The 144,179-nt window shown below is 40.1% G+C and overlaps 5 protein-coding genes across 6 annotated transcripts in view; 3 read left to right on the top strand and 2 right to left on the bottom strand.

Moving 5' to 3' along the window:
- The window catches only part of STIMATE (STIM activating enhancer), a 15,234-nt gene extending 8,554 nt beyond the window's left edge, over nt 1-6,680 (top strand). The window contains exons 3-8 of the mRNA XM_053468689.1: nt 31-126; nt 562-683; nt 3,829-3,941; nt 4,162-4,239; nt 5,241-5,390; nt 6,457-6,680. Of these exons, the coding sequence (XP_053324664.1) occupies nt 31-126; nt 562-683; nt 3,829-3,941; nt 4,162-4,239; nt 5,241-5,390; nt 6,457-6,573 (676 nt within the window). The 3' untranslated portion in view covers nt 6,574-6,680. The remainder of the gene's footprint in view (nt 1-30; nt 127-561; nt 684-3,828; nt 3,942-4,161; nt 4,240-5,240; nt 5,391-6,456) is intronic.
- Nucleotides 6,681-10,615: 3,935 nt separating this feature from the next.
- Nucleotides 10,616-13,611, top strand: MUSTN1 (musculoskeletal, embryonic nuclear protein 1). The gene is made up of 3 exons (XM_053468688.1): nt 10,616-10,717; nt 12,936-13,056; nt 13,491-13,611. The coding sequence occupies exons 1-3, from the start codon at nt 10,703-10,705 to the stop codon at nt 13,595-13,597; spliced, it is 243 nt and encodes an 80-aa protein (XP_053324663.1). The 5' UTR covers nt 10,616-10,702; the 3' UTR covers nt 13,598-13,611.
- A 3,631-nt stretch (nt 13,612-17,242) lies between these two features.
- On the top strand, nt 17,243-38,512 carry LOC128500918 (inter-alpha-trypsin inhibitor heavy chain H3-like). Its single transcript, XM_053470289.1, has 21 exons — nt 17,243-17,282; nt 20,678-20,771; nt 21,260-21,420; nt 23,325-23,429; nt 23,915-24,077; nt 24,671-24,781; nt 25,888-26,016; nt 26,266-26,382; nt 27,662-27,830; nt 28,034-28,159; nt 28,251-28,432; nt 29,248-29,433; nt 29,934-30,055; nt 30,762-30,919; nt 31,422-31,451; nt 31,609-31,629; nt 32,706-32,819; nt 32,901-33,105; nt 33,183-33,355; nt 34,079-34,184; nt 38,302-38,512. The coding sequence occupies exons 2-21, from the start codon at nt 20,691-20,693 to the stop codon at nt 38,510-38,512; spliced, it is 2,670 nt and encodes an 889-aa protein (XP_053326264.1). The 5' UTR covers nt 17,243-17,282; nt 20,678-20,690.
- An 880-nt stretch (nt 38,513-39,392) lies between these two features.
- Nucleotides 39,393-51,349, bottom strand: EIF3D (eukaryotic translation initiation factor 3 subunit D). Of its 2 annotated transcripts, none has more exons than XM_053468668.1 (16): nt 51,217-51,349; nt 49,981-50,113; nt 49,569-49,614; nt 48,769-48,905; nt 47,639-47,724; nt 47,453-47,525; nt 47,258-47,379; nt 46,661-46,793; nt 42,693-42,840; nt 42,232-42,362; nt 42,060-42,145; nt 41,562-41,691; nt 40,841-40,983; nt 40,459-40,651; nt 40,275-40,365; nt 39,393-39,514 (listed from the first exon to the last, which is right to left on the bottom strand). In XM_053468668.1, the coding sequence occupies exons 2-16, from the start codon at nt 50,101-50,103 to the stop codon at nt 39,501-39,503; spliced, it is 1,656 nt and encodes a 551-aa protein (XP_053324643.1). In that variant the 5' UTR covers nt 50,104-50,113; nt 51,217-51,349; the 3' UTR covers nt 39,393-39,500. The 2 variants fall into 2 exon arrangements, with proteins under 2 accessions (XP_053324643.1, XP_053324644.1); XM_053468669.1 differs by having other exon boundaries at nt 47,258-47,373.
- Nucleotides 51,350-73,496: 22,147 nt separating this feature from the next.
- CACNG2 (calcium voltage-gated channel auxiliary subunit gamma 2) lies at nt 73,497-119,735 on the bottom strand. Its single transcript, XM_053468677.1, has 4 exons — nt 118,547-119,735; nt 77,809-77,892; nt 75,910-76,050; nt 73,497-74,148 (listed from the first exon to the last, which is right to left on the bottom strand). Exons 1-4 carry the CDS (start codon nt 118,755-118,757, stop codon nt 73,619-73,621), a joined length of 966 nt encoding a protein of 321 aa, XP_053324652.1. The 5' UTR covers nt 118,758-119,735; the 3' UTR covers nt 73,497-73,618.
- Nucleotides 119,736-144,179: the final 24,444 nt, after the last annotated feature.

Genomic DNA, 144,179 nt, shown 5'->3' with positions numbered 1-144,179 from the left:
GCTTTGTTCACCGTTGTCTGTTTTCTATAGGTTTCTGGATACATCCAAACAGGCGATTGGGATGCTGTTCATTCACTTTGCAAATGTCTACCTGTCAGATCTCACTGGAGAGGACCCTTGCTCCCTGTAAGCTTTGTGTAGCGTATTTCTGTAATCCTATTGTGCATCTATTATATCTTTTTGTTTATTGTCTTCATATGTCAGTTAATGGGAATTACAAGGTTCTATTTGCGCAATTGTAATTCCTACTTTTTTATTTTAAATAAGCATAGTCTTATTCCGTCGGTGGGAGCAACAATGGAGGAAAAGGAAACCATGCATACCAAAAATATCATGTATATCTGGAAATTAAATTGTATATAATCTTATTGGAGATGTTGTATTTTAAAGTTCAGAATACACCAACGATTGGAAGATGATAATAAACCGTTTTTGTTTAAGCTCAGCATTGGGATTGTTTGCTGTAGTGATAAGAGCACTTTTAAAACTTTGCACCAGAATCCCTTTTTATGCATGTGTGTTTTACTGCCCATCTGATCCTCCTGTTGTCTCTTTAAACAGATACTTAATTAACTTCCTACTTGATGCCACGCTTGGCATGTTGCTTATCTACGCTGGAGTCAGAGTGGTAAGCTGCATTGTGGAGTGGAGACAGTGGGACGCTTTGCGTTTTGGTGAATATGGTATGTGGCTTCGTAACATAGAATAATTACAACATTTAAAAGATGGAAATCATTAAATAGGCTTCAATTTTGTGTGTTAATATATAATTGGTTCCAAAAGCATATAACATACAGAAATAGACCATCTTTTTTGGATTTTATTACCGTATTGGCTCGAATATAGGCCGCACTTTTTCCCCCCACTTTAAGACTTTAAAGTGGGGGTGCGGCCTATATTCGGGGTCTAGCGCCCGACGCCCGGGACATCGGGGAGGGAGGACAGTGGCAGCGTATCTCGGGGAGGGAGGACAGTGGCAGCGTATCTCGGGGAGGGAGGACAGTGGCAGCATATCTCGGGGAGGGAGGACAGTGGCAGCGTATCTCGGGGAGGGAGGACAGTGGCAGCGTATCTCGGGGAGGGAGGACAGTGGTAGCATATCTCGGGGGGCGGGGGACAGAGTGGCAGTATGTTTTTTTTGGTGCTTTTTTAAAGAAAAAAACTTTTTCTTTAAAAATGCACCAAACTTTTAGGGTGCGGCCTATATACGGGGGCGGCCTATATACGGGGGCGGCCTATATCCGAGCCAATACGGTATTTGTTTTTTTTGTTAGTGTTTGTGGTGTGTACCCTCTTTTAGACCCCGCTAATACTGGGATATTTAAAAAAGTTTAATCAAACCACATATATGACAATGCAGTCAGGTACTGCTGTGATGTCAGCTGATGCACGGATTATAAATGGGCCGGGTTTGTCATTATTTTTCTTTCCCGAAAAGATGTACATATAAATTGTTCTGCATTTAATATATTGGGGCAGCTAACAGAACCATGGCAAGCAGAATGTGTTAAAATGTTTCAAATTAAAACCTCTTGCAAAGGCTTCATGGTAGCAGCCTGTATATACAGTCGTTTGTCATGTATGAAATAGTACCAGGCAGTCTGTCTATCATATCACTTTGCAATGTAATAGTTCTACTGGCCGTAGTGTCTTCTGTTTTCTCATGTTTATACTGGGTTTTTTATGGACCTCTGAGTCACCGTTTCCCTGACTTAAGAGTTATTCATCAGTGTGTATACAGACATGAGATCAGCTGCTGCAAGCGCCTAGTTATTTCACAACCAATTCTAGCTGATGACTGGATCAAGAGTATATGATATGTATGAATGTGAACACAAGTCAATGAAGATAAGAAAGCAACAACTATTTAACCCCTTAAGGGCCAGGGCTGTTTTACCCTTTTTCATGTTTTTACTATGTGTTTCTTTTAAAAGTTTCATTAAAAAAAAAACAAAAAACCTTCATATGTGTAAGACATAGAAACATATTTCTATTATATTAATATATTAATTATCCACAGCTAGTATAAATGGTTAAAATTACAATATATATATATTTAACTTGCCCTGATTAAAAAAAAAACACCTTATATTCTCATATACTTATAATTTTCTAACTAATTGCCCAGTAACTAACCCCCACCACAGTACCCAATATACATTAAGCAATAATTGTAAAGCAAAAAACCCTTGAGGTCAGATAAAAAAAATGGGTTTTGGGACCCAGGAAATCACTTTCTTACTGTATTCTGTCCAGCTGACTACCACAGTGAGGAGATGGGCAGAGAACAGCGCTGCCTTTGTCATTGAACTGTATCTGTGCATGTAATTGGCTGCATGTATTGAAGTGCAGTAGATCTGCTGTAGACTGACTGCTCTGGTTGGACTGTTTTTAACCTATGACGTACCAGGTATGTCATTGGTCCTTAAGGAACTTTTTTATAAAGGGTTAAAAGGCTCTAAACTGGGCATTACACCATGGGATACCTACATGCAAAACAATCTTCCATCTGTTTTTAATTGATGTAGGCTAGAGGTTGTACCAGTTCATGCTAGTGACTCTCTTGCATTCAACACCAATTTGTGAAACCAGTGTTTAGCATCAAAGTTCGACTTTGTCCCCCACCACAGTTCACTGCACGGTGACTAGATACCTACTAGCTAAAAACCAGGGACAACACCAACTCAAAACATTCGAGAGGTAAAACACAAACTCTTTACATTAGGCAGACATGCTTTCTACAGCTTGAAATCTAAGCAGTGTATTGAAAACACAGGATGTAATTGCATAATGCCTGCTTGTATTCTTTCTTTTTTGCCTATTACATTGGCCTGGATTTTTTTGGATTAGGGGGCACTCACAGGCCTTGGAAAAAGCCTGAGCCACTAAGAGATCTGTGCCTTCCCTTTTTCAGTAATTCTGCACAAAGCAGAGCCAATCTTTCTAGCACTCAGTCTTGCTTGTTTATTCTTACATACTTGTCCTCTTAGCGCATGTGGGTAATATTAAAAGGTTAATCCAACAATCTGTCTCCAGTACAAGGGTGTACCGCAGTATAACATGATCTCCCTTTAATTCTTTACTGTAGAATATATTTTCAGTGCAGTGTGTCAGTCTTTATAGTTTCTAGAAGACCAAAAGCCATGAATGAATGAATGAATGAATGAAAGCATTTTTGTCACAATATGTAACCTTTTTATAGAGACTGTAGTGCTATAGATCAGTCTTTTAGAAATGTAATGTTATGTAAAAAATACTATCTGTATTGTCTGGTAACAAATCACTCACATGTGGGTTGATGAGGTTGCTAGTTACACTGAATTTGTCACTTGAGCAGAGTGAAAACCCCTCTAAGGTTGCAAGTGTGCAGGGTTAATTGTTAGTTTTGTTCAGGGCCGCACAACCCCAGTCTTCAATGGTTACAAACAGGCCTAAAAATTAAGTGTATCTTTAACTGAAAGCAAGTGCTTAAGTTGGGATATCCAAAAGCTGTGACCTGTTTGGGGTCCCCAAAGTTTGCAGCTGTGCACCCCTGGTGTAGGCCATATTTGATTACATTATCAGTAGTTTGTATTATATTATGTATTATATTGGCTAAACTAAGAAGTTTATATACAATTACAAATATTTTCTTAATAGAAAAACCATTCCTGGATTTATTTGATCATAATGTACCAGCCTATACCATGGGCTACATTCTGCGAACATTACTCATTTGAACATAGTGGAACAATCGGTAAAGAGGGCATTTAGTATTGACAGTTGATGGGGAAGCATGGCTGATTCCTGGGCTGTTACGTGACTGATGAGAATTCTTTTCCCTTGCAGGTGATCCTCTGCAGTGTAAGGCGTGGGTTGGTCAGTGTGCCCTCTACATCCTCATCATGACCTTTGAGAAAACAGCCATTGTCCTTGTCCTGCTCATACCAAATCTCAAAGAGGTTCTGTCCATTTGCAGCTACCAGCTTTGGTTGAATGGGGAGTTAGAAATAGGTTTAATAGGAAAGATGCCATGGTTGCAAATTGTTTGACTGTGAGATTGTGTATTGGGGAAATGAAGAACAGCCTTCAAACAGAAGCAAGTGGTTGAAAGATATGATGGTTGCTTAACTAACCTTCTTTCAGTGTATTCCCTTGACCTTTTTCCCCCTTTGTTTCCAGATTGCCATGCTGAACCCTATAGAAAACCCACAGCTCGAACTGGCCATTGTGATGCTCATAGTGCCCTTTTTTGTTAATGTGAGTATCATTTTCAGGTATTCCAAAACCACATATAGTTGGAATCTGTCAGAAAACATGAAATGGGTTATGAAAATGACTAGGTCACTATACCATAAGCTAAATTAAAGTCGCTGATCAGTACTATTTATGACTATTTTATGATAATGCTTGATGCATATAGGATATGTGCCGCAGTAAAATTCAACGTTAGTGTATGTATATATGTGTGTGTGTGTGTGTGTGTGTGTGTGTGTGTGTATATAATATATAATATATATATATATATATATATATATATATATAAAATCCAAAATTAACAATTGCACTCCAAATGCCAAATTTCTGCCCGGTGCCAAATAACTGCAGCAGTAAATAATATAAAGTCCAAAAATAATTACCGGCACTCCAGGGACTTTGCAAATGACCACACAAACAACTTCGGTTTTTAAGTCAACGTTTCAGTCTTGTTTATTACAGACTTTCATCAGGACATGTCCTGATGAAAGTCTGTAATAAACAAGACTGAAACGTTGACTTAAAAACCGAAGTTGTTTGTGTGGTCATTTGCAAAGTCCCTGGAGTGCCGGTAATTATTTTTGGACTTTATATATATATATATATACACACACATACATACATCTTGGCACAGTTAGACCACACGTAGATTTGGTAACAAAAAGCAGATTTGATCTTTTTATTTGCACTTTTTGTTCATGCATGTAATTTCTCCTATACAATATGCCGGCTGTATTTTGGGCAAATAATAAGGGGAAAAGTTGTGCTGGCTTAAAAGACAACTTTGCTGTCATCTGCTGGCCATCCATCCTCCCAACACTGTCCCACTTTGAATTTTTGTCCATAATATGACCCTTGCCATTTAAATGCAAATTTAAACAGGTATTGAATTATTTTGTGCCCCAAGCCCTTGGTGTACATGATCTGCCACCTGTGGAATTATTTTTGTGGAACTATTATAAAAATATCATGAAAAGAAATTGCTTAAACCTTTTCTTTGGCAGGCATTAATGTTCTGGGTTGTTGACAACTTTTTAATGAAGAAAGGGAAGACAAAGGCCAAGACTGAAGAGAAAGATGGGCGTCCAGACTCACGAAATGGGAACAAAATAAGATACAGACGGGCAGCCTCACATGATGAATCAGAGTCAGAAGTAAGGACTTTTAGAATTCCACGTCTACCCTGGCATGCAATGCCTAGCTAAAGAAATTGAGACACAATGTAATTTCCTACCAAAAGTTCTGCTCTTTAGGCATTTTGTTTATTTTCAGGAGTATAGACGCTAACAATAGCATCATTGTTATGTTAACCTGAGGCAAAGATGAGCTTGGCTTCTGTCCCTTCCTCACCCTCCTTCTCTCAATCAAAACTTGTGAGAATTCTTAAAAATGAATAGCATTCTTTGTGTACAACAGATTACTGTTCTATTTTGCAACTTTCTCTATGTAAAGGAAGAGTCATCAGGGGAGCTGTTTCATCTTCTTGACTTCACTACATTATCAAGAGCCAAACAAAATGAGTTTATACAGGATGAGCAATGCTGCACCTGTATAATGTGTAGTTAAATGGACACTATAAAAAGAATGTGCATTATAGTGCTCTGTGGGTATGTTAATATACCATATATAGTTGATTATAAGACAAGTCTTCCACGTCCATGTTTCCTTGTTCTTCTGTCTATTTTCTGCTTCTCAGTGAACCAGGCCTCACGGAGCACTTCAGCAAAAGGGCTGAGCCACGGAGACAGCCTCTCCCCTGTTCCTCCGGTCGAGGCTAGAGGTTGTGCCCAGAGGGTCCACCGTTTTGCGGAAGTGCTCTGGTAGGCCTGGTTAATGGAGCGGATTGCAGGGAGAATCAGACAAAGCACAAGAAGAACAAGAAAAGGCAAGAGAAGAAGTGGAGTTGCAGGAAAGGAGACAGGGACATGGAAGCCGCCGGTGGAGAATATAGCTAGCGAGAGGATGGGAGAGTTAGAGCAACAAAAGCAAATTTTTCCTCCAATAGGGTCTTCTTGTGTTTTTTTTTTTTTTTTTCTTTTGTTTTGTTTTTTTTTCTTTCATTAAGATCATCTGCCTTGATGATGATATCTTTTTACCCCACTAATTCTGAGATCGTTGCTTAGAATTCTACAGTCAGTGTTTTTTCATGTTTGGTGCAACCAAAGTTGGTAAGAAATTGACCATACTACTTTGTGATTTAAATTTCTATCACTCTCACAGATACTCATATCAGCAGATGATGAAATGGAGGAATCAGAAGGTGAGGAGGATCTGCGCCGCCTGACCAACTCCAAGTCGGTCAAGAAAAAGAAACATCGCTTTGGCTTGCCTGTATGATTTCCCTTTCAGCTGTAGCGTGGCAAGGCCCGCAGGCAGAAAACAGAGTCCAGCTGTCTGGCACATGAACTCTTCCAGCCACTACCTCTACTGTCTGACTTCAAAAAGGGAATAATTGGATATGATATAGAAGGGACAGAAGAGACTTTAGTTGCACTACAGGCTGCTGCCCATGCACATCCAGGCAATATACGCAATAAAAGCTGTTGCCTGCTGGACTTTGAATGGGGAAGAGAACAGGAATCACGGAAGGTGTCCCCTCCACACACTTTCTTCATTCCAATAATATTCCTTCAGTTTGAATACAGCTGATAATGTTTTATTGTTTCTGGCTGTGCCTCCATCTACTGAAGGTGTCTTCTGTTTATTGTTTGTTTACCGTGTATTATTTCATGTTTTACATTACGGACCTCTGAGGCCCAGCTTTTCTTAGAAGCCGGTGAGGATGCACACTCATTAATTTACTCTAAACTAAGGTCAACTCTGGTCTTTTGCTGAGGCTCTTTATCAAACCTCCTAACTGCCCTGCAGCCAACCAAAATTTGTATACCCAGGTATATCCATTTTGACTTTGGTTTTGGATGCTAGAGAACATTCCATGAAAACTCATTCTTACAGTGTGTAAGATTCATATCATATTTGCATTTTCTTTAGGATAGGAGCTTTGGAATATCCTGCTGAGAGTTGTAAAGAAAGGTTTCCAGATGATATGGTCAAAACACCTGCCTCATTACTTTTTTTGTTACAAGATAAAGGGATGCTATTTTTTGGAGCTAAAAAGGGTTCTTTTAGATTATTGGTTGCCTAATTTCCCTGCTACTTGCTAAAATAGCTTTTCCAGCTTCAGGTAATATAATTGGGTATCTAGGTTTAAGATGTCAGAATCATTCCAGTTTTTTTTTTTTTTTTTTTTTTATTGCCCTGCTGGAAAATGTTCTACAAGGCAATGTAAGCATGGTCTTACCCCCGCTCCCTGCCATAAGACCTCTGCAGTATCTGTATTTCACACACCCCACTCCTCTTTGGGAAGATTATGCCTTAATGTTATTTCTGCTGCCCATTAGGAGTGGGGTTCAATCATTCATTCGCATCTCTTATACCTGAAGGTACCAGGGGCTCTTGGCCGTTTACCGTTTAACAGTTTCCTCTGGAGGCCGATGAGTTACAGTAGTTATGTTTGCCTGCTTTAATTTTAATTTATACTTTCACATAGATTTTAGAAAACATTCTCTGGAAAAGGTCAAAAGTATTTAAGGAAATGTTTGTCTTTGTTCTACTTATTTTAAAGGACGTTTTCCTACCAGAGGCAGAAAATCTGGATTTTTTTTTTTTTCGTTCTCTACTGTTCCTGTGCAGAAGAATATATGTTCCTTTCTAAAGACTGGCATGCAGAAGAAACCGACCTGCGCAACGACACGCGTTACTATAGACTAATACAAAAGAATGTCTGGCAGATGTCTTAAGTTTTCAGGGATTTTTAACCCCCCACCTTCCATGGAGACCTGTACTTTATAATGATAACTTTGATTTTGTGCAGGCTCTTCTTGGCAGGGAACTGGTTAAAGCAGCACCGTTGCCTCCATAAATACAAATTTTCAAACTCTACCTGTTACGCTTTATTGTTTGTAACAGCAGTGGCATTTCTAACAATTATTACAACAATGGAACCATATTCAAACACATCTTAAAGTGGAGCTGTCAAATTCTACATTAAAATATGCAATATATCCTATTAATAACCCACCTAATGTGTTTGCCATGAGGAAAGATATTTTAAAGGGGAACACCCACCATTTTTTATTACAGTGTCATATTAAAAGCAATTTTTTAAGTAGTGGTCTGTTTTCTTTTCTAGTTATCTTTTGCATAACATAATTTCAGGGGACTGCATTTTAGCCTTTTTTGTGTTAAAACTTTTATCTTGCCCTAATCTACTAGACAAACGTTCTGTCTCCTTATTGTACTGTCTGTGATAAAAAAATAATTATATTAATGATAATAAAACTGCTCAGTGTTTCTTAATCAGCCAGACATTGACTAATGAAAGTCTGTGGAGGAACGAACTTCATTAGCATTGCCATAAAGCATCAGCTCAGTGTGGTGGTTGAGCGGAGAATTTCCCTCAACCTATTACAACTGTCAATAATGGCAGCTAACAAAAGGATCCAGGCTTTTGTCAGTGTTAACCCACATTAATGTATACTGCGCTGTATTTTATACGCAGGAAGAAAAAACTTTTTCCATGGGACTTCCCCTTTAACTTCCCTTTCTCATTAACTGCATGATTATTCCTCCTCTTTAATTTATCTGTGGGCTGTTCATAAGTAAGACGATTGTTGTTCATTGAGTTAGGCATCCCTTGTAAGATCGGGTAAAATGAGAGAGATTTATCGTTGCCACAGACTGCCACTAATTGACAAAAAGCACAAGTTTTGGGTAGTTGTGGCAGCAACCACCCCCCTTTAAGTGTGGCCTGTTACAAAATGACTTAAGATGGCTCTGACAATCTGCCTCTTATTTGTGATTTAAAGGTGAAACGCAGTCGGCAGTGACAGCTGTGTACTGAATGACTACTTGTGCTCTGTACATAGTTTTACAGGATATATCTTAAAATATGAAATTGACAAGTTCAATTGTTTTCAGAGGATTTGGTGCAACTTCTAAGTAATTTCCAAGTGCCTCCAATGTTGTACCTATGTATGCATAGAAATCTGTAATTACCATCACTGTGAAGCATGTTTCATTATTTAACATCTTGCATTCTATCATGATGTTCTACGCAGTCATAATTTTCTGGTTGCATTAAATACATTATGATGGTGTGAAATGTCATTATTTTATGTGACTGGGGGGTTCCTGGTGCAGGAGACTGCCTCACAATTGCTGGTTTTAGCTTAGTATGGAGTGCTTTTTAGATTATTACTCTTCACTAGTTGTGTATAAATTAGTTGGGTGCATTGAGGCAGTATACCTCACCAAACAAACCTTTCCTTTCTGGTTTTACTATGCTATATACCGCCATTCCTTAGGCTCAAGACTGTCGACCCCCAACTGTTCATTACTATGCCCCCCCAACATAAATTGTAATGGACAAAACACCATAGCTATTGCACTAAACCAAAACACAAACCCAGAAAGAAAGCCAAATGTATTAGAAAATAAAGGTGTAACAATTATTTGAGAACAAAAAACAAAAGAACAAAACCTAGTTAAAAGCTTTATTAACAATTATTAAAAATAAAGGGAAGAAAATGTCACTGTGGATGGGAATGAATTGGAAAATAAGATAAGCTAAAAACAGACGTGGCATGAATATTACAGAAGGACCTCTCAGATTGTAATTAACTGAAGAATGATCATAACCTCTTGCCAGAAAAAAAGGGAGAGGAAAAGGGTAGCTGAAAACCAATTGGGGCTGTTCCTAGATGTACCCCAACATAACATTGCAGTTATTGGTAGAGTAGGTATCAGTGCCAAAAACAGGTTATAAAATAGCAAATTTATTCGCAAGAAATATGATCGAGCAAGAGTTTGTGAACCTGAACTTTCGTAACTGATCAAAGCTTTTATCAATTTTTCAGATAAAAAAAGGATAATTTCTAGCTCTAACCCCTAAAACATAAATAAGTAGTCATGGGCTTCTGGGATTATTTATATTTTGTCAAATAAATAACAAAACCATTTCATTTACTTAAACTTATTTTTTTATATAATTTTTTACAGTATTCATCTATCCCTTTATATGGTTTGATACTGGCCTTACAACCAATGGAATTATATATATATATATATATATATATATATATATATATATATATAGTAACCCCTTTAAAAGTTTTTATATGCTATTGAGTACTTATTATAAAAATGGCAGCTGTTCCAACATGTATCCTTGCTCCGTACAACAGTTGTTCCAGTTATCCCCACTGGTGTCATCTTTCAGGATAAGATTGTGCGTGTATTCCTCTCTGCTGTCTGGAGAAGCCTGTGTCTGTGCTCTGAAATCTAATGCTACACCCCTCCTCACGTCACTCTCTCCCATCCTATATAGCCTCAGCTACTAGGCTGTGGATGCAAACCTATTAAGAATCTCCCTGTGTGTCGACTGCTTGGACAGTTGAGTAAAGAGATGTCCCAGCCTCAGGTGAGCAATCTATCGTTGTTTTTATAGTAATGAAATTGAAAAAAGTGTTAATACTTTAGTAAATTCTTGATCTCATTGTTCTACTACTAATAACCTAGGAATTTTAATCAGTAAGCTAGAAAAGTAATGGAACAGCCTAGTCTCTTTCTTTTTTTTTTGTTTTGTTCCGGATCTTCCGTTAAATACAGTTTTGATGTGTCTTCCATCACTTATAACTAGAGGTGGTGCTACCATGTAAAAAGATTAAGCAACTTCTTTGAGTCACAACTGGTCAAAAAATGCAGGGGTAGGATGAACTGACAACAGTAACGTTATGTTACATCGCTATAATGTATGCAATTCAAATAATAAAATAAGCTTGTTATCATAAATATTGCATTTCCTATTTTACTTACGATTATTCCTTACTTGACAATGTGTTTGCTCAAGCACCTAGTACCCAAGAGCTATCTCTGGCTACAAATATAACATTTTGCTTTTTTGTTGTAACTGCAATGACGAAGGAGCTTTTTTTTTTTTTTTTTTTTTTTTTTCTTCGCACATGCACGTATATCACATGTACCTCCTGAAATCTAGTTATTACGCAATTGCCAATTCTACTAGACTTTTTTGCGTTGTCCTCATTAATGGCTTTTAGAATCTGGGCAGTACTAGAAGGGCCTCAAGGTGACCTGGTGACTCAATATACCTAAATTAGAAACGTTATTCCATTATGCGATATCAGAGTGTCCTGATCATTATTCAGAGGTTTGATCTCCTGCGGTGGCAGTTTGAGGATTAATACCAGTTTTAAAGGGTTAACTTTATGCACTGCTCCAAAATAGTTCTAGCATGCCATCATGACTATGTAAAGGCGAGAGTAGTTTATATAATACTAACCAGAAGTAGATCGCATTACCCTTGCTTACATTTTATAACGCACTCCGTCACTTTGTTTATTTGCCTTGATTGTCACTAGAATAAAGGATTATCAATCCAGCTATTTCAGCCCAGTTGTGGGCGACATGCCAACTTAACTTGCTGGGCACCTTTTACTGCTGAGGCTCTTCCACAGTCTGCACAATCATATCAAATCCAGCTTATTTTTCACTAGCACAAACTCATCAGAATCTCCGACGCTCCTGAGATTTCCGGATTCTTGTGTTAGTTGAATTGCTGTGAGATGAAGAATAATAATGCATTGCTGTGAGATGAAGAATAACCATGCATTGCACTGGTACAACCCAGAGAGATTTATTTGTAAGAAGTGTAAAGTTTCCATGCCACCACAACTCATTGCTTAGTGTATAACCTCTCAGTCATTCGCTTGTTGGATGTTGTTTGGGCATTGGAGAATCCATGTACTTGTGGAAATGTAAAACAATTGTCCTGAAAAAGAGGGACACCTTAGAAATGTATTTGATCCCAAATGTGTGGAATTTGGACAGAATGGCATCTGATCATCAGCCCACCATGGATGATAGATGAGCACTGTCAATGTTTTAGGGTATTAAACAGGATTTTCACTTAAGACTTGTCAAGCTATGTTGCAGTCACCCACTTATATGACCAGAACCAAAAGTGCCTCCCTTTCTGGTGGATAAGAAACACCTCATTGGGCAACTCCGACTTGCATTTCATCTGTACATACTAAAATGATCTGCAATAACCTGCCATTCAGCCACAGGTCATTCTTTATACTCCACTTAGGATCTCCTTTAGCGAGCTGAAAGTGGTTTTCCATACGGTCTCCACTCTCGATGTGCAAACTATGCTAAAATATAATAATAGAGAATATATGTTACTGACAACGCTCCCACCAGGCTGAAAAAGCAGGAAACGGGTAAAAAAAAAAAAAAAAAAAAAAAAAAACATAAAAAGGAAACATTATTAAAACCAATAGGGTACGGTTTATTTATACCAGTAAAGCTGATCTGGGGAAAAATAGCTAACTACTCTTGGACTGAAGAAGTGTTTTTTTTTTTACTGCATTAGTCAAAGTTATATGAATGTATGTATGACATATCTCTGTAGTGGCAGGTCTGTTCCTTTGAATTCCAGGCAATAAAACCCTGGGTTTTTATTGTTAGCCTATTATTTTACTGGTTGTAAGTATCGGTTAAGAGAAGTATTGACATGTCTAGGTTGGATTTGACAAAAACTCAAAATATATATTCAATCTAGCTATATATGTATATGATTGAATATTAATAATCCGGTACATGGACCCCCCCTGCAGAATGCACCAATTAAGAAGAAGAGGCCACCGGTGAAGGAAGAAGATCTTAAAGGGGCAAAAACTAAGCTCAGCCACCAAACTCCTCTCCGGTCAAAGACGTATCAGGTTATGAAGGAGTGTGGTGAGTATTAAGCCGCAGTAACAAAGTACATGGAGATGATCGTAAAAGTCCAAGTGTTGTCAGACATAATTATAATACTTGAGAGCTTCCTCGGCCTGCCCTACCAAAGTGCTTCATTTCCTACTCTTTAACCTTGGTATATGCTTTTATATCCTAAAAGAAGTAGCCAAAATGACCTTATGAAGTAATAATATGTCTTAAAGATGTTTCACCCGTGGGGAAATGCATATGGAAGTTAAGGCTGTCAAGGAGCTTCCTTTGAAAGTAGACATTCCTCAACTGCTCCTGGTATCCACATAAGGGGCTGTCAAATATTAATGTGTTTTAATCTGTAAACCCAATTACATAGGTTTATTACATCATCTACATGTAGCAGACACACTTTGACTACTTTAAGAACTGAGGTGACTAAGTGCTATACTCTTAATTTGCAGAACAAGCTGGGTCTGCGGCACCTTCTGTGTTCAGCCAGGTCCGGACAGGAGGGGAAACGGCCTTTGAGAAACCCAAGGAAGGCCCGGCAAAAAGTGTTTTTGGCTAATTTGACACAAAGAAGATGAAGAGTCTCCTCTCCCTTATCTCTGAATCAGTTCTGCAATAGACCATGTGTAAAGTCTTACAGACATTTCATTTGCTTTTGTCAATAACCCATATTGATTCATCATTTATTCACACTAAAATTAGGCGTATTGTGTGGCTAAATGTCTACTAGATTATTTAAACATTGTTCTACCCCATTCCATTTTACACAGAAACCTCTGAATTCTGAATAAAAAGGACTAGTACATCAGTACATAAGCCATGCCATTTTAATAATCATTTTATTTTTGGCTTTTCATCTAAAATACCTCCCAGTCTTTTTAGCGATTTTTTTTTTAGAGGCTTGGCTAGGGTCAAGTGACTTTTTGGAAACTATGTAGAAGATTGTATTTTCTTTAACAATTTATCGTGTAAACAAATATTCTGCGATTTACATACACACTATTGTAACTTTTATGGCTTTTATGGCTTTTATGTAGCACACTTTGAGTAAGTTAATAATTAATTGTTTATACTCATTATTGTGACCTTTAGAGGTGTAGAATATAAGAAGCTAAATAAAAAGTATCTTTGACATCCTGCCTCCTAAAATAAGTGCACCCCCCGAAATAAAATATAAATAGTGAGTGCCTTTAAAATGCCAACAACTACCTATTACTTTTTATTAGACATTTATAACAGGCTGGCAAGAAACACAGAACTTTGTGGCCAGGCATGAATTAAATTTTAATTTAAGTAAAATATTTAGCAAACTGGGTGGTAGGGTGCACTACCAGATTGCACTTTATAATCACATCAAAGGTATATTATACTTAACTCTCATGTACACAGCAGGGGAGTATCCAATGTATAGATTCAGTAGTTCAGAAATATACGGTATATGTAAAAAAAGAAATACATATTTTTAATTCAATATAAAAAATAAAAACAATTCTTACATAAAAGTTTGCATAGTCCTGCATAACCATCAATATTCAGGTTAAAACGTAAAAGTTCAATCCCATCCTCGGTTCACAATTTGATGACGGTATTGAACTTTTAAGTTTGAATCAGAACAGCGACAGTTTGTGGTGTTGCTAAATGTACATCTGACTCTGTAAGTATTTGTTGTAATTATGCTATATGTTTCCTGTGATCTGTTCATTTTTGTGGCCTGTTCTTTTATACATATATTAAATAAAAAAAAGTTGAGTGTGATATTTGCTCTGCTTTCTGCTATACCCCTGTGTGTCTATTTCTTTTTATACATCTTCATTGAATTAGCTTTCATACAATTCAGGGCCAGAATTTGGCTGAATAAGTGGCCCTGGCACTTTAAGGACCATGGCTGCTAAATGACATGCATGCGTCTGAAGGCTGGATACACGTGGCTCCAGGTTACGCTTTTATACTCTTATGGCGTAAGGCTGCCCATTGGAGGACCAGATCTGCGTTTTGGTAAGTATTTGGCTCTATTGGCCACAGACCCTCTGAGCATTTGCCCATTGTGCCAGATACATATCACCATTCTGGAAGGCCACAGGAATTTGGTGGATGACCATGCTACTTCCATTTCAGTTTAGCTTTAGTTGGAGCTTTGAACTTCTTGAATGCTATGCAGACTAGATGAGCTAAATGGTTCTTATATTCCATTCAGTTCTGTGGTTCCATTTCCATTAGACACATGCCTAGAATTCTATGGTTTTACAGAACTCATGGCAGATTAGGGGGTATCCTTGCCCACTCCCACCTACCTTCCACCTATTTTCCTCAAGTTCTACTCCTGTCCCATTTTCTGCTCATGCAGGCCCCTGTATATTTTCATTGTTATAAACATTGGCATGCCGTATAATTAGCTTACATTTTAACTAGGGTAAGCTATATTTTTTCCTGGATAGGTTAAGCTATTCATGGATACCTCATTTAAAACAAACCATGTATCGCATAACATGAAATGGTACAAAACAAAACCCATAATGTTCTTCCCTATTATTTCCCCATACATTATAAACCAAAATAGAGTAATAGTAAAAGTAACTAAAAGTATTTTTTTTTAATAACTTCTAACTTCCAAGGTTAAGATTGTTTGTGGTGCTTCCTTCTTTACTATGGACATGACTGTTGCCTAAAAGGCTGTTTACACACCCTGAGGTATTTCAATCTTCTTAGCAGTTTCTTGATTAGCTTTTATAGAGGAGTAAAAGATGTTTCATTATATATTATAGTAAATCAAATGATCTGGAAGAAAAAAAAAACCCAATAACTATATATAACAAACGAGAGAGAAGAAAATTACAACTAAACATGAGTACTGCAAAAATTTTAAAATAGGCTCGGTCACGAAGGATATATAAATAAAAAAACAGCCTGGTTCTTAAGGGGTTAATAAATAAACCCCTATATGGTTATGTAGCAGACTGAGTTATGATAGCAAATTTTGTATTGAAGCCGTCATTAAGTGAAAACTCTAATTCAATAGATTTGAAACAGTTATTAAATACAAGAGAAAGTAGACTTGGGCGCTGGCCTAATCTTCATGTTCGTCTTCATGGGAAAAAAAAATCTTTTTATTCCACGAATATTTGCCCGTTCCTGTGTTCGGTTTGGGCGAATATTCGTGTACATTCTTCATGTTCGTTTATTTTTTCTTTGTTTTTCTTTTGGAAGGGGTTAATACGGTGTTAACATGGTACGCAGCAGCATCGGCGCCAGGATTTTAAAGGTCCATACGAGCAACTCTATTGGTTGGCGGCAGGGGCCTCCTCTGCCATCAACCAATAAAGTGCAGCTGTTCTTCATTGGTTGATGTCAGACGAGGCCCCCACCTGGAGAAACCAATCCTATTCCAAGAGTTAAAGGTCCGTACGAGCGACTCTATTGGCCGCCAGCAGGGCGCTCCTTTATTGGTTAAGGCCAGAGGAGCTCCCTGTTGGCGACCAATAGAGTCGCTCACACTGACCTTTAACTCCCGATGCTGAAACTTGTCCTGGGGAGGGAACAGGAGTTAAAGGTCCATAAGAGCAACTCTATTGGTCTACCGGCAAGGGCCTCCTCTTGCATCAACCAATTGTTATCATGTTCGCCCCGGATACGAATGTACAAGTCTAATAGAAAGATACTTTCCTTAGTACAATTTATTTGAAGGATTTGTATGTTAATCCATCAAGATATTGATTCCATACATACCAAGCATGTCTTCCAAAAAATGGCAAGTGACATTCTTCACAAGTCGAGGAGGATGGAGAAAGTGCTAACCCGCACTTAGATACTACTTCACCACCAACCTCAACACTCACCACATAGTGTGTTGATTATGTTCGATATCATCTTATCAGGATGTATAAGTATGAATCTGACCTGGAGCAACAACTCTTATAATGGGTGTCAAGCCAAGAGAACAGAAGGACAGAACCTAATTTCTGACTGACAGAAATTAGGTTCTGTCCTTGTGGAGAAACAAGATGTATCAGCAGTATTATGTGTATGAAAAAACACTACTTGCTACTTAGGTCTTGGTATTTTTAGTGCTACTTGCACTTTCTCAACCCAGAGGTCTGCATGCGCTCTAAATTTCAAATTTCCTGTCTTAGGCTCTCCCAAAACTACCCATGTATTGCCAGGAAATATATGCCTCCTCCCTCTCGCCCTGTTTACAGATGAGGGCTGTTCAGAATAGTGAAGCTGTTCAGGACGCCATCTGCTTTAAGGTACTGTTCTCACTCATTATCTCAGTTCATTTAGAGATGTGTTATGGGGAAGAGAATACAGGAGGGAAAAAGGTTTCCTCTTTTCTTCTTTCCACTCCATCAGTCAGTGACTGCAAGGACAGGCAGAGGGAGAATGCAGCAACAGGGATCTGCTTGGGAAGAAGTGGGAATCAACCGGTGGGTTTGTTGGTGAGGAATCCTATTAAAAATTATTTTAAAAAATTGGGGCACCTAAATATACTAGCCATGTATACACAATATGTATTTATATATTATATAATTTTATTTCTAGACATTTAATATATGAAAAACCATTTAATGTTATCATGTGATATCTGTTTTCATATGTTAAAATCTGACTTTCTAAGTGTTTATTTGGCTTGGTGAAAAAATGGCAACATTTTGGGTAACTATAGGGCACTATCAGCTATCAGCCAGTGGTCCACCAGGCATTTGCCGGAATCAAATGCAGAAAAAGCTATTACTAGGTCAAAATGTCACATAGAAAGTAAAACCCTGACCCTTAGCTACACCTCTTACATATAGATCATATTATATGACAGGAGGTATAAAAGATGTCTCTACTAACAGAGCCATCAGGCAGTCAGAAATTAGGTACTGTCCTGATGGCTACACATTTTACTGTGTAATACATTTTTATCACCTTTATACATCAACAATTGGGACCCATGAACGTGCCTATATTTGATTTATGCATTACATAGCATAGGCAAAACTTAAAAGGACAGATTAATGTCCTGGACAGCCTTATCTAAGAAGAATGCATATGAAAGTAATTTATGAGCACCGGTACTTTAATATGCATCCCTTGAAAGGTAACAAAAAAAAAAGAAAAAAATTATGCTTAATGGCACCTGTGTTGAGTATTTTTTCTGCATCCCCCTACACCATAATTAAAAACACACATTCTCACTATTGAAATTCACACATGCTCACACTAACACATACACACATGCTTACAGTATATACTCACCCACATATACAAACACACTCTAACACCATACAATTACACTAAGGGGCTTATGTGACCCGAGACAGTAGGGCGGCAGCTCACACAGATAATGCAAGCTGCAGTAGAGACCATGAGAAGTAAGAGGGAGGTGAGAGGGAGCTGGCATGCAGCACCTATGATGGTAGATACTGATCATGTGTAGGTATGTATATGTGTAGGGTCAGTGTGTGTTATGGTGTTGGATAATGTCTGTGTGTCTGTGTGTATGTATGGTGCTATTGTGAGTGAGTAAGTCTGTGTGTTAGTGCATGGTGTTGGATAGTGTGTGTATGTATAAGGTGTTGGATAGCATAGGTGTTACTGTATATGTTGAAGAATGTGTGTGTTACTATATGGCAGTAGAGTGTGCATTAGTATATGATGTTAGTGTGTGCGTGCATGTAACTGCATGTTAGAATGTGTTTGTTAGTATATGGTGTTAGCATGACTGTGTCAGCATATGGTGTTAGATTAAGTGTGTATATATGTCCGCGTATGGTTTTAGCATGAATGTGCATGTCAGCATATGGTGTTATAATGTGAGCGGGTGAGCTTAGGGTTAGTGGTGTGAGGGACAAGATGGAAGGAGTGTGTGTTTGCATGTGTAAGTGGGTATTAGAGGTAGTTTCCATGTTAGTATGTGTGTGTGTTTTTAATTTGGGGGAAGAGCCAAAAAAAAAAATATACAGCACGTGGGCACCACTAGCCCAATGTTCGTTGGAGCTGGCTGAAGGTAAGTAAACCATGTGTCAGAAGATGCATGCAAATTAGCTGGATGTGGGTCAAGTGTGAAATGTATACAGGATCATGGATTTAAAAGGGGAACATCATGTAAATTTAAACGGATCTCTAATTGATAAGCGTTAAAGTGCATATGATAGCTGAATGTCCCTTTAATATCTATTCAGTTTAAGACGGCAAAGTCCACTAGGTTGGAGCTTACTACTACTACATCTATATTATTATATATGAAAGTATACGGATTATGTACTCGTAACATATTAAACACGGAACACTGATTGCAACTAAAAAATGATTACTGCAAGAGGACACTAGGGTAGAAAGGAACAGCAGCTAAGGTTCTAGAACTAAAGAGATTGATAAAGAAATATAATATTAATTTACTGGGTATTCTACAAAGCAGTGAAGTTAGAGCGCAGGAGGAAATCAGTAGGGGCGGATTCTGCCTGTATCTGCAAGGAACGTTAAGGCTGCAGCCTGCAGGGCTTGTTATCCGAGACTCTCGCTTTCACTGATAGGTTGGGAAAATATCCGCAATTTACACCCACTTCCGAAATTACGGTCCACTTACTTGATGCATATTACCCAAGGGTGCCTGACTGTGGATAATGGCCATGTCATACTTTATTTGCAAATTGACAAAAAGACTGGCATTCCAGTGAATCCCAAATGAAACTGGCCACTTAGGAGGCTTATTTATTTTACGTGGATTGAGCATGGGAATCTTGTTTTATGAAGCTGTACGCTTGGGAATTAAAATTGGATATTTTCCAGATACTGTAAAACATGTTTTCTTGTGCATTTGAAAATAACATTGTGGTCTGGGATTTTCCATTTAATGCTATACTGTTTGTTGAAATCTGTTTATTGGCGTTAAAGCATATAAAAAATAAAGGTATCAGATGTTTCCCACAATATTTGGTGTAAGTGAGAAATACTCGCATGTGTCTAGCGTATAAGCAATTTCTTAAGGATCCAGTTAAAGGCACAGGAGTGGGAGATTAGTTGGAGGGAAATTTAGTTGTATTAGTCCAGGGCTGAAAAAAATTAGTATGTTTGGTGGCGAATGTTTACAATAAGGTGTAGTGGTCAGATTCTGTTGGGGGGCAAAATATATATTCCCCAGCTTTCCACTCCTTTCACTCCTTACCTCCTCTCTTACCCCCTACTATTGCAGGCTCAGGAGAGGGGTTTCCGGATGGGAGGCAAATCTTAGTTACCCATTAATAGGAAATATTATATGGCCACAGTAGTAGTAGTAGTAGTAGCTACAGACCATCATGTACCTGTGCAACATGTCTGGGGTGGTTAAGATTAGCCACAGCCACCCCCAGTCTACAATTCCTATGGTGTTTAGTCAGTAATGGCTGACTGTATACCATGGATGCTGCTGTCAACAACAAAGTGTTGTGTAGGCCACCACAACTCCGGCCTATAACTACAATTCCCATGAAGTTCAACTAGCAACACGGCTGGCTGAATATTATTGTAGATGCAGTCAACAGCATTTAGTATTTGTACTGTATATAGTATACTGCACTTTGCTCCCTATGTCTAGTTAACCTACCCTCCACTGCTGTTCCACTAGCCCTCTTTGAATTACCATGGGGGTAATTATTTCCTTTTTTTTTTTTTTTTACAGTGAACCATTTACAATGAAAGCTATGTTCTACATCACCCTTTTCTTTTATCTTGTGGGCATTCATTCCACCCTGAAGACCACCCTAGAACAAGAAGTAAGACCATCTTCTGAGATATTTGTTCTACTGCATCTTATGTAAATTTGTACACGTAAATGTCTGATAAAAAGTAATTGCTTCGAATGTGTATGACATAATGCTGGAACATAATCAGGACTACCTTCAAGGTTCCATATGCCCCATTTTACCTCATGGAGACAGGGACAGACAAAGAGAGAGGGCTAGCTGCTGGCTGGAGGATGTTCCGTTGGAATGCTGGGTGCCTGCTTGGGTGGTGTTCCATGGCATGAGTGAGAGCATCTCTCTTTGTCTATTGGGAGGTATGGAGCCGATCTTTTCCCTGGACATGCTCTGGAAAAAATATAAACAACTGGTAACTGGTGAATTCTGGTACAAGCAAAGTGTGCTTTTCCAGCTGTTGGTGGTTGAACTATCCCATGTCAAAATAATTATAGCTTCCTCAAATCAGCTGACAGGTAATTTGCAAAATATATTAACTGATTGTATGTATGGGGTCTATGCAGGATGTGATCAGGATCCACAGCCTTCACGTGACTTCGCTGGTCACATCGCGCTTCTCTCGCACAATCATCACCAGTATGTCATCCAACCAAGCTAATGTATCGAAGGAGGTGTCCTTTGATGTGGAGCTGCCTAAAGAAGCCTTTATCAGCAATTTTAGTTTGTAAGTAAGATTTATATGTTAAATAGTATGTGTGCCCATCATTGAAATGATATAGCCAGAAATCGTTCTCTTTCTTCTTTTCTCTCTCCCTCTCTTCCCTTCTCTTTCCCTAGATCTCTCTCCATGTGTGTCCTTGTTCTTTCTTCCTCCCCTCTTACTCTGTCATGACTGCAGGTACCAGGTCAGGTGGGAGTATCTGTGCAGGGACAGATGCTTGTTCAGAATCCTGTGCTTACCTGGTTAATTCTGACACCTCCGAGTGGCAGTCAGCTGCAACCTTAGATCGGAGCTTGGGTATCATCTGCCTATAAGGATCTACAGGTTGATAGACTAGGGCCAGCAGATAAAAGGGCAGGATTCTGAGACTCAGAACAGGGTCTGGGGACTGGCAGATTACAGGAGTCTGTGAACTAGACATACACAAATCAGGTTAGCCAATGTCACAAGAGCATTGTACAGAAGGATAATGCAAGGAATGTTCCACGGCCAAGCTGAGGTTGAGTATCAGGCAAACAGGAGACTAAAACAGGGTAACAGTGAGCAAAAAGAGTCAGAGTCAAGGCCCAAGCCAGGTCAATATCCAAAATCAGCCAGGCCAAAACGAGGTACCAAGGGATGCATTATTCAAATAATTACGAAGCTGCAAACGGTAACACAGAGCAGGATCAGTGTTCCAAAGGGAAGCTGGGAGGAACACTGGCAAATAAAGGCTACAGGTTCTGAGACTGGCCACAACTGTTACTAGAACCTGAACATAGACATCAAGGAGACATTAAGAGACAGGAAGAGGTGGAAAGGAGCAGGGGCGGGAGGGGGTTAGTTAGAGCAAAGGGAATTGAGTCAGACATAAGGGGCAAGCCAGGGGTGCTAGAGCAGGCAGGTCAGAGCAGAAAGGGCCGGTAGGATCAGATATGAGCTAGACAGGATGAGTCAAAGCAGTGGGGGCAGGAAGGGATGGGAGGATGAGAGCAGAACTGGGGTGAATGTATACGGCACATATGTATGTGTGTGGATGATCATACCTGTTCCCCCCACGTTGAGTGTATTTCTATGCGTCTCTTTTGTAGCTTAAGTGTATGTGTTTATGAATGTGTGACAGTAGTTCAAGAATGTATGAATTGATAATGAGTGTGTGTTTATATATTCCTATGCATGTTTGCAAATGTATAACATACACAGTGTCCCTCTTCCTCTGAGGAGGTAGGAGCGGGATAGAGGTGGGGAGGTGTAGCCAATAACTGTCCTTAGGGAGAATAAGATGATTGCTAACTCAAACAGATAATTTCTGGTTAATTTGAAAAATAAAAATAAATTTTTTTTTCCATCTATTTTGAAGTGCCTCATAATCTTCTTTCTTCCTATGGATTAACATTGCCATTCATTGCAAGAATAGCTACATCTGTTTCTTCGCAATGAATACCTAAAATCATCAGAACATGTATAAATTAAAAATAAGAGGAGTGCAATTTATACAAACGTTTACCCTATGTAAATTAAGTTATGTTATTTCAGTCTCAAAATCCTCTTTAGAACACCCTGCTTAGCAGTCTAGTGTATCAGTGGCACGGATAGATGCTGACAGGGTTCATTCCTGGATCCTGCCAGTAAGACGCATGGCCCTGGGACTATTTACACACATGTATAACCAGTGATGCTGATTGCCAGGAGGCAGGCAACAGCTGTTGATGCAGTGAAATGCTTCTCATTTCACAGAATAACGGGATTCACGCTTTGCTTTCTAAAGTGACTGTACAAAATGCTCCAAATGGGCCATTGTACATTGTATTGTTTCCATTCTTCAAGTATGTAAACCATGCCTACTGATTACTAGTTCCTCCTGTGATTTGCTTGCCTCATGACTCTCAGTGTATATGCAGCATTTATCTCTATCGTCCCATCTCTAGGACCATTGAGGGAAAGGTATATGTTGGAGTGGTGAAGGAGAAGGGAGTTGCTCAGAAGATCTATACTGACTCCGTTTCACGTGGACGCACAGCTGGAATTGTGAAGTGAGAAATAGCAATACAATGCATTAATTCAAATACCATTAAAAAACACCTGTCTAAGGCATCAGTATTGAGGATTCCATTACACTATATGGCCACATGTTTACTTAGCCCACCAGTACATCAAATTACTCCAATTTTGTAATTTTTCATGGCTATCTTGCTTACCGAGGTGCCAAATCAGTGGGACTGCTTTGAGAGGCTCAGATGAGACTCTCAAACAATTGAAAGCCTTCTCTGGACACCATTAATGAGGCAGCTGTGTGGCAGGAGGGGCTGCTCAACTCTAAGGTTTGATTTATGCTGTTCAATCATACTGTTCAAAAACAATATTTATCTACCTTCAGAACTTGTTTATGTCTATGTTAGTGTTTGGAGGTAAGCAGTCAGTACTGCACTTCAGTGATTAGTTTACCACATACAATATTTATTGAATGAATGTAGCTAAGACTTTAAAGTTTCTTCAAAGTGTATTTTGCTTTGTACAGAGCATCGGGGAGGCTGTTTGAGAAATTTGGTATTTCAGTAAATGTGGCCCCTAAAAGTGAAGTTGTCTTCATGTTGACCTATGAGGAGCTGCTTAGGAGAAAATTTGGACAGTATGAGATTCTCTTGAAGATTAAACCAAACCAACTCGTGGAGGATTTCCAGGTGTGTAAACTGTATCCATGAAAGAGTATCTGTGAATGATTGAATTAATATTTGTGAATATGTGTGTGATAACATGGATGTGTAAGGGGCATGGCACAGGGAGGCTGTTTGAGGCAAAGATACCACAGGAAGGCTGTTTAGGGGCAAAGATGGCATGTCCTATGCTTCAAGTCTGGATGCTAGGCAGGTCGTGTGGATGGAATCTGGGTGCCAGGAATGGAATGATACTAAAGAGGACGGGCTGGCTGGGAGGCATACATACACGATGTGGGGCTGGCTAGGGGCATCACATAAATCAATACTAAAGGGAGGGCTGTCTGGTGGAATTAATATACAATGTGGGGCTAATTTTTAAGTTGATAATTTTGTATGGGCCCCCTAATGATGTTAGAAATATCCAAATGGCCCTTGGCAGAAAAAAGGTTCCCCACCCCTGGTATACATTGTATACCTCAAATTAAACATATTCACATACTTGTGTGCATATATTGAACATTCTATTATATGTCCTATAAGAATTAAAGTCTTAAGTCTGTAGAATCCACAATGCATCAGTTTCACTATATCATTTGGCTTTGTCATATGATGTACAGATTGAGGTTCACATCGATGAGACAAGGGCTTTAAGATTTCTGGATGCTGACGCTACATTTCTTACAAATGACCTGAGGCAAATGGTGGAAAAATCATATTCTGACAATAAGGTGAGTGATAATAAACAAAAGTAAATAAATAACATGAATACCGTACGCTTAACCAGCTACGTTATGTTCCCTTATCACAAAAAAAGAAAAAGCCTAACTTCCAACATTCCAAATAGCCAAAAAGAGACAGTTTTGTTTCATAGCGTGTAATTAGGAGTGTGACTGGAAGGCTTTGGCATTACTATGACATTCAATGTGATTTTTTTGAACTATTGTTAGTGATTTATGTAACTGAATAAAGAATTTAGAAGACAGAAAATGTATTATAATTAATCATCTTTATTTCTAAAGGTTTGTAGAATACTGTTTTGACCTCATACCTAGCAAACGTTCTGAGTGCCTGGAACAGAGGGCCATCAGGGAAAGAGGATTTCGGTCCTAAAGAGGAACTGTCCCTCCTTAAGACCATGCTAAAACATGTTTAAAAACATAGAAAAAAGCTTTATTTGTGCGTTTAATTAAAAACTACAAAAATGGTTTACTATCTTAATGTGAGGCTTCCTTAGTACAACACTTTTTACCTCTGAAGAAGCCCCTGTAGGGCAAAACACGTCAGGTTCATTGCCATTCAATTTGAATTTCTGACCCAGATTCTTTCTTAATTTTACTAAGGGTTGCACTTGTTGTTTTTAGATATATATTTTTACCAACTTGTGTATTTTTTGTTGTGATTTTAATCTATGACATATTTTGTATAGAACAGATTAGAATTGTATGTAAAATATACCTGGTCCTTTTTCCTTTTCTACGCTGGTCAGCATCTAGCTGACTATATCACATTTCCAGTCCTCTCTTGTGGACATTGGGAACCTGTCATCTGGCAGTGGTAGATAGCAGCCATATTTTCCCTACAATTCCGTCTTTCCTAGAATACTCTCTCCTCTCCCCTAGCAGTGTTTCTTGCATTGCTGCACTCTTTAGATTGGCGCAGTTTCATACTAAATGTTGTATATTGCATTATTAGTTTGGTTTCCTTAGTATACCTGTACTACCAAAGCAGTTGGTGGTTTTAAGTAATTAATCTAAGAAAATTGAGTTTAGAGCAGAAAGAGTAAAGGTTAGAAGCCGATTATAATATATGTGTAAATGTTTTTTGTTTGTTACAGGGCCATGTCTTCTTTAAGCCTTCTTTGGATGTTCAACGTTCCTGCTCTGAATGTACGAGCACCCTTCTGAATGGGGAATTCATTGTCAAATATGATGTTGATCGCTCAAATGATCTGGGTGAAATCCAGGTAGGACTAGGATGTTTAGTAAGAATTCCCATAATTTTCCAATAGTTGCTAAAAATGAATGCCAATGTTCATAAAATAATGTTGAGGTGTGGAAGCAGAAGCTTGTACCCAAAGAGTGAATGAATAGCTCAGAATACTCAGATAAAGTATAAAGAACTAGAAATGAATTATTATGCAGATTCTGGAATGAATAAATTATTGCTGGTTTGGCTCTTTAATGATTACATCTTTCTTTTTGATGCCCTGTAGATAATAAATGGCTACTTTGTACATTTTTTTGCACCTACAAATTTGCCTCAGCTCCCGAAAAAAATAGTGTTTGTCATTGATGTCAGTGGATCTATGTCAGGACAGAAAATTAAGCAAGTAAGTCCACGGATAACCAATATTAAAGGGATCACACTGTGTTATTTGAAATGTAAATGCTTTACCCATATTAGCTTTAGATTTGTACTTGGGGGTGAGTACACAGGGAATGTAATGTCACCTTTATTAACCTATTATATATTTACTTATTAAGGCTTGTTAAGCATTTTGAACAGACAACTGCAAATAAAAGTTTGGATTGTCAAAGTAGTTGTGAGAGAAAATTGGCCACATTAGTCTTTGTCAAGGCCTGCCTCTGCCTGTAGCCCATGGAACAGCGCAGCTAGGTGGAGGGGGGCCTTGACTGAGTATTTCCCATTTTGTATTGCAGGTTAAAGGGGGTCTTCTCATCAGTTTCACAGTGGCGAGGGTAGTCAGAGTAATGTGGAATAATGATTTGTTAATAATAGGAAATAGCTTGGTTGGTTTATGTTGGTGGTTTTGAGTTGGTCTATGGCTTAGAACCTGTTGCGGCAAAGGGGCATCCCACCATGTTTGGTGGTAATTCTGACAATGACTTTATTGTATTAACAATTGTATTTGTGGATCTGTTTCCCCATACATATTAAACTGTGGCCAATTTGTACCCATCGGCTTGTGTCTGTGTGTTTAGGTGGGCGTGATGGGTTTATGGAGTATCTGGGCCCATGAATTGACGATGCCACAGTCATGCCATCCTAGAGTTAGAGACGCTTGACTTTTTCAAAAAAGCACAAGTTTCTATGACCTTAAAGCACTCTTCCATAAGAGCATTCTTGGTTTCTGCTGTATGAATGACCTTTGCCTTAGGTTTTTTGGCACAATCTCTTATTTGTTTTATTTTATTATTTTATCTCTGCTAACACCATTAGTCTTTACAGGGTAATGGATTCTATATGCTCTATTATAGGAACTAATAGAATGCTCCAATCTGCGTGAACATTTTGTTTCTTGCCATGCTGATGAGACCACTTTTTCAAACTGTGAACCATTTTGAATGTATAATACCCATTCTAAGCCATGTGTTTGGGTTTTTTCCCATTGAGTGGTCCAAGGTCTAATTTATTCAAGCTTTATTTTATACAGTTCTTGTTTTTTCTTGTGGCAGTTAGATAATCGGAAGTCAAAAGTCTGCACAACTTTAAATCCAACTAAGCACTATAGCTTGTGGTAACTCATTAAGTCCAATATATGGCCAAAGCTATTTTAGCTGACCGTATAATCTACAACCAGTATTCATAATATGCTTAACAGAAGCAACATCTGAAACATGGATCATAATATACGTTTTTTATTTCAGACTAAAAAAGCCATGTTGAGAATAATAGAGGACCTTAACCCAGAAGACAATTTCAACATAGCCATCTTTAACTCTACGGTGGTTTATTGGAAACAGTCTCTTGTCAAGGCTGACAGGATAAATGTTGAGCATGCAAAGAAATATATCACCTCATTAAGTGCTGGTGGAGGTAACCTTCTCAAGTCAAATCATTGTTAGTGAATTATTGTCAACTCTTTGATACACAGCTGGGTTGTGTGCTTGTAACATGTTCATTTTTTTTAAGCCATTGGTCAGGACCAGGAACGGTTAGATGACCTAGTTTTCATCCTTCACCCAGAAGCCCTAATGGAGTCTTGAAGAGGTTAATGATGTGTGTTGTTTTCTCTACAGGGACCAATCTGAATGAGGCTCTATTGAGTGCAGTAAGGCAAATTCTTCAAACGAGTCCAACAGGTGTTATACAAGGGTCTAGTGCCCCAATGATTATTATGCTAACAGATGGAGACCCCTCTGTAGGTGCGATGGGAATTTTGTAACAAATAAGTAGAGTTTTCATTGCTTCTGAGTTCTGCCATAGTAACTTAATACTCTGTGCAAACACACTTAGGGGAAACACAGGATGACAAGATCCAAGTAAATGTGAAACAGGCCATCAATGACCAAATCTCTTTATACTGCCTGGGTTTTGGTCAGGATCTTAATTACAAGCTTCTGCAGACCTTGGCTTTGGAAAATGGGGGTGTTGCCCGAAGGATCTATGAAGATTCAGATGCTGACCTTCAGCTGCAGGTATGATAGTTAAGCTTATCTAGTCATGACGTGGGAATCACTGTGCATATTTGCATATACTGACCACAAAAATTGGTCTCTTAATTATTTTTTTTAACTAACAGCATAAGAATATCTGAGTATCCATATACAGTAGATACACACACAGGCTCCGTCTGAAGGTAGACAGGAGAGATATTGGAAAAGTATCTTGTCTCAATGCCAAACTGCGATAACGTGTACAAAACCTATGTGAACATGTATGGAGCTCCTTAGGTTGTGTATACATCCATGTGTTGAGTATAAAATGGATCACTTTTTGCTTACCTTGAACAGCCCTTGTGAGTAATTTATCAGTGGGAAACAGGTCTTAGTGGCTACAAACAGATGATATCAGCATTGTTTTTAAAGCAGGTGTGTCTCTGCCTGCTTCACTTGCATTATTAAGTGTACATTTGTAAGCCGTATGCATGGAAATATACTATGCGGTTTGCAAGGTCATGTCCCATTGAAGTCATCGTCAACTGAACTTGCAACTCATGAGTGGCAGCTCGCAAGTTAAATTCCCATGATGAGCTTAACAACAGGCAAGCTGAAATATACTTAGTGCTCGTATTGATGAAGTGTACAAAAGTAGTCATTTTCTAAAATCATGGTTTAAATGTGTATTATAACCATTCCAGAAACTGAGAATACCTTTAACTACCGCTACTATGATCCTTTGTAGTCTTTCGAAACCAGCTGAACATTTACCTTTTGGACCTTCACTTGTGACTTCTCTTCATCCTCTTGGCTACAATGACACCTGCATTCAAGTTCTCAATTTCTTTTTGCAGGGATTTTACAAAGAGGTTGCATATCCTCTTCTGACTGGAGTCCAGTTGACATACCCTGAGAATGTTGTCTCGCACCTCACCAAAAGTACTTTCCCGCTCTATCACAAAGGGTCAGAAATCATAGTAGCTGGGAAGGTCAGCGATAATGAGCTTACTGAACTCCCCGCGGAAATCACGGGATATGGGGTACAGCTAATCTGATTGTTGAAAACACATCTAGTCATATTATTATCTATGTATGTCTCCCCCACTCTTGTTTTATTTATTCATGTTTCAGGGATGGCATGGATATCCATAGTTTTGTGCCTACATGCTACTGTAATCTAAGCCTATTGATAAATGGGTATATTTCTTTAAGAGATATTATATTTTCAAAATTAATAAACCTGAAAACAGCGGATTGTGTGATAATTCATCATAAAAAGCCTGTGCATGTTTTTCACCAGAGAGACTCTGGAATAGTTATTTTCCATGATATTATCCATAAATCTACCAGTGTCAATAAGACAGATCAAAAAATAGCTTAATTCCACGTCAGATTTTGCCTTTTTTACAAATCTATAGGTGTTATGGGGCAGTCTATGAAATGAAGAAAGCCCCTTGTACCAGCAGTGGTATGGATGTAGGAAAATGCATTGGTTCCTGGTCATTTCTTGATCCTGGTTCATGTCATATATCCTCCACAGGTAGATGAACACCTGTCCTTTACTACAACCAACTTAGATAATGTGCCTCAAGGATACATATTTGGAGAATACACAGAAAGGCTTTGGGCTTATCTTACTATCCAGCAGTTGCTTGAGAAAGAGTGAGTGTCTACAAAGAAAAGCATTAAGCTGGTATTAAGTGAAATAGTACAGGCATGGCTACTGGGTGGGCATACACACACTCACAGCCCTCTTCAGTATTTCTTAGAATGCTGTGCGTCTTCAGCATTCTGGAATAGAAGGAAAGCCTGGGTGAGCGTCCATACTGGAAATAACCATAAACTGGTATCGGCAACATTTTGGTAAATAGAACTTCTTAAATATATAATTATATATATATATATATATATATATATATATATATACATATACATATACATATATATATATATATATATATATATATATATTACCATGCTTTTTTGAAGGTTCTTGTTAATCTGGAGCAAATGGGGCAGCTGATCAAATGTGTGACTTGACCTCCTATTTGGTAATTTCCCAGGTCAGTTTTCATGACTGCAACCAGAGCTGAATATGCCAGGAGCACATGAGTGGAAGTGTGAAGGCACACTTCTTGCTGGGGTATAAAAATGAGTTTAAATTTGTTAAATAAAATGATGTGTGGATCTGCGTTACATTATATGCTTATATAGTAGATTCCACTGTGCATTTCTTTTAGTTACTTGGATGATCTGTTAATCAGAAAAATCCTAATACAATTTCTACCCTCCTACCCAGCTGGCCACCCCTGCCTTGCAGTTAGTAATGAAAAGGTTCAACTAGATTCAATATACTGTTTTCTTACAGAATACTGGCAAAAGGTGAAGATAAGGAATACCTCAAGTCTAGGGCCTTGGCCCTCTCCCTGAAGTACAACTTTGTAACACCATTATCCTCCATGGTAGTCACCAAGCCAGAGGAGAGTGACGAGAAACCACCTGTTGCAGCAGAAAAAGAAGAACATAGTGAGGCTGTTATTTTTTATTAGGACTTTGTCCTAAAACTATCTTAACCTAAGGTCTGGGGATTTTCATTATGCCAGCTAAATGATGAAGCAGAAGTAAGCTCCAAAGACCTGGGGCGTAAGTATGCTTCATGTGAAGCTCTAAGTGAGCTTTTCCCAAGAGTCTTCAAATATGAACCATTTTATAATCAATCAACACTATATTGTGGTGACTAATTGTAGGAACCCTATGGTTCAATAATAATATTATTTATAAAAATCAATAAGGGAAATACTTTTTTTGAACTAACCTATATTCAATAATGATTTTTATATACCAGCAGAGAAGAGAGAATTCCTACCATAAGCTACACCTCTAACCATGCCTATTCTTTGGCTGTTATAATTCACTAGTAATCTAGTAGTTAATCACCAGTACTCACTTTTGTTGCATCTGCGGCATGGCTCATTGCACGTCTGCGTTATATGGAAATTGTAATAGAATTTTCTGTTGTCTCTTTCAGAAAACATTCCAAAAAAGTTTCACGCTGCCTGTAAGTATAAGGGGAGGTGGAAATAATGTAACCATGTGTTTCATAATACAACATTGTTTAACATAACAATGTAAGAGGTTGTCATGGTCCTTTAATTGTTGAACAATTTGCAAGTATGTGGCTTTAACTGTGTGGTTTGTTTGTTTTTGCGTTTTAGCTGCAACAAGAAAGAGCTTTGGTAAGTGCATTTTTAACTGGGGTTGTATGATTACATTAATTTTATACATGCATTTTATAAATAATACATTGGCAATTTTGTAATAATAAAAAAAAACAGTAGGCCGTATCTGCTATGAATGTTGTGTGGGCCTTGTGACAGCATGCACTGCCTGTCCTCTAAACGTCAGTTTATTATAAATGCATCTTTAAGAGTGCTGGACTGCTTGGATATTTCATGATTTTGGCCATGTTTTGAAGGAGGCCCAACATGCAGCCTTTGTAACAAACAAATTAATGTTCCATCCGAATCTACGGTTTTATATTCTGATTACCGGCCTGATCTTTGTGTGTTATGTGAGTGTTTTTTATATACAAGCAATATAATGTAAAATATCAGAACATAATAAATAAAACTCACCATCTGTCCTAAATCACCAGGGACTGATGGCAGTTATTCTCCAGGCAAACTACTTCAATAATCTGTTTTGTGTATGGCTTGGTAGATCTTGCTGCTAAGCCCTTGAATAGTTTTAGTATCTGGATCAGGTTGCAGAGGTTGCCTCTGTAAGAAAATTAGAACAATTTCTCTTCCCGCCTGCAGTCTCTCCTTTAGGATCTCTGCGGCTGGGTATATTATGCACAAAGCCGATACACAATGAAAGGCATTATAGCTGCTACTTGCTTTTTATGTTTAAAATTATGTGAATGCCCCCACCCGATCCCTGACATGGGATCACTGGATACTTAGAAAGCTAAGTTCATGAACTCTATACTGCATTGCCCCCCCCCAAAAAAAAACAATCTCTAGCCTTGTAACCAAACATTTCACTAGTGACGGATTTTTATTCTTATTCAGTAATGTCAATGTGGTTGCTTTGGGTACCACTGGCTCACTACATAGCCACCTTATTTTGGTTATAACCCCTGCATTGACAACATACATACAATGTTTACATAGGTCATATTAGACTTGCTTTAAAAAAATACTATTGTCTTTTTCGTAACATTTTTGTTGGAGCTGATTTTATGGGTCACATAGTATATTGGTCATAGTTTTTATGTTATTTTTTTGTCACATTTGTATGCCTCTTGTAGTCGATGGAGACCCTCACTTCATTGTTAAGCCATCAGATGTCAATCTAGAGATTTGTTTTAATGTCAAGCAGAGCCCTGGGGTCTTCCTAAATCTGGTGGAGGATCCAGTCACTGGTAAGAAAACCAAAATCATTGTGAATTGAATGAAGATATAAAACAAATCAGTATATAATTATTTAAAATACTCATATCCAGGAATCTCAGTTTATTGTGAACTGGTTGGTAAAAACAAAGATGGGAGCACAGATGCATCAGGAAACACATATATTGGGAAGCTTGGATTCCAGAGCCTTGGGTTGGGAATCCAATTGGAGGTTACTACCGAGACTATAACCATCACTAACAGTAAACAGAAGACAGTCTTCAGCTGGAACAAGATAAGGGTAGAAGCACAGAAAGGGTGAGTGTATTGGTGACATGTACTTTCATATTAATTGGTAAAACACATTTATGTAATGTGAATATTTTCCTGTCCAGCTTGACCCTCAGAATTTTAGATGAAAGACGTTTGGCAATTATCATGGATAAAATGATAACCTTTATCGTTGTCCTTCACCGACCACTGAAGGAGCAGTCCAAACATAGAGATTACCTGGGGCTTTATACAGAGGACGTTCATCAACTTTCTAAGAACACCTATGGGATACTGGGTAGGCACAATATTATCCTATAACCACATGACTCTTTTTTTTTAATGAAATAATGACCACAGACACCTCACAGCAAACTGGGTATATATTGGGAAGGTTAGAGGAGGTATGGATGGAAGACTTACTTGTATGCCTATTGCTTGGTCAGCACTGGGGAATCAGACGGCTGGGTGAGCCACTTGCTGGGTTGTCAACCCACTGTCCTTATGGCAGTTGGTCAAAACTTTCACCTATACATTTAGTGGCACAATTTTTAGGTGAAATTTGGCCTTCTACAGTATATAGTATCACCTTGTCATGTCTATTATGACGGGTTCACTTTCAGTCAATTTTTGGACAACTAGATTTCCTTATAGACCTCGGCGGTACATCTAGCTATACACAGCAATTTCATCATATGTTATATGCTATACAGCTAAACTGAATACACACAAGCCTCCCAGAGGCATTTTGTTCCTTACATATAATATGAAGTTCAAATATTCAATTTCAGATATGTTTCTTAAACTCTATGTGAATGGGAGCAATAAAATGTTTATGTTATAAATTATTGTTTTTTACTAAAGTGTAAAATTATGCTTTGGATCAGCTACATATTTCAAATGCAGACAATTGTCACTGATGTAAAGTTGGTAATGATAGCATAGGAACATTCAAGTTTCATAATAACATATTTTATAATTTGTGTTATGCTATAAAATATGTTGTTTATATTTCCTTCAGGACAATTTTACCACTATATTCCTATGGAGATTTCAAATGTGACTTACATATCAAAGGGAATCGAAGCAACCTTATCTGTCAGAGGAAAGACGACCAAGGTGTATGGGTAAGATAGTTGATAAGGGCTTCTTTTGAGGAAATCATGAGATCCAAACATGGGACTCTGGGTGACTCTGGGTGATGCCTGACATTATGCCTATGAATGATTCTCCAAGGTGCACCACTTAATAGTTCAGGTTATAGAAGGTCTCCCTTATAACTGACCCAGTTGCGCTACATAGGACTGTACCTAACCAGCATCTCCAAAGCATACTGTGCCACCTGTCCTTCTGAGGGGAGAACCAAGATATAACATCATATGCATATTCAGTAGAGAGGACAGCAACATGTAGGTTAGCTACAGGGAGGGATTGAGGACTTGGTTTAGGCCAATATCATGAAACCACAACTTCTGTCAACTCTCCCTTTTTTTGGGTCATAACAATCTCTTAGGAGACCCAACAGATGTGTGTTCAGTCAGCATTGTTAATGCTTGTATAGTGATTTATCTAGAACCATATGATATTTGTAAATTCAAGACAGGCTTTTAAACTGATGAAGTCTATAAAATAACAGTTTTGAAAACATCATTGTCCCTTTAAAGTCTAGATGCTTTTTAAAGGAATTTGGCTAAATCTTTAAATGGGACTCACCAGAATAGAGTGAAAACATGGAATTGATCTTTATTGATGGATAGAAATATTCATTTCCCACCTCCTTTTCAAACAGTAACCCCCGTCACACATGGGGGTAGATTTGAGTTTGGGAGGGGGCATTGATGGATTCTTGGGGAGACTCCTTGCCTGCTTGCCCAGCTCCCTCTTAAGTGACCAGAAAACCTCGTCTGGACTGCCCTAACCAGACTCCCATAACCGACCAAGACCTAGCCGCAAATCAATGGAACTGTGTGGCGGCTAGGAACCAAGGAGATGCCTGCCAATATGGACACCTGTTGCTCTTTTGGGATTACACTATTCTCATGGTGACCCACACTCGGTGGTAGTTACAGAGAGGGAGCTCATTTGGGAAACCTGGTTTTAGGACCAGGGTTTACCTAGCCGTGGCTACCGAGCGGACTATTGCCATTGACATTTCCGTTACTGTCGCTCAGGGTCCCGAGGTTGGATCGAGTCACTTTTTGGAACATAATATCCTCGGATCCTGGGCTCTCCAATGGTACACCACTCCCTTGGGATCACCCTGCAAATAGTGACTTTTTGTCAGGTGGGCATTTCTGGCCATAGAATGATGGAGGCGCCAGGCTGTCTGGTAGTTGATGGGATTATACTCCTGATCCGATTATGTTGTCTGTATAGATATCTGTGTTGTTCCCACATTTTACCTCAATAGGAGTTCTGCCTTGTTATTAGGGTAAGTCTCGATGACACAGAGGTTCCTGAGGAGCTGCATTTCCTGCTTTGATCTCTGTGATGCTAGCTCCATCTGACGATCGAAGTCTTGTATTCCTGGTGACTATGGGGAGAAGGAAGCAGCGTCTGGCAGGAGTACCCAGTCGGGGTACGGGTCGTTCTCATTACATTGGTGGCAGTGGTGGGATGTTTCCTTGCAATGGGAATGTCCAAACCACCACCGGGACTAACAAGCCTGCTGACTGTGGAGATGCGACACCATCAGCAACAGCTTAGGCAGAAGAAATGAGCCGGTGTCAGGAACGGGATGGCAAAAAAAGTTCCACAACATACTGTAGAGAAGGTTGGCAATCTACAGAGCCACCCAATCCAGAGAAGCAGTCTGGAGGACAATGAGCGAGATTGACATGCATCTTATCTGGGACACGAATCTATGGAGGAATGTGATGCGGGAAGCTAATGATTACAAGTGGGGTCTTTGAGATTGTTGGTTTGCCCTGGCGATATGAGGAGGGACAATTCCAGAAGTACGCCTGGAATGGAGAGCCCTGATTCAGCTGCCAAGACAAGATCCTGGCCACCCCAGAACAGCACTTTGGGGAGCTGGCTAAGCTGCGGCTTTGCTTGCTGAGATGGCAGCCCACCGAGGAGGAAGTAGCCGAACTGAAGCAGTTGGTGACGAAGGTCACTATTCCAGGAGCAGAGGAACTGGTCCTCCCTCCACAGCGGCAGATGAGGGAAGCCGTCCTCCCTTCCTAGCAGCAGGCCAAACCAGAAGATCCTCTAGCCCCAGCTGAAGCGCTGGCAACAACACAGAGTGCTGCTGGTCTCTGAACAGCACCTGTGAAAGCTGCAAGGATCCAGGAAGATGCTGGCTTCATCTGACGATCGAAGTCTTGGATAACTGATGGCTATGGGGAGAAGGAAGCAGCATCTGGCGGGAGTACCCAGGTCGTTCCCGTCACAACGTACAGTACATGCTTTAGGTCTGGAAGGAAAGAGGGTTGTTTCATGTTGAAATTCTACTAGACATGGGACACCCTAAGGGGGTGTGTTTTCAGCACCCTTTTTAGTTAGAGCTCTGACTGTTCCACTGTTCCAGGGCCCAGTAGACTCTCTAATTTGTAGAACCAAAATCAAGTATACGGGTACATAACTCTCTATATTTGAAACGATTTAGTAAAGAAAACAAAATAAGCATTGTCTTAGATTGGATAACAGCTGAAATGACAAAGTATCTCCATAACAGATTGGTACATGTGTCGTGCCCAAAATAACATACTAAAGTGACATTATACTTTACTATTCTCTAAATAAAGAAAACATTTTTGGGTGGAGGGGAGGACAATTGTTACATTTTAATTCTCTGAATATTTGTCAAACATCTTGGGGAAGAAGAGGTTTGTTTGTTTGCAGTAACTATTCCAGAAAATAGTTTTAAATAACTAGTTTCTGTGAATTGGTCCTCTGTGTGTGACATCATAATTACTTATGTTATCCACAGTGCAATGTTACACTAAAATAAGCTGAAAACATGTGCATACCTGTAAAATAACAAACATAGAAGTCGTTAGTGGTAGGTGTCAATATTTCCAACTTTAAATGGCCCACTTATGCCTCTCCAATTTTGGGTCTGCAGAGGCATATGATACTTGCCTGGCTCTTAACAGGTTTATAGTGTAAGCTCAAGGGTTGCATGTGAACAGACACATGCAAGTTATTTGACACCATAACATATCTAGAATATATATAAATCTATTTTTAATATTCCTACACTAATAAAATTTGGTGAGATTTCACAATGGTTAACCACAAGCAGCGTTTGTGGGTCAACTGAGCTTTTGAATTAACTATGCATCTTCAAGTGGCAACTGAATAGCAGCTTGTTTAGCTGAGGTCTAGGGTTGCAGATCCATGGGACAGCTGTGCGTCTGTAACAAAACTGGGGGAAGATTGCCCCCTTGTGTGCCGCTGCACAGTGGGTTGGTTTGCAGGGGAGATCTCTGATCTCTCCAACCTGCCCAATTATATAATAAAGATGGCACAGCATCCAGACGCTGTGTACTTTAAAGAGACCGAGATCTGGGGTATGATTTGATATTTCATTAATCAGCTGCTGTGGAGTTGGTGGCTGGGGTGCTGTCCATAATCAAAAAGTCCCTGCAACTCAGTCCACTTCGGGTATGAAATTTGCTAGACGTGGAAGGTACATGTAGTTTAAATTTAAATCATAACGAAGGCTATCAGACGGGCTTGGGACACAACATTCTTTTACAAAACACAGGATTGCAAATTTGTAATTTCTTCAGCATAAGTAGTTAGGTGAAAGAAATACACCCTCTTTGACTTTTACATATCAGGACATAACCTATTTCTTAGCAAGTCTAAAAATTAGGTAAATACAACCTCAGATGAACACATGACATATTTTACTGTGTCATTATTTATTCAAAAAAAATCAAGCCAGAATGGAGAAGCCATGTGTGAAAAAACTAAATGAGCAAAAACAAGAGAAAACGCACTGGAAGAGCAAACCAAGCACTGGTGCCAGCTAATTTGGAGAAAGGCCTTCTTGGTGTAGGTGAAAAACCAATCAGCAAATCACACTAGAACATTGCTCGATTGGCAAACAGGGACGGTGAAGCAAATTAACTACAATTGTAGGGACTAGACTGTTCCTTTAACAATCTGGCCTATGGAAAAAAGTTTTTATTAATTGTTAATGTACTTATACTGATGTTTAAGGCAGAAAAGTAATTACAAAATTAGGCCTTCAATATGGCAAAAGATGTATATTTTTTGTTTCTGTTACAGGCAGCAGCGCAAAAATTACCACCAATATGCCCTGCATGGGGAAAGCACATTTTGCTGGTTTATAGAGGATGGTTTAACATGGCTGACAGGCAAAAGTGAGGATGAATTCCTTGTACCCACATTATACAAATCCCAGGTGAGTGTAGTGTTTCTGTCTGCGATTTATGGTTTAGTGGAAACATGGGTGAGAAGAGATCTAGGAAAGGTTTGACTGTGCCTTTCAGCAGGTGCGGATGAACAATAGACCCAAAACGGCAGCTGCCCTAGGGCCCCTGGCGGCAAGGGGTCCCAACATGCAGTGAAATTTATATATTTGTCTGCAGTGCAGAGCATGAATAGTTGTGCTGGGTGTGGTGGGAGAGCACTAGGTACATGAGGCCTCTCCCAGTGGCTGCTGGTTTGCCTGTCCTGCTGCCAATCATCCTCCACCCTAAACCCCTTAAGGACCTGGCTAATTTTTTTCTTTTTGAACCCTTCATGACCAAGGCTGTTCTAAAATGTTTGCGGGGCTTGTGTTTAGCTGTAATTTTCTTTTGGACAAATGGGGCTTTTTCTGAGTTTTTTGTAGACGAGTAAAAGGTTTTTCAAATTAAAGAAACCTGCTAACCAAATACTAAGATTTGTCACCTAACGTATGTAATAAACTAATTTGTTTCCAATCTGGTCATCCTTCCTCAATGTCCTATTAGGGACATCTTTAAACCCGTCCAATTCGCCACCAACCAAACCATATATTTTTGAAAAGTAGACACCTCACAGTATTTCAAATGACGATAATTAACTCTTATATTACTGACAGCTTTCGTCAAAGTGTGTGGTAGTTCCCCCCCCCACACACATCCTAATACAGGTATGAATTTACAGCTCTTGGTATGTGCCACTTCCAAATACCATCGCAAAGTGTTCAGCAACTTCTCCTGAGCAGTGATACCATGCATCATATTTTTCAGTGCCACATATTCCTATTCCTGCAGCAGTTCCCAGATCCAAACCAAGTTTGTTGACCCCTGGGCCACAGTTCACCTCTAATATATAAACTTGCTCCAACCATTAGTAACATAAATCAAAGGAAGAAAAAAAAAACAAAAGCGTAGGTTTGTGCACAATATTTATTTTCTTATAGTAGCTCTATCCTCTTGCAGGTCCAGGATGAAGGAAATATGTTCCAAAATCTGAACATCTGACCCATTCCTAAAGATTTAACTTTCTTCCTCTGCAACAAAAAAAAAAATAAAAAAAAAAATTAGCTTCTCTATTGCAATATGCAAATAACTTTAAACAGGATATAATAGTTATTATACAGGAACCCAAATGAGGATCTGAAAGTCTACATTTCTGAGGTTATGATGGCTACTGCATTGGAGGAAATTTTCCCTGAGTAACTGCTGTGGGTCTGTGTGGGTATTCTGTTATGTATCTGCTTCAATGCCTGAATAAAATCTTTACAGCAAGGGACTGGCCTGGGTATAGTATTGCATATTTTTAAAGGACACTTCACCCATTGTACAACACTACGGAATTTGATGGCGCTATATGAAGCAAATAATCATATGTACTTTAATGCATATTAAAGCAGGAAAAATTTGTATTTGCACAGTTTGTACGGACTCCAACATAAAAATGTCAGGATGCACAATATAAAACTTACACACAAAATATCTGCATATTGCCACTTCAGTGTGTAAACACTAAGTTTCAACTCACTGACTTTCTATAAGTTATGAAAGGCCAACCTAAGAGCATCTACTGCAATAAGAACATAGTCCTAACATATAGCTTATAAATAATGTAAAGCTTAATCTGTTTTCTGGAGTCACCTGATACATTATGCAGAGACAGTTCAACTCTTAGGTCATACCTTGAGTGGCAAGAGTTAGACCGTAATATATTATAACTAGGTTTAAAATGTTTTATTTACATGTACCAGATCGTCTTAAAATTATCTAACTGAAACAATTCCCTTGTGCACAAACCTTCTTCTACTTCCTCTTCCTCATCATCATCATCTTCATCCTCTTCTGAACTGAAAGTGCCATCAGGCAAGCTGTAAACCCTTATTACTTGCTGTAAAAGGAAACAAAATTGAAGTTTTAGAAATGTGTATCGTTTGCTTGTCTCTGCATTCACACACAGGAAACAATCCATCCATAGTCTCACCTTGTTGGGGTCTTTCAGGATAAGGTATTTGCCCTCATCCAGTTTCATGCAGATATCCACCACACAGCGCAAGATGCCCCAGGCATTCTCCATGCTCAGGTTTATTTGGTTGGCAAACTCGCTGGGCTTGAACTGCTGAGTGCCCAAGACAACATGGCGAGAGGAATCCTTCACATGGTAACGGGACACATACCTTTAGGGAAATGGAATCGAATTTTAAACAGCAAACCACACCGAACACTGTCAAGCCTATGTAGCTAATCTTTTATACAGTATGTCAAGCACAAAACTGGACTGCTCTGAACAATGCACAACCATAATGTCTTGACAAAACAACTGTACCAGATTGTTCAGTGTTCCATTAAGGGCTCAATTTACTTACCCTAATTTAAGATACTCTGATCCAGCCAACAGAGCGCAACAAGTCCAGCGTGCCAGTTTGTAGCTGTTATTCTTCAGCTCGGTAGCAATTACAGCACCCCTCTGAGAGTCCAGCTTCTGACGCCAATCTACACCATTACAGTGCTATGTGACATTAAGCAAGATACGGTGAAAAGCTGAGCTGTGTCATAGATTAGAGCATTACTAAAAGTCAATGTGTGACAGTTCACACTCTTAATAAGTTTGCCTGTGTTCAGAAAAGGGTGCATCAAACTAATTTTACTAGAAATGCTATTGTTATTATTCAGGGACTTGTGCAATTTGCCACATGATTGAGGGAAAGCAAATGTTATCAGTTAAAAGCATAAGGTCAGAAGGTCAGGCTGGTAAGGCTTCATATAAATAGTGGAACAAAACAATACTAAGAGCAGAATGCTTGACTAGCAAATCTTAGTTTGAAGCCAATAACACATCTAGTTCAGTTGGCCTCTCTCATAACCCTGGTCCTGATTTACCACAATTAACTACCAGACAGTGCCTCCTAAATGCCAGGCCAAATTTGTTTCCATTTGTTCAACATTTTTATAACTAGAAACTCATTTCTCTGTTTTGTGTATCTAATAATGGCCGAACTTGTATCTATGTTTAGGAAATTGCTTTCCACTAGTTCAGAATACCACAAACATTCCAAAAACATTCGACATTAGCATCTTCCCTCTTACCCTGGAATCCCACTCGTTCAGAGTCTTTATGTTAATAAAAGACACTTCTCCATTGGCCCCAGTCATCACACCATCGTGCTCACACCTCACAACCAAATCAATGTCATCCCCGAGTTTCCAGCGCCTGTACCTGAAAAGGAATATACAGACAAGATCAGGCACCAGCATGAACAGAGAATACAAAATCACCACGGCGTTGTCAAGGTGATACATCATCATATCATACAAAAGAAGGAGACAGCCGTTTCATCGCCTATCCTAAGGTGCACCGCCGCTTGGGAGCATATCAAGTTTTAGCTCTCTTGTGCCTTTACTAAGGAAAAATCATCATTACAGTGAAATATTTTCCACATGGCATTATATAACGCCACAGAGTCTGCTGGTGCTCTATATAATGTAACGTAACGGGGAAAATTATGCTATGATCTATAGAACAATTAACAGAACATTACAGATAGAATAGTTTCATCATGACTCATTTCAGGACACCACACCTACCTATAGGCCACAGACGCCACCTCATTCTTATCCACATCATCTTCTATGAAGGGGTTTGGGTTTGGAAACTTGTACTTATCTTTACCCTGTATAATAAAAACAAACATGTGAGTGCAAACAGAAAGCAGTATCAAGGCTGGCGGCACTGGGTATTACACTATTCTACACTCACCATTCTCAGACATTGCTGGGAGAAGTTGTGGTTGATGTAAGTGGCCTCCATTGCCAGATTTCGAGGAGAGTTAAAGGAGTTGACATCATCCTGTGGGGGCTCATTAGCCGTTTCACTGACCGTCAACAAGTCTGTATTTTGATAGCACATAAGACATTAAAGAGATATATACCACCTTAAAAAAACCCAGCTGCAGGTCGCCCCACAGCTCATTTAAATGCACCCACCAGTTAATAGCGTGTGCGTTTATATGCTTTTATTTCTTTAAACAGAGTAATTATTTTAACATTAGAAACAGAACACATATGAACCACTTTTCATAAAACATTCAAAATATGCCTGCCCTCTGCTATCAAATATATTTACACAATCTAGCAGATGGAAAAGTTACGTGGCAAAGAGAATAAGGTTCCTTGGAAAAATTGTAATAAAAAAAACAGAATTATATGGTCTTAACTTACCAAAGTCAGAGTTATCTCTCTTGTCAAAGAAAATCTTAGACCCAACTTTTTGGACCACAATGTCCCAGGAATTAACAGAACGGGTGCTGCACATAAGGGTGGCAAGGATAGCATCCGTGGCAAACACATTGCCCTGTGTCTTGGCAAGCTATAGATACAGGAAACAAGAAAGATTTCAGTGTCTGGTATCGCCTTAGCAATAATCTTTAACTTAAACATCAAATGCCACTCTTGATGGTAAATGGCTAATTAAATGTTAAGTTTCATGGTTAAAATTTACAGATTCTGCTTTAAATCCAAGAGACTTCCTAAGGATGTTTCAGTATTGAAGATAAGTAGCTTTCAAGCTGGCAGCAGTGCATATTATATACAAGGCTCACTTATACCGATACATGGAAATTTGAAAAATGTCACACATTGTACATTATAGTCAGATACCAAAGTATAGTGAAAAATTTAATGCATATGATTCGTCTACCACAGGGGAAACACAATAAGGTGTATATTTAACCCTTTCTGGACCGCCGTTTGCATACTGCGTCTTCCCTTGAAGAGCGCAGTTTTTTTGTATGTATTTAAATTCCGTACTCGTGGTTCGCTTCAAAGTAGGGCTGCAACTAACAATTATTTTCATAATCGATTAATTGGCCGATTATTTTGTCGATTAATCGGATAAAAAAAATGAATGTAAATTTTTCATTTATTTAAAATAATTTAATAAACAAATGATGTTAAATACAAACAGCAGAATAAAAAAAAAAAAACTTTGATAAAATGCATTTCTTGTCTTTATTTCCCAAACAGCCCCCCCCCCCAATTTATACACATTTGAGCCCAGGCTTGTCACGCTGCCTCCCAAATATACCACTCCACGCTGCCTCCCACATATGCCACTCCACGCTGCCTCCCACATATGCCACTCCACGCTGCCTCCCACATATGCCACTCCACGCTGCCTCCCACATATGCCACTCCACGCTGCCTCCCACATATGCCACGCCGCCTCCCACATATGCCACGCCACGCTGCCTCCCACATATGCCACGCCACGCTGCCTCCCACATATGCCACGCCACGCCGCCTCCCACATATGCCACGCCGCCTCCCACATATGCCACGCCGCCTCCCACATATGCCACGCCACGCCGCCTCCCACATATGCCACGCCACGCCGCCTCCCACATATGCCACTCCACGCCGCCTCCCACATATGCCACTCCACGCCGCCTCCCACATATGCCACTCCACGCCGCCTCCCACATATGCCACTCCACGCCGCCTCCCACGTATGCCACTCCACGCCGCCTCCCACATATGCCACTCCACGCTGCCTCCCACATATGCCACTCTACGCTGCCTCCCACATATACCACGCCACCTCCCACATATGCCACTCCACGCCGCCTCCCACGTATACCACTCCACGCTGCCTCCCACGTATGCCACTCCACGCTGCCTCCCACGTATGCCACTCCACGCTGCCTCCCATGTATGCCACTCCACGCTGCCTCCCACGTATGCCACTCCACGCCGCCTCCCACATATGCCACTCCACATATACCACTCCACATAAACCATTCCACGCTGCCTCCCACCTATACCACTCCACATATACCATTCAACGCTGCCTCCCACATATACCACTCCACGCTGCCTCCCACATATACCACTCCACGCTGCCTCCCACATATACCACTCCACGCTGCCTCCCACATATACCACGCCACGCTGCCTCCCACATATACCACGCCACCTCCCACATATGCCACGCCACGCTGCCTCCCACGTATGCCACTCCACCTCCCACGTATGCCACTCCACGCCGCCTCCCACGTATGCCACTCCACGCCGCCTCCCACGTATGCCACTCCACGCCGCCTCCCACGTATGCCACTCCACGCCGCCTCCCACGTATGCCACTCCACGCCGCCTCCCACGTATGCCACTCCACGCCGCCTCCCACGTATGCCACTCCGCCTCCCACGTATGCCACTCCACGCCGCCTCCCACGTATGCCACTCCACGCCGCCTCCCACATGTGCCACTCCACGCTGCCTCCCACATGTGCCACTCCACGCTGCCTCCCACATGTGCCACTCCACGCTGCCTCCCACATGTGCCACTCCACGCTGCCTCCCACATGTGCCACTCCACGCTGCCTCCCACATGTGCCACTCCACGCTGCCTCCCACATGTGCCACTCCACGCTGCCTCCCACATGTGCCACTCCACGCTGCCTCCCACATGTGCCACTCCACGCTGCCTCCCACATGTGCCACTCCACGCTGCCTCCCACATGTACCACTCCACATATACCATTCCACGCTGCCTCCCACATATACCACTCCACATATACCATTCCACGCTGCCTCCCACATATACCACTCCATGCTGCCTCCCACATATACAATTCCACGCTGCCTCCCACATATACCACTCCACCTCCCACATATGCCACTCCACGCTGCCTCCCACATATACCACTCCACCCCCACATATGCCACTGTGCCTGATACGCCTTATACCCCCTGATACACCACTCCATCCTCCCCAGACATGCCACACTGCCCTCCCCACATATGCCACTCCACTCTACCCCCAGATATGCCACTGTGGCCCCAGACATGCCTTATACACCCTGGTACACCACTCTGTCCTCCCCAGACATGCCACACTGCCCTCCCCATATATGCCTTATATAATGTATATGCCTTATACCCCCAGATTTGTCATTGTGTCCTCCCCAAATATGTCACTCCGTCCTCCCCAGATATCTCATAGTCCCCTCATAGAGTCACAGACCTGTTCGCATCACACTGACACCATACTTTTATAAATAAGTACTGGGTTAATCTTCACTGCCCCCAGGATTTAGATTCCCCTTAGTCTGCCCCCCTTTACCCCTAACTGCACCTTAAGTTAACTATTAAATTAACCCTCAGTCCCTCAGTCCTCATTAAATTAACCCTAAACACCCCATTAACCATAACTACCCCTAAATTAACTCTAAATACCCCACCAAAACAACTACCCTAAATTAACCCTAAACACCCCATTAACCATAACTGCCCCTAAATTAACCCTAAACACCCCATTAACCACAGCATCCCCTAAATTAACCCTAAAGACCCTGTCAACCACAACAGCCCCTAAATTAACCCTAAACACACCATTAACCACAACTGCCTCAAATTAACCCTAAACACCCTGTCAACCACAACAGCCCCTAAATTAACCCTAAACACCCCATTAACCATAGCTGCCCCTAAACACCTCATTAACCATAACTGCCCCTAAATTAACCCTAAACACCCCATTAACCATAACTGCCCCTTAATTAGCCCCCACCTCCCCTAACTTTCAGTAGCCCAAATATTAATGTTATACTTACAGTTAGATGAGTGTCACAGCCATGTGGTTCTGGCCTTCTGGGAGAAGGAAGGCGGCGGGGCCAGTTGTCACAGTGATTACAGGGAGGGACTGGTAAGTAGGAGCTGCTGCTGTGGGTCAGACTAAACGGATTATATAATGAGAGGTATTTTCAGAGCGTTTGCTCTGAAAAAACCCTCATTTTATAATCGATTCAACTAATCGATAATGAAATTCGTTGGCAACGAATTTCATTATCATCGATTTTATCGATTAGTTGTTGCAGCCCTACTTCAAAGCCATCACGTGCACGGAATTGAGGGGCAGTGGCTGCTATGGATCGCTGGGGACACCCAGCAGTCAGTAGCAGCCGCCCCTCGCGATCCCAGCATTCACAGCGACGCTGGATCGCGCATCATCGATGACGTACCTGGTACGCCCCGGTCTGCCGGTGACCAGGAAGTACCAGGTACGTCCCAGTCTTGAAGGGGTTAAATGAGAACTAGGTCTGTACACATTTTTATACCATATGCAGGGATTAAAGGCTCTAATCTCCTCTTGGATCAAAGTATTTTCATTTTAAACAGACTGGATCTTACCTTTCGGATAATGGGATCGTCTGTTGTAGTCACAGTGTGGAAGATTCTTTTGATACTTTTCAATGGTCTCTCGTTTCTTGTGGTGATTCTGTCAAAGGCTTTGTCGTAATGCTCCAGGGCTCCACAACATTCTCTATGGTATGTGAAGGAAATAATTTGATTTAACAATGGCTGCTTACAGATGTTTACATTACTAAGCTACATTTGAACCCATTAGTGACTGGGGACGCACAAGGTATGGTCATATAGGAACCTTGACATAACAGATGTCTGGTTAAAATTGGTGCTACAGAGCTAAACACACTGGGGATTGTGACAAAGAAAGGCCATCTCTTCTCATTCAGTAGGACCCCACAGTGTAATGGTGCGATTAAACAGCAAACCCATTCTCTTCTCATGATGTCATCTAGCCAACACCTTACAGGCACTTCCTTCTGCTATGACACCCAAGGTGACCACTAGCCATGCTGCATTACTTTCAGTTAAAAAAAAACCTCTTATTTACACATAACCCCAATGGATGTAGCCAGTCCTAGGACAACCACCACCACAGTGCAGCTATTTAATCAGTCATGTCCATCACTAAAGGTTACTCACATGTCTACAGGTTCAGATACATCCAGGTAACGCATTTTGAGCAAACGTGGAAAGTCCATCTCCTCCTTTACCTCCCAGTCACTACGAACCTCTACTGAGGAATCCCGTGGTTTAAGCTGAGTCTGGAACACAGTCACAGGTGTGTGTGGGGAAATACAAAATAGAAAAAAAGAAAGAAGCTGGAAAGAGCAGTACCTGAGATTTTTGGTCCCATTTCTGGCGAACACCAAATTGCTTTTGATATTTTTTTTGTAGCCTTAGACGATCCCTGTAATTAGCAATACAATGTTTAATTTACAGAAAAATCTTAAAACGAGGAGGCTGGTGCACTGGAATATTTTGTAGATAAACTTGGAATAACTATTTCAAAAAAGTACGTACCTCTCCTTCTGCTTGGCACTTTTAGGTAGAGTCTGTAAGTTGAACTGAAGCATATTTCTTCTGTCTTTATCTCGACGCAAATTCCTCTATAAAATAAAAAAAGTCATAAGATATCACTACTAATATTTGGACTCAGTATTGAAAAAAAATGCAAGACAAGACATTCCTGCAGTAAATGGCTAATCAAAATTGAAGTTAGAATTGGGTAGATCTCAAAAGAATTTCAGTCTTTACCGTATGTTTGTTCAAACGTACACTTTTTCATGCTTAGTGTTATTAGTTATTTATTATTTTTAGCATAAGTAAGGCTTACACTAGAAACCATATTCTGATGCAGACATACAAACCCAAATTGGAATTATATATATATATATATATATATATATATATACACACACATATACACACACTTGTTTAGGATTGCTTCCACAAGATAGTGAGGTGCAACTGTTGGAATAAATATGTTAAGAAACGTACCACATGTACAAAAGTACATGCCTGATATACTGAGTGAGGTGCTGTTAATATGTTTTAGTTTTTAATTGTGTCCTTGTTTTGAAGTGCAAGGCTTTGTTTTCTCCCACTTGGAAACATCAGGCATTCAAAACACTACTAGTTTAACAGCTTTCAATCATGCGTTCACACTGAATGTCAGAAGAGAGACAGTTATGATGGCTCCCGCTGGCCGAGGAGAGACCCACAGTTTACACGCATCCTGCATTTTTCGATGGGCAGTGAGATTAAAGACCTAGTGGACCTTTCTTTAGCATTTCATACAAGTCCTAAAGCGTGTCCACTAATATGTTCAATTACCAAAACGACTTCACCATCCTGCAGCGTGAACTGCCCTACAGCTGGCATGACTGAAATTACACCACTGATACAATGGTTGTATCTTTCAAAAGGAGGTGAAATGTTAAGTTTAAAACTACAGGGTCAGTGGCTTAGTTGTAAGAAGTGTTACCTAACTGATGAAACATTGAGATATGGGATGTGCATAAGGCTGTCCCAAATATATGAGAAGGCCGACAAAAGAAAAAAGTCTGTCAAGTGTAATTATAATTTTGAACTACCCATTAGCAAGAACGAAAAACCCAAGTAAACCGAAGCACCATGTTTTTCCCCCATACCTGAGCAAATCGCAGCCTATTCCTCTGGTATGCAGTCTTCTGCATCTTTGTAGTGTCCACCAACTGAAAGCTGGTTTCATCTTCTTCATGGAAATATGCATACTGGCTGCCACCACCAAATTGAGATGAATATTTATCTAGAAAGGAATTTGGACGAGGATTTTTTTTTTTTTTTTTTTTAAATGTACATGTAAATATACCTCTTGCATAAGTTTTTACCCTTCATACACTCGGCAACCTGTACCTAAATATTCTGGGCAGTTTGCATTAAATAAAAACTCTAATCTTATACCTATCATAAAATCACAGGTTATGATAGCATGTAGCAAACTAACAGGTTAGGCAAAGTCATTGTTTAATTGCCGTTTCTTCTCGGCATCCCATCTTGGACAACAAATTAATAATCCAATTATGTTTGGCAGTGCAGTAGCTGCAACATCTGGGTTTTTTCATGGAACCGGGAAAGGATATACTTCAATCCATGCACTGCTATACAAATGATCTTAAGATCATCGAGAGAAGATTCCACCCTCATTTATTTTTCACATTCTTCAGCCATATTAATGTGAGCTGTCCAGAAACTAGTATATTTACAACCCTTTTATGCTCTGTTTCTTCAACTGAATGCTTAGGCCTGAGAACTCGGCGTATCAAACGGTTACTTGCACCGAGCACAGAAATATAGGTTGAGTAAGAAACAAACGTTGAGTCAGATAATGGCAGTTCATGGATATGCACAGGAGTCTGGTGAGCCCCTACCCAAGAAAGTGGAACAAAATGATAAGAGGGTTTATACTTACTGGTATATCTCTTGTCTTGATAAGTGGCTCCTGTCCAATCTGCAACCTTATCAGTGGAAACACACCCATTAGTGCCAGAAACGACAAAAACAGCAAGCAAAAGCTGAGTTAAAGGCCGATATAGGTCTCACCATTAAAACTAATTTATGGACAGAGGTTTTAAAAATGTTTGTCATGGAAATGCGAAGCACGTCACAATATTGCTTTTAATAATGCTAAAGGCCAATAAGGATTTGAAGCATGCAATAATACACGCTTGTGCATCCCCCGAAGCCCTGTATCGTACATTGTGGCTAATGACACAAACAGGCTATATCTACAAGACCTAGAGGAAATGAGGTATAGGTTAGAAGTCTTAAACATTCTCATCATAAACCATTCAAAAGACTATTAGAGGTTTATGCAAAGGCACCTTTCCAAGGCGGTCCCCCTTGCTGAATGGTTGATAGGGCATGTCCTTGAACTGGTCAGGTACAGCGCAGGGTCCCCAACCCAAAGGGTTGTCATTTATCACTGGAGCCTGGAATTTGGCCATGGTGTCCGACCTGGAGAAGAAAATTGAAACATTAAAAGCTTGAGATGCTTACCCATGGGAAACGTCACTACTGCCATGCCTCAAATCAATAGAAGTGCAAAAAAAAGTAATTGCCGAATACAGGTAGGATCATAGAGAACATGCATTATTTATAACGTATTCACCATCATAAACCCCCGGTGCTTCTCCACAATGTAAAGGTAGGCCTTTGACAACACAGGTGTTTTGATACCCCAGCCAGTGCTTATTCTAACCCAGATTTGCCGTTTCAGAACAAATACAATTTTCTTTTTCACTTAAGGGTAACTAAATAAAAAGACGCTTCCTCCCATTGTCAGTTTAGGCAACTATTCTTTTAGGCAAGTGCCCCAATAAACAAGGCCCCAGTGCTCTGGATCCACCTCATCAGTCCACACTTTACAAAGCGCCAGATGGACATTGTGCACAGCACAGCCAGCCTTCCACATGCATATTTGCCATTACAGTCAATGCAAGGGGTGCAGCCATCGCTGGCGTTACCTCTAGCACTTAAATGGTATTAAGTACTCGTCCAATACCGGCACCATTAGCTTTATATGCAATAATAAGCGGAGCCTCATAATTCAACATCCTTACAGGCGGCGTATTGAATATACATTGTGAACCAATGACTGGGTGCAGAAACAGCTTGGTCAGATACAACATTTAGCAGTCGACGCCCCAATACCAACTCTTACGAAAGCTAGCACTTGGTATGCATTCTTCTAATATGTCGGCATCATATACGGGCAAGCAGTGCAGAAGACGAGATTCACCACCGAATCACCGATGCCGCTAATGAGACTCACTATATTTATATGTAGAGCGCCAGCAGATTCCGCAGCGCTGTACATAAACACAAATCAAAGCACCAATGATTCGCGAAGCCTTTTAACTGAGCGAAATAGCAGCCGACGCTAATATGCAAACGAACGATATTTTGGCCCTCCCAGAGCCGAAGAAGCTCCCGCGCCACCATGCAGTACCGGTGGTTTTCTATTTTCGGTCCCTTGGACTATCTACGTGTTGTTTGCAAATAAAACAGGCCCAAGCCACCAGAGCGGTTCCACGTCGATAATTAACGGGGTTCCTCACCGGCTTACGATAATCCTTCGGGAAGATGTTAACGGATCTCAATACAGGCCGCAAACCGGCCTTTTCTCCGAAGCCGGCTCCAAACAGGAAGAAAGCCGCGCAGATAGACTCGCAAACGTCAGCACACCCTAGCGTGATGACGCAAAATGCGCTGCGACGGCTCTCAGCGTAATGTACGTCACTAGCCTGGCGTTTGTCTATGTCGCGTAGTGCTTCTGCTGGGGGTATTTGTTCGGTATTTTAATATTTAATCTTCATAAAAATATAGCTTTAAATTATGTAAAGTTTTGACTATATTACTGTTATGAGAAATTGCCAATTTTCTCCATAGTTTCTCAATTCAAGCATATTTAGTTAGTTCTCTCTATAATTATTATGTGCTGTGCTTTACTACAGTCTTTGGCTATTTATAATGCATTTTTTTTTTTTAGAAAGGCCATCAGGTTACCCTAAAGTAAGGGGCAAGTGATGCCTAATTGATGCCCTTACAGTTAATGCAAGGGGTGCAGCCATCTCTGGCATTACCTCTAGCACTTAAACGGTATTAAGTACTCGTTCAATACCGGCACCATTAGCGTTATCTAATAAGTTGAGCCTTATAATTCAACATCCTTACAGGCGGTATATTGAATATACATTGTGAACCAATGACTGGGTGCAGAAACAGCTTGGTCAGATACAACATTTAGCAGTCGGCGACCCAATACCAACTCTTACGAAAGCTACCACTTGGTATGCATTCTTCTAATATGTCGGCATCATATACGGGCAAGCAGTGCAGAAGACGAGATTCACCACCGAATCATTGATGCCGCTAATAAGACTCACCGTCTGCGATCATTTTTATACACTACATTTATATGTAGAGCTGCTGCAGCCGCTCAAAGCTCAAAAGTGCTACACAGGAGAAGCAACTAACTTGTTATTAATTTCAGTTTTTCTCAAAGTTCGTTTTCCAATACGGTGATTTTCATAAACAAGGTGAGGTAGGGTACTTTCATAAATTTTTCACTCCTCTTCCCAAAGTTATCCCAATATGAAACATCTTCCAAAAAAAAAAAAGAGAATGCATTTAACTTTATAACATATTTTTCACCAAAAAATGTAAGACACATTTTTTAGATATTCAAGGTCAAAGGTCACATCATTAAAAAAAAATCAATATTCAGTTCAATATTTAATATAAAACGTTTAATGAAAGCAATGCTTCCTTAGCTTCAGAACAAGCCCAATATGAAGGTTCTATCTCAGAAGCGAAATTATGATTGTTTTTGTTGAGCTTGTAAGCTCTAGGGTCCCAAGCGACCCCTGCAACCGTTTGTTCCTGTCTCCCTCCGTACTGCTTCAAAATTGTTCAGTTTCTGAAAATTTTGAACTGGAATGGAAGGAGAGACAGGCATGCAGCGGGTTACATTACTGCACGTGACCTTGTGGTGAAACCGAGGCTGCTCACGAAGTGTTTGAGCAGCAGACAGCAATGTGCAGGAGAGGTAAGGAGGTTAGCATGAATGTCTATGAAAAGTGTGTGTGAGCATTAAAATGTCTGTATACCTGAGCATGCATGTATATGTGTATCTGTATCTGATCATTCATGCCAATGTATAAGTGTACAGTATGTGACCGTGGATGTATAAGTGTGTGTAAGCATGAACTTGTAAGTGGTGTGAGATGAAGTGTGTGTTCGGATGAGTGATGTGAGAGAAGTGTGTCTTAGCACATGTACATTTGTTGGACGGGGGTCAAGGAGCAATGATGGGACACACTAGCTGTTTGGGTAAAATCATGGCACAGATAAGCTGTTTGTGGACACTGACAAGCTGGAGCAAAGATGGAGCAGGCAGGCTGTTTGAGGACACTGATAAGCTGATTGGGGCAAACGTGGTTCTGTGGACATGATCATACCTGGGAACTCTCCGGGTTTGTCCGGAGATTGCCGGGTGAAGCACCGCTTCTCCGGGTCAAGACTTGAATCCTCCAGGTCCCGGGAGAGGGGTCTTGACACGCCCCGCTCCCTGCCCATTTTCCATTTAAATGGGGGTGTTTTCCCTGCCCACTGACGTCACAGGACCGCCCGCTGACGTCGGTGGACAGTCCTGGCCGCGTCCCGCAAGGGAAAGCTCCAGGTAGCTGGAGCCCAGAAGTTCCCAGGTATGGACATGATACTTGGTGAAGTTAGGGGGCCCCGGGCAATTTTCGCACCAGAGCTCTGCAATTTCTAGTTACTACCCTGACCACCCATGCAGTGATGTCACCATCAGAGGAACCATCCAGTTCCAACAAAATGTAAAAGAAAGTCAAAAAAATATAAATAATGAAAATACCCATGGGGTGCCTGCTTTTAAAAAAATAGTTTGACGGGGTAAATTGAATTGGCCAGGTTCAAAGATGTCCTAAATAGGGCATAGGTGCGGACTGAAAAAAAGTCCACCTTTTAGCCCCCAAACACCCCATGCATGGGTGGTCTCACTGTATTCAGGAGAAGGAAGAAGGCTGTTGTTTGACAGCTACGGAGACCAAGGGCTGTAAATTCATACCTAAAGTGCAATGTGTGTGAGAAAAAAACCACAAAAATGACTACCACAAATTTTGAGAAAGGCTGGTGGTAGAACTAGTGCATACCCTGGGGTGTCTAGTTTTTAAAAAATATGGCTTTATGAGGCAAATATAATGAGCTGGCTTCAAAGATGTCACAAAAAGCACATGGGGGCATGAATGACGATGTGGAAATACATGGTTTTGAAATACTTATTGCCATATAACTTGCACAAAAAAGAAAAACAATCCATAAAACATTGGTTATTTCTTACCCATGACAAATAGTAGAATCTTTTTAGCAGTTTTTTTCTATTACCTTTTTTTGATGGTTTTCAATTTTTCTCCAAAAATGTATCTGAAGAAAGCCCTTCTTGTTCTGAAAAAAATCCCTATATGTAACTTGTATTAAAAAGAAACACTGGTCACGAAGGGTACAAAAAGAAAAAAGCAGCTCGGTCCTTAAGGGGTTAAATTCATTATTATTACATTAATAATCAATGTGGAAAAAAGATCATGTATAACCCTTTCACAAAGTATTTTCTATTTATATTAATTCCAGAATCAGTCTAATTCTTACATTCTAATAATAAAAAATGACATGCTGTATATTCACATATACCAGTAGAGTATTGAAAATGTGTCATTTTTTCATTCAGACATAAAGCTGTTCAATTTACATGGTTACGTTTGAAAAACTAGGGGTTTCTGTTATAAGCACCAGGAATGTATTCATTGCCAAGAAATGCTAATGTTACAATTTTTTGTTTCTGTTCTACGACTAGGCTTTCCTGGTTTCGAACTATGCTACCTGTTGGCACAATGAATACTTATATATCAGCTCACTCAATGGCATATTACCAGTTAAAAGTCCTTGCGCAAACAGCACTTTAAATGTCCCAAATTCTGCATTCATGAAACAAAATTCACAATTATTTTTTGAACCGTTCAAATCCAATCCGTTCAATATAACTTTTTCTAGAAAAGCACTATGAAGATCTCGTTATTCTGCCACTTTTCCATGCTCTGTAATTTGAGCACAACTGGTAAATCCCGTGTTGTCTTTGCCCATTGACTTGCCAATCCTCTTTTATTTAGGCTGTATACCATATTATGCAAAGATTATACGAATTAACCTTAAACCCTGTTGGTCTCCCCAGCAATTTCGTTCATCATGGCTGTCAAAGCACTAGCAGTAGAGTCTTGCAATGGTTTCCACGTGTGGTTTAGCAATTTTTAAACCACATTTTAACAATGGCATAGCTTTTCTGCTAAACTATAAAATCCCATACATACACTATATATTGTGTATATTCACTACCATAAAATCCTGGAAGTCTATTTCCTGCTTCAATTTTAATAGGTGGTAAATAGTACATATGGTTGACCATAGTGTTCTTTTTTTTTTTAGAGAAAAACAGGGGTGAGCTCTAGGGTTAGGGGTGCTTGGGTACAGTATTTCTTTGGTGCCCCCTCCAACATATTACCACGCAAACTCTAACACCCACTTCCTCTAATATCATACACTGCACAACTAACTCTCGGCTCACCCCTGACAATCTAACACCTACTCCTGCTAACACCATACACTAATACCTACCCACACACTCATGCAAATGCCATACACTAACACACACACTCTAACATCTTATGTTGACACACATACTTATGCGAGCTCCATATATTAACACACAGTCCCTAACACCATATACAGTATCTCACAAAAGTGAGCACACCCCTCACATGTTTGTAAATATTTTATATTATACTATTATAATAATTATACTATTATTATTTTATTATTATATTAAATATTATATATTTTCATGTGACAACACTGAAGAAATGACACTCTGCTACAATGTAAAGTAGTGAGTGTACAGCCTGTATAACAGTGTAAATTTGCTGTCCCCTCAAAATAACTCAACACACAGCCATTAATGTATAAACCTTGGCAACAAAAGTGAGTACACCCCTAAGTGGAAATGTCCAAATTGGGCCCAAAGTGTCAATATTTTGTGTGGCCACCATTATTTTCCAGCACTGCCTTAACAATCTTGGGCATGAAGTTCACCAGAGCTTCAAAGGTTGCCACTGAAGTCCTCTTCCACTCCTCCATGACATCATGGAGCTGGTGGATGTTAGAGACCTTGCGCTCCCCCACCTTCTGTATGAGGATGCCCCACAGATGCTCAATAGGGTTTAGGTGTGGAGACATGCTTGGCCAGTCCATCACCTTTACCCTCAGCTTCTTTAGCAAGGCAGTGGTCGTCTTGGAGTTGTGTTTGGGGTCATTATCATGTTGGAATACTGCCCTGCGGCCCAGTCTCTGAAGGGAGGGGATCATGCTCTGCTTCAGTATGTCACAGTACATGTTGGCATTCATGGTTCCCTCAATGAACTGTAGCTCCCCAGTGCCAGCAGCAATCATGCAGGCCCAGACCATGACACTCTCACCACCATGCTAGACTCTAGGCTAGACACACTTGTCTTTGTACTCCTCACCTGGTTGCCACTACACACGCTTGGCATCATCTGAACCAAATAAGTTTATCTTGGTCTCATCGGACCACAGGGCAAGGTTCCAGTAATCCATGTCCTTAGTCTGCTTGTCTTCAGCAAACTGCGGGCTTTCTAGTACATCATCTTTAGAAGAGGCTTCATTCTGGGACGACAGCCATGTAGATCGATTTGATGCAGTGTGCGTCGTATGGTCTGGGCACTGACAGGCTGACCCCCCAGCCCTTCAACCTCTGCAGCAATGCTGGCAGCACTCATACATCTATTTCCCAAAGACAACCTATGGATATGACGCTGAGCACGTGCACTCAACTTCTTTTGTCGACCATGGCGAGGCCTGTTCTGAGTGGGACCTGTCCTGTGAAACTGCTGTATGGTCTTGCCCACTGTGCTGCAGCTCAGTTTCAGGGTCTTGGCAATCTTCTTATAGCCTAGGCCATCTTTCTGTAGAGCAACAATTCTTTTTTTCAGATCCTCAGAGATTTATTTGCCATGAGGTGCCATGTTGAACTTCCAGTGACCAGTATGAGAGAGTGAGAGAGCGATAACACCAAATTTAACACATCAGCTCCCCATTCATACCTGAGACCTTGTAACACTAACTAGTCACTGGGGAGAGGAAATGGCAAATTAGGCCCAATTTGGACATTTCCACTTAGGGGTGTACTCACTATTGTTGCCAAGGTTTAGACATTAACCCCTTAATGACAAAGCCCGTACATGTACGGGCTCAAATTGCATTGTTTTCAATGGGTTTAGGGACCGCCCATTGTCCTTAAGGGGTTAATGGATATGTGTTGAGTTATTTTGAGGGGACAGCTGTACACTCACTACTTTACATTGTAGCAGAGTGTCATTTCTTCAGTGTTGTCACATTAAAACATATAATAAAATAGTTACAAATAGTTACTCAGTTTTCTGAGATACTGTAGTAATGCAAACACCATACAGTAACACAAAGAAATGGGCCAGACCTAGACCAATTGGTCCCCCAGGCAAGATTATTCTCTTTTATCTCGCCCCACTCTTTTACTGTCTGTAGAAGTCTGGATTGGGCAGACCAAACTGGGTTTCCCAGTAACTACAGATACACTGGGTAACTTAGACATGAGAGGGCAGTGGGAAGCTGAGAAAGGAGCTTCCTCTTTCCAAACCCAAACATACATATGTCCTCAGTCTCAGGGAGTTACCATGACAGCCACTTTAGCCTTTTTTGACAACCAAGTACTTAACTAGCATTCTAGGGTTACATTGCAAATGTGATTGTGCTCTTTCTTTTTTACTCCTGGCTTTTGGTTACACATACTGGTTTGCCTTTTCATACTTGTGTTGGTTTATGTCCCTTAACCCTTTGATAACTTTTCTCTTCCAAGTTACAGGTCTTGTTAGAACCCTCACCGAGCCAGCACTGAAGCAACTGGCGGTAAATATTTCAAATGACAAGATGTTCTGTGATTGTAAAGGGACCACTTATCTATCATACACACATATGACATAAAATGATGACTGGAGTTCCCTTTAAACATATTTTGCACCATGCTGTGCCTTGCTGTGCCTGTGCTTTTGCAATATATGAGCCCTTGTTTAGGCACCCATTGTTTAACAGATAATCTTTTATAATCATGATTTTGATTATTATCCCTTCTGTGTGTACAAATACACGGTGACTAACAGCAATGTACCATGTGAGGTCAATAAACTTGACTTATCATTATCATGTTTGATCATTTCAGTGAGTTACTGTTCTAATAATAGCTTGGATTGCCCTGTATAAAGCATATGTAAATCAATAGGAGTCACCTCACTGATGGAACTATGCATTATACAGGGCCAGATCAGCCCTTCTTGCAGTTTTAATCCAACCTTAAACCTTCATGACCTTCCATGCCATCATGAAAACATGTGCCAGAAAACCTATCATGAAGGCATGGAATGTCATGATTACAGTACCCGATGGTTCCTGGTCATTCACCCCCCCATGCCAAAAGTCTAGCGTGATGATGTAATTGGGCTTTATGAACGGAAGACTTGCATTTACATTGAATGTGATGCTCCATTCATTGGGGGGGGGGGGGGCGCGGCTGGTGAATACTTTTGGATCGGTCTGAGGGGCAATTGCCTGATGCACCCGGACTAGCTCACCACTGTTGCTTACTTGTGAAAATTTATCCTTTTTTCTAAATTATGTTTGCACCTAGAAGAACCATCATTTAACCCTTTATTTTCTGCTGTATATTATATGCTGTGTGTTGAAATTAGCTTGTCATGTAGTGTGTCCTATTGATTTAAAAAATTATATAATAATCTTTATATGTCAGGTATTTCTGTAATCTGGAGGGGCAGCTGAGTACATTTTGGTGATTGTGCACCTGCACATAATCTGTTCAACAAATGCTAACCATTTTAAGAAAGAAAATACAAAAAGTAATAATGGCTAACTTTGGCAAAGACTTGTGGTCGAATGGCTGTATTACAAGAGGCTAAAAGCTCCCAAGAAATACTCCGTGTTGCCTACTTTCTTTGTGTGACATTTATTGTTTTATTTGTTCATGAACACAGTGACAAACCCATATACTGTGAAAATAATAAAAATGTATGTCTTCTAATATTTCCCCTATTATTGCCACAGAGATATAGTAATTCTTACTATTCCAAACTAAAGGCACTTAATTGGCTGTATTTTGGCCAACTCAACCAAGAGAAATGTCCTGCTTGAAACCATCCAAGAAGTCCTCGGTCTTGCAGTCTGCAGTGTCTTCTCACATCAAATGTTTGTGGATAAAATCTCCAGGTGCTCTGTCTCCCATCACTAGCTCAACACATTCAGCTCACTTTTTTTTCACAGCTCACTTTTTTTCACAAATCACAGAGAAATGATACAAAATATGGCTTTTTCATTTTTTATATATTGTTCATACAAATGTTGGACAATACATCTAAGAAAGCCCTATCTATTAATGAAAAAATATGTATAATTTTTATGGGTAAAGGAATAAAACACAAAAAAGCTCTAGGTTCGTTTAAAGATACCCTCAGTAATGAAATGGTTACACTGTAACTCTCTTGTTTTTCAAACAAACACATTATTCTATATATCCTATTTTGGTTAGTCGCAGAAAACTGAAATTCATAATTGTAGCGTTTTGTAAATAACTAATATATTAATAAATAGAATTGAAATTCTAACTTCCTTTTTTATACCTGAGAGGTCAATACTGAGCACAGTTAAGATATGCCTTTTATAACGGATAAACACAAACACCGAAATATAAATAGCTAAATTTAATTAGTATACAAAGACATATAAATACTTTCCTTTCTCTCCAACCCTCCTTGCCTCCGGCCACACATCCAAAGGGTCCTGGTTAGGACATATGTTGCCCGCGAAAATGCATGAAATAATCTGAATGGAGCCCAATAGTTGTAATAGTATTTGTAAGATCAATGATCCTACGCTGTCACCTCACAATGCTCTAAAGCTAAGGTGCACAAGGTGGTTCATTGGGTAGGTGGACAGTCCTCAACCCTCCTATTCTCTGACTACCCAACTCAAAGGGCATCTGCTATCCTCCCAAATGTATAAAATATGTCAAAGGAGGCCACCAGCTTTGGATCCATCAACTATATATATATATATATATATATATATATATATATATATATATATATATATATATATATATATATATATATATATTATACAACTTTACTATTCCTTTAAAGAATAGAAGTCTTCATTGGGAATATAATGGGTTAATACAATAACGGAGCTTACCTTTGCAATAATGTGCACACACCATTGCATCTTCATTTCAATCCCTGTCACTGGCAGACATACTGTACAGACCATCATTTATCTAACATTTGGGTGCTGTGCCATCAATTTTTCAGGTTGGTCTCATTTACATTAAAAATCTGCATTTCTTGTCAAAGCCCCCCCCCTGCCTCCCCCCAACCCTCACCCAATCTCATTTAGCTCCTGTAAGATATTGATTGTTCCTTGAGACATTACCTTTACTCAGCCTTTTATTTTGAATACATCCATCACGTAAAATACTACCATATTGGAGTTTGCAAATTCCTTGCCATTTAATCTTCTCTGTAAAAAAAATGATTTTAAGGTGTTGCTAGAAACTATTTTTCCTTAATATGTAAAAAAAAAGAAGAAATAAACTTGCCTTGAAAAAAGCACATTTTAAGAATAATTAAGCCATTTTGCTAGTACTCTTCCAAAACAAAAAAGATATAAAAACACAGCACGTGACTTTTAGTTGGAGGACACATGTGCACAGAGGTCGGTACGTGTGCCGTCTTGCCAGGTGAATGAAAAACAAAAAGCCAAGCAGCCCCTCCAACAAATAACGCATACAAATGTACTTTAATATGTGCATTAATATTAAAGCTGGTATATGAATTAAAGTGCATATGACCTTTCAAAACATAAAAAGTTTTAAGAAGCCTTTTCAGTTTCTATGGCAACAATGCTATTGGTACCCGCATTTGTGTCAAATGACAAATTTACATGATTAGAGAATTATTTTTGGTTTGGGCATAAAACTAGGATTTTTGTTTCCTTTATCTGTTTCTGTTTTATTCAGTATGGTAGCTGGAACAAGACATTTAAGATATTATATTATGGACATACCCTAGACTTTTGTGCGGCATAAAAAAGAACGAGATAAGGTATTGGTTTGTGTTGGTACTGGGGGCTCCCAACTAACCGTCAACAAATGTGAATAGTCTCTGTTTTGTGACATCATGTCCAACTTTCTGTAAAGTCCATCTCTGCAGCTCCGAGGCAGTGATCTTATTGCCAAATACGGCTGTAAGCAGCAGCTCTCCATATAATATAAACCAATATCGCACAAGCGTTGGATGAGGAATGTTCCAATGTACTGCTTGATAAATGATAGTGAATGCAAGCCAACTTGAGGTTTAATGAATAGATGTTGGCGAGTCAACAATGATCACACCTAACAACTCTCTGGGTTGGACCCTTAGTTCCAGGGCACTTACCCAATTGCAGGACCTCACGGTGCACAAGTTCTTAGGGTCACACACCTATTCTTGGTCTACTTTTATTGAATGATTTGGCCTTGTCACTTTAAGGCCAGCAGATGGAAATCACAGGCTTGCGGCAGCGTGTTATATTGTTTACAGCTTATGGCCACCTCCTTGATACATGCGTGGTTGATGAACCTCCCTACCAGGTATTTACCTGACGATCCCCAATGCCTAATGTGGACCAGGTCACTACAGTGGATTATTCAGGGTGAGCTAATAAAGGGTTACTATATGAAGAATCGTTGATTAAAGTGTTCTCGGACAACAGCACAAAAGAGGCAGCTGTCCCCAGCTCCTAGGTATTGTGGAGCACACATTGTGGCATACAGCATACCAAACTGCATGAAGGCAATACGTACAAGCAGGGAGCACAAAATATATCAATACGAATAGCACGCCGGCTTGTAAATATAAGATTTTTCTTTTGTTATATGAATGTACATCAGAAGGTGGGATCTACTGGGACTGAATTATCTCCATGTGTTCTTATTTCTGACCTAAACAGACACCTCTTGGGCTTGCTCTTTATTTCCGCCTTGTAAATAGAATATTTATATATGCTAATTTCGATTTTTTTTTGTTTACTCAGATCCCTGATTTGAATTGTAAAACTGGATTAGATGTTTGTTTGGAACACTCATTTGTATTGCAAAACTGTGTTAAATCTACACGCCCATATGTTCTTTTTTTGTGATGAAAGTCTGTATTGTGTTATTTTATGGCTTTTATTCTGCGGACTATGCCAGGTTGATCAAGAACTCACCAATGTTTTTGGATCAAATTGTTCTTATCAAATTCTATGTTTTTGTGTTTGTAAAAATATTTGTAACTTGTGGTTCAGAAAAATAGACCAGGATCCTCTCATTGGTTTTTGCTGGAAAGTGCTCTCATTGAAATTAGCAGCATCAATTTCATGCCACTGATTGACGTATCATGGAGGAATAAGGGTGCTTTTGCAGCTTTTGTTTCCTATAGTAAGGAGGGTCAGGGACATTAAACTGTCCCTTTAAATAAAACCTGCAGGTTTTTTTGATTGAACTTTTGTACTTTCATGGATCAGCATCAGTTAAACTGCGGAAGTTTAATAATTCAAACCACGGTGTGAAATGTGCATTATGTTTCAGAAAGAACTACCTCCTCCTTAAGGTAAGAATGTGACCGTTCTGTGACCACATATGTGACCACATATTGGTGTGGTTGCAATACATTTCCTGAAGGTTAACGGGTTAGAGTCGGAGGTGTAACGTATAAATTATGTTCACGTTGGACTGCCACTGGTATACTGTGGCTTTTCTTAAGTCCCATATGCTTTTTGGAAAGTCAGCCCTCTTTAACTAGTATAGGATGCTTGTCAGATATATTTTTGTAATCCATATAAAGATGGTTCTAATTTGAATGTTTTTTTTTATTTTAATTGCAATTAGAAGTTTCTACGACAGTATAATGCAGAGGGTAGTGATGGCAGTAAGAGGCTAATTGTAACACCATAATAGGATAAAGGATCAAAGTGTTGGATTAGAAGTGAGTCAGTTGCATTTCCACATATTAGCCACTAGAGGGCAATATAAGAGGTTGTTTCACCGTGAGCAATTCTTCATAATTTAAATGAATCTACTTACACTATTCTATCTGTGGAAAATTAATGTCTTTTTAAAATACGTATCATATACAGCTATGGCATATATGCAGCTTAAGGAACAGCTTAGTTGTTCATCAATAAGCATAGTCTTTTCAGGCCTGCTTTCGGCATGATGTAATTTGAGAATGTCCACGATTTTATTTGTGTGACAGGAATCTTTGAACCTGAGCTCCGAGTCAGAATCATTAAATCTTTGAGTGTCAGGCGGGTGTTCAGTGTTCCACCATTATTGGTATGCTAGGGGGTTAATTTCAAAAGGTGTTGATAGAGTAGTAGGAGAAAGGTAGCAGAAAATTGAAGATACACAATTAACAGCAAATAGATTTGGAACAAATATAAAATACGTGGCTGACATGATTTTGAGAGTAAGAGAAAAATAGATGAAAGACGGAAAAATATGATGACCCCTAATTATGTGGCATTCTATGCAGACAGTGAAAACATGCACCGCTCTTCACCAATCTAATCAGAAAAAGTTACATAGTAAATAGTAAATACAGATAGATAAATAAATTTTCCAAGACATATTCAGGGCCCAGATGTTCAGGCCCTTACCATATTCCAGCGCGCAGCATCAGAAGACTGTGCACCAGCAGTACAGACACATGCTGTGGTTTATTTATGTCCGTTGCTGCCCTGAGCCTGAACTATGGCGGTGTCCCAGGACCAACCTGCAGCCAGATCTCTTTCACTTGGCACTGCATGAGCCCCATTCTGAGCACCTGTGTATAATACTACATTCTGGCGCACCGCACAGAAACACATGCACCTCATGTACATATCTGGGAACGTTATGGCTCCGGCTACATGGAGCTGTTCTTTGGGGGATGCTGGTAGGTAGTTCCACTGACGTCAGTGGCCAGTCCCGCTGATGTCGCAGGCTGTCCACTGATGTCGAGGGACACATAGTTGTTTAACTGGGAAATGGCAGAGGAGTGGGGCGCAACAAAAAGCTTTCTGGTGGCACAGTCCCCAGGTATGCTCATGTAGAAGAAATTGGTCAATTACAAGGGAGAGCAATGATCTTCTTAACAGGCCCAATGAGTGGGTGGCAGATATGTTTGCGTATTCTGGAGTGGCCGCCTATGTTTATGGTGGCAGATCCGGGGGAGGACAACAGCCCTTCTACCCTCTAACAGAGATCCAATCAGTCTACCAGGCTCCCTGCAGCACCACCGTTCAGTGGGCCAGTTAAACCTACAGATCTCCCCAACTGACCCATTAACACAATGGAGGACTGTGCCGGCACTCAGCAGTAAATTGAGGGCAGCTCATGGTGCTGCCTTGGGATAGGCCTAGTGTGGCACTTGTGATAAATAAGGCACTGGGCAGAGCCCAATCACCTAACAAGGTGAACTACCACTGGTAATGCATTAGAGGGGCCCATGGAAACTAGGACAGAATACGGCACTGGATACAGGTCTGTATTGTCCAGTGCCCAGGCCTCTGCTTTTCGGAGTACATAGAGGGGTACAGTTAAGAAGTCAATCTCTGGTTTCTCCAACCACCCTTGCTCCATACGCCCTCACGTTGAGATGGCACCCAGCAGGAGTCCACTCACTGCTCAGTGCCAAAGTGACCACATTGGTTACTATGCTGTAGGGCCTGCCCTGGGCCTTATGGACACACCAAGAGATCTGAACATCTGCCAGCATAGACCTCTGTTGCACAGTGTAAGCAAGGGAGGCATCTTGTGCACAGTGAAGGTAGCTTGGGAGTAGATTGTGGCATATTGTGGCAAAATCGAGACTGTGCCATGTAAAAGTCATGTAATTGTGTTTTGTGCTTAACGTGCTGCTCTTCTTTATAATTGGGCATGTGACTGGATTTGGCCCGGGTCAGCTCTCTACTAAATGCAGAAATGTAGGGCACCAGACTTTGCACTTTACATTTTTGAGCCCCCACAGAGCACAGGTAGCGAGTTGCCAAGTTCTATCCAGTGCGTATGTACATAAACTATATGTGCGTTATATTTGCTTTAATAAACACAAAATATACTAAAAAGGCTTAAGTAGTTTCTTGTTCAACCAAGATTTTTTTCCTATTTTTCAGCTGGATTTTACTATTCACAAGAGGCAAGTGGAGTAACAGAAAGCTTTCTAACCCCGTTTCACATTTGGTCACAGTATGGGTCCGAAAAAGTTATTTTGTTGATCGATGCACATGGCTTTTCTTGAATGAAATCCCAAGAGTGATGCCATTTATTCTCATGAGAGATTTTCAACACTCAATCGGGCTCGAGCTCCGTGAAGAGTGTGTGGATGCAGTCCCTGCTACTACACATATTTTACAGTACAAAAGGCTCATGTATTATTTGGCATATCTCACATACACACACACACACACACGTTTTATATATATATATATATATATATATATAAATAATATACTGTATATATAAATTACTCTATTGTGGGTTCAATACATGCCTTGATATGTGTATTGTTTTTATGTATATCATGTTGATATGTAAGGTTATTCGCACAACGAAATTATAACACATATCCACCCAGACACACAAATTAATAAATTTGTACTAGTTTGTGTGTGAATACATTTACATGATTAGCGAGTGCTAGTGTCTGTGCATAGAGCATAGGAGTAACTGCTGCAGGTGGGTGGACGCTGAGTTGCCCCCACTCAACTCATGCTGCAGCCTGACATGAGAAGCTAGGTGCAGAACATTCCTCACTGTGATAGTGGACTGCAGGGGATAAACAGGCCTGCAGTGCGGGAGAGAGAGGCTGAGCACAAGGGGAGGGGGAGATCTAGAGATGGAGAAGGAGGGGGGAGGAAAGATAGAGAAGCAAGTAAGAAATTATAGGAAAAGAGCAGGCAGCAAAAGGAGAGAGAAAGGACAGAGGCGGCACGGGGGGGGGGGGTAACGGCTGATGAAGTAGGAATGGAAGAAATGGCAGACAGTAACAAAGACAGATAGATGTAAGACAGAAGGGTTTTGCTGAGGAAAGGGTTTACCCTTATGTCACAGGGGCCACTGACTCGTTTCCTTTCAACAAAGTCAAACAGTTAATAGGAACCGGTGTCAGATGTATACAATGTTATGATGTGGTAGTCATGGAAAGGCTATATGACCTTGAAAGACCTTCTTACCTTTCTGCATCTCAGCTCTTCTGTAGATAGCCATTTACTGAAATTAATGGTGCTTACATCTTCTCAGACAAGTGGAGGACAGCTTCAACACTGCATTTGAACATCCTCAGTGTACATGTTTGCTTATAAACACTTACCCTGCCCAGCACTGCAGCAGCAGCACCGCCATCTCCCATACTCAATACTTGAGTTAAAACAGGTACCTTATGGACATGTATGCACTCACAAACTCTCAAGGATATGATAAATCAGTATTCAGTTCACCGCTTCACTCACTATTTCAGACATACGGACACAGATACTATAGCACTGACAGCATGCACTGCCATCCACTGTACAGATACAGCGCCAGTCACTGTTACATTCTTAACACATCTGCAATGGAATTTGAGCATCTCACATGAAGATGTTGATGTATAAATGGTATATTTAATGATGATATACAAAAAGCCAGCTATCTCAGCAGTTCCTTTCTCTTGCACCCATGTGTGCTTCACCTAGTAAATCATACAAGGTGAAGCACAAATACTAAGGTTTGACTTCGCAGTTGGCAGGCGAGGCATGTAGCTACGGCAACATATTTAAGTAGAATAATGGAAGCCTGAATAGACAAGGCTTGAAAATGGCCCCACCCAATGCGCTTCATACTCCAGCCACTGATTTCCAGGCCCGGACTTGCCATCTGACACCGTCCCTGCCCCAGCTGCAGATCGGGTGCTGCAGTGCGTGGCCAGTGGGTAGATATACCTAGCTGCACACTGCTTGAGCATAACAGTGTGATGTGTGGCCTCTCATATCCAGCCGTTGGCCGCACTTAAGTCATTTATGCCTTGTTGTCCCCATTCGTGCCCTACTGATATCTGACCACTGTTTGCGCACTGAATGGAACTAGCACCAGCCAATCACATGTATGCTATCTGAACACTAATATTTTGCTAGTAGAAATGTGATTGGCTGCTACTCCCATTGATTTCAATGAGATTGCTCCTGAGCATGTGCAATTGAATTATACATGTGCCAATTTAAAGCCAATGCAATATTGACTAGACTGTTCCTCTAAAAAACAGACACATTCTCTATTAAAAGACTACTTATATGTTTAATCAAATATTCAAAAGTTAAGCAGCATAAATGTGTTTGTCTTTTTGTTGCTGTGATATGGTTTTAAGTACAGTTACATTTCTGGACTACCTACCGTAAATATACCAGTTCTCAGCAAAACCCACATTTAGGCAGTTGAACTGAACGCTGAGAGCCCCGCAATATGACATCATAGCTTTTTTACCCGGCTCAGAAGCAAGCGTGGCGCTGAGTACAACATTCTACGGAACCCCTACCTCTGCTCCCATTTTTGCAGCAGAGGGTCCATTGAGTATACAATTTAAGGTCCATTTTAAGTCAAGGGTCAAATTATCATATGGGTAGATAAAGCAGCTGCTTAAGGCCCCTACTAGTCTAAGGTACCCTTTTGGGGATGAAGGTGAGTGACCTATAAAAGTATGACACAGATGCATCCTAAAGTTTATAACGCTATCATTTGGTTTTCTTCCAAATAAAATTACAATTACAATTTAGGCATAAATTTATTTTTATTACTTCCCCCAATAAATCTTGTTGCTCATCGTACCTTTAAACCTATAGCAGCTTCTGCATATAGGGAACACATAAGGCCTTCATGCACACGTGGAAATGACAGGAACACACATCACAGTCATGATTGGTTTGCATATCACACTCAATCAGGTTTTCGAATCAAAGAGAAAACTTTTGGTAAAAACCTTACCTACCTCTCTCTTCTTGACACAGCCTATTATGCCGACAAAGCATACATGGCACAGGCACACAAAGTGGCTAATGAACATTAACACAGAGACACACATCGTAACGCTTATGTGCAAAGCAAACAATGCCAGTGCCAGGCTCCCATTCATCCAAATGCTGCTATATCGTAACAGCAGAGTTACTGCACAGGCAAATGATACTTTTAAACTCATCTCTTGTTTGGATTTCACAGTGTTTAGCGGAGACAAAAAAAGAAAGAAATAAAAATAACAATCATGTTATAGCCCAAAATCCCATAATGAAATAAATCACCATATCCATCTTCTGTCCGGGACATCAGTTACATATTTACATTTATTTATGTCTCTTAGAGGTTTTTTTTTTGTTTGATTTTTATTAAGAAAAGACAAAAAAGGAAAATAAAGAAAAATATTACTATAAATAAAATGGAATCAGAAAATCTCTAATATCTGGCCCAGTTTTTTTTTGTGGGCTGCTTGTCCATAAGCAGGGAGTATACCCCTTCTTCAAGGGAGATGTGTAACCATATAATATTTTGCGTTTATAGACACTCATACAGATAAAAACACTGCCAGGCTGGGCTTTAAACATCAATTTGAGTTATATACATTTTTTTTCTAGTATTTTTCAATATACATTTTTGGAAACAAATAACCCAAGTTTTAGATGAATTAAGAAAACACAAGTCCTATTAATATAGACGAGGGAGACTATAACAAACGACCAATATTCTGTCTCATTGGGAATCCCAAAGGACAACTATCCCCCCTTTTAGAAACCGCACATAAGTGTTTGACCACTGACAGGCTGACATATGTTTCAGTTTCTCCCTGAGGCTCCAGTGCATAGAAGGAGCATGGTCAGACACTACGAACACTGGAAAAATTAGATTTACACAAACAAGCTAGTAAACACAAGGAAAACAATAAAAAAAAAAATCAAACACTAAATTAGCCACCCCTAAAGGAATCATAGAAACACCACCTATACCCCTGATAGAAACACTTCCACATATTTTCTGCAGTACTAGACACTCTGCATATTGCATACATTTAATAACTGTAATGCCCCTTATTTTTATAACATTAACCAAAAAAATGTATCTGGTAATCTTCAACAAGCACATCAAGGAACTTCTCCATGACCCCGTGTCTCCAACTTAGATATAAACATTAGCCAGGGTACATCTTTACACATATCACCCATTTCTGCTAGTTGGGTTCTTGGTTGCCCTATTTGTATGGAATAAGGGCAAGGTAAGGATCAAGAAAGAGAACCAGCTTTGCATGTATTAGAAGACGGTAGGCTGCTGGGAGTAGCAGATTTTCAATAATACTCACTGGATACTTGCCAAGGGGGACATTTTTAAAGATGCACAGGGGTTGCGACTAAATGGTAGCTCAGTCCAACTCCACACATGACCCATCCAGGTTGGGTCTAGAGGCACTTGGAATGTAAATCCTGTCCTAGCTGTGACAAAACCATTATTAGAAAAGCCTGACTTTCCACTTGGCCTTTAGTCCCTGCCAGGAGCCTGCTGTCTTCTAAATCTACAATATGTGCACAGCATTAGCAGCCTTGTGGTTTGTCTGTAGTACTTTTTAGTGGGGCAGCATTTCTTTCACTTTCTAAAACATCCGACTAAAATGATGTGTTTTCTTGTAGATCCAAACAGGCACAACTATTCTGTTATTTTCCAGGGTCAACACTAGGGCATTTCTCCTACAAATAAACCCCACATTAACTATTCATTATGCAGGGCCAGCTGAGCCCCTCAAACAGAAGTTTTTTGGCACTTAATGCAAAGAGAAGTCAGAGAGTTGAAATGCACATTTCACCTCCAACCCCCATGACCGCCTAGGAGTTACCTCTTCATCATGAAAAACATATGTTATTGTTTCCCTTCCTTATATAGTCCCTCAAACATTGAGCTGTTAGCATCTGCCTAGTATGACATTGTTAGAGATCCCTAATCTTTCTAAAAAGGAAACTTCAGCCATCATAAGAACTTGAACCGTTTAGGACGGAGGAAGTAATATTACGTCCTCCACTACTGTCACTAATTACAGCTAATTGCAATTGGCTGCAAGACTGCTGCTGTTGGCAGCATGGAGACACAAACAGATCAGTAGCCCAATAGGAGGAGCCTCCCTACATGTGATGGCTAAAGAAGCACAGCAACAGCAATGATTGCTGGAAATACTGCATAATCACTCTATTTTTGTGGGATCAGCAATTTTTTTGGCTACCCATGTTTTTTTTTTAAACCCTAAAGGGTTAAAAAAAATACCCTAAGGATAGGGTTAGAGAGACACTAGTGCAGATTCATTAATTTAGGGTACAACTTCTTAAAAAATAAACACAAAAAAGATGACATGCCATAGCATATGGGGAGTTTCCAAAATCAGGGCAAATGCCTAAATACCGGTATATCTATATCCTTTTTTAATCTGCACTAGCTGTGTATAACTTTTGAAAATGGGTTTTGTTTTTACTATTTTTTATATTAAATGATAGCGCATGTATATGTGTAAGGATTCTGAAAAAAAGCCCTACTGAAAAAAATGCTGATAAATTAAATGAGATGGGGGAATTATGCTTTGGAACAAAATAGCAAAGGTGCTTAAAACACTGTAGCCCTTAACTGCAAAAGATAAATAAGTAGATAAATCCCCTTAGTCCTTAGGGTTAAGGATAAGGCATATGATGGCTGAAAAGTCCATTTACATTCCAAATCCACTGAAGGTAGGTAGACAGTTCTTTTTTTCCCATTGAACAATGGATACAAAGTACTTTCATATACATTGATGGTTTAGGGGCACCGTGGGACACTGGAGAAGTTCCTTTAACCCCTTAATGACAAAGCCCGAACATGTATTTCAATGGGTTTAGGGACCGCCCATTGTCCTTAAGGGGTTAATATGATTCAGGGCACTACATCTGTCAGATAATTAATTTAAAGTATGCACATAAACTGCAGATACTTACAAATCCTGTGTGCTCTGCCAATAAGCATTGCTCTCTGCAACAGATAAATCCACTTTATACCTTCAGAGCTGGAAACTCTCATTGTGTGGTCAAGTGATCAATGAAGATTGGGCATAAGGCTTATCTTTGGACCACATCATTTAATGGTGTGGTCTTTGTGGCACATCTCGGGGCTTGTGGTATCACTGGCAGAAATAACTGGTAAGGAGTGAGTAGTTTACAGTTATGTATATGGCATTCCTGGAACTCGTTTGTTACCAGAGTTTCAGGATTTACCTAATTCATATGTAATGAACCCATTTCATCTGTGTTTACCACAGCTAAGCGTTTCCCTGAAAATACAGTTTGCCCCTGACCCTTTAAACATTTCTATGGACCCCCATGGTTTATAATCTTTGATACCACCTTATTAAAATATACTATTCCACGTTATTTGGTTAACTCTATGACAGACAAAAATAAGTATAGATTTGTAAACCTATATACTTACGCATATATTTATATTCACGATTATATAAATCTATATACATTTATATATAGATTTAAATATACATATATATATATATTTATATGTATACACATGGATACTGAAGTGAGGACCTTTTAGGTACCATTGTCTCCTGGACCGGCAGATCTGGTTGGGGGGTCAATGGTAAGACTTTCAAAGGAAAATGTACGGGGGGGGGGGAAAGAGCTATTAGTGTTTTCTCTCCATGGCACAGTGTTATACTTCCAAAACAGATATGGCAACTGCAACCTGGAGGGACTTAGTCATCCAGTCCTCTTCTAGAAGATGTTTAAAAGCCCAGCCTGACATTTTCTGTATCCAGTTTTTTTACACAGTCCCTATCACCTGTTAAATTTGTAAAAAATAAATAAATAATAATATGAAATAAAATACATTAAAAATAAAATAGAAGCCTAATCGCCTCCCTTACTCTCCCGACCCCATCAAAAAATTCACTTTTTTTAATCTCTGTCTTGAAAATCTCACCCCATATTTATCTTTGTTTGTTTCAACCCCTCCCTCCCCCGTTTTTGCCCCTTTTTTTTCTCGTCCTTTGCTTAGGTTTTTTTTTTGTTATTTAAATGAATCAGTAAAATGAACGGGTACATAGAGGGTTTCATGCATTTTTTTTCGTTTGGTTCATTCTATCCTTTTGGGGATTCTTTTAAATGTGTTTAGATTTTTTTTTTGTCTTTTTTTTTTAAGAAATCTCTTTTTTTTTTTCTTCGTTCAGTTGTCAATTTCTTCGTACTTTCTTTTTCTTGTTCTGTTTGGGTCACTAGCCCTTTCAGTCCTTCTTTTCTCTTACTGTCCCGCCGTTCGTTTCAGTTTTAACCATCTGTTTGCCACAAGAGACCTGCAGTGTACCCCCGTTCCCTTGGGCTGCAAAAAGGGTTAAGTGGAACAGCTTGCTTTTTGGGGGAGAATGTCCACATCAACAATGATCATGCCGCTTCAAATAATTCTGCCCCCTTTTTATAACATTTCTGTATTATATATTGATATTGAGTATCTCTATACACTATCGCCACCTGAAAATGACAATGCTGCATCGTATAATAATGATGTGGATATTTATAGGGTGATAATAAACACACTGCACCATTTGATGTAGATTATCTGTATACATTGGCAATGATAATAGTGTGTCGTCTAATGATTAACACTGTAGTTTTAAGGTGAATGATAATGTAAATACTGCACTGGATAATGATACTGAGTATCAATAGGTTGAGATTGAAATGACACATTATGTGATTGTTTTTCAGAATATTCACAGCTTTTTTTTTTAGATATTTTGTTTACCACAAACCCAAATTGTATATAGATACTCATTATCACTAAAAATGCAGCTTTTTTTTTGGATGGGGCAATTATTACAATGTATTTTCACCCCCAAACAAGCAAGGCTGTTTTAAGAACAGCCTGTATCCTTTGCAAAATATAACCTCAAAAGTTGATGTAGCATGTAACTAATAATAAAAAAAAGAACACCACTGAAATGTTTTTCAAGTTACGGAAATGATATAAAAAAAATAGATTTTTCCTAATATATATATATATATATATATATATATATATATATATATATATATATATATATATATATATGTCTAGGTGTCTTTGTGGTGTCAGTTTGTACATTGCTACAGGAAAACAGATACCCGGAAACATTTTGAGGATATTTTACAAAGGTTGAGCCCTGCCTCTCATACCCCTGGATCTGTGTATCAGACTCACACTTAGCGGCCTTCTCTCGGAAAAGTAGCATTGGTCAGTTGGAAAAAAAGCATCATAATAAGAATTTGCCTAGTGACGTTTGACCCTTTCAATTGTTTAATGTAATCTTAAATAGTTATGGACCTTCATTGCATCCTGCGTATTCCAAGATGTGGAACCCACACATCTATATTGAGAAGTACAAGTCTTCTCCTAATGCCCATGGCTTGGGTGTTTTGAAACAGCGGACAACATCGTTCAGTAGGATCTCCCCTCGACTTCTGTACAGCTGTAGTGATTTACACCATCCAAAAATAATTGGGAAGCCGTATGCAACTTTAAGGGGCATTTATGAATATTAACAGGCCAGCTATATAACTAAATTTAAAATCAAAAGGGGATTACTTCTGAGCTTTATTTCACAGCCAAAAGCTTGATACACAGATCCCTTTATCTTGCCCATTCTATCTTTCTGACCCTCTTTCTGTGTCTTTCCTGTGTTCTTCCTCCACACTTTTTCATACTGGGGTGGTCCTGCGATTGGCTGTGTTGGTGTGCGCAGAGTCCTTATTATCTTTGGGTATACAGTTATGAACTTGGAGGAAGCTGTTATCCGAGTTATAAGTAGCCGTTGGGGTCCCGGCTGACTTTAGGGGATCGCGGCTCAGAGTATACATGGAGATTTCAGTGGAGGGGAGGGTATTGAAGCCCTTGAGCCCTACTGGAGAGGCATCACGGGAATGGGATGGCTCCGTGGACCGGGAGCTGGAACGACTGCGCCTCTGATAACGATAACGATAGCTTGGGATTCGGGTAATAGCAGAGGATTGGAGGTAGTCCGTGGCCCGTGCTGTTGCCCTCAGCTGTTTGTGGCGGTCGATGAACATGTGAACAGCCAGCACCCCCACCATTTCTGCAATGATAAAGGATAGGGCTCCAAAGTAGAAAGACCAACCATATGAGTAGCTGTTCTTCTTTGAGTCGCTCTTTGAAGGATCTCCAGCATTGGCGGATATGTAGACAATGATGCCAATGATGTTGCTCAAACCTAAGGACCAGGAGAAGAAAAAAGTGAGTGGCATAGAGTGAAGGTCATCACGATTGGATAAAGTTGTGTCAGATCCAAGCTGGCACAAATGCCTTCTCTACACTAGTATTTTGTATGCATTATTATTAACATCACATTTAGACTTTTCTTATTTGGTGGGAGAGCTTGGCTTGGCTCGTACCTGGCTTAGTTTTAGTTTAATTTATATCTGCAAATTATGTTATCTCTTTCCTTTCTGTGCCTCACACCTCAATACATAGTAAATAATAATAATAATTATTATTAGTTCTGATTAATGCCGATAATCAGTGAGCACTAAAGGGTGGGAACTGTATCTGTTTTAAGTAATACGGACTATAAATCAGGCACTTATTTCTCCGTAATTAAGGTTTCTTCAAACTATAGGCCACAAGCATAGCCTGCATACGTTTGGGACCCACTTAGCAATGACTTTGATAAAGTTTAATATAGGAAAATAAATGAGGCTTATGTTTAGGTCTTCACAGTATGTAAAGCACAGATTTGGCCAATGTTTTGCTATATGTTTTAAAATATTCTACAACAGTAACACAAACAGCATAGTTTTTTTTAGCTATTCTTGTAATAAATGGAACTTTTCAGTTCCACTCCTGTCTGAAACCAATGTGTATGCTGTGATTGACATGGTTAACGACTTTACATACATTCCATATATATATATATATATATATATATATATATATATATATCCATATATCCATGACTACTATGCTATACACACACACCTCCAGCCAGAGATACTGTTTCCCTTTTACGACATCTTTGCCTTATTAGAACTTCATTTCCCACGGATATCTGTTATTATTTAAGTATCACTAAATGACATTCACTATAGGCAAAATGCAAATGAATATGTAATTACAAGCTAACGATCATTTTCCTAACAGCAGCTGACACATCATTTTTTTCTGCTGCTGGTACCCAATAGCTGTGGGTTTTTTCAGTAACTAATACATTGTATTGCTCCCCCATATTTTGTACCAATGGTTACTGGTTCAGTAGTTTTAAAATATTATACATTACACATTTTGTACCACTACTATTTTTGCACAGTGGCGTATAAAGTGTGAGTTTTGTTTTTATTTTTATTTTAGGCAGGATTTAGATTTTTTGTTGGTAGTTCGTTATCATTGGGAGATTTAGTTTAGTCGCTTATCTTTTTTGTTCCATTAGACTTTTAAACTTAAACTTGGATTAGTTAACACAATGTGCCATTGGAACACAGGAGTGATGGGAGTGATATAGGGCCTCTATACACCTATGAAGATATTCCATAAAAAATCAGCTGTTTTCAGCTACAATAGTCATTTACTACAGTAACAACATCCACACTGTATTTCTGATCCATTTCATGTTATTTTAATGAACCAAATTTGCTTTCCTTTCAAAAACAAGGGACTTTTTATGTGACCCTTATTTTTTAAATAAATAAGATAAAACATTTAAATAACATGTCTGAGAGAAATAATACATACTGAAACACAATAAAACCACTGCCACAGAAAAACTGTTAAACGTTATATATTAAACAATATATATATATATATATATATATATATAAATATATATATAATGTTATATTCTGATATCAGAATATGCATAGAGAAAATGAATTGCTTGATATTACTTTACTAATTAGTAAAATATTACTTAAATAATAAACACGATTATATTTTTTTGTATGTATAAGTGAGTATGGGCTCCGTGCGCTGCCTACATTACCTGCAGACACAAAGAAGATGCCAGCACTCAGTATGATGTTGTGTCGAGTCTTGTAGAACTCACTAGCTGCAATACAAAGTCCTCCCATAAAAAGCAGGATCACACTGAGGATGGGGAATATACTGGAAGCTCTCACAGCCCCTGCAGAAACAATAAAATAATTAAAATCATGGGAAAGATGCTTATAGGCATATGAAGAACAAGGTCTACACTGGCCCCTTGCTTGTGCTGAATCTCCATACGCAGAGGAAACTTGTATTTTACTAGAACAAGAGGGTGCATGGAGAACAAGAGCTATACTAGACGGTGGATGTATTAAACATTAACACACAGTGATAGACTATGCAGTGTGTCACAAACATGGGTAACGAGAACTTGGAGGAAAAGGGCCATACTGACCTGGCACATACACAGCGCCTTCATGCACAGTAATGCCATGCATTTTTCCCTAACTAGAAGAATGCAGAGGTTATATTCCATCCCAGGACACCAAAAAACAAAAAAACCCTATGGATACTATACATATAGTTTGTATAGGCCTTCTTATAGGGCTAAAAAGCGTTTCCCCACTTGCTATAGATCTGATGTGTGTTGTTTCCAGGATCACAAGTGAGAAACCTAGAACTAATAGGCTATCCTTCTGGAATTAATCGAGACTCATTTATCATTTCAAAATGTCCTGAATTTTCACAGCGACAAGGTTCACTAGCATCTACTAACAGTGTTTTAACTGCTGTATTAATTATGAGAGTTGACATAGACCATTTAAACATGTAATAAATGGCTCACATGTTAAAGGCAATACTCAGAAACCCAGAAAAAAGTTGATTTCAATATATATGCATTTCTGAGCAGCAGCATGGTATTAATGGCTGTTTTCACGTAAGTAATTTATGCACATCTTCAGTGGGATTCAGAGGGCTATAGAAGAACAAGGTCAAGAATCGGGTCTCCCAGTCAAAACCTGTAGAATTTGATTGAACATGAAAGAAATATGCAGAACAGGCATTAGCCCTGTCTCCCTTTGCTGCTACATCAAACTACTAGCCATATTCATATTAGCAATCACGGATACTATGATGGAGACCAGATTATAGAAAAGAAGCATAGAGTTTATCAACTACCTATTTCTGCATTAAAAACGTTTTGTAAAGATAGTGCCCTAGAATCACCCTTTTTTAAATGGTGGTTATTTTTTTATGATGTCTTGCATCAAGGTATGGGTTCCACATTATGGATGCCTACATCATAAGTCTGTGTCCTGCTATGAGAGGTTGGTTAAAAAGAACATGATGAGTTACTGAGGCACGGAGGAAGTCCGCATTAATGTCCGCATGTTAATGTCCATTGAATTTAACTAACTTCCAATTTTTTTCAAATATCTTGTGTATCAGTGCAGCAACCATTATTAAATATATACTACCTCCTGTAGCAGCCTTCATGATGTATGAGGTGCGGGGTTAACATATGGCTACTATTTCTTGCTGCATGCTTACACCTGTTTGGTAGGCCTCGTATTACACATTTGTATTATTTGAGCCTGTGACTAGCTTAGCGCACCGACATTTTTTCTTTTCCCTATGGCTACTATAGTTGACTAGAGATAAAATAGTTAACACCCATCAGAAAAACAAAACACATCTGCATTTGTGCATGAACATCGTTTGTAAAGCTATAATCGCTTAAAAAAGGTAGACTGATTCCAAACGAGTGATTTATATCTCTGTTGGTCCTCTTGCTGACACCTGGTTTTGTTTTTTTGTTTTTTTTCAAGCATATAGAAGATTGTGATTGTATCACTAAGAATTGAGCAAAATAAGACTATATATTTTTTATTTAAAATATTTTACAACAACACAACTTCATATATTGTCATAAATAAAAATGAACCAGACTTACGGAGGAAATATTCGGCAGTGTCTGCTTCATAGTCTGCATCCTCCGGAAAGTGGTCAATCTGTTTGCACATACCCTTAAAATTACCTGCAGAGAGAAAGAAAGATTGAGCTTCATATAATGCAGTTTGGAGTTAAATGTCTACAGCTTAACCTCTCTGCATGAACCATTAATGTCCTGCCGGTACATGGGCTCTTAGATTATATAGCTGTCTTCTCCTATAGTCTGTAATTTCCATAGTTCTTAAACTTATATTGAGTACATTCAAGAATACAAGCAAACTGGTAAACCACTGGCCTAGCCATCACTTGCTATGTTGTTTATGGAATGAATATAGAACTGTGCTGATAAGCAATTGTCAAGAGTAGGGAACAAGGATGTCACTATGGCGGAGATCACAAATGATTAAGTATGGTCATATTAAATTCTGTAGGTTCCACATGTAGGGGCTACCACAGATGCATGAAATCAGATGGAGGCCTCTCATGCAGTGGATTGTGTACAGATGTCTTGACAAAGAGAAAGTGTAACATCTTACATGGGTCCACCATCGCAACAATTCACAAGCCATAGCAGGGGATTAAGAAAGTAAGTATTTAGAAAGTAAAATAAGTGGTGGAGATAAAGATGGTTAACAGGAGTAAGGGCGCGGAGGAAACGAGAATGCAGTAGAATTACGAAGAAGGAATATCATCCAGCTATTTTATAATAATAAGATTATATACAACGTAACAGAACACCAGATAAATATTTAAAAGAGTGTTTGACTTTTTTTTAGTACAACTTAAAATCATCAGAGCAGACAGAGCCACCACATTGAAAGTCCTCCCGTCCATGTATGACAGAATGCTAGGAGCTGCTATATCCTGCAGTAAAAGTCCTCCTATATACATCACATATGTCATAGATTATTGGTGCGCTTGGCCAGTGAAGGATGTCACAATGAAAGGTACAGTGGAAGATGCATAAATCATGGCTTGATGAACAACAGGTAAGCCTTGGAGTTCTTGGATCTTTAATTGCGACATTTTTGTTATATGATTTCATTGGTAAAATAATTAAATTATTATACCATCTTAGAAAAGCTTAGGGAACATTGGGTAGGAAGAATGATAATAATAATAGTTCTATATGAAATAGCAATTCTAGTGTACAATGTTAAATGTGGCCCAGTCGCCACAGCAACCAGTGGAATGTCCCTGCTGTTTTATCACTTTCCGCAATGATTTTTATTTACACACACCCCTAGTGTGTTTAGAATGAGCGGAGGAATTATAGAAATAAAGATAAGTCAGAGAATTTAGAGGGTAACGGTTTACTGATAAATATACACAGCCCAAAAGAGGACGTTTAACATGTTGGATAACAACCATGGGTACCAGCAAAGACATTGCAGCATTGTTACTCTCACAGACAATGTTCTGTCAAACACTAAAAATATTGTGTGAGCCTAGCAGAGCCCTGGGATCAATTGCCTATAACATAATAATAATAATAATTATAATAATAGATATCTATAATAACATACATCGTCATACATTTTAGTTTACATCAAATGGACCTTCTCTATTTCAACTAATCTCACTGCACATATATCAAGGATCAAAACTCCTGCTTCCAACTGATTATGAAATGCCAGGACCTTAGGATATAGCTATTGGCCCATCATAATAAACGTATGTAAGTAAACATATCTCATAATACACACACACACACACACACTAAATATTTGCACACCTTTCACCAGGACCTTTATAGATTTAAGGACACAAACGTCCCATATATTTCCATTATATGTTAGATGATCACTTCTGTAGAACTGACGTTGCGAGCAGAAGTCAGAAGGAAACAATTAAAAAATCATTGTGAAGAATCTAGATTGTTTCCTTGTGAAGTAACCCTTCTTTAGCTTATACTAGTTTGTCTCGGTATTCTCAATATGCACTCTTCAGTCCTGTCCAAAACATATTTACAGAAAATAAATACAGGTACATAGAAAGCTAGTTAAAGAAGCACAGGAAAATACAGTCAGTATATTAATGCTGCCTTAAGTCCTTCTTACTCATGGCACCCTGATTGATACACGTAATAATATAATGCTAAATAATGACCTAAATGTCCTACAAAGTCCTACAAAGTCTTAGTCACTTAGTAAAGGGTTAGCTGGAGACGTTGGTAGATACTTTTATTCTCATTGATGCAATAGGTGTTTTACAAATAGAAGGAGTAGAAGTAAATGTAAATAATGTGGTTTTCTGCTGTTCTGGGTCAGATCCTGCCAATATGGGCACACGTCACCTGCATAATCCATTGATATACATAAGCCCAGGTTTATTTTTCACTTTGGCCAATTAATGAATCCGTGAAGCCTCTGTTAACCTTATAAAATTAACAGTGTCAGGAAGTATCTTCAAAGCTGGGCTAAAAATGTGTAGTCACTCCTGGTCTTACATGGAGTTGTCAGATCACGTGTATCTGATATCCTGGTGCTTCTGAAAGGGCAGGGAAAATATCCTAGATCAAATAATTCATTCGGTGATGTTAGATTCTGCATACAATTCTCAACTTACTTAGTCAGCAGTGTGATTGGATCTGTAATCCATAGAAAGTGTAATGCCAAGGCTGCCCTTGTCTGATCTCAAGTACAGAAATGTTGAGCGATCAAACACATATGTCCCAGCATTTAAACATACTTGTAGAGATCCGCACTAAGTTTACTGTATTTTATTACAAAAAAAGCTAAAATATGTGCTTTACCACCTATTTCTCGAACTGGTCTCAGCATTACAAAATAACCTTGCCCCCGTTGCCTGCTGTGAGGATCCCTGAGGCCGTTACAATGCAATGCAGCAATTTATGATAAAAGCTGCACTGCAGGTGTTGTGTGACCTCAGTTGCTTCTCAATCACGTTCCTGAGGAGCCTGTTAGTATGTCTGATCCTACGCCCTACATGCAAATGGATAGCTGCACATGCTATCAAATCAATAATTATAATAATTGTAGCAGCTATTAGAATAATTTCTGAGGGTGGTGATTAATTGCCTGGTGGTTCAGAGGCTTGGTCACAGTTCCTTGGCATCCCACTGATGACAGCAGCAGGAATGTCTGATAATACATAGAATTTAGCAGCAGGACTCATTGGGGACTCTTCCGAAGTCACAGCAGAGACAGCAAGAGTGAAAGAACGTAAGTGAACAATTCCAGGGAAAAAAGTGGGATTTATTTTAAGGAGAGGGAGAGACAAGTGAATTTGTTAAAGAATGTATCAATTCTTGAGCTTCGGAAATAAATTAATGGTGTGAGCATTTTTTGCTCAGTATAGGTTACAATGTAGAAGAGCGTTGATTGACCAAGAGAGTTAAAAGAACAAGATAAACAATGCAACCAAAGTTGAGGGAATATTTTTAATGTATCCCTCATTGTGCCACAGTACAGAACTAGCCCCATTCATAGATTGATGCTGCTTTCATATACCTCTGCTCTCCATCTTGCAAACAAAATTTACTTTGCCTCTATAGTGACGTTCCTTTTAACACCATCCTCTGTCCCTCAGAAACTTCATGTCCTTCCAACCTCGCCACCTAAGACCTTGATAATCATTTCAAAAATAAAATCATCAGGGATACAACCTCCCTCATGATGCTGTGGGTACCTCAACCCCTCTCTTTGGGAGCAAGCACCTTCAACTGCTTCAGTCAGATCACCTCTAACAAGGTTTTTGATGTACTCTTGCCCTCCCATCTTGCTCACCTGCCCACCTGGGCCTATTTTCTACCTTCCCTTCTACTTTATCTCACGTCACATGACCCTGCTTCGTTTCCTGCTTCCCCTGGGCAGCACAAGAGAAGTTGTTTGCACAGAGTGCGAGCAACGCAGAGGGAAGCAGCAGTCCCTGTGGAGTGTGGAAGTCTGTGAGGAGCACTGAGGGATCAGCAGTGCAGGTAAGGGGGTGGGGGAGGGTGTATGAATGAGTATGCATGATTGAGGGAATGAATGAGTATCTGTGAATGAATGCATGAGTATATGGGGTATTAGGGTGACCACATCAGCCATGTTTTCCAGGAGTGTGTATTTGGTCATCTGCTTTCTGGCACTTTACTTACTGTAGGAGTAAATTTAACTACGAGCTACTGTAGCTCAAGTTGCTGAAAACGTTAATGCTGGTTCTGATAGAAAGGTGTTAGAACACACAGTGCATCGCAGTTTGTTGCTCATGGGGCTGCATAGCCACAGACCAGTGAGGGTGTCCGTGCTGTCCCCTGTCCACTGCCGAAAGCGCCTACAACGGGCACATGAGCATAAGAACTCAACCATGGAGCAATGGAAGAAGATGGCTTGGTTTTACATCACGTGGATGGCATGGTGTGTGTGCATCGCTTATTTGGAGAATATATGGTACCAGGATGCATCCAAGAAGGCCCCAATTTACAGGATTTAAATCTTAATCTGCTGATACTGTCAGAGGTCTAGTGGAGTCCATAATCTTGAAGGCCCAAGGCTGTTTTGGCAGCGACCTACACAATATTAGGCAGGTGGTCATAATGTTATGGCTGATGGATGTAGATTGTAATAGTACGCTTGTAAGGACAGTGTCCTCTTCTGGATCTATACCTGTATGTCTTAAAGTGTTTTAATGTTAATGGACATTTCGTATATAGCCAATTTCACATTTTTTTGTTAGTTTGTAACAGTGCTAAATAATCTACTGTCACTCTACAATCACTCTAACAATGTAATGTAGCCAACAAAATATAATCAAAGTAAGGTAGCATGGCCAGGAGAGGATTTCACAAGAAACTAGTGGAGGTGGCAAATTAGGGTCACCATATTTCTATGTTTATGTTTTCACGGCCAAACCAATGTCATAGACCAATATCTTCCCATGTCTTCAACTGTGGATAATGTTTAGACCAAACTTCAGAAAATAACACAGAATTTAAATATTCAATTGTTTGTTTGTTTTTTTAACTATCAGCTTTTCCCAATTCATTAACTGTAAACTTCAGCAATATATATATATATCGTATTGGCTCGAATATAGGCCGCACCCCCCCCAACTTTAGGTCTTTAAAGTGCGGGTGGGGCCTATATTCGGGGTTTAGTGCAGGGATGTGCAGTTCGTGCCGCCCGACGCTTGGGACATGCGGTTCCGGGCGTGTGTTTTTTTCTTTTTCATTTATCCCTGCTGCGGGCAAGCACAGATGTCCACCGGCCGGCCCCACTAGACACCAGGGAGCCTGGGGTGCATTGGTAAGTCAGTGGGGGGGCACTTCTAGGAAGCAGAGTGGCATATCAGGGGGCAGAGTGGAACTTTTAGGGGCATAAAGCATATCTGGGGGGGTCAGAGTGGCATATCTAGAGGTATAAAGCATATCTGGGGGCAGAGTGGCATATCTGGGAAAGTGGCATATCAGGGGTTATAAAGCATACCTGGGGGGCAGAGTGGCTATTGGTTTTCTGTCTGTAAATAACATATGCTGACAAACCGTATAATAGATTCCAAAAATGTTAAAATGCATGTATTCCTGTTCATTAGATAAAATACTGTTTTACCATTCCACTAATGTGTATATTTTCTTAAAAAATATATTTTTCTTTAAAATAGCCCCAAACCTTAAGGGTGCGGCTAGGGCTGAAACAACGAATCGATAAAATCGATAATAATCGATAACGGAAATCGTTGTCGACGATTTCCGTTATCGATTAATCGAGTGATCGATTCGTTGTTGGAGCACTCGGCTCCTTTTACTTACCTCCGCGAGCGTTCCCCGCTTCTGCTACACGCTCTGCAGTCTCCGCCTTCTAGCTACGTGACGGATGTGACGCGTTCCGGAGGTAAGTATTCTTCATGTCTATGTGCACAGATCGCACAGAGCGAATCGCTCTGTGCGAATGGAGCCACTCGCACAGAGCGATTCGCTCTGTGCGAGTGGCTCCATTCGCACAGAGCGGTTCGCTCTGTGCGAGTGACTCCATTCGCACAGAGCGGTTCGCTCTGTGCGAGTGGCTCCATTCGCACAGAGCGGTTCGCTCTGTGCAAGTGGCTCCATTCGCACAGAGCGGTTCGCTCTGTGCGAGTGGCTCCATTCGCACAGAGCGGTTCGCTCTGTGCGAGTGGCTCCATTCGCACAGAGCGGTTCGCGGGGGTGGGGGTCCACGGTGGGGTGGGGGTGGGGTTTCAGGGGATGCAGGGTGTGAGTGTGGGTGCAGGGCAGAGTGGGGGTGGGGGTGCAGGGCAGAGTGGGGGTGGGGGGTGCAGGGCAGAGTGGGGGTGGGGGTGCAGGGCAGAGTGGGGGTGGGGGGTGCAGGGCAGAGTGGGGGTGGGGGGTGCAGGGCAGGAGACTGGGTGCAGGGCAGAGTGGGGGTGGGGATGCAGGGTGTGAGTGGGGATGCAGGGTGTGAGTGGGAGACTGGGTGCAGGGCAGAGTGGGGGGTGGGGATGCAGGGCAGGGTGTGAGTGTGGGTGCAGGGCAGAGTGGGTGCAGGGCAGAGTGTGAGTGTGGGGGCAGGGCAGAATGTGGGGGCAGGGCTGGGTGCAGGGCAGAGTTGGAGACTGGGTGCAGGGGCACAGTGCAAAGTGCTGGGTGCAAAGTGCCAGTGCTGGGTACAAAGTGCCAGGGCTGGCTGCAAAGTGCCAGGGCTGGGTGCAAAGTGCAAAGTGCTGGTGCAAAGTGCTGGGTGCAAAGTGCTTGCTGGGTGCAAAGTGCCAGGGCTGGGGCAAAGTGCTGGGTGCAAAGTGCCAGGGCTGGGGCAAAGTGCTGGGTGCAAAGTGCTGAGTACAAAGTGCTGGGTGCAAAGTGCCAGGGCTGGGTGCAAAGTGCTGGGTGCAAAGTGCTTGCTGGGTGCAAAGTGCCAGGGCTGGGGCAAAGTGCTGGGTGCAAAGTGCTGGGTGCAAAGTTCTGGGGCAAAGTGCTGGGTGCAAAGTGCCAGGGCTGGGGCAAAGTTTCTTGAACAGTAATAGTCCACCTCTTTTCAGAATGTTTGGGGTTATTTTGTTTCATAAATATTGTGTTTGGGTTCTTGTACTTTGAAAATATTGTTTTTTATTACATCATAACAAAATAAGAATGTTAATGTAAATTTTAAGTTGTTTTTTAACATCCAGTTCATTAAATTATTTTAAATAAACGAAAAATTTGCATATTGTTTTTTTTATCCGATTAATCGATTAATCGAAAAAATAATCGGCCAACTAATCGATTATTAAAATAATCGTTAGTTGCAGCCCTAAGTGCGGCCTATATTCAGGTGCGGCCTATATTCGAGCAAATAGGGTATATGTCTTTGCCCCTGAGATTTATTTAGCCTTACCCAGCTGAACAAACCACGTATTCTGAATGTATACTGAGAAATAGCTTGCCCATTTCTTCAAATCAAATGAAAACCCTGGAATGTACAATATTCAAAAAACATATTCAAAAGGAGACAAAAATATTATTAAAAAACAGAGAAAAAATGTACGCATCATAGGCTTACTCATAGACCATTTTCTACTGATTCTCTATCTAAAGTCATACACCTCCCGCACCAACAGCAAAAACACACCTGGGTTTAGGTTTTATTGTGCCAAACATGCACATTATTATTCGTTATTTAATGGTAGAAATGCCTTGTTTAGATGAGAACAATGATGTATGAGTCCTTAACATATACTGCAGATGCCCAGGCCTATGTCTAGGCACAGTCTAGAATGATAAAGCAAATAATATGTGCCTGTGATCTAAGTATGGTTCAACTTACATTATGACATCATTCATATGCACATACTTTATATTCAGGTTAAGATCTTAAATTGCTTTTACATTGGTGCGTTGTGTGTCTGTGGGGCTCACACTAATTGTTTAAAAAATGTCTAGAGGAATTGTTAGAATTGTTACATTACAAATATTCAGTACACTGAGAATGAATTAAAATATCCAGAGGTGGACAATAAGGAGCATGTGAGATATGGGCATCTAAATAAAGAGTACAAGAGACTAATGGGTAGATAAACAATAGAACACAGGCACCATAAAGGAACAGTCAGATTGACATCATATGGTAATATGATAATGGCACAGATATTCTCACTGATGGTGAGGTCACTGAATGCTCAATGAGAAAGAAAACATTGGTCAGCTATCCTGTTCTGTTCCAGAAGACATTTATATTCCTTTCAGACCATGGACGGTATTCGGGAAACAAGAAGACACTTTTTTAACAGTACTGCTCATGTCTAAATGGAGGGGTGAAATGGTTAACACCAATCAGCATTCTGGCTAAAACGCCACAGAGGCACAGAGTATCCAAATGCTTCACCCCACAGACCCTGCCACCACCACGTTATACTTAATGTATAAAGTCTCTTAACTAACCAGATTCACAGTAAAAAGAAAACACATACAAAACGGTTCCGAAATAAATAAAGAAACCTTATAGCATTGCCAGGTTATCTAATTGAGTGTGTAGGCATTTTCAGATCTTTAAGTCCTTGTTAAAAAAAGTTTGTTCTCTCTTAAACTCATACCCTTTATGGTTTGGTGTGGAAGAACTTGACTGGCCCACACAGAGCCCTGACCTCAACCCCATCGAACACCTTTGGAATGAACTGGAACGGAGATTGCAAGCGAGGCCTTCTCGTCCAACATCAGTGCCTGACCTCACAAATGCTCTACTGGATGAATGGGCAAAAATTAGAGCGGCAAAGGACCAACTACTTAGTAATGTCTATGTAGTTAAAATGCAATGTCATATTTAAAATGCAATGTCATAAAAGTCCCTGTTGGTGTAATGGTCAGGTGTCCCAATACTTTTGTCCATATAGCGTATTATAGTTATGGTACCTCATACATTAATTGCTTATGGTTCATCACAATCGTCATGTTATTACCAACCTGTATAACCTTTATTTCTACTACCTAGGAAATAAAAAAAAAAACAGCGCTTGATATGTGGAAATATATAATATATATATATATATATATATATATATATATATATATATATATATAGCCCCACACCACTCAATAAATATATACGTGAATATTATACGGAAATTACTATCAATAATATTAATCCACCATATATAAAGACAAAGAGGGTATAGCCCCACACCAATAAATATGTGTATATAATATATGAAAAATAATAATATTTACCAACTATATACAGAGAAGAGGATATAGGGCTTTAATATAAACAATGAATGGTAACAAATGCAAGACAAAGCATCTAGTCTTGGTAATATCAGACTCCCCAAGAAATAGGGAGAACCTATAAAGACAAAAACAAACTCAAGAGACAGCGCTTAGGGTAAATATAAAAATAAATATTTTAATAAATACAAACCCTCCCACAAACATAGTATAATAAATATAAAATAAATTTATTATACTTTGTATGTGTTTTTTTTTGTATTTATTAAAATATTTATTTTTATATTTACCTTAAGCGCTGTCTCTTGAGTTTGTTTTTACTACCTAGGAAATAACATGTTTTAAATTCACAGACAATGTTTAACAAATTCCTGGTGCGTTTACAATTTGAAGTCAGCCCATTGACCACGTTCATGTTATATGTCTAATATGAAACCATCTGCACTTTTTGACACCATCATTTTGAACATGTTGTGTGCTGTGTCCCATGTTTAACACCATTATCTGGTCCCTGTACGTTTTATGGTTGCCAGGACATAATATCTGGTAATATTTTACAATGGTTTCTGGTAACTTTCCTAAGAACTTCATAGCTGTTTGTAACCTTTGTGATCTAAAGCTGAGAGAGCCAACATTGACCAAAGCTGGGCTAGACTCCAGGTTGTAAAAACAGGAAATTTACTAGCCAAGCCGGCTCAAATCCCCTACTTGGTTTTAGATCCTTGCAAGAGCCTCATATAGAGTTAGACAGGGAATACAAAAAGGCAAGAAATTAGACAATGAGACATGTTCTTTATGTACTTTTGGTTTCTATTTGGTTTAATATGGTGTTATGTGCATAACCTCATCGTACAAAACTACAGAATCTGTTGGCACTATATAAATAAAAGTTCATAATAAAAATAAACTCTGCAACTATGCAAAAATTGCTTAATACTTGACAAGGGTCCCAATTTGAAACCCAACCCACACCATCGTGAGTTGTCTCATTGATTTGCTGTGTCTCTGGGGACACCATAGTAAATACCCAGTACTGACTATTAAGTGTACCATCACACACATATTCTGTCATATCATCCATGTGATCTCACTGTAGATGTGCAATTGGATCATCCCACAGCACAGCACATGCACCGTTGGCGTACGCCTTAATGGCCATTTCACAGGCTGCTGACGTACCGTATGTCAGCTTAAGTGCTCATGCACATCTCACTCGCACACTCATATTCCTGCTGATATATCACTATTTACTCTTGCGCTGCATATAACTAATAAAATTAATAGTGTTTTTGAATTGATGGGTGGTAGTACCCACGGAGCCTTATTCCAACTTTGCCTCCAGCCCAGTGCAATTGCATACTTACCAATATTCTGTCTTAGTTTATTTGGAAGAGAATGTGGCAATGTGGCAGAGCTGTCACAAAGCGCTATTATATGCATATCGGAAAACTCTTCAGATTTCAATGGCGATTCTGGATGAAACGCTGCTTCTCGAGTTCAGAGCACTATGCAATGTCTTCTCTTATAATTATGTCCTCTTATTATAATCCTTTTGCCCAGGAATCACTAGGACTTGCCAAAATCATTGGGATTTAACCCAATATCTGGATTTTAGAGTTAATGGGCAGGGTCATGAAACCTGGCATGTCACCATACAAGGGAACTCTGAGTTTCACCGGGAATCTCCGAGTGAAGCCTTGGTTCCCCATTTCACTCTGCTCTTTTTCTGGGGCAGAGAAGCAGTGGTTAGCCACACCCACTCCCTGTACAATTCTCCTCCCACTCTCATACAATTGGAAATACATGGGGCTAGCGCTGCCCATTGCACAGCCAACCCACAGGAGAGGGAGAATTCAGGGTAGCTTGAATTGGCAGGTTCCCAGATATGCAAATCACAGCTGAAATCCCTGCTTGAAAATTGGTGACTTAATGCAGAATTTGACAAGTAATCCCTTTTATAAGGACAATTATTGGAATAATTTGGTTGCCACCACAAAGCAGTCACTGTGACTGACTATTATAGGATTAATACTTGAAGAGTCTCAGCTGATTTATACAGTTCACAGGTAAAATTCTCCTAAACATGTCTCACTTTTTCTAATATCTGCTTGCCTAGAATAATCACTGTATTTGTGTCTAGTATCTGGTTATTATTAGACTTTCCAATATCGGCAATTCGTACAAATGACAGAAGACAGGGACACCTAAGAGCTTGGGGGAGAACATAGGGAGACATTGACAGAGAGTGTGAGGCAGCGAATGAGAGTGCGAGAGTGAATGAGGTTGAGTGACAACTAATTTGGTTTGTAAAACCAATGTAAAAAGTCCTCCGAAGTTTGTCTGAACCGAAAATGTGTTGTCCACAAACAAATGGATCAAAAACGAAAGGAAAATGTTTTTGCTCCATTTGCACAAGTCTAGTTATTATATTTAAATATTGAAAGTATATTATAACTAGACTTGTGCAAATTCCTGCCCAAGCCCACTATTTGTATCTATACATGCACCTCCCTTTTAATGCTTGTGTGGGTATTGCACTGATACTCTGCACATTATAATGTCTTTATTTATTGTACTCAACATACTGTACCTTCCCTTTAATATACTGTAATTTTAACTTTCAAATACATTTGTTGGTGCTATATAAATAAGTGCCGACACACATATAGAGGGTCATCCTTAAATCTGCCATGAAGGTTAATTGACTCCACTTCCCCCATCCTCTTTATGTTCGACTTTAGCCAAACTGCATTCTATAGTTCCCCAGAGATTTTTTGTTGTTGGCTGAAGTAATTCAAACAATATCACAATGACCCTAGCCAGAGGTCAACCCATCCCCCATGTCCATTTCGGGATGGATTATTTGACGCCAGTGCTCTGATCCATGGCCTGTGGGACTAGGTCAGTAATGCCTGCTCTCGCAGCATTTCTACTTTAATGAAAGTGTACATCCCATCCCCCTTGTCACAACTTGGTGCCCCACAATACCAACCTGCTCCTACTGGTTGGTAGCCAACGACGCTGCTGGAGGTTTTCCAACTCTGCCTTGAAATGAACAAGTAAAGATTTAGACATAGAAACATAGAATTTGACCACCTAGTCTTATTGGATGGGGTAAAATCCCCAAACCATATTTAGTCATTGGTCTTCCCTTTTATTCATCCCCTACATATCTACTACACTCTCAGGGAAAGAAAACTTCCTTACATTACATCTAAGCATCTGACCCTCTGATTTTAGATTATGACTTCATGTCCATACCTGTGTCATCATTTGAAATATACTTCCCTCTTGCACTCTGTTGAATCCCTTAATGTATTTAAATGTTAAAGGGCATTAAAAAGCAATTATGAAGAAATTTTAAAAAACAAACAATAAAGAGAGTGAAAAGGGAGAGAAAAAAAACAAAGATCCTATTTAAGATGAATGTTCTGACACTAAATACCATGTTCCTGTGCAAAATCTGCTGACAGTGGGAATTCTAAACCCTAGAGAGCCCAAGACGAGGGTGTGTTGTTGGAGGGCAGGTGTTACACAAGGAATGATCCATGTTTTTGGAAAACCTTTAGCACATCTATTAACCACTTCCTGTCAGGTTACAGAAAACGCAGTGAGCAGTTTATAAGCATGAATCCTGTCTCAAAGTTTTTCTGAATACCTGCAGATATGGAGTCATTATATGCTAGATTCTAACAGCAACACGGAGAATACACAGTAAAACACATAAAAATGTATGAACAGAGAAAGAAACCAAGATGCTGTACCTTCTACTATTTTCGCACCTTTGAGTAACTATGCACATTCTAAGCTTAAAAAAGCCTTACCCACTCAAGATCTGGTCGAAAAGCTTTGTATCTTTCTAAAAACAATAGCCTCACTGGCACGGCGGTGTCTGTAATAAGGATTTTTTGTTTCAATATCATGTCATGCTTTAGGTTTTTCCACCTATGATAAAAAGTGGAGCTGTATCAGATATTTAAGACACGGTTTATTTTAAAGGATCTGTGCAGTTGCCTCTATGCCAGTCCCACTTTAAAAAGTTGAGAGGTTCCCTTCAAACGGACACTCATCGAGAGATTGTGGCTAGGGTGTTTCCATGGTGTAACGATGGACATGGTGACTGCTAAAACGTTTGGTTTAGTAGAGAGAAATGATAGGAGAGAGAAAACAGAGAGAGATGAGGTGAGATAGTAGAGAAAACAGGAAAAAAAGGACAACAAAAGTGAAAAAGAGAGAGAAAAACCTTTCAACTAGCTGAGATTGATGACGTGTCAGCAGCTGCACCAAAAAAAAAAAAAAACATACCTGCAAAACTCCTGGTTTTAGTGCTCCAGTGTCAGTACCCATCTTTCAAAATCCTGCACTCAATCAGGATTAATGGTTACCTCCTCAGTCTATAAATCTCCAGCACACCCGAATACTATAGCTCTGCCTTCCTCCCGCACAAGACCAGGAGCAATTTAGGCACCTCGACTCTCCCACCACATACCCAGATAGTTGTCATCATTTAAAATGTATTACAGGGCCCTGCTAGGTACATCAATCAACCACTTTCACTTGTCTAAAGGCTGCCTAGTCCCACTCACTGTGTAATGTTTGGCTATCATGGCCTGTGGTTTCTGAGATAGAAATGTAATTCTGGTACTGTCCAAGTGGCAACCCTAGGTTATTAGGTAATGCTTAATTCTATCTTAATCCATTCTGCTTTTATAATGGCTTGCATCCATTTTTCTCTAATCTCTTATGACCATACCTGGGAATTTTAAAATCTTAATAGTATCTTAATAGTATCAAGCAGATTCTACCTAGTGACTCATCAAATGGCTCTAGTTCTGGAAAACTTGACTTGTCATTATTAAAAGATACATTTAAGTGAGTCACCTATATTCAAGCAGGAATATTAACCATAACATACTGGTAGCAAAAGTACTCATTAGGAGTCAATGAAGAATGAGTAGGAATGAGTCAGCTCCAGACGGTGTAATCCTAAAAATCTTCCCCTTCAACCTGAGATTGGGGCAAAAAACCCGAGACTCAGGGTCAAAACCTGAGAGTTCCCATTTATCCTTATGACATAAACTAAACTAGAAAATTGTCAACCCTGTCACTGGCGAGGGTTGTGCATAAAGTGTGTTGTCCCAATAGACTGTAAGCTTGCAAAGGCAAGGCCCCCTTTATTCTTCTATATTTCCACTGCCCCCTATTGTAACAGCGCTACAGAATCTGCTACCGCTATATAAAAAATGTAATGTAATATATGCTGTCCTTAATATCTATGTTGGTTTTCTTTCATACTAAAAATATTACAAAGTACGCTGATGCTTTAAATATGATTAAAATTAATAATTTTGACCCATTTGTCTAACTAGAGCAATAGAGTCAGAGGTGGCATTAGAATTGAGACAAGGCTAAGGCTCAAATACAAGTTAGTGTCAGGTCACAGTGTCTCAAATGAGAAACAGATCGCACATGCGTAAAATTTACCAGGGTCTTATATGGATAGGACATCAAGAAACTGCTCATAATACTGGTATAGTAGCAGCATATCATCATAAAAATGCCCACATGTAATGCCGCAGCTCAGCCTGGTCCATGGGATAGAAACAATAGTGCCACATTCTCATCTACAGATTCTTTGCTATAAAAAAAATAATAAGAATGTTTTGACTATGTACGGTTTAACAGGATTGCTAAACACGTTGGTAAAGAACACTCCGTTACGTGCTATAAATCCTGATAATTCTGCATTTACTATAGTAAGTTAAATTCGTTATTCCACTATATTTGCAAGAAAGCTTTCTCAGATCACAATACATATCCCTTACCATTTGTTCCTCCTCCAGTTTTCCTTTCAGACATAGCATTGCAAAGCCCAAGGAACACCATCATGTAGTCTACGCAGACGGCTGACCTTCTTTTCAACAATAATAAATAGTCTTTTATTGGGTATAATTTAATCTCAGTAGCAAACGGCTATTATCCTAAGTGGTCATGCCTGCTACATAGAAAGGGGGTGTCAATGAAAATTAAAAAAAAAAACCTTTATTATTTGCAGGATTCCCTGCTGAGCTCATCCAGCTGCTAAATCCTGTTTTACAGCTAGTTACCTTATTATATCCTACATCTGCCATCTCCCTTATGTTTGGTCTATAGACTCCATTAAGTGGGCAGCTTCCTACTGATGGCGGAGGCAATATGCAGAGCGCAGTAATCAGATCATAGTGTGTGTCCCATAAGGAAAAAACAAAAGAAACACCGGCGCTTGAATAAAGGGTTATATAGAGAAATAATGGGGCTTCACACACATTCGGTTGTGTGTTGGCAAAGACATTTTTCATATATAACCACATTCTCATTTGAGTAACGTATTCCTTATTTGTGATGTCTGCATAGCGGTTTAACACAGGACCCCACAGCCTCTGTGGTCTTAGGGCCCTCAAATCTACTGTAAATTACATTGTTTTTGATTATTATTATGATTATTGTTATGGTTATTATTGTCACCGAGCATACGTAATGTGTTTTTTGACTACCAGTTTATATGGGAAAAGGCTCCTCAACACAACTTGTGGGGGGGGGGGGATATGATTTTGTGTTACGCCACTGTCTGCATAGTAAGATAAATCTATTAAAGTTCATATATTTTTGTGTATTAATATTTTTTTATGTTTGCATACATTCACATTTATTTCTGGGAGGCCTATTGGAAATATAAATGCAGGGTTTATAGTTTCCAAAATAGACAACCACCAGCCCAGCAAGCTCCAGTGATGATGCCCACGGGGGCCAGAATGGACCAGAGTGGGCCTTGACTGGGATGCCGAGTAGGGCTAGGCCTGTCGGTATTTCTTGAGTTTTAAAGGGTGAAGCCAGGCCAGGCGAGGTTATTTAATGAAGGGCGTCATTAGGTTAGGGGCCATTTTGTGTATCACTCTACCTTGTGTAGTTTGTCCCATCCTCCCTATTGTTTGTGGTGTTGGTTGGGCGGTTAATTTTGTCACAGTCAGGGCGGAAGCTTACCAGGCCTCTAGGTGGTGAATAGTCTGGGGGAGAGGATTTGGTGGTAGTTTGGTGGTAGGTTTCTGGCTGGTGGGGCTTGGAACCTCAGGTCTGGGGTTGGGAATCCAGGTATGTCCTCTCCTGTGTTGGTGGTACCTCGATAGCCTGGTAAGCTTAGGGGTGTTTTCATTTTTTTGTTATTTATTTATGTTATTTATTGGTGTTTAGTTTTTGGCAGTCATTGCCATGTTAACACACTTATTTTTGATTTGTTTAGGGAGTTAAATTGGTTGGGGAGCCTAGCTCATCATACTCAAACTCAGCTTTTGTAACATCTGACCTATCTTCATTATTTGCATGCAGAAGTCACTGTCAGGATTGGGTTTGGAGCATAAGAGCAGAGGATAGTCCAAAACAATGTCAGGAACAGTGCAATAGGTCAGGGGCTGGCGGCGATCAGAGAAAACGGTAGTCCAAGCTAGGGTCAGGAAGAAAAGACAAATGGGGTAGTCCAATAGGAAAGCCATAGGTCAAATAACGGAGAATCTAAAAGAGGGTCTGTAGCAAGGCGAGCAGAGAAGAACAGGAATCTGGAGTCCAAGGACATACAGGAACCAAAGTTCTGAAACACTGGAGTAAACTGGTTACAGTCTGAGGGGTTTTTAATAGTGTTGCAGGTATTTACTCCTACTTGTATGTGAACATCATTGGTGGATAGGGAAAAGAAAAAATGTCGGTGCGCTAAGCTAGTCACAGGCTCAAATAATACAAATGTATAATACGAGGCCTACCAAACAGGTGTAAGCATGCTGCAAAAACAGTGTATTGGCTGTACAATGTATACAAAAAACAAAAACTAAAAACAAAAAACAAAAACTGTCTGCGCTTCTTACCCTAATAAAGTTGGCAACAAATATATAAACATAATATAAATGAGAGGTTTTGGTTATATGAATTGGCCAAAGCATAATTAAGCTCACCCGCCACGTCAAGGCACACTCTCAATAGGGTGAGAACCTACTCTCACCTCCTACATAGTGGACACACCAAGCAGTTTATACTGCTACCAAAACCTTTATTAGGGTAAGAAGCGCAGACAGTTTTTGTTTTTTGTATACATTGTACAGCCAATACACTGTTTTTGCAGCATGCTTACACCTGTTTGGTAGGCCTCGTATTATACATTTGTATTATTTGAGCCTGTGACTAGCTTAGCGCACCGACATTTTTTCTTTTCCCTGTTTGCACATATTTGAGGTTGTTGGCTCCTCATCAGTCTGGTTGCAGCTTGCTGTCCAGGGGTTAATAGGGAGGAGGTTTAATTGCACCTCCCCCAACACATTAATAAGGTTTTGGTAGCAGTATAAACTGCTTGGTGTGTCCACTATGTAGGAGGTGAGAGTAGGTTCTCACCCTATTGAGAGTGTGCCTTGACGTGGCGGGTGAGCTTAATTATGCTTTGGCCAATTCATATAACCAAAACCTCTCATTTATATTATGTTTATATATTTGTTGCCAACTTTATTAGGGTAAGAAGCGCAGACAGTTTTTGTTTTTTGTATACATTGTACAGCCAATACACTGTTTTTGCAGCATGCTTACACCTGTTTGGTAGGCCTCGTATTATACATTTGTATTATTTGAGCCTGTGACTAGCTTAGCGCACCGACATTTTTTCTTTTCCCTGTTTGCACATATTTGAGGTTGTTGGCTCCTCATCAGTCTGGTTGCAGCTTGCTGTCCAGGGGTTAATAGGGAGGAGGTTTAATTGCACCTCCCCCAACACATTAATAAGGTTTTGGTAGCAGTATAAACTGCTTGGTGTGTCCACTATGTAGGAGGTGAGAGTAGGTTCTCACCCTATTGAGAGTGTGCCTTGACGTGGCGGGTGAGCTTAATTATGCTTTGGCCAATTCATATAACCAAAACCTCTCATTTATATTATGTTTATATATTTGTTGCCAACTTTATTAGGGTAAGAAGCGCAGACAGTTTTTGTTTTTTGTATACATTGTACAGCCAATACACTGTTTTTGCAGCATGCTTACACTTGTTTGGTAGGCCTCGTATTATACATTTGTATTATTTGAGCCTGTGACTAGCTTAGCGCACCGACATTTTTTCTTTTCCCTGTTTGCACATATTTGAGGTTGTTGGCTCCTCATCAGTCTGGTTGCAGCTTGCTGTCCAGGGGTTAATAGGGAGGAGGTTTAATTGCACCTCCCCCAACACATTAATTAGGTTTTGGTAGCAGTATAAACTGCTTGGTGTGTCCACTATGTAGGAGGTGAGAGTAGGTTCTCACCCTATTGAGAGTGTGCCTTGACGTGGCGGGTGAGCTTAATTATGCTTTGGCCAATTCATATAACCAAAACCTCTCATTTATATTATGTTTATATATTTGTTGCCAACTTTATTAGGGCAAGAAGCGCAGACAATCATTGGTGGATAGTTGATGGTGGAGGCAGGCTTTACCCCCAACCACAGGTGTAGAACAGTATGCTGATGTCTGGGCAACACCTGGAAGTTTTCCCTGGGGTTTGTTGTAACTTGAGGCTGCGGTTTTTAGGCCACAATCTTGGGTAGACACCGCTACTACAGCCCGTGCCTTTGGCCTACTGGGGGATAGTGGAGCTTTTGGGAGGCCTGCAGTGACGGAGGACAGCTGGGGAGAGCAGGTAAGGGTGAGAGGGGCATGACTATGACATTTACTATGATTATATTATATGAAATTTATATTTATAAAAGTGCCTATTGTGTCTTTAAATTAAAGTGGACCTGTCACCTACACGTAATTTAAATTAAAATTTGAAACATTTTCTATTCAGTGTGATTGTCTTAGTGGTAACTTGAAGAATTAAATTAATGCAGCATGCATGCAAGCAATGATGATTTTCAGCAGGCTTTGTCAGACAGAGGACCTGGTTCATTATAGTGAAGGCTTTGCCAGTGTACCAGTACATCGGCATAATCATCTTTGCATGAGCAGTGACACTACTCCTTAACCTCAGAGTCTATGGGACGTGAAGCATCACACAGCAAACTGGGGAAAAGAATCGCAAAAAAAGCTGAGTGACAAACGGAATGGAATTTTATATTTTAAAAGAATCATGTGTCTTCTCAAATATACCATGTTGGAGAGAGTCCCCCACAATATATAATATATATATATATATATATATATATATATATATATATATATATACGGACAACCTGCAGCTCACCACTAGCTCCAAGCTTCAGGTAGGGTTACTATCTAATTGTATTTATAATAGAGAACTATTACTGGTATTAAGTTCATAGCAGCTGGTGTGAGTTGTTAGGGGTATTGTGGTTTCAATTCCCTAAATTCATGATGCATCCCTAGTAAATTTCTCTGAAGGAATGGCTCATATGACCCTGTATAGTGTATATTTCAATCAGTGAGGTGAATTTCAAGAATGCACACTGATTTATATTTGCTTTATCTGAAGATATCCAAGCTGGTTTTGGAGCAGAAGCTCACTGGGGTTGGCCCCTCATAACATAAAGCAAAGTCGGTGACATGAAACTACAACCCATTCCTCCCAACAGCCCCAGTTGCTGTGGGTCAGTCCCAATTCTTGAGTACTGTTCAACTGGGTAGCTTCTTCACTGTCCCACTTTTGCTGGCAGTGGGAAGCATGGGACAGTTGGGGAGATCTTCCCAGACCAGCCATGGTAGGCGAAAAAGCAATGGCGATCTAGTTTGTTGCATCACAGACCTCATTTGCAGCCCCCGCATAGCCTCATTATAATGTTATCTTTTCCAGGTAGCTAAGGCAGGAGGCTGGCAGCACCTCGCCCACTTTCTCAGCAAGCCTAACCCCTTCCCACACAGGTGTCCTGATTTGGACACCTGGAGTGTTGCAGGGGTATAAGACTCCCTGTTTAGTGAATAAACCCCAGACAACTTGGAAATGTTTAACATGATGACCATGTCCTTTTTCAGCCTATGTAGCCATGTATTTTGTTTGACGTTTGAGCTTATATTGTGGGCTCAATACATTAGCACGAGTTTGTGTGGGCTTCTGCCTACAGATACCTGAACACAACCCACATTGCTCACAGTGATCTTAACTGAACTCCCCATGACAGAGAAGATGAAGTAAAAATATTTTATCTAGATCCTGCTAGATGGATTTCAGCTGACGTTATATGGGGCTAATGACCTCCTTAATATCCTGACCTTCTAAGGATTGCCCAGAACAAGACTGCTAGCCGTTCTCCTTATTACGACATGGAACAGGAAAGATACATTGTGATAAATACACTCCAGGGAGCTGAAGGAAGGTACTGAGGTTTGTCTGAGATCACCAGGGATGATTCCCGTAGGAATTAAACCCACACATCTGAGTAATATGCATTAACACCTTAACCGCTACACTGCATCAATTCACTCTCTTTTATTAAAGGGCTCATCGCATTTTTTAAAGCAATTTTCCTCCCACTCTACAAATTATGAAAATATGTTTGTAACTCTTGGGTTTAACACATTATGGACAAAACTTTACCCCAAGCTCTAATTTTGGGGTATTTATGTTACCCCAAACATAGCATTTTGACAGCAGTTTAATGGCTGTCATTCAAGAATGACTCCTGATGGATATTAATTCAGACAATTTCTTCAAAGTCATTTTCTACGCTAATATTTTAGACATGAAGAGAAGGTAATAAGTAGGTGATGTTTGTGGATTTTAAAGAGTTAATGGCTGCTGACACCCCCCCCCCCCCACACACACACACAACCACACACACTCACAATCAAATCTAAGATGCTGACTGTAAGCACAGAGCCCTGTAAACACACTCTAAAAGGGTGTAGTAATTTGAGACACTTTTTTCTCCATTAAAACAAAGTCTTTGTTATTCAGTTACCGGAATAAATCAGAGCTTGCTCCTCAGACTGCATATATATATTATATATATATAATATATATTATATATATAATATAATATATAATATATAATAATATATAATATAATATATATTGAGTCATGCCCTAAATGTTTGCCACCTAGCTGGTATTTCACCGGCAGGCTAATAATAAAAAAACATTTAAATGACTAATAGTACTTTCTAAATAATACCCTAACTGATAAAAAAACATTTAAATGACTAATAGTACTTTCTAAATAATACCCTAACTGATAAAAAAACATTTGAATGACTAATAGTACTTTCTAAATAATACCCTAACTGATAATCTTTTTATCTAAAGCAAGAATACCAAGGGTAACACAGGTCTCCTTGCCTTTATTAGTAACCCCCCTTTATGCAATTCAGTATATCGTACACATTACGTCTTGGTGCTACCTACTTGCTACGGTAGTTGTATGGTTTAGACCAGGCATGTCCAAAGTCCGGCCCGCGGGCCAATTGCGGCCCGCGTTCCGGACTGATACGGCCCCCAGGTGAGCCACGGGACTTGGCGTCATCAGCCGGCGCAGGGAGAAGGAAAGCGCGAGATTTGGGCTTTCCTTCTCCCTGCGCTGGCACACACAGCCACAGGGGCATCGGATGAAGAAATTGTGTAGGGGAGGGTTAGATTTCAACCCTCGTCTACAGTAACTTTAAACAGGGTTGAAATCTAACCCTCCCCCAGTAGCGTACCTAGCGGGGGGCGGTCCGCACCGGGTGCCGCTCATCAGAGGGGTGCCAACTTGCCGGCACCCGGCTCCCCTCCAGAGACGGACAGTAATGTCCGCCGCTGGAGGAGCAGGCTCGCAAGGGAGCGGTATCGGAGGTCTTTAACAGACCACCGGCTCCCTTGAGTGATTTTAAGCCGGTTCAAGGATTTCCCTTGAACCTGGCTTAAAATCACTCAAGGGAGCCGGAGGTCTGTTAAAGACCTCCGATACCGCTCCCTTGCGATCCGCGCGGCAACAGCTGTTGTGCGCCGGGGTTTGTTGTCAGATCCCGGCGCACAACACTGAAGCCGCGCCCACCGCTGTCCGTGCCCTCTGAACCCCGTGCCCTCGGAAGAAGAAGGAAGAACTGAAGAAGAAGAGGAGCGAAGAGCAGGAAAAGGAGCTGTAAGGAGAAAAGAGGAAAGGTAGGAAAGCATACAGTGAGAGTGGATTGGTGTATGTGTGTGGATTGGTATGTGTGTGGATTGGTGTATGTGTGTGGATTGGTGTATGTGTGTGTGGATTGGTGTATGTGTGTGTGGATTGGTGTATGTGTGTGTGGATTGGTGTATGTGTGTGGATTGGTATGTGTGTGTGGATTGGTGTATGTGTGTGGATTGGTATGTGTGTGTGGATTGGTGTATGTGTGTGGATTAGTATATGTGTGGATTGGTATGTGCGTGTGGATTGGTATGTGCGTGTGGATTGGTATGTGCGTGTGGATTGGTATGTGCGTGTGGATTGGTATGTGCGTGTGGATTGGTATGTGCGTGTGGATTGGTAAATGTGTGAGAGTGATGGGTGTTATGCTGTACCATTTTCAATGTATTTTTCATTATATAATTATGCTCTAAAGTACATTATAACTCCCATCACTCTATACTGTTCCATACAGTGGCAGAGCTGGGAGACCGAGGCCTTGCACCCCCACTGCAGGACTCCTGAAAGGTAAGTGAACTTCAAAGAGGGAGAGGGTAGATAGTTAGGAGGGGTAGATAGGGAGAAGGGAGTGAGAAGGGGTAGATAGGGCAGAAGGGAGCGAGAAGGGGTAGATAAGGCAATCATACTCCTATCATGCCAAGTCTGCGAGTGCCTCCTGGAATCTGGGTATGCCTGGGCATGATAGGAATGTGATTGCTGTTAACAATTATATATATATATATATATATATATATATATATATATATATATATATATTGTTATTTAATTGTTTTGTCCTATTTTGGTGTGTTACTTACTTTAAATAAAAGTGTTAGATTTTTTTATGGTGTGTGGGGGGGGGTCATATTCAGTTTCGGCCAGGTAGTTTTAAAGTGTGTGGGGGGGGGGTGCCACATACAGGATCCGTCCTGGGTGCCAAATACTCTAGGTACGCCCCTGCCCTCCCCTACACAATTTCTTCATCAGATGCCCTTGTGGCTGTGTGTGCCGGCGCAGGGAGAAAGAAAGCCCAAATCTTGTGATCTCGGACGTTGTTAGATTTGGGCTTTCCTTCTCCCTGCGCCGGCACACACAGCCACAAGGGCATCTGATGAAGAAATTGTAGGCAGTGGCGGAACTACCGGGGTCACGACTGCGACCGGGCCCTGGAGTTCTGCCAGTCAGTGGGGCCCAAGGGGTGCCGAGCAGTTGCTGAAAACGACCGCTCGGCACCTCTTGGGCCCCCCTGACTGACAGAAATCCAGGACTCCTCTGCTCGCCGTCGCTGCCACCGCCGCCTGCCTCTGGGCTGCCCAGAGTGCAGTGTTGGAAGCGTGAGGTGTTTGTCTCGAGTGCCGGCGCTTCACGCTGAGTGCCGGCATATGACGTCATATGCCGGCACTCAGCAGTGAAGCGCCGGCACCCGAGACAAACGCCTCACGCTCCCAACACAGGAGTTGACAGTAAGTGACCTACAAAGGGGAGTAGGGAGGGAGTGGGTAGATCGTGAGAAGGGGGGGTAGGGAGGGAGGGAGAGGGTAGATCGTGAGAAGGGGGGGAGGGAGGGAGAGGGTAGATCGTGAGAAGGGTAGGGAGGGAGAGGGGAAATTGTGAGAAGGGGGTAGGGAGGGAGACGGGTGATTGTGAGAAGGAGGGGTAGGGAGGAAGAGGGGAGATTGTGAGAAGGAGGGGTAGGGAGGAAGAGGGGAGATTGTGAGAAGGAGGGGTAGGGAGGAAGAGGGGAGATTGTGAGAAGGAGGGGTAGGGAGGAAGAGGGGAGATTGTGAGAAGGAGGGGTAGGGAGGAAGAGGGGAGATTGTGAGAAGGGGGTAGGGAGGGAGAGGGGAGATTGTGAGAAGGGGGTAGGGAGGGAGAGGGGAGATTGTGAGAAGGGGGGTAGGGAGGGGAGATAGTGAGAAAGGGATAGAAGTGGTATGCCGTTTTCAATAAACTTTGCATAAAATAGTTAATTTGCATTTAATTTTAATGGTTCAGAAAATGTCAGGCAAAATGGTCGGCCCTCGCACATGTTCACTTCATCAAATCTGGCACTCTTCGAAAAAAGTTTGGACATGCCTGGTTTAGACACTGTTGGCATCTTGAGGTCACCTTGCTAAAAATAATAGCTAAAAAGCTGCTGGCTGAGATTTATGCTTTTTATTGGAGAGATGGTTTGCACAGACCTGGTACAAGCCAATGTAAAAGTGCACATTAACTTTTTCCCCTCATTCTCATAACAATTGTATTTTCCAGCCCAGAATTGCCTTTAGCAAGAATAAGGAGGGGAGAGTTAATTTAAATATTGACCTACTGGGTAATAGAATGGTAAAGAAAGCATTACAAAGCAATGTGTTGCTTGTCCCCTGTTGCACTCATATGGTGTATTATTCTGTATGACCTTCTTTCTGAATTTGACTTATTTCGCAACCCAACCCTAAAAAGTGCCACTCAGTTTTGTACTTGTCAGGCTGAATATGAGAAGTAGTTAGTTACTGTGAGGAGCAAGGAATCCAGTGCCTGTGAAGGACACAGGGGGTGAGTTTAGTAAAAGACTCTCTTAATATCTTACAGCAGGGAGCATTTGTTTTTTTAATAAAGCATCTTTCCCTGATCCCCAGCTCAATTCATCTCAGGACTGAAACTAAGGACGTGCAGAGAGTGAGAGAGAGGGAGGATGCTGGAGGAGGAAGCTGGAAAAGATAGAAGAGAGGTGGGAGAGGTGCAGAGTGAAATAGCAATAGAGTGGGTGTGAATGTGGGTGATGGGTGAGAATAGGGGGATGCAGGCAAGAGAAAAACACAAGAAATTGAAGAAGAAGAAAGATAAAATAGAGAGGAAGTTAAAATGAGATGGGTGTATAGATGGGGAAAATAGAGAAAAGGAGCACTGAATTGTGGAGAAACATTAAAGTGAGGTTAAGAAGCAAAAGGGGGCTTTGAATTAAGTTTTATCTAGCGCACATTCTATATATCTTTTTATAGTTGTATTTAGATGAGCATTCTCCAGCTGTTGGTGCTCAACCATAGGAGGTTGCCCGGTACCAAAGGGATGTAGCAATCCTGTATCCTATATTTGGCACCCATAGGCCGCTCCCCCCCGTAACTCACTGGCACTGGCATGCATTTTTACACACACTCTTATATTTGCATAGATTTACACTTTCACACAAACACCATGCACACACACATCCACTAATAAACCCTCATGCTAACACGCACTTACACACTGATCTTAACACATTCTTCCTCTCACAAAAACACATCCACATTCATTCTCACACACTTATACATCCACATTCATGCCTACACATATTTACACATGCACATGCATGCTAATACGCACATCTATGCTCATATACACTTAGACATTAATGCTCAGACACACTTACACATACAAATCCATGCTCACACATAGACATCTATACTCACACACAAACATTTACACATACATGCTTACACATATGCTTACACATCCATGCTTAGACACACGCATACACATCCACACTCACACTTACACAACATGCTCACATACATACTTACATATCCATGCCTATACACACAAACATGGTCACATACAAAAACCCTAACATACATACAGTCATAAGTGCACGGCCCTTCCCTTACCCCTATCTTGTCCCCTCGTTCATCCTTTTACCTCACCTGCACCTTTCACTGCTCACAAATGTGTGAGCAACCTTGTGTTTTAGAACTGGGTCACGTAACCTGGGTAACCTTGCGTTATGTGACCCCAGTGCTCTCCTGCCTCCCTAGACTGATCCAAAATTGTTTACAAAGGGATGGTCCGACCTTTGTGAACAATTTTGGACTGGCCATGTGGGCCAGGTTAGGATCCTTTTGATGATTGCCCCCCTCCACAAGTGTGCCACTGCTGGTCAGTATTTGAAAAGGATACAAATATGAGGGGAAATTAAACTTGACATAGATGATTGAAACTAATATATAGAAAAATAAAGGCTATAGGAACACAAATGGGAAGGGGTCATTTCCTGACTGATTATCTGGCACACCAAGCAAATGACTGGTAGGCCACTGGCCAATACTATTCCATACTTAACCCTAACTGCTGATCCAGCTGCAAATCAGGGCCTGCAGTGTGCAGCTCCCAGATGGATCCAAGCTTCCACATGCATCAAGAGTGAAAAGAAGAGTGGGAGTGTGTATCCGGGCGGTGGCCACATGTACATTATTTAGCAGCTGCTGACCTTGTAGAGCCAGGGCTGCTTTATCCCCAGTAAGGACCTAGAAAGGGTGAAAAGGGAATAGAAAAAATGGGCTGAAAGATGTAGTGGAAAAGTGGGTGGCAGGAACTAAAATGACGAGAGGTGATATGGGAAATGAGAAGGAAGGTACTGTACATAAATACAAGTATTGTTGTGGATTGAGGTCATCCAAAACAAGTTAATGATGGATGTGAGAGAAACATTTCATATTTTATTGATAGAAGACCCACCCTGTCCATACAGTTATAAGACAGGGCATTTAAACTTGAACACCTACTAATTCTACATGATGCAGGCAGGTCTTACTCATGTTCTGCAAACCAGTATGTACAGTTCATATGCAACAGTTACGTGATATATGTGTAAATTCTACTCAGTTGGAAGAATGGCATTGTCCAAAATGTCTTGGCATGATAAAAGGGACATACCAAGACATTTTGGACAGTTTGAGGAAGGCCCTTTTCTATTCCAGCATGACTGTACCCCAGTGGACAAAACAAGGTCCATAAAGACATGGCTGGATGAGCTTAGTGTGGAAGAACCTGACTGTCCCGCACAGAGCCCTGACCTCATCCCCATCAAGCACCTTTGGGATGAATTGGAAAGGAGATTGCGAACCAGGCCTTCTTATGCAACAGTGCCATACCTCACAAATACTCTACTGTATGAATGGGCAACAATTCCCACAGAAACACTCTAAAATCTTGACTTCCCAGAAGAGTGGGAGCTGTTATGGCTGCAAAGAGAGGACCAACTACATATTAATAGGGAAAAGAAAAAATGTCGTTGTGCTAAGCTAGTCTCAGGCTCAAATAATACAAATGTATAATATGAGGCCTACCAAATAGTGTGAGCATGCTGCAAATACAGTGTGTTGGCTGTACAATGCATACAAAAAACGAAATACTGTCTGCGCTTCTCACCCTAATAAAGTTGGCCAACTTTATTAGGGTGAGAAGCACAGACAGTATTTTGTTTTTTCAACTACATATTAATGTCTATGTGTTTAGAATGCGATGTCATAAAAGTCAGGTGTCTCAATACTTTTGTTCTTATAGTGTATTTGTCCCAACCAGCATTTAGTCATAGACAGTTGTATGTCTGTATTTCTAGAGCTACAACTGAAAAGGCAGCCAAGGTGCAAATTCTTCATTCTTAGTACCCTCAAGTGAAACCGTTCATACCTCATTGTTTATGAAGAGATTTTTGATATGTAAGAATTATCATCCCTTCCACTTTTTCTGCGGTACTGCAGGCTTTATTAGCTATTTCTTGTTGTCAGCACTCCTATTCTAGTTAATGGCAGCTGTGCTCCTATTGAAATCAAAGAGGGGAGGGAGCTTTGCTAGCATACATGTGATTGGGAGCTACTAATACTGTAGATTTTACATAAAACAAATTAAGGTTTGCAGGTAAAATAATATGGCTATATAAATCAGATTAAAAACATACAAAAGGCGCGCACAACCTAAAAAGCATAAAAGACATAAAAACTCAGATTCCCGGGTTGCTGCTAGAATAATAATGACCAATAAGTACACAAAACAAAGCAAGAATTCAGCGAATGCCATTCAAAAAACACCTAAGGCATAAATATTGGGGATTCCATCACACTATATATCGCTTAGCCCGCAACTACATCAAAATACCCCAAGTTTGGTGAGTCCTATCTAATTTTTCATGGGTATATTGCTTACCAAGGAGCTGAATCAGTGGGACTTTGCATTTACTACCCAAAAAGAGACCCTCAAGCAATTTAAAACCTTCTCTGGACACCATTAATGAGGCACCTGTGTGGCAAATATGAATAGCACAAAACATATACAAAAATAGAGGAGTGCACATCATATAAAGCATACAAGTAATAATAATAATATTGACCAATAAGTACACAAAACAACATACTGTAAGTGGCGGTCTAAGCAATATATGGCCATATAGTGTGACAGAATCCCCAATATTTATGCCTTAGATAGGTGTTTTCTGACTTGTATTTACTAAGAATGCACTGAATTTTTGCTTTGTTACATATAAATCAGATTGCATCATAATGCATCTTCATAATTACCATATTTCTCTAAGTTAGGATGTCTACATTTCCTGCAATGGGCTTTAGTTATTTAGTTGTGACTGGGATTCCAAAATAATGGGTCGCTCTGCTTTCTATATGAATATAACTGCTGTTATATGGAATGCTATAATCATATAGCAAGTTATGGTACGTTCTATATTTATATAACTGCTGCTACTTTTCCCGTACCTCTGTTTTTATATGTTTATTTTACTTCTTTGTATTTGTTTATACATCTATTGTAAAAATAATTTCTCTAACTTGTAACCTAACCTGTATCTTCATATAACTACCCTCAAAAGTGGCTGTAGGATACCTCTCTGTATAACTTCTTAATGCATACCTCCTAACCATCCTATTTCTCAAGGGACACTCAATTTTTAGGGTTTTTGACGCTGTGCTGTTTTTGTGGGGACTATGGGCAAATCGGGGAGATCCTCTGATCGTGAAATTGATAGAGGCCTGTGCTGCTGCTGCACAGATCTCTATAATAGCAACCATGTGGCGACCTCGTGAAGCATGGAAGCTGAGTGTGAGAGGTGGCCAGATGGGTAAAAATGGAAATGGTGGACCTTCCCCCTGCCCAATGAAGGTGTTCTGATATGGACACCTGAAAAGGTTTGGGTCTGTTAATGCAACACATGTTTGGGTTCCCTATCATTTCTGCCATTGCTTTACTTATTTCTGTGTGCATCCACTAACCAAGTGATTATGGTTATAGTTCAACAACTATAGTTAGACACTACTGAATGATACCTTATGGCCCAATAAATGCTCATGGTACCTCATATAACCCCTTAATATAATGTCTCCCTATTATTATCTTCTATGACATACTCCCTATTGTATGGCTCTATATCATTTAAATGTTACTCCAATAAAGATCATTTAATAAACGCATTGCGCAATAACAACTATCACACACTCGTATGACTACAAACCCTTCGTAGCAGCCATTTAAGCGCAAGGGCATTCAGCACTATTATGAATTACGTTTTTATGCTACTTAGGTACAAACGTGTTAAACATAGGTGGATCAATTTCTTTCTAGATTTATTTGGTTTCCATATATCCTGTTCTTCAAGGCTTCAGGGGGTCGCTAAGCGGTATCTGTCTGGCTACTACTGAACTGCAGCTCCCTGCATTCATGAAACACTTTTTCTATTTAGACCTTGTACCATTTAGTGACCCTGTTTTGAATAATTTCTAAATTATTAATTTCCTTGTGGAGATGTCTCCAACACTGGAATAGTATTAAAAATGAGATACTGTACATGACACGTATGACATGGGCTTTAACAGCCCAACAGGAACCTAGGGGACAATGAATGGCAATATGACCACATCCATACACATTTATTATAAGATTTGTTAAGTTTGTCAGAAAGCTCATTTGAAAATAAATTATGCATGCGGTGAAGATTGCTCATCTGCTTGCATTATAAAGAGCTGATTATGGCATTTTTGCTTATTCTCTATCACAGCTGCCAATTTTGGGTGGGATTAAACACAGTTAAAAGCAGTTATGCATCCTTTGTAAGTGGGCGAGATTTCCCACATACCCATGTCTATCACAAGACCTTAATATCCCTGGTAAATAATCAAATTGCTAACACTTGTTTACACAAACCCGTGGCACTGTTGTTGGGTAGTTCATCATCCTCAACATGTAGTTGAATGAGGGTAATAAAGATCAAAGAGGAAAGCGGGACAGAGGGATTTGGGTCCCAAAGAGAGATTGTCTTTACTAAACAGCGACACATATAGGACTTTCCGAACAAATGCCACACTGTATGCTCTTTCTCTCATAGTGAAGCACAATGAAGAAGAACTGTCACCCATTGATAATTTTAGGGGAAAGGATAAATGCAAATTCCGTGACCCCCTCAACAGATACACAAGTAAGTTGTTTTTTTTAGTATTACCTCATGATGGATGACCTGAATAGTGGGTTTAAAGATTATGAGGATCACAGGGTGAAGCCAGATGATGAGTCTGGCATCTATGGCCAGACTCTTGTAGTATATGAGCAGCAACATTCTTGGGGTCATGTATGGCAAAACTCACAGGTTTAATGAATGGATTCTCAATGTGTACTGCCATATACTTAATGTCAAGGGTTGTGGAGAAGTTTTCAGCATCTCAAGTTGACTTTGGTCACAATATCTAGTATTTGATTTATTCACGCTGGATAACAATGTAAGGATAGATGACTGTTCACGCTGATGACGATGAATAGCTTTTGCAGATGAAGTGAGGAGTTCAGCAAACACAGGCAATTGGATAAATCTATGCACTTTAGACAACTTTGATGCTTTCAGTACACCCTCAAGTTATCACATACAGCTCAATCAGTCACTCAGCCTTACAGACAAGTGCGCCTGTCCTGAATGAACTAAGGGCTTTGAATCTACCTACGAACCATTAAAGGTAAGTTTAAGGTCTGTCTTATTTAAAAGATCCCACCGATGGACATCCATAGGTCAGTCCTTAAAAATAAAGATATTATTATATTTTATTACTTTAGAGAATATGCAGTCTGGATGGGCCATTTTTCCTTTAAAATATGTTTCATTTTCATTTTAGAGTGAGACACAAACATGAATAGAGTAGACTTCATATACAATGACATTACCTTTATCATAAGGTTAGTGACAAGAGATGGTTAAACAAACCTCATAATCCATTTTGATTTCCATCACTATAGATCAGGCATGTCCAAAGTCCGGCCCGCGGGCCAATTGCGGCCCGCGTTCCGGACTGATACGGCCCCCAGGTGAGCCACGGGACTTGGCGTCATCAGCCGGCGCAGGGAGAAGGAAAGCGCGAGATTTGGGCTTTCCTTCTCCCTGCGCTGGCACACACAGCCACAGGGGCATCGGATGAAGAAATTGTGTAGGGGAGGGTTAGATTTCAACCCTCGTCTACAGTAACTTTAAACAGGGTTGAAATCTAACCCTCCCCCAGTAGCGTACCTAGCGGGGGGCGGTCCGCACCGGGTGCCGCTCATCAGAGGGGTGCCAACTTGCCGGCACCCGGCTCCCCTCCAGAGACGGACAGTAATGTCCGCCGCTGGAGGAGCAGGCTCGCAAGGGAGCGGTATCGGAGGTCTTTAACAGACCACCGGCTCCCTTGAGTGATTTTAAGCCGGTTCAAGGATTTCCCTTGAACCTGGCTTAAAATCACTCAAGGGAGCCGGAGGTCTGTTAAAGACCTCCGATACCGCTCCCTTGCGATCCGCGCGGCAACAGCTGTTGTGCGCCGGGGTTTGTTGTCAGATCCCGGCGCACAACACTGAAGCCGCGCCCACCGCTGTCCGTGCCCTCTGAACCCCGTGCCCTCGGAAGAAGAAGGAAGAACTGAAGAAGAAGAGGAGCGAAGAGCAGGAAAAGGAGCTGTAAGGAGAAAAGAGGAAAGGTAGGAAAGCATACAGTGAGAGTGGATTGGTGTATGTGTGTGGATTGGTATGTGTGTGGATTGGTGTATGTGTGTGGATTGGTGTATGTGTGTGTGGATTGGTGTATGTGTGTGTGGATTGGTGTATGTGTGTGTGGATTGGTGTATGTGTGTGGATTGGTATGTGTGTGTGGATTGGTGTATGTGTGTGGATTGGTATGTGTGTGTGGATTGGTGTATGTGTGTGGATTAGTATATGTGTGGATTGGTATGTGCGTGTGGATTGGTATGTGCGTGTGGATTGGTATGTGCGTGTGGATTGGTATGTGCGTGTGGATTGGTATGTGCGTGTGGATTGGTATGTGCGTGTGGATTGGTAAATGTGTGAGAGTGATGGGTGTTATGCTGTACCATTTTCAATGTATTTTTCATTATATAATTATGCTCTAAAGTACATTATAACTCCCATCACTCTATACTGTTCCATACAGTGGCAGAGCTGGGAGACCGAGGCCTTGCACCCCCACTGCAGGACTCCTGAAAGGTAAGTGAACTTCAAAGAGGGAGAGGGTAGATAGTTAGGAGGGGTAGATAGGGAGAAGGGAGTGAGAAGGGGTAGATAGGGCAGAAGGGAGCGAGAAGGGGTAGATAAGGCAATCATACTCCTATCATGCCAAGTCTGCGAGTGCCTCCTGGAATCTGGGTATGCCTGGGCATGATAGGAATGTGATTGCTGTTAACAATTATATATATATATATATATATACATATATATATATATATATATATATATATTGTTATTTAATTGTTTTGTCCTATTTTGGTGTGTTACTTACTTTAAATAAAAGTGTTAGATTTTTTTATGGTGTGTGGGGGGGGGTCATATTCAGTTTCGGCCAGGTAGTTTTAAAGTGTGTGGGGGGGGGGTGCCACATACAGGATCCGTCCTGGGTGCCAAATACTCTAGGTACGCCCCTGCCCTCCCCTACACAATTTCTTCATCAGATGCCCTTGTGGCTGTGTGTGCCGGCGCAGGGAGAAAGAAAGCCCAAATCTTGTGATCTCGGACGTTGTTAGATTTGGGCTTTCCTTCTCCCTGCGCCGGCACACACAGCCACAAGGGCATCTGATGAAGAAATTGTAGGCAGTGGCGGAACTACCGGGGTCACGACTGCGACCGGGCCCTGGAGTTCTGCCAGTCAGTGGGGCCCAAGGGGTGCCGAGCAGTTGCTGAAAACGACCGCTCGGCACCTCTTGGGCCCCCCTGACTGACAGAAATCCAGGACTCCTCTGCTCGCCGTCGCTGCCACCGCCGCCTGCCTCTGGGCTGCCCAGAGTGCAGTGTTGGAAGCGTGAGGTGTTTGTCTCGAGTGCCGGCGCTTCACGCTGAGTGCCGGCATATGACGTCATATGCCGGCACTCAGCAGTGAAGCGCCGGCACCCGAGACAAACGCCTCACGCTCCCAACACAGGAGTTGACAGTAAGTGACCTACAAAGGGGAGTAGGGAGGGAGTGGGTAGATCGTGAGAAGGGGGGGTAGGGAGGGAGGGAGAGGGTAGATCGTGAGAAGGGGGGGAGGGAGGGAGAGGGTAGATCGTGAGAAGGGTAGGGAGGGAGAGGGGAAATTGTGAGAAGGGGGTAGGGAGGGAGACGGGTGATTGTGAGAAGGAGGGGTAGGGAGGAAGAGGGGAGATTGTGAGAAGGAGGGGTAGGGAGGAAGAGGGGAGATTGTGAGAAGGAGGGGTAGGGAGGAAGAGGGGAGATTGTGAGAAGGAGGGGTAGGGAGGAAGAGGGGAGATTGTGAGAAGGAGGGGTAGGGAGGAAGAGGGGAGATTGTGAGAAGGGGGTAGGGAGGGAGAGGGGAGATTGTGAGAAGGGGGTAGGGAGGGAGAGGGGAGATTGTGAGAAGGGGGGTAGGGAGGGGAGATAGTGAGAAAGGGATAGAAGTGGTATGCCGTTTTCAATAAACTTTGCATAAAATAGTTAATTTGCATTTAATTTTAATGGTTCAGAAAATGTCAGGCAAAATGGTCGGCCCTCGCACATGTTCACTTCATCAAATCTGGCACTCTTCGAAAAAAGTTTGGACATGCCTGCTATAGATGTATGTACTCTCTTGCATTTTCACTGCCATCCATTCATCATTAATCCTTATATCTCCATTTCTTCTGAACCACACCAGCTCCCCTTGTCACATTAATAAGCCAAGACCTTGCTGTCTACTAAAAGAATTGTCATTGTTGGAAGCAAAATCTCAAGTTCCAGTCTATCCTCCTTTATCCATCTGTGGCTATGGTGCTAGACATGTAGCTAGAGTTTTGTCTGGGACAGGCAACTTCTGGCAGTAGAGTTCTTACAGACTTCATTTCCAAACGTGGTCAGCAAGCCCTATGAGATATAGTCTGCTATAGCAGCTGTGTTACTGGACTATAACCCCAACAATCCTCTGCACTAGGCCATCTCAGTGATACCCTCTAATGTCTGTTAGGTATACTGGCTAAACTGGAAGTTTACTGAAGTGCTGAGCATTAACTAATGCACACCTAAATGTTTGACATAATGCAAGGACAAGTCAGTACTTCTTCCTGAAGAAGTTCAACTAGAGTTGGCTCTTCATGATGCTTAATGGTACTCCATAACGCACAATGAAGTTCGGGAGCTTAAATTTTAATACAAACGTCTGATTTAGTGTATACACCCTATGGTTATACACACACTGGTGATGCCAGAATGATGTATCTTCTTCGATATTATCAGTTTTAGGCTCCTCATTTGGCCCTCATCTTTCTTTTGGATAACGCACATCTGCTGACATTGAGAAAGTGATCATTTATACTCCCTCATGCAGGAAAATAATTTCCATCTAATATGGTTTTTAATCTGAGCATGGTTACTTGCAGCTTTGTTTATACAGATCTCGCGATTGTAAGGGATTGGGAGCAGGGATCTCTCCTCCTGATGTATCGGTTTGTCTTAGTCTGTCAATTCTAGTCTTGTCATACCCCTTGAATATATGTATTGTAAGAAGTGCTGTGTAAAATGTTGGCGCTATATAAATAAAAGATAATAATAATAATAATTAATTAATAAGTGTTTCATAAACTCATTATATTTAAAGCTAAAAAATAAACGGGGATCTACCAAATAATGAATTCTGGGATTCATAAATCATAAATTTCTTGGTGGATTTTGAGTGTGGTGTAAATATGCTTGCTAAAATAATATGTTAACTTCCCTTACTTTATTTGATTACTTACATTTTACATATTTAAAGTCATATTTTTTATTATTTTCTAAACGAAATGGTTCAAGCACGTAGCATAGATTTTTCATATTGCTAACAGCTTTCATTTGTTTAATTGTAACACATCTTTTGATTTTATTAGGATTCGGCATTTGTTTTAGGTGATTACGTTGTTGAATGATGGGAAGATTGAATATTTGTAAGAATCCTAACAGCAGAAAGTGTGGTGGATGTGTAATGAGAACATTCGGCAACTGATGAATCAGTGTCTCTGCCACCAAAAACACTGACAGATGTCTTTACCACTGTACTTTCAAGGGTATCGCAATACAGTACATTACACTGCTCAGCCTCCTGTCTTGCAGTAATGCAACTTGGACTTGAAATACTGCGTTTCTGTGCTGTGCATTCAGCAATGGCTGCACAGCTGTGCTTCCCTTTGTCTGCATGTGAAATGCTAAGTACCACTTCTCTTCACTTGTATTCCTAGATCTCTCAGCTGTTTTTGACACTATAGACTACCCCCATCTGAACTTCGTCTACCTAATTTGGCCTTGTGAAACGGCTCGCTATTGCTTTCAATGGCTGCATTTCTTTTAACAGCACCTCTTGTTTCTCTTTCGCCTTTTCTTTTTATAATCTTCATTGTGATCTTTTGCAACTGACATATAAAACGGATTTACATGAAATCTGTATGCTCATATGTCACCTATATATCTATTTTCACTATGAGTTCATGTATATACATTTTATACAACCAATACAGTTCCAAAAGAAGAAAATGCAGTGGCACTTCTTATCAGTTGCCACCTTCAGAGGTCTGTTTCTTATTTTGCTTCCAGTTCATTTGACTATCCCTCCTCCAACCCATCTCAAACTGCCACTGTATTTGTTTCTTTCATTGGTCTCATCTAAACCACTGAGACCATTTCATTGCTAGCTTTCTTTTGCTTGTATAACAAATCCAAATGTATAGCTCTTCAAACCTTTCAATGAAGATGGTGCCATCTTCATTGTGAAATGATACCCAACATACACACTATGTTTTATCTGTATATATGTTCCTCTGTAAGATGCCTCTCAGTCTCGTCTATAGAGCTACCCTTATTTATTGACAATCAGACATCCTGCCCTCCTGGAGACTTTCAATTGCCTGGTTAAAGGTCACCTTTTAAAACAAATTAATACATTGGTATTCCTAAAATAATTTCTTCTAACCTTAGTCCTTGCCTCAATACTATCTGTTATACTTTTGTGATCCTTGTAGTCAATATGATCTTATGGCTGAACTGCTTGAACACCATGTTAAAATCTGAGGGTATAAGGCCTTGGCGCTGTGATGCTTTTTTTACTGTAAAGGTCCAGGTGCTTTGGACACTTCCCATTGTTAATGTTTTATACAGTGTCTGGCTTCCAGGGACATCTAATGGATGTCCATCAATATAAGGGGTTATATTATACAAGCATCCCTCATTGCATGAAATGTCTGGATCACCTTATCTAAGTACAGGCATTTGGGAGATGTAGATGCTTCTGAGATAATCAGTGGGTAAAGGAGAATAAAGGAACAAATCTCCATCAAAGGACCCTTTCTCAGTGTAAGGTAGGAGCAATGGCCATCATACATTGGAGGGGTATGTGCCCATCTCATTAAAAGGCTTTTGGATTCCAGGCTCTGTAGATAAAGTAGTGACTGACCCTCTTTCTTAAGGTTTTGGCATGGTGACCATTACTCAGTATAGTATAGTCCCATTATATGCTGGTATCTTAGAATAAAAGGTCTGACAGCTGTATTGAATGGTATGGAAGTTCTAGAAAACTACTGGCCTACTGTTCATAATCTAATCCCAAATCTCCTCTTCTCATACCTCCTGAGTCCTCCCTATTCTCTTGCAATCTACCCACTCTCCAAAGGTCTGGTTCTTTTTTCCCTCTTCCTTCCTCCCTGTCTCACACCCACCCTTTTTCTTCCTTCCCCCTCCTCCCACCCTCTCCCCCTCCTTTTTCCTCCTATCTCTTACACACCCTGTGCAGTCTTTGAAAATTAGACAATCCCCTATTAACCATCAAGTAAAACTGAATTTTGCGCATGGATCATCTCCCCCTTCCACCCTTAGCAACACAATTTCCCTAAATGTAGACATCTGCACTCTATTACCTCTCTTCTCTTCCGCGAATCCATATTCAACAACCCAAAACCAAATGTCATTCAAAATGAAAGCCCCTTAAAACTCTATTTTTCCTCCGCTCAAAAAGAGATTTAACCTCTTCACTGCCATTGGTACTGCCTCATAAAAGAAGTTAACAAGCAGCTGGCCGCTTAAACAAAATTCCTGCAAGCATTCCATAAATATTTTATCACAACCGCTAGCCACTTTAGGGACACATAATAAATAGGTACATCAATTGAAAAGGTTTCCTGGAAGGAGAGGAGGTGGGAATGAGGTGTTGTGGATGGTGTCTGAGATGGAGTGAGAGGAGGTGGTGGTGGTGGTGGTGGTGTGGAGCAAGATCTATGAGGGTGAATTCATGGCTATTCATTTTCTCCAGGCTTGGGGAGGGACAGCATATTCTATTCTGTGCAATGTTTCTCTGCAGATTATGTTAAGAGGCAGGCTTGGCTGAGGAGAGGCTCAGCGGATGCGCTATGCGTGTTTAATGCGTCAAACTGTTCTCATCGCTCAATGGAGGCACTTAGCAATTCAGAGCATGTCCCATCACAGCCCAGCTCAAGAGGAGGAAGGGCCAAACTATCCCATAGGCTGACAGGCTGGGCTGGTGTCTGTGTGCTTCTGTCTTATGAGGGTGATATGACACTAAAAATATGTGTGTGTGATATTTATATGTGATGGATTGGATATATGTGTGACATTTATATCAGTGTGCTATTGTGTGGTTTATCCTAGCTTCTCACATACGTGTACATTGGAGATTCATACATAATAAAATGGCCCTATTTCTACATGTATGTGTGTCTATCTGTGGGTGTGTATACAGACATAGAAATGCTTAAATATATATCATGCACTGGACTAATTTCTGTATACGCTATGCGATATATGATTCTGTGTTTGTGCAAAGATAGAGGCAGAGAATACATGTTGTATGTACTGGACATATACAAACGTAATTTGTTTCAATGTGATTATAGGTAAGCTGAATGCAACAGAATGTGCCTGCCTGACAATGAATAATGTATCGTTTTGTGTCTTTAAGAACGCATCATTGTATATAACAGGTATACATTAATAACTAAAGTGTTAAATATGTATGAAGTTGTATGTCTGCTTCATTTCACATTGTTATTTAAAAAAAATGTGTCACATTATAAATTGTGCGTCCCTTCCTATTAACGTGCAAGCATTGTGCTTTCCTGTGTGTATGTGTGTATGCACACTGGAAGTACCTGTTGTGTTTAATGTAGTCACTTGGAATAAGAGAAATCTTTACGTGTTTTGAGCATCATAAATGTGTGATGTATTTTTTTTTTATGTATTGTATTACTTATGCTTTACGGATTGCCGTACATACTATATATATAGTATATAAACATATATTTTTTCTGTATCAGATTTTCAGTGTGTTATGTTTTAATTGTATTACAAGGTCATGTGTGACACTTCATTTGTTAAATATATGTATTATATGTGAACAGCTATTTTTATGTCTATTTGTCCATTTGTGTGTCTGTGTGTTTTAAGGTTATGTGCTTACTGGAATGGGGCATTAACATTTTGTGAAATAAGTAGCATTTTGTGTTTCTGTGCCACTTGTGACGTAGAGTATATGTTAAATCTAGTTTGTTAGAAGTGATAATAAGAGTGTGAATGTGTAGAGTATATTTAGCTGTGCGTATTGGTATATTTAAACAAGTGTGCAATAGGACGATTAGTATGTGTGTGGGAGGTGTAACTGGTGTGTTGTTTGCAATACTTTGATAACATATGTGTCTAAACTTTGTGTATGCAAGGTCTGGACCTTGCATATGGTGTGTGCTTGGCATTCACTTTATGTTGTGTATGTGTGTCTAAGTATATGTGCATGGATATGTGTGGTAACAATCTGTCACTAACGTACCCAGGGGTATGAATAATGCACACTCAGGAACACGTCACTAATCCTCTCTAAAATACTGAGATACTTTGCCATATGTGTGTGTGTGTGTGTGTGTGTATATAGATATATATATATATATATATATTATGAGAAAATGTAATCAGCTATATATATATATATATATATATATATATATTGGAAATAAATAAAAAGCCGGTTACATACACATAAAAATAGCCAAGCACACAGCGTTCGCACGTCTGCTGTGCCTCAGGCACTGTGTGTGTATGTGTGTGTACACTGTGTGTGTGTTGTAAGGCTGGATTGCTGACCTGCAGTGATTGAAGAGGGGAGTTGTGGGGGAGGGGGTGGGTGGTCTGTGTACCACTGTACTAATCATACAGTTACCTTGCTCCGCCTGGCATTCATTCCTTATCCACCTTCAAGTGGGCTGTGATTAACCCTTTCACACACCACTCTGACTATACAGGCTACTCTGGCACTGAGGTTTAAAGGGGGGCATCTTTTGGTTCCATTCTATCAGTGATGACCCAACTACCATTAAGCCCAACTGCATTAGAGGTGCATGACACAAGTACACTAGTGAAAGGCCTCTTAAAAATCTGCCACACACCCCCTGCCAGGAATAAATGCCAATGACATCAGAAAACACTAGCATTGCTTACTACTTAGATGTGCCAGCTGGTACCTACAATCCTGAGGTTGTATTTTTGCAGGAAACTGATAGCCTTACCAAACAAGCTATATGACCTTCCATTTGGATGAGGGCATATACGTGTCTATGTATGTATATGTATTGATGTAATCTATGTATGTATGCATGCGTGTATCTATGCTGTTTGTGTCTATTTTGATGTTTAAGATAATGTCAGCTCTACTTATACCAAGAAGGCCAATAAACAATAGAGGATGAAATATCTGCCAAACAGGCAGTGATTTATAAAAATAAAACAATGATTTCAAATCTGCTTGGAAATTAACATTGCAATACAGCAAAAATATGACTTCTGTCTAGCACATCTCTCACCGCCTTCAATTCTTATGCATATTTAGGTAGTAATTATAGGCCCACAGAAAACCACATTATTTTCTTTTAAATAATTACAATACTTGTCATCTACAATACTACATATCATGAGTAAAGCAGGTATGGTGCTCTTTTATGACTAATCTGACAGCATCATACAGGAGAGAAGCATACACAGAATGCAGAGTATTCTACACACCTTTTCACTACAGTCTGTGTCCTACTGCTTCCATATTAACAAAATCTACCATTCACATCATCACACTGAACGCCTGGAAGTGGATCAGTCTCTCCCCAATCACCCTCCCTCCCCCCTCCAGTTTATTAGCTCAGTCTAGCCACCCCTTGTTTAAAAAAATGAAATGAAAAGATGGAGGAATATGTAGTTTTCTGGTTCAGGAAAGAGGGAGGGGAGCAGGAGAGCAGAGGAGGAGGGGGAGAAATGTAAGATAAGAAAGGGTCTGATCCAGTCACCAAAATACCTTCAAGGCAACATGTTCTCCACAATCCAGAATGGGTCATGACTTCTTCATTCTTTTTGCTTGTTTCATTTTCGCTTATGGATTTGCTCTTGCAGACCCCTCTAGAGTATAACCAATAGTCTGTACCCACAGCAATTGTCATCAAACTAAATGCTGCAAATGCCCCCACAGTGGTTAAAAGCATCTGAACACCTCTATCAAACAGACCCATAGTTCTTCATTCTATAGACATCCGACAGTCTTCTGGTTCGTTGGTGATATAATCTGAAGGATAAGGGGCTTTAAACTAGAAAGGTTGCTGGACCTTGCCCAAAAAGATGAGGTATCATGATAAAAAAATACCAAAAGTAAAGCCAGAAGCCTTCGGGATGGAGAGCTTCTTGTCCATCAGATCATGTCCAAATGCAGGTAGCAAAAAAAAAAATAAAAAAAAACAGATGTAGTAGTATAGACAAACACAAACACACAAGAAAGCAGCAATATTAAGACAGAGATGGTCTAAGCTCTCTAATTCCTTTTCCTAAAATTCTGATCTTCAGTTTCCATAAGTGATAGCTAATTGGGAAGCTGTGTGCAGCAGAAATAAAAATGCAGCATCTTCATCACCAACCTGCAGCATCTGGACCAGGGCAGGGGGAGATTATAGGGTTAGGAATGCAGCTTTTCCTTCTTTTATTTTGCTCTGCAGCCTGCGCCATGTAAAAGGCAAAAAAAAGCCCAGATTTTTCTTCTTGCTTTTTCTCCTGCTCCTGACAGATATTTCTCTTCTCCCCTCTTCTGGTGTCTGTGTGTGTGTGTGTGTGTCTGTTGGAGTGTGGGATTCCTCCCCTGCTGTTGATTACACCGCAAGCCTCCTCTGGATGCTGTAAGGTTTGGCTTGAGAAGGACTGCGGGTTTTGCAATCCATGGTTCTACAGCTGAAGATCACTGTGAGGCCCCCACTTACATGTCCTGGGAGGGAGGCAGTCTTGGTTTGTAGGGTGGGTTGGTAGCTGTGCTTCCTCTTCTGTTGCATGGAAATGATGCTGTTACCGTTTAGACTGGTTATCCTTGCGTTGCCTCTGCTGAGGACGTGGTGCTGAAATGGTCAGCTCCTAGACACCACTGCTGCTGCTACCAAGCAGTTTCACACAGGACCTCCTGTACTGGAAGAGCCAACTGGTGTAAACGCTCATGTCCCTCCTTCTCTGTGCTGTCCTAAGTCACCACCCCTGCTCAGCTTCTTGGAGGGGGTGTTAATTTTTGCAGCACTCCCTCCTCCCCCTCCTCCTTTTCCCCCTGTAAGCTCTTCAGCCAAGGGGTTTCCTACAAAGTCAGTAAAGCCTCACCGGGACTGAAGGCAGACAGGCTGTGTTTTGCCCCCTGCCTCCTTCTCATTGTAACATCCGTGCCCAGATCTCCAAATGGCAATCTCACATTACAATCAGCGATAGAGAGAGAGAGAGAGAGAGAGAGAGAGAGGAACTTCAATCAGGCATTTCATCCCTAGAGGATAATATATACCTCCCCTCTTGTTCTTATTTCAATGAACCTCTGCAAAGGTACCTACTTAAAATGCTAATTTCCCATTGTCTTTGATAAAGGGTTGGTTGCTTACTTCTATACATCGCTTTCTGTTTCAAAGATTCCATTCACATTCATGTTAATGGGATACATGTATGTTGTGTTTTAGAAAGATACATGTTTGACACTCTGTTCTGTTTAGACCTAGACAATTCACGATTTATAAACAGTGGCCAGAATAATAGTAACTCACTGGTTACATCCAGGGTCCCTGGCACTACAAGGACAGTGAATGCTTCAAATAATTCAGCTTTCTCTTTGGCAATCTCAGAAGAGCACTAGCTCACTGTCCTACATTGGTAGTTAAGATATTATGGGATCTCATAAGCCTGCTGCTTAATTATTTCCAAGTTAATTGGGATAATCACCCTGCTCTGCTGACAACCCAGTTCTAGGCTGCCGAAAGCTACAGGAGAGGTAAAAGGGGTGTTCAATGTAAGAACATTAACCCTTCAGAGAGGGACATGGTACAAAAGAAACAGGTGATGTTATACCATTATATATTGGGTACATTTATTTTTGTAATTTTAAACAAAAATCTATTTCATATGCAAAAATGCCAAAAAATTTAGAAAAAGACAATCCAATCACATCAATATAACCATTAAATATATCAAAAATAGTCAAACAATTATCTAATACAGACAAAACAACTGCACAGGGACATATTGGGCTTATTGGTCTAAATCTTACTTGGTGATTGGAGCTATGGAGTAAAAGAATGGTGCAGATAAGCTTTGGAGTTCCATTTTCCCCCCTAACCCTCACACTATTCTACCATACTAATTATGTGATGGCTACTACATAATCTGAGGTCTGAAGTGGAAGCCATAGTTTATACTTACATCCTAAAGCATAGCTTTTTGAATTTGGAAATATTTGTGATATTTTTTTTGGAATGTCTCAGGCACATCCGAGTCAATTGTTTGTGGAGCTTGCAAGATCAGTGTGATAATAATGTGTGATTATTATTATTATTATTGTCAATTTTGCATATTGTCAATTTTTATATTAATATTCAGTCTACCCATTGTAATAGCGCTATGGAATCTGATGACACTCTCTAAATAAAATGTAATTCAATGTTATAATGCCCCTTGACTTGTAAAATAAATACTTATGGGGTTCACTAAAGTAGAAGTTGGCATTGGCGCTTAGAGAAGAGTTGCAGTTTCACCTCATGATGGCTAGAGTGGCCCCTTAATTAGCCCTTGGTCACTGTGCATTAAAGTGAACTTCTAGAACAAAAGAACATGCTACCCAGTAGAATTTATAGTTAAATTACTTGGATTTCTTTAGTCAGCCCTTATTACAGAAACAACTTGCCAAGGTTGCCCTTTTAAGATGCATAATGAAGTTGACAAGTTGAATATGCAACCTTCCTGAAAATGCACCTCAAACTCCTTAGAGAATAAACTCCAAGGTATTACAAATACAATCAATTACATTCTTACTAAATGCCACATTACTGAATCTGGATAAATCTGGGATCAGCGTGATGGAAATTAAGTACCAAGAAGGAATGTGTTCAACCAAACTGCATCTAGTTCAGTTCTCAGGTAGGGTTTGTCATATTTTTCAATTAAAGGAAGATACCTACGAGTGCTATTGGTTGAAGAATAGTCTTTGTCATATACAGTACAACAGTATGTATAATTCACGTCATACACTGGCATGATTAAATGAAGTGCATTAATTCTAGAGGACAACACTCCAAGCTCTGCCTCTTGTAGAGTTCACAAGTGTCCTCTTTTAAGTGGCCAATATGGTGAACTTAATATCAGGCCATACCAACAGTTTAGGTTTCTCCATTCTACCTATCTCCCATTAAAACAGAAAATTCCATTTTGTGCTAATAATAGATTCACCCTCCTCCTATCAGACGATCCTGAAATCCAACACTTTTAATGGAGCTGGACCATTTCAATGTCTTAGACTTTTATTATTATACGGTTTTAAGATGATTCACTGGAACTTAAGCAGAAGTAAGCCAGTATCATTTTAAAGAACAGGGGTTTACTAACAATCAAGCCTAATTACAAGCCAATCCTCACATAGCTAATGCTGACCTCTGGTGCTGCTTTGTAATGTTGGATTAATTCACTCTGTTTTCTCCACACATTTAATTTAGTTTTGTCCCTTGATGCCCTTTTTGTTCTTGCTTAGAAATGGATATCTGGAAGAAGCCAGAGCAGTGCAGCTAAATATCAGAAATATTTTCATTAAGCTAATTTTATTTCGATGGCTTCCGTTGAATAGGTTTGTTAGTAATCTTAATGTATATTACCATGTTTGGCTTCCATGTGTAGAAAAGCCAACATGATAATACTCCCTGATTTACTTTTGGGAAAGCAGCAGTTCTAGATCCTCTGAATGCTTATAGGATGAGTAATACACAGATTTGCAATCAAAGCACTTGTTTTGTGGTTTTAGTCAATGGAATGGAGTTTTTTTTGTGGGGAATGTGGTAGAGGATAGGGAAACTAAACAAATATTATGGAAAGTTACACTCCAGGAAATAAACAGTGTTAAACGAACCTTTAACAAAACAACATTCACTTGTAGTATTTTATTTCAAATCCCACGTAAATGCATTGAGTAGAGGTTAAGGTTGTTACAGACACAATGTTGCATTAGTAGCTCTTCTCCATACAAGTATTTTCTTCCAAGTCTACCTTCTTCTTACAGGTTTGTTATTGTGACTTTATAGGGCAGCCACAGTTAAAGAAGGATTTCACCCTCTTGTGAGAGATCCACCTTATTTTCACCAAGATTTACCCTCTTGTGAGAGATCCACCTTATGTGATGTCTGTCTGGTGAGAAGCAAATGATGGTATTTATTTTACTTCTTTCCCTTTATCTCCAATCTGAACGTGATCACAACAATGAGAAAGTGGTGGGGTGTGTATGGGGGATCATAGCTCCTTTGTGAATGGAAGAGGGTACTAAACACAAATGTCCTGGACTGCAGTACAAATGCAAGCCACCAGAGAAAAAATGTCCCCTGTTCCCCCACTAGAGCACCAGGTATAATACCAATGAACATCCTAAATTCTCTGTTTGGGGAAAAAAAACCAAACCCCTTTACTTGATGATATAATGGGGAACGGGGTGATTTGTGCTTTCTGGTACAGTAGGAAAGGAAATTCGTCATTGACACGTACAGCCACATTCCAATTTCTCACTTCAGTACTGGCAGTTATTGACACACTCAATGTCAAACTCTGACAATTTCTCATGGGAACTTGAACCAGCCAGTCAGAAAACATGAGGGAAGGGTTTAATGAAAACGGAGCTGATAAAGGGGAAAAAAAGGGACACATAAATGTTTGCGAATGAATTACATTATATGTGTGCAACATGTAATATGTAGGATGAAAGAGCGTTAATGAGCATTCTAAGCTGGGGCTGTTTTACATGAACATTTTAAACTAATGTGTGAACCTAGGCATCTTATGCTACTGCGTAGTCCGCCAGCACAAATACGCCTTTTAGTTTTATGGATTTGTTTCCCTCGATGAGCTTAACTGTACCAATGGATTTTCAAATGTGTGTTTTAAATACAAATGGCAGTTTTCATAACTGCTGTAGTGAAATATGGTTGTGTGGACAGGAGTTATTGCCTTTTATAAAAAAAATACCATCACATCTATTTGAGTTGGGATATCATGGTTCATCAGTTAATCAGCAAGTTTTTTTTGGGTTGGGTCACTGTAATACATGAAATAGAAACATAGATAAGATAATGACCCACGGTCGGACAGCAGATCACAAGCCAGCCCTGGCACTTTAAGGGCAGTAGTCATCTGAGGAAGTAGATGTGGCCATGGCTGGATATGCGCAGCCATGCATATTCAGCTGCTCTAGTGAGTATGAGGCATCGATAGGCAGCGGCCCACAGGGCATTTGTCCAGTGTGCCGGATGGCCACTCTAGGCCTGCTTTAACCTTAAAGGGACAGTTTAATACCTGACAACCCCACAAAAGAACAATGCATAGTAAAGTATTCTGTGAATACTTTAATATGCATTGTTTCAAAATGAAGCAGAAGCAGCAGCCCTCCTCCTCCTCCATGGTCCAACTATTCATGATAGCCATATGACTATCCCATGCGTGTTAAAATTCCCTCACTTTAGTAGCCTCTACTATGTCTACTGGGATGCTGTTCCAATTATCCACCTGCCTCTCAGTAAACTAAAATCGTGTTATGTCATATCAACCCCTCTACTTCTCCAGTTTGTGGACCTTCTTTTAAAATGTCTCCCTCTTGTACACCCCTTTATGTATTGAAATGTTTCTGTTACATCCCGTCTCTCTTTCCTCTTCCAAGCTATACATATTAAGCTCCCTTTGTCTTTTCTGATATTTGTACACTACATACACGCATACCTCTGAACTCTCTCTAGAATATCCTTCTTGGGATGTGGTCTCCAGAACTGTGCACAATATTCTAGGTGAGGTCTAACTAGGTATCTGTAAAGTGGTTTGACCACTGCCCTCTTTCTGACCTAATTACATGCATACATTAACCTTCTTTACTGGTCCCCTTACAGTGGAACAATATCCACTTTCTCACTTGATGCTGGCTGGTAGACTTACTGCTGATGATTATGAGATATTGTGGTGTGACCATTCAGTACACATCCCAAGGCTAACTGGCTATAGGTGATATGTCATGTTGGGATTTCTTTCTAATATATGCTTTATTTGTCCAGTTTCCTAGGGACCTTGCCTCACTCTACCTATGGAAAATGTGATAACATTGTTATGTTGTCAAAGTATTGCTCTGAGACCAGAGTTCTAAAAAAGCAGCAGGGGCTGAACTTGGGTGAACTTGCAGAAGTGCTGATATGTTTTGTAAATTGTGAAATTGCCAATCATTTTCACTTAAAGCACCCAGGGCTCGCTGTGAGTATCTGAATCACCCCAGAGTCTAGCAGATGCTAAACTCTAGTTATTGAAAAGAGCCCTCAGTGAATAGACTTCTCCTCTTCCCAAGACAATCATTTTTATGCCTTACCATCGCAGATACAGAGATATTTCTTGTAAAAACATTTCAGTGAATTCTTGTTTTTTTTTCATTTGGTTGACTATTTTGATTATAGTATTAATGAAAATAATACTATTTTCCTAGTACAGTGAATAAACATATTAAAAAGAAAAAAGCTAAATACATCATGACTTATCACTTTCTCATACTATATATTACTGACCATGCTTTGATTCTAGCATGATTCTATTACCTGCAAAATATGATTTTGAATGCGACTGTATGGTACTGTTTGCATTATACCCAGGAAAGGGCTGGCACCATTTGGCTAGGGTGGGGGTAAGTCCAGCAAAGTGGCCAAGTAATATAGTTTCCCAGCCAGGAATAAAGTGTCCCCAAAATATTTGGAAGTATTTGCGTTAAGCACTATCCTAGACACTTTTACCAAAAATGACTGCAGTTTTCCCTACACCAGTCCAGACCCTTGCACATGTCACATATATGTCTATTTTAACCATGGGTAATGTTCTCTCCTCTATATTGTGAGACGTTGGATGTTGATTTCTCTATATGAAACTGGATCATGTTACCTCAGTTGAGTACCACTTACTAAGCTGGGAGTTTAAATATTTTGACTCTCTGATAACACAATGGGAATGATCATGTATATTTAATATGTTAACGGGCAAGGAAGCTGGGTTGTGAAATACATTTAAGTCAAACGCTTGCTTATATGTAAAAAAATACATATAATCCAAATGCATGCTCTTTCTACATGATCTGTAAAAATACATTGTTGAAGGGCTGTAGGCATGACCAAAAATAAACATGTGAAGAACACAGCCAAGAATGGGTCAAGCCACTATCCAGACCCTTTATTTTATACTTACCAACTTTACCCCATCTCCTCACTTTTCTTAGCGGGGCATTTGCAAGGACAAGCTACAACTGAAGTCTTGTTGTGAGGACTGTGATGTCAAATTCATAATTGCTGGCAACTCTGTCCTTTTCGTCTTCCATAAAAAAAAATATTTGTCAAATATTGGTATTTTGTTCTTATTTTATATTGATTTCAATGTGCAGTTAATTTTTACCAGTAAATACTTGCGTGTGTTAATGTTATCATCACTTTTGTATATTGTCAGTATTAATGTTGTTACTTTTTTATTTCCCTTTTGTAACAGTGCTACAGAATTAGCTAGTGCGCCATAAATTATATGTAATGTAATTCCAATCACAGAAGTTTCGATTTTTAGAGTATCAGTTCCTTTGAAATCTTTACCCGTACCATCAAGAAAATGGAATGACATTAGTGAATAATAGACAGAATGAGACCTGCTATTAGGATTGTGAAAATGCAGCATTATTGGTCATAGCCCATGAGATAGCTTGAGTTAATAACCATCTAACTTTTTTTCTCAATATATTTAAAAACAAATTCACAGTAAATGACATCAGACCGTATGCTTCTGGTAGTATCCCTTTAAGCAATTTAGTATTTATCTGAAGATATTATCGGAAGAATGCAATTCTGATACCGTAATTAATATGTTTAGTTCTTTCTAGGGACGTGGCTTTCTGGCTCTAAGATGTTGATAAGGCACATTATCAGTAGCACTTGGGGTCAGGTAACATACTTATGTGTTACCATAGATGTGGCTCTGCTTTACTTCTTTATATTCATTTGGGCATACAGGCTAAATCCTATTTTTGGATTTTATGATTCCACTTCTCCAAAGAAAATACGACCATGTACCAGATTTACTCTGCCACACTGTTTTTGGTATTTGGCTGCTTTAGAAATAGGCAGCATTGACAAATCCGGTTCTTTTACCATTTCTGGACTGGGGGTTTTACATACCCTAATGACAGGTGTCCTTTTGTCATTTTGGTACATTGTTTTATTCAGTACAAACTTTTAAAATCATAAAAATACATAAGCATAATATGTGGCAATTAGTGATAATATCTACATTAAATACTTTATGTTCAAGAGAGCCACATCCATCCTTCACATATTATTACCCTATATGATATACTATATACATATATATATATATATATATATATATATATATATATATTGACAGAGATATTTATTTTTTGGTAAATGCCCCAGCCCCTGTGGGTGGGCAATGAGGGGGAAACCAGAACTTTAATGGTTCATATTGGGAAACATAATAGTGCTATTACAACGTTAAAAATGTTACATCTCCAGTTCCAAAAAAAGAAATGGAGGCTCATCATAGCATTTGACAAATTTAATGTGTGGCAATTGAACAGCTACAGGCCACAATTCAAGGTATTAACCTTAAAACTCAGCTAAAAAGGTGTGAGCTGTTTTGGATATATACATTGGACAAGTTATCTCCAAAAAAATTAAATAAGGATAGACATTTTTCTTCCTTTTTGCATAAGTGGGGATCATCTAGATTTTCCCAATTTTATACAGTATATGGCTATTTTTGGTGGCTATTCTCTGTCTCTATGTCTCGCTCTCTCTCGCTCTCTCATAATGATTGGTTCCACTCGACTTGAATTATGTTTTAATTAGTGTGGTGTTTGATTTTATTTAAGGTTGACTCCTCCTCTTTCCTATTTCTTATGTCACTTCATGGACCATGTTAAACTGAATTGGATTTCCTGTATATGAACTTATCATTGGACATTTGATACCTTTGAAACCACAGGCATGGGACTGTTGTTGTGGTACAGAATGAATTGTTGATGCCCATTAAGTCTATGTGATTTACATTATGTTTTTTTGATCTATGCCTAATCATGTCTGTATGGTATCTTCATTCATTTTGTGTATTGATCATTTTTGTCATCAGCATAAACACCTCTGTGTACATTGCAGCTGTAAAGCAGGATGAAATGTATGTTCAGGTATATATTAAAAGTGCACAATCTCAGAAATTCTGGCTTTAGTCCCCAACCAAAATATAGCCAGTCGGTCTTATTATTATTTATTGTTTTATATATAGCGCCATCGTTTTCCGTAGCGCTGTGTAGACAAGACATAATAAGTATATAACATTATTTGACTTACGGAACAACAGGTGAGGAGGGCCCTGCTCAAAGGAGCTTACAGTCTAGAGGGAGTATTACGCAAGATGTTAAAATGCCACTTTTAAGGATGGACATATGGGAGGAAGGGCATGGGATGTAAGCATCTTCAAAAAAGTGGGTCTTGAGGTTATTATGAAGGACCAAAGACGGGGGGAAGACAGATAGGTAGAGGAAGGACAGAAGAAGATCATCAGATGAGTGGGGAGACAATCTGTCCGGGTGCTGCAGCATTCTGAATTAGTCCGATGGAATTTTTCTTGGAGAGAATAGAATGATAATCTTGTTTTGAAATATATCATATAAAATGTTAACTCAGGATTTTAACCATCGGGTATAATCCAATAGTACAGATAGATCTCTCTGTGTGATGCCAACCACGGTTTTTATCTTGTTTCTGTTTCCAAGCAAGAAAGTGGGAGAATAAACAGGTCTCATTTAAGATAAAGATGTCTGGGAAGTCGAGGCCTTCTTGATTTAAACTTTGTTTCAAAAAATTTCCCGGAATCCTATGTTTTTTAGCCTCTTCCTTTCAAAGGAAAAGAGGAGTAAGGACATTTCTTTTAGATATTTGTGTGGTCCACATTTGCCCTGAAATAATATAGAATCTTAGGAAGTATATAACACTTTATTATGTTGATATGCCCTAGCCAGGGAATTTATATCCCTTTCCAGGATACAAATTTGTATTTTAATTCTGAGATCGGATTATGAGTTTTAAATCACAAATTTGTAGAGATTTCTATCCAAAGATAATCAATCTCTCTGTTTGACCAATTAAGGTGGAAAAAATTATGAAGTAAGTTCATTTAGTCATTGGGTAAATGTAAGGGTATTATCAGAGTTTTATCCTCATTTAGTTTATAATTTGAGAATATACCATTTTATTGAAGATTTAGGAGAAGATAAGGTTAACAGAATATCATCTGCATATAATTCTTCTTATGGAGGCAGCCAAAGATTCAATAGTTACAGTTTACAGTAGTGAGGCAAGTGGACAGCCCTGTCTAGTATAATTTTGAATATGAAAAAAAATCTAAATTTATATATATATATATATATATATAGATACCTAGATGTTAGCCTTGAATGTTGAATATAGGACCATTGTACTGCTTTTAAAAGAGCCAATTAAGCCAAAGACACCAGTCTACTCTGCCGAAGGCCTTTTCGGCATCTAAAGCTATGTATATCAGGGAAATTCCTTTATTGTGAGATTAAAAACTTTACATGTGTTATCCTTACCCGATTTGTCAAGCATAACTCCTGCTTTGTCGATGTTATTACAGTCTGTGTAGTTACAGGCTTAAGTCTAAGGGTAACATTTTAGAAAAAATCTTCACATCTGAATTAGTTAAAGAAATTGGTCTATAATTTGAGATCCATACAGGGTCTTTACTTTACTAGGAATCAGATAAATAATTGCCTTTAACATTTGTTCTCGAGAGGTACCGTTGGTGCTTCTTTGTCTAAATAATCTAAAGAGAAGAGGAGAATTTACATGCTCCAAAAACTTATACAATACAGAGGTATAGCCATCAGAGATTGGGCTGAAGCTCAGAGAATTGTCTTTTGGATTTTAAAATGTGAAAAAGGTGAATTTAATACATTCAATTTCTCCTCAGGTAGACCAGAGATGTTTTATTTCCCTAAAATTGCTTAAAGTCTGTTATCACTATAATACCAGGATTGTTTTAAAGGTGATAATGAACGGTTAGCTGCTTCTTCTATCCTGCGCCTGATTTCTTCCTCAATCTTTCAACTGTTATTAACATTTTCTAGATTGGCCAATGAGATTTAAAGATCATTGAGAGGCTTACTTTTTCATTGATATGAGATGTTTTCATAAATATTCCTTTAATATAACATTTAAAAATATAACATTTTAAAGTAAAATCTTAAACCTCTCGATTGCCATCGACCAGCAAGAAATCCCCAGATTTTGTAACCAATTGGGTTTTAGAACACTTTGGGTTATCTTTGATATTTAAAAGGGTAGGCACATTTCTGTCCAGGAAATATTCCCAATGCGGGCCCGACTACAAGTATCGAAGGAAATGGCGGAATGTCAGAAAATAATTGGTACTAGAATAAGAGTTGTGATTAGAATAAAAAGTGTAGTGTCTTTCAAGTGGATGATATATTCTTCAAATGTCAAACAAGTTATTTTTAATCAGGCAAGTATGAAAATTCGTTAGCGGATGATTTTAATTTAGAGTTAAGTCTATAGTCATGGGGTAGTTTCTTATCCTCTACAGTTAATATCACCCCGTAGAATCAGAACGTCCTTAGTAAGTCGCTTTAGATTTGTAATATTCCCTTATAGGAAATTTGATTGGTGAGCCTGAAGGCGCATTGACATAGGTTGGCGTATATAGGACCTCATTGAGTTTGAATATAAGAATATTAAAACAACCATTAGGGTCTTGCTTGTGATAAATAAGTTCAAAATTGATATTAGTGGCAATTAAACTTTTTATTTTCCATATATATTCAGAGTAAAACATTCTAGAGAATGTATGGTACCTCTAATAGCAAGAAACTCCCGGTTTCCAATGGGTCTCTTGTACGTAGCAAACATCTATGTTATTTTGTATTAAGAATTTATACAGAGAGGAACGTTTCCATGGAGAATTTAGGCCCTGTGAGTTTATAGATGTTATTTTGAGAGCCATCGATTGAGATCATATTTTTTGGTCTCGGTCCTTGATCCATTAATACCTAATGTCTTTTTAAATGTATAACATAAGGAAATATTACAAAACTAAACATATACAATGAATCATACATACTTTCAAATGTTTGAACTAAGAGTTCGAGTTCATAAACCCTGAATTCATGGCTAGGGTAAATAAACATACATTAGGCCCGTGAGCCAGTGGATGGAATGAATGGAAGTGAGAGGAATGAAGATAAACAAGTCATTCTCCTAAATGACAAATACTTCCTAGAATCAGAATGGGGAAATCTTCACTTGAAAATCATCACCTGACTGTGAACTTGGTAAGCAGATGCAATGTCTTTAAAAATGGGTACATGCAAGATCTGAAAATTTGATTAGTCATCTCTACACAGCTTTAGTTAGGTCACATCAAGAATATACAATTCAGGTTTGGGCACCAATTCATAAGAAAGCTGTGACTGAATTGAAATGACCACAAACTAGAACTACAAAATCAATAAAAAGAATGTTGTTTTGTTAAGCTAAACTGAATTTATTTATTCTAGGAAAAACTACCTAGCTGTAATGTTATTACGTTATCCAAATAAATTTGAAATCGGTATGTAGCCCTTCCAATGAAAATCTTCATTGCACGGAAAGAGATAACAGGCTATTTAAGCTTAAATGATTAGAATTAAGGAACCACAATTCAATTTTCAAAAAGAAGTTATTCACATTAAGGGCTGTAAAGCTTTGGGGTGCACTTTGCACAGAGGCGGTGATTACAAATTTTGTAGAGGCTTTAAGGAATAAATGGGATATCTTTTTTGGCAAGAAAAGGTTTTATATAATGTACTCTGCTTCTAATTGCCGCAATTCCTCATATAGGCTTAACTCTTTCATCAGGTCTTTTGATTAAGGGACTTTAATGATGCTACGACATGATTGCAGCATTGAAGGAGTTAACTCTTGCCTCTTTAGTCCCCATATGCTTGTGTGGACCAAGTCACAATCAATGCGGTGCTTCCCTTGCGGGACGCAGCCAGGACTGCACACTGACGTCGTTGGGCATTCCCGCTGATATCGTGGGCGTTATCGCTAACGGCAGTGAGAAAACACCCTCATTTAAAGGGAAAATGGGCGGGGAGCGGGGCGTGTCAAGACCACGCTCCCGCAACCAGGAGGATTCGGGTCTTGGAGAGTTCCCAGGTATGAATAATACCACTAATATCGAATTTTCAACACAGAACTGGAAGTCAAAGGTGCTTCCAGGTCATTTTCTATCAGATTCTCCAGCAGTTCAAACTGCTGCAAAATAGGAGCAATCTGATTATTATGACAGCCACTAGATGATTCCTCCCATCAATGCCAGCTGAAGAGAAAGACAGAGGGAGATCATCCAAGGAAAGAAAAAAAACCACACACACATATGAATTATCCATAAACAAACATTTTATCATTTTGGAATACGTTATTAATTTAACTATTACTACCTGATCACTGATACGGTGACACTTTAGGTCTAACTGCATCTAATACTATCACTATCTACTAACAGGACCCCAGCGCTCATAACCACTATATATATAATGACTAGAATAAGATGGTTAAACTGTAAAAAAGTGTAAACCACTTTGTACTGCCAAGATTTGGGGGGTTGTTGTGACTATGTAATGCTAACATATCACACATTTGTGGTATCAGAAGCAGGTGGGTAATTTTTGTGTATTCTTTCTTGTTCCAGGTATATGTTTTCTTTCTTGTTTCAGGTATGTTCAAGAAATGCATTAAAATTGTTTTTTTACTGGATTATCTGAGTGCTGTGTCCTTTTTTCTGACTTGTTCCATGTTGCCCAGTGTGTAACTGTTGGGGACCAACAACCAGACTGACACAAAACGTATAGTGCGAAAAACCTTTTATTTTAAAAACCAAGTAAACAAAGCAAAAAATCAATCGAGGAGCGTATACCAGATAAGACAAGCTGGGGCAGGAACCAAAACATGTACAGAAACCCCCTAGAAATCATGTTATCATTAGATTTGTGTTTGCTGTGGGCAACATAGTAAGTAGGGTGTCTTTGAAGTCCTTGTGTAAAGTACTTTTGTGGAGGGTATTTTGTTGTTGAGGGGCATTCTACCCCAAAAAGCATGGAGTGCAACTTCCTGGTTCAACTGTGAAAAATGGTTAATAGATTAACAGCCTTTGTCGATGATATTCTCCTATATATCTCTGTTTCCAAATCAACCAGTCCGCATGTCCTCCCTTTATTACATACCTGAGGGAGGGTAATATGTTTTAAAATCAACATAAATAAAACTGAGGCACTACTCTTGGGCACCTCTATTTTACCTCCAGACAGTTTTACCTCCAGAAGTTTTGGATTTCGTTGGGCAAAAACCTTGGATGTCACAGACATTGGGACTCAATTTCCCAGATATTAACCATTACAACCTAGCTGCCCTAGCGCATCACGCAATTGATTGGCTGTCGTTTTCCCACAAATTTACGGAAAGACTCTTAGAGAGACTCTTTAGACAACCCTCCTACATATACCATACACCTTATTGCCAGAGAATGTTAGAGAGAACCCCTTACTATATACCACGATTAAATCATGGAAAACAATCAAGATCATCCTGAAATTGCAATGGCAGTACCTCACGCATACCACTCATTAACAAACCCAATTTCCAAGACGGCAAATCAGTACCAGCTTATACTAGATGGCACGACATGGGTCTTACACCGATTTTGCACTTCCTTGAAGAACCCAACCAGACCCTCTTAACACTGTAGAAATGTAGGGACAGGTATCCTGACATACGGGTCCCTTGGTTTGCATATTTGCAAGTTCAAAGTTACATTGGCTCTGTAACAAACCACTTCACATAATATGACTGGAACAATGACTTTGACAAATATATACATAAAAGTAAAGGACAGACCCCCCTCAATTAGAATTTTGTATAAATTTATTTGAACCGCATGTAACTCGACTGACAAGATTAAGGAGCTGGATCGTTGGACTACACATATCCCTAACATTAGTAGGGAAGACATCTGCAAGGCCACAGACACTGCATCTACAATACTGCCGATGACAGCAAACAAAGAATTGGCCTACAAAATAGCTCATGATGTTTACCTTTCTCCAGAGTGATTGTGCTGGTTGAGCTTAAAGCCAAACGCCATTTGCCCCAAGTGTGGCAAATCTGCCTTTCAGCATACTTCAAGGTATGGCCTCCAACTATTGAAGGGTATGACCCCAATCATGATACCACAGACTTAAAACAGGGACGGAGGACTGTGAGGAGCAGAGGTGACGGGGGGGGGGATTTCTTTTGTTTGGATTGCTATGTTTCTTGATTTACATCTCTCCTCCAATAATCACATGCAAGGATACATGGGTAGATAACATCACTGAAGTGGTAACATAACTGGAACCAAATATAGTCTAATCAAATATGATATCTCTGGTGACCCCCCCCCTATATACACCCTCATACTTATTCAGTTTCTTCTCTCACATGCTTTCAGAATTGATTGGGCAGATGATGAAATGTTATAGCAATATTGCAAGTTTAACTGTAATTTGTGGAAACAATGTACCGACCTTGATATGTTTTATGTTTCCCCCGCCCCTATTTTTCTTTCTGTATCCTTAAGACAAAAAGAAAAAACAAAATTAAATAAAAAGACGTATTAAAAAAAAGGTGAATAGACCACTTACCTAAACGTAAACTGGATCCTCTAGCCCTTCAGATATCCAAGGGTACACAACCCCAAGAAATGAACTGGATATTGCGGAAAAAGGAGGTGAGACCCGAAGCACTGGATAGGCCTGAAGCCTCTGCAGTGCTGCTGAAAACACATGATCAAAAGAACTTTGACTACTTAAGTAAACTTATCCTCTCGGTCAAGTCGAGTTTGCAAGCAGCCCTACAAGCAGGGGTAGCCAATATAAGGGCAAACATCAGCTCACTTACTCATCACATTGACAAGGTAGAATCAGTCAGGGGGATGGTCAAGGGGATGTGCGACCTTGGAAGCAGTCCACCAACTCCATCTGAGGGAATACCTTAGATATTGCCAATTAACCCAGTGGGCTTCCATCTAAGACAGAACCCCTACAGTCAGCAACTATCTCTAGACTACTCTGTTTTTGCTCCAGCCCCGATTACCCTCTTAATGGGAACATGACCGAGGAGAGACTTAAAACTAAGAGGACTGGACAGACATTGACTAACATATTTTAAATAACCACCTGCACCCAGCCTTTAATGGCTTTAAGATCATTTCCTGATGGTATATACACCTACAATGCCATGTCCATCTAAGGACCTCTAATAAGAAACTCTGCTACAGAAGGTGTGACAAACTCGACACCTACAGACACATGTGGTGAGGCTGCCCTATTTTATAGTCCTCCTGGACTTATCTTTCAGAGATGCTAAGTAAAGCACTAAATGTGCGTATTGCCATGGACCCCTGGACTGAACTCCTAAGTAGACATTACCAACTTCTAAACCTAGACAGCAAAGCCCCAACTTCATATACAGATTCAATGATAAGGCAAATTTTCACTATGGAAAAACTGCCTGCCTGCCTGCCTACATGAAGCTACACATAGTTATATTGGCCCTTTTCTCCTACCTATATCTGTTTTCCCTCACTCTTGTTTGGCTAGCCTTAACTCTATCCTCTGAAATTCGCTAGAATTGTAAAATCGACTACTTCTCATTTACAATGCTACAAGGGCCGGACTGGCCCACAGGGAAACCGGGAAATTTCGCGGTGGGCCGGCTGGTCCGTGGGCCAGCAGACCAATATTCAAAGTGGCCGCCTGGCCACAAATTTCAAAGGAGCCGTCGTGCAGCTGCAAAATTCAAAGCAGCCGTCATGCGGCCGGCGTGCACACACACCGTGCCGCTCAGTGGCAGCAGTGCCTCAGCTCTTTGTCCCTCCCCTTTTAAGATGTGACGTTCAAGGGACGGGCTCACAGAAGAGTTCCTCCTGACAGGGAGAGGATTGTCACGTCGAAGGACAGCAGGAAAAAACCCCACAAAAAAGTATTACCAAAAAATAGTTAGGGGTTATAGGGCTGGGTGTAATACACATGAGGGTGGTTGAGCATCACATTAACCAACACAAAAAGGGTGGGGGCATCAATACACAAGGGATCGGGTTGGCAGGGGTATCACATAAATTAATATACAAGGGTGTGGGGGCATAAATACACAAGGTTGTGGGGGGGCCACATTAATCAATACTAAAGGGGCCCTGTCCTGGTGTGTGTGTTTGGGTGTCAGTGTGGCAGAGCCTGTCCAGGTGTGCGTGTGTTTAAATATCGGTGTAGAAGAGCCTGTCCTGGTGTGTGTCTGCGTGTCAGTGTGGCAGAGCCTGTCCTGGTGTGTGTGAGTCTGGGTGTTGGTGTGGCAGAGCCGGTCCTGTGAGTGTGTCTGGGTGTCGGTGTGCCAGAGCCTGTCCTGGTGTGTGTGCCTGGGTGTTGGTGTGGCAGAGCATGTCCTGTTATGTGTGTGTGTCTGGATGTCGGTGTGGCAGAGCCTGTTCTGGTGTGTCTGTTTTGGTGTCGGTGTGGCAGAGCCTGTCCTGGTGTGTGTTTGGGTATTGGTGTGGCAGAGCCTTTCCTGGTGTGTGTGTTTGGGTGTTGGTGTGGCAGAGCCTGTCCTGGTGTGTGTGTTTGGGTATCAGTGTGGCACAGCCTGTCCTGGTGTGTGTTTTGGTGTTGGTGTGGGAAAACCTGTCTGCTCTGTGTGTGTCTGGGGTTGGTGTGGCAGAGCCTGTCTTGGTGTGTGCGAGTCTGGGTGTTGGTGTGTCAGAGCCTGTCCTGGTGTGTGTGTCTGGATGTTGGTGTGGCAGAGTCTGCCCTGGTGTGTGTGTCTGGGCGTCGGTGTGGCAGAGACTGTCCTGGTGTGTCTGTTTTGGTGTCGGTGTGGCAGAGCCTGTCCTGGTGTGTGTTTGGGTATTGGTGTGGCAGAGCCTTTCCTGGTGTGTGTGTTTGGGTGTTGGTGTGGCAGAGCCTGTCCTGGTGTGTGTGTGTTTGGGTATCAGTGTGGCAGAGCCTGTCCTGGTGTGTGTTTGGGTATTGGTGTGGCAGAGCCTTTCCTGGTGTGTGTGTTTGGGTGTTGGTGTGGCAGAGCCTGTCCTGGTGTGTGTGTTTGGGTATCAGTGTGGCAGAGTTTGTCCTGGTGTGTGTGTCTGGGCGTCGGTGTGGCAGAGACTGTCCTGGTGTGTCTGTTTTGGTGTCGGTGTGGCAGAGCATGTCCTGGTGTGTGTGTCTGGGTGTCAGTGTGGCAGATCTTGTCCTGGTGTGTGTGTGTGTGTGTGTTTAGGTGTCGGTGTGACAGAGCCTGTTTTGATGTGTGTATTTAGGGGTCGGCGAACTATGTAATTTTACTTATCCAGAGATAAAATGCCCTCCTGAATTTGTAGTCACTTCAGAGGACAAAACTTTCTTCAATCTGCATATTTTATTAAAAAGGATTAGTGGCGCTAAATTGTGGCTTCAGGTGTATCATGACTTTTTTAGTGTACTGATGTACTCCCAATCCCATCACATAATATTCTACCTCATACATCTGCCGGGCTCTGATGTCATCTTTATCCAGCACACATGGATGGTGGGGAGTTAAGATTCTGTCCATTCCCAGGGACTTATTTGGGCCTTTAAACACTTTTGGTTCCCGGGAATTTAATGTGGTATTGTGTTATTGTTAAGTAACAATTTAATATAGTTGTTAAACGGATGATTTATAGCTATTTGGATGGTAAATGGTATGGCTCAGGTAGGCTTGTGTAGGGGGTGTGGCGTGTGAGCACAAGAGCTCGACCACGCGATACAATACATAGGGCTGGTGTCCAGATATTTCCAGGGGTCCTTTTCATTCCCAGTCCGGCCCTGAATGCTACCCAGGTGTCAAAGCAGGTGTGCCATTTCAACAGAGGAGAAAGGATATGGAGCCATAAAACACAATACTATATCTTTAATTAATACACTAGACAAAAGCCTATCAGACCTTATTACATAAAAATAAGTTGCCATATGTGGACATTGTGTGTCCCCTGCTCGTCCTACCAAAGTACCCCTTGAAAACTATTCAGAGCACAAATACTGGCTTCTGAGACACGGTAGACATGAGGAGTAAAATGCAATTTATTTCAATTTCCACAATGCCATATTTCTTCTCTCTGAAGCCCTCTATCAAAACCGGAATGAATTCATCTCTCGTAGTGGGCAGTGGTAAGCTATGGAGTTATATAACATGACACTATAGGTTTAATAAATACCTGACTTGTGTATTCATATTCAGGCGAACATGAAAACGAACACGAAGGGTGCGTTTTCGTTATTCAACCGGAATACTGAACATACTATCATGACGGTGGCAAAACGTACACGAAGACGAAGACACACAACACGAAGAATCTTTCTCTTCTTTGTCTTCGTTTAGTAATCTCCCTGGTCCCTTCCCCATCTAGCCTACCTTATCTACGCAGCATCGCAGGGGTTAACGGGAAAAGAAATCCGTAGGTTAGACGTCAGGAGGTAAAGGGACTCATAAAGTCATTCTTATGGCCTTTTAACTCCTGACGGCAATCTCTCTCTAAGTAGCCTCTCAGGGGTGAACAGATAGGGGGAACAGGTATCACAAAAAAATTCACCTAACTGCTCCCATTGTTCTTTACCCTTATTAAATCTATGTTAGTAGTTGCAAAAAACATGAATGTAACGTTTTTTAATACATGCTATGTGTGATATCACTCACATTTGTATTAAGTCCAAGCTTTATAGACCTATAGAGCATAGAATAATTAAAGAAAACGGGATGTTCTTCTGAAAAGAAAGAAAATCTAATACAGGGTCACAAGACATAACTCGTTTTAGAAACCTCTCTGTTCTGTACATCTGGTTGGTTTAAAAGTATTTCTTTTTTTTTTTACACGGAAAAAGAAAATTAAACAAACCTCTGAGCTTTATCCTGGTTCAGGTTCTGAGTTTCCATCAGAATAATTGCTTATCACTCTTGCCCTAAGCTGAATTCCTATACTCTAAAGCTACACAACCTTTTCACCTTTCTTCAGCAATTACAGTTTATAACCCATTATGCACCCAGAACTTCTCATATGCCTGTAGTTGGCTACCTGTGATCAGCTTTAGCAAATAAGGGGAAAGCTTCTAAAAAAGATTTTGAAAGCCGACCAAAATAGACATAATATAATATAATATAAAATAATATGCAAGCTAAATGAAGTTTGTCACCAATTAAAACAATATTCACAGGTTTTCTGACAAATGGAAGTGGTGGTTTTCTAATATATATTTATCAATGTGTCTTCTTAAAGTTATACTCTCTCAAAAAACCCTTATAACTGTGAGCATCTGTGATATTGAGGTATCCTGGCTTGTAGATGTTCCATAGCTTGTGTAGATTACCTTGTTAAATAATTTTGTACGTGGTACCAATTGTCATGGTGCACTGAACAAAATACATAGGAGCAAATATCTGGAACGGGTTATACCATGAAACACCCGCCAATCCAATCTAACTTTTACCTTTCTAATGTTTGTTTTTTTAACACTGGACCCAAGGATGGCTCATGGGAGCTGATGAACCATACCGATGCTCCTAAATTGCTCCAAGGATACTTCCTCACCTAATTACACTGAGACTGTGTCTTTTGCCAGATGCTGTCAGGAATTGATTGTGTTGGTTTTACTAGGAACAGCAGTTTGTTAAATGTAGCCAGAATGGAAATGAGTAGAAATGCATGTTGCATTTGTTAATTAGTGACAAAAGCTGGGCTTATGTAACCAGCTAACTTACTTAAATCAAAATCCATAGTGACAATATGTGCTTTGCACCTTTAAATGAAGTGTTTATTACTGTTACAAATTTTAATTACATGTACATTCTCATTATTCTCATTCTTCCTTTTCACTGCACAGCTTATTCCTGTAAATGTACAGTTTAGTGCCCCACCAACGATGAATACCATTGTAATACTTTGTAAGTAAGTCTGTAAAAAAGTATATATATATATATATATATATATATATAATATATATAAAACCTGGAGGAAGAACAAAAACTCTTTACTCTAACAGGCCGTTCCACATCTTCATCTTCTGGTGGGTCACTCTAGGCCTGAACTGGTCAGTGGATGGACTGGACCAATGGCTGGTGGGCTGGTGCCCTTTATGTTTTCCTCTTAACATTATGCTGTTGCAGGCTTTGAGAGGTTAATGTAAGATTATATAAGATTATAGCAGAAATTCCTGCAGTTATTTATCGGCTGCTTCCCTAAAAGTGCCAAGGCCAATTTCCCCCCAACTCAGTTGTGTAAGTCTTTTGATTTATCAGGGCAATGTAACTATTTACTTTTTCCATCGCTTCTTGAATGTCCGCTTCCCATGGTACCCAATAATGTTGTGACATTATACCAACAGAACACTTAATTTCTACATATTTCACAGTGACCAATTTTGGCAATGCATATGTACCGCTACTAGAACATAACCCTGTTTGCTCAGGCTGCCCAATCATTTCAGGGCTGTTGGAAGCAATCTAATGCTTGCGGTGGCAGTTGAGCTTCTATGCGTTGCCCAAAATATTAATAATTCAATCTTATTTAATGTATCTGTTTACAAGGTTTGGTATTGTGCACTTTCTCCTGTGTTAAAAGTCTGAATTGTGTCCCTTGCAAAGGGTGAGCATAACTTATTCATTTAGAATAGCTTATTCTAATAACGGATTGGAAAGTAATACTGTTTTTATTAATACTAATACTTTAGCATATGAATTCATACAACATTTTTGGTAGAAAACACACAAGATAAAAAAACGAATATTAACCTGCTTATAACCAGATGAGTAGAAATCGTTACACATTGAAACAAAACAAATGTTAGTAAATGCTTTTTACAACAAAATAACATCACAGGACAATTGCATGTAGCAATGCCAAGTTAAACTTCATGTTTTAAATATAATAAAATTGTGATGGTCGCCAATTAGTTTACAGATTGGTTAATCATCCTGTGTGTTTTTTTTGTTCTCTTCTAAACTGTAATTAATTGTTAAATGAGATACTAAATATGTTAAAGAAAAATTAAAACACTATATATTTTTTTATAAATCAATGTTTATTGAATGTTCTTATTTTTCCAGTAAACAAGGGTACAGAGAAAAAACAATGGAAAAATATGAATACAAATGAAAAATATGAATACAGTCTGTCGCAGCAGACTCAAATGAAATGAGATAATAATATGACAATTAGTTATGAAAACCCCAATATTCAATCATCATAAAAATCTATCAATAAGTTGAAAAGTAAACCATCTGGGTAAAATTCAAAGATCATATAGGGAGAGGCAGGTAAGGGGGACTAAGAGGTAAAGGAAGGGCAGGCATAGATTGGGTTGGCGTAGGGGGAAGGTGGAGGGAGTGACCAGTCTGTACAACACCGAGGATGTGATTAGTCGCCAAGACACCGAAGTAGCCATGCCCAGTTAATGGGCAACATAATCAGCTATTAAGGTTTGGGTCTGGAGCTCCTCAACAAACTGCATCAAATAGAATCATTTCTGTTTGTATTTGTCAGTTTGGTCATCAGCCTTGAGAATCATTTCCTTCATGACCTCATCCTTTCCACATCCATTACCCACTCCTGGAATGAGGTAGGTGTAGTGGTTCCCCAATGTAGTGGGATCAGAGCCTTGGCATCGTTAAGCAGGTATCTAATCAATGATTTTTTATACGCCCCAGTTGTGATGAGTGTGTGGTGGAGTAGGCACTCAGCCGGAAGGAACGGCGGGGGGCAATCCGTAAATTTCTGAAATATGCCATGAATTTTGGTCCAATATGGGATAATGAAGGAGCAGTCCCACCAAATATGCAGTGCTGTTCTGACTGTCTGACCACACCTTCAACACACATAAGGGTGTTCAGGGAAAATAACATTTAGGCTAGGTTTCCACTTGGGTTTTTGTCCTGCGTTTTTTTCTTGATGAAAAACACCAGAAAAAACGCCAAGAAAACTGCCACTGCATTCTCCTGCGTTTTGGCGTTTTTTCTGGAGTTTTTTCTGGCGTTTTAGCCTTTCTGTGGAAATTGCTTTTTTTGACCTTAGGCAGTTTTTCCAGCCTTTACAAGTTAGAAGTTTCACCCAGCTAAAAGGGATCAGGATAAATGGCAAGTATCTGCCCTCTCCTGATGTCATTTACTTGGTAGAGTTCTACTTAAACACGCCCCGGCGGACCCTTTTGTCTCTTTTCTGTGGTTTGTAAGGCGTGCTTTATTCCGAATGTCTGCTCCTCTAGGAAGATTGGCCCCAAATGATGGTGCAAATTGTTTGCTGTTGCTTTTGGCACGCAGGATCCAGTTGATGCGTCGGGTATGTTTGTTTGTAATGGCATGTTTGTTCCCAATGGTGTAAAATTCAATATGAACTTTGTTTTGTGTGAAACTGTTTGTTTCCAGCCTATTTCTCGTAGGACACACAGATACTGGGTCCATCCTCTGCATTGTAACTGTGGAAAAAAAGTCATAAAAAACGCCAAGGCAAAAAACCCACATGGCTTTTTCATGGCGTTTTTTCTCTCCCATAGACTTCTATTGGAGAAAAACGCCAAGATTTCCTTGCAAAAAACGTGTCAACATGCTGCAATTTAGAAAAACTGCCACAGAGCCCAAAAAAGGCGAAAAACGCCAAAGAGGACTGAAAAAACGCCAAACAGAAAAACGCCAAGTGGATATGGCATTGTGCGATTTCCTATTGAAGAACAGCTAACATCTGGCTGCAGCGTTTTTTCACCAAAAAAACGCTGTGTGGCTGAATTGGCGTTTTTATGGGCGTTTTTAGCAAAAAAAAAAAAAAACAAGTGGAAACCTAGCCTTAGCATAGCAGTGGTGCAGTACCACTGGGTCAACAATTAATAAGACATCTCTTGGGTCTTGTTGTTGACTGAGCTTTCATAAGTTGATTTAAAAAAAATCTCACTGTGAAGCTGAGAGAGACAGCTTTAAGGCAGTTTCCCATTTGCCCACAAAGGGGGGTAGCGGGGCATTCGTTCTGGTAGTAAGGAGCCTATAGAGCCGCAATATCCCGTGGGGTGGGATGTCCTCCCCTATACAAAGATTTTCAAATGGAGGTAATTGTCTTGTGAGATTATGTTTTTGTGTGAGTTTCTGAAAAAAATTAGTGAGTTGGTGGTATTGGAAGGTGTGGAGTATTGTGGGGCGAGCGGCAATCATGATAAAATCTAATGAGTTTAGTGTCGTTCCTGTTACCAAGTTGTTGAGTGTAAAGGGGGCATCTGTAAAGGTGGCTAGAAAGTCTCCTTTGTTTTGCCCTGGGGGAAGTCTGGATTGTGGCACAACGTTGTGAGTGGGGACGGATGTAGCGACACGCCCCACTTTCCGATTGGCTATGGGTTTGCTGGTTAAACCCAAATCACAGGGCGGCTTGGGACTTCCTTGGATCTACACATTACTATCGGGCTTGCCATCTCCTGAGAGTGCTGGAGTGGACCCACAAACCAACACACAAATTATAGATAGGGCTTGAGACACATTCAATTGCCACACCACTAAGTAGCCTACCCTGGCTGCAACCGCATCACGCCAGAGCCATGGCAAAAAAACATCCACTGGTGTCAGCAACTATAGCAGTGGTTCATGCAAAACACTACATTTTTATATCTTAAAATTTTTGCCTATTTCCATTAAGCTCTGATGCTATGTTGGCCAAGACCTAGCACTTCAAAACACTGAAGAACATCTGGCTGGAATGGTAATGAGCATTAGCTTTCACTTGTGATTTATGCACTGGTACAGTGTTGGGTAGAAGGCTACTTGTGTAACTATGTGTTCATTTCACTTTAAATAACAAAAAAAGAGATGACAACATTATTTATAATAACTAATAGATAACTGTCACATCCCAGATTATTATAACTATATACAACATATCAAATTGCGTCTTCTTTTCGTATTCATAACTTTTAAAAGTACTTTGAACATTATAACCGTATTTGCTAGATTATAAAACAAGGTTTTTTCAGAGCAAATCCTCTGAAAAATAACCATCGTCTTATATTCGAGGTCATTTTCTAATCAGAACTCAAATAGAGGTCCGACTACAAGACTAAGATCCAGATCCACCTCAGCGCTGCAGGAGACCTGAATCCTCCTCTCCGCCACTGAGGGCACTTCGTTTGGGGCTTCTATGACGGAGTGCCGGCATCACATGACCTTCCGGTGCTCATTCATAGAAGTCCCGGCGGAAGTGCCGGCAGCGGCAGTGGAGGTTGTCAGTGCCCCACA

The sequence above is a fragment of the Spea bombifrons genome, chromosome 6 (assembly GCF_027358695.1).
Source record: "Spea bombifrons isolate aSpeBom1 chromosome 6, aSpeBom1.2.pri, whole genome shotgun sequence".
NCBI classification, from domain to species: Eukaryota; Metazoa; Chordata; class Amphibia; order Anura; family Pelobatidae; genus Spea; species Spea bombifrons.
The sequence above is the reverse complement of the archived record's forward strand: the minus strand, read 5'-3'. Positions and strand labels throughout refer to the sequence as shown.

Bases quoted from the DNA above. Each gene is read 5' to 3' on its own strand.
- MUSTN1 (XM_053468688.1), top strand. The intron at 13,057-13,490 runs GTGAGTATTAAG...CTTAATTTGCAG, and splicing joins TCAGGTTATGAAGGAGTGTG to AACAAGCTGGGTCTGCGGCA.
- LOC128500918 (XM_053470289.1), top strand. From the start codon at position 20,691: ATGAAAGCTATGTTCTACATCACCCTTTTCTTTTATCTTGTGGGCATT. The intron at 20,772-21,259 runs GTAAGACCATCT...GGGTCTATGCAG, and splicing joins AGACCACCCTAGAACAAGAA to GATGTGATCAGGATCCACAG. The intron at 32,820-32,900 runs GTAAGAAAACCA...ACTCATATCCAG, and splicing joins GGTGGAGGATCCAGTCACTG to GAATCTCAGTTTATTGTGAA.
- EIF3D (XM_053468668.1), bottom strand. From the start codon at position 50,103: ATGGCCAAATTCCAGGCTCCAGTGATAAATGACAACCCTTTGGGTTGG. The intron at 48,906-49,568 runs GTAAGTATAAAC...ATTCCTTTCTAG, and splicing joins TCAAGACAAGAGATATACCA to ATAAATATTCATCTCAATTT. The intron at 42,363-42,692 runs GTAAGTTAAGAC...ATCAAAATACAG, and splicing joins GAGAGATAACTCTGACTTTG to ACTTGTTGACGGTCAGTGAA.
- CACNG2 (XM_053468677.1), bottom strand. From the start codon at position 118,757: ATGGGTCTGTTTGATAGAGGTGTTCAGATGCTTTTAACCACTGTGGGG. The intron at 77,893-118,546 runs GTATTTTGGTGA...TTCTCTCTGCAG, and splicing joins GAGAACATGTTGCCTTGAAG to GTAATTTTAAGGGTATGTGC. The intron at 74,149-75,909 runs GTAATGTAGGCA...CCTGGTCCTTAG, and splicing joins CATCTTCTTTGTGTCTGCAG to GTTTGAGCAACATCATTGGC.